General features: G+C 39.2%; 1 protein-coding gene across 14 annotated transcripts; it reads right to left on the bottom strand.

The window, feature by feature from the left end:
• Window positions 1-2,296: 2,296 nt before the first annotated feature.
• On the bottom strand, window positions 2,297-100,547 carry CFLAR (CASP8 and FADD like apoptosis regulator). 14 transcript variants are annotated; one of them, XR_008295523.1, is made up of 12 exons: window positions 74,145-74,347; window positions 56,661-57,074; window positions 54,297-54,402; window positions 52,486-52,621; window positions 51,552-51,637; window positions 46,986-47,043; window positions 43,720-43,769; window positions 42,901-42,979; window positions 28,770-29,280; window positions 26,791-26,994; window positions 15,793-15,948; window positions 2,297-4,465 (listed from the first exon to the last, which is right to left on the bottom strand). XR_008295523.1 is itself a non-coding variant. In XM_015086342.3 (11 exons), the coding sequence occupies exons 3-11, from the start codon at window positions 57,020-57,022 to the stop codon at window positions 26,856-26,858; spliced, it is 1,527 nt and encodes a 508-aa protein (XP_014941828.1). In that variant the 5' UTR covers window positions 57,023-57,074; window positions 100,065-100,198; window positions 100,401-100,547; the 3' UTR covers window positions 22,658-26,855. The 14 variants fall into 14 exon arrangements, 13 of the variants coding, with proteins under 13 accessions (XP_014941828.1, XP_014941829.1, XP_053071530.1 ...); XM_015086342.3 differs by lacking the exons at window positions 2,297-4,465; window positions 15,793-15,948; window positions 74,145-74,347 and adding exons at window positions 100,065-100,198; window positions 100,401-100,547 and having other exon boundaries at window positions 22,658-26,994; XM_015086343.3 differs by lacking the exons at window positions 2,297-4,465; window positions 15,793-15,948; window positions 74,145-74,347 and adding an exon at window positions 100,065-100,362 and having other exon boundaries at window positions 22,658-26,994.
• Window positions 100,548-105,105: the final 4,558 nt, after the last annotated feature.

Raw genomic sequence — 105,105 nt, 5'->3', positions numbered from 1 at the left:
ATTGTATGTCAATTGTAGTTCAATTTTTAAAAAGCTTACAACTTGAGGGGTGCCTGGGTAGTTCAGTCGGTTAAGTGGCAGACTCTTGGTTTTGGCTCAGGTCATGATCTCACAGTTTGTGGGTTGGAACCCCGAGTTGGCTCCACACTGGCAGTGTGGAGCTTTTTGGGATTCTCTTGTTCTCCCTCTCTCTGCCTCTCCCCCCCTCAAAATAAATAAATAAACTTAAAAAAAATAAAATAAGCCTATAACTTGAAGTCTAGAGGAAGGAAGGAAGGAAGGATGTAAGAAAAGAAGGAAGGAAGGAAAGAAAAGAGAGGGGAGAAGGAGGGAGGGGGAAAGAGAGATTAAATTGCTCTGCAAGTGTGAAAACTGGAAGCAAGTGTGAAAAACCTGAATGTGGCTTGAGGAAATGATTGTGTATGACACAATAAAGTACATAAGCCCTTTCAACTTTTGTTCAACAATATTAACTATTTAGTAACCTCTTCCTAAGTGCAAAGCACTGAACTGGGCACAGTTAGGAAGAAAGTGAATACAATGCAATGTCTGCCTTCAAATAATTATGACTACTACCATTTCTTCACCTCTTCTTTTCTGATTAACTGTATAAAGTCAACATTATTAGTCCATTCAGTAGATGATGAAATCAAAGTTCAGAGATGCTAAGTATCTTGCTATCATCCCAAAGCTGTTGATCCCAAGGCTACTGCTGCCTGTAACTCCATGTGACATAATGTCTGTAAACATTGGGCAGGGCATGGTGACGCTGCCACGGGGCTTCACCTAAATGCCACAAAAGCCCCAAGGAACAAAGGATGGATCCTGACGAAGATGTCTTGGAGGAGGAGGTATTGAGCTAAGCCTGGAAAGTAGAAGTAGAATAGAGACAAATGAAGTAAAACTTAAACTTTTATCCTAGTGCTCAGTGGAAACACTCAAACCAAGTTTACAGAGGTGAGACCGTGTGCCATGTCATTTGTATTGAATATTTCATACTTCTTCCAATTTGGAACACAGTTACTGAGGACATGCTGATGGCAAGTTGATAGTAGTGGAAAGAATAAACATTTCTTACAGCATCTTTCCTGATTGGTCGCAGTCAGCTGGGTCTACATGAAGAGCTAGTCAAAACCTACATAGCCTTTTATAGCAATGGGAGTCTGCTACTACCCTGGTGACAAAGAGGAAATACTGGATTGTTTCTTTTTAGTTCTGCCTTGAGAGTGGCTGGTGGTGGCAATAGGAGGTTTTTCTTTACAACCAGGCTTTGGTCCAGGTTCTCCACCCTCAAAATTTATAAAAGGAAACTTTATAAGTGTAAAGACTCCTGAACTAAAAAATGGACACAGGTGATGGGGAAGGTAGGTGTATGAACTGGAGAAGAGCTCTGTGTCCTAAAACTTTCACTTCAACCCTGGTCCTGAGGTAGCAGGTTATTTTGATTAGCCATCCCATCACAAACTTCCAGGACCTCCACACCTTATCCACACACTCCAGACCTTGCCAGAAACAATTTTATTCATGGGAGCATGGTGAAGCCAAGCACCAAAGTGGAAGACTTTCTCTGGCAAGGATCCCAGCAGAGATCTCTAACTAGTGAACTGGCAGGAGACAAGTAAAATGTGGCCCATTTCGGATTCACTATACTACAGACTGACCTGTTTTAATATGTCCCTTTTCTTATTACAAAAGTGGTCATTAAAAAAGAGAAGGTAAACTTCCAGTATTTAATGTAGAAAAGCTGGAAAATGGAGAAACATGCAGTCACTTGTAGTCTATAACTACCTTAAAATTTTAGTATATATTCTTTCACATTTTTATGTGTATATTATTTGCCAAAAATTCAATTATGCTGTACAATTTTCTTTTTTCACTTAATAATACACATTTTTCCCATATCATTGCATAATCTTTGAAAACATGATGTATAGTGGCTACATGATATTCCCTTCCATGGATGTTCCGTATGTATTTAACCAATTTCTAATTATCAGACATCCAATTTGTTTCCAAGGTTTTGCTATTGTGAACAATGCTGCCTAGAAGATACTTATAGAGGGGTGCCTGGGTGACTCAGTCCGCTAAGCATCAGACTCCTGAGCTCCGCTCAGGTCAGGATCTTGCAGTTCCATGCAACAGAGCCCCGTGTCAGGCTCTGCGTTCACAGTGTGGAGCCTGCTTGAGACTCTGTCTCTCCCTTCTCTGCCTCTCCCCCCCAAAAAATAAGTTAATTAACATTAAAAAAAGAAGATACTTACAGACAAATCTTGGCACATTTTTTTATTATTTAAAATAAATTAAATTAAATTATTTAAAACATTTTAAAATTATTTTCTTTGGATGAACCCAAATGTAGAATTAGTAAGCTAATCTTTAATTTCACCCTACCCCAGTCCATCTTACTTTTAAGTGAGCTGGGGGCAGGGGGGCGGTGCCTGGGTGGCTCAGTCGGTTGAGCATCTGACTCTTGATTTCAGGTCAGGTCATGATCCCAGGGCCATGGGATAGAGCCCTGCATCAGGCTCAGCATTTATCATGGAGCCTCCTTGAGAGTCTCTCTCTGCCCCTCCCCCTCAAAAAAAAATTAAGTGAGCTTGGGACAAGAAGCTCGGTAATTCTGAGGTGACAAAAACCTCAAAGTTCCACAAGATAATGATGTTTACTAAAGGATTTTAACAGATTAACATTGGATTCTCTAGGGAACTAGGTGGATGTGGTTAAAAGAGTAAAATATTTTTAATGCTGCTAAAAAAAAAAGAATCAAAAGATAACTCAAAATGGGTCAGAGACCTAAATGTAAGAACTAAAATCATAAAACTCTTACAAGAAAATATAAGAGTAACTCTTCATGACCTTGCCTAATGGCAATAGTTTTGGACATATAATGCCAAAACTTTTAAGCAGCAAAAGAAAAAATACATCAATTAGACATCATCAAAATATACAAATTTTGTGCTAGAAGAGACCCTATTTAGAAAGTGAAAAGACAATCCCCAGAATGGAAGAAATTATTTGCAAATCTTCTATCTGATAAGAGACTAGTATCCAGAATATATAAGCAATACTTATACCAGAACAGCAAAAAGATAATCAATTAAAAATGGGAAAGGATTTGGAGGAGCCAAGATGGCGGAACAGCGTGGAAGCTTTTTGTGTGTCTTGCGTCCGTGAAATACAGCCAGACCAACACTAAACCATCCTACACACCTAGAAAACTGATTGGAGGATTAACACAACAATCTGCACAACCTGAACCACAGAATTCAGCGGGTACGTGGCATAGAGAGCTGAACTTGGGGAGCAAGAAGCCACTAAAGGTAGGGAACCCCTTTTGCGGGCAGAGAGAGGACGGAGACTGGGGAGGGGGGGAGCATATGGGAAAAGCACCCCTCCCCAAAAGCAGCTGGAGAGAAAGTGGAAAATTGGAAACAGCCACAGGGACTAAACTAAAAAGGGAGAAAGGAGAAAGGAGAGGGTTTAAATTCCATTAAGACTGTAAACAAGGGGAGCGCAAAGGCTGCAGTTCTGCAGCTTGATACCTGGCGATGCTCTGGTGGGAAGGGTGAATCCCCAGGAAAAGAGTGGGGTCTGGGAGGTTCTCGGGCCACACAGGGAAAAGCAGTTCCACTGCTGGGGGGCATTTGGTAGAGACTATTGAAGCCACCTGGTCCCAGAAGACCCTGGAAGGCAGCCACATTCGCTGGTGCTGGGACAAGGTCGTTGGGGGTGAAGCCTGGTGCCAGATTGTGTTGTGATTTTCCATAATCCCTGAAATGCTGCTGCTACACTGTCTCGTGAACTTTTTTGGGGGCGGGCTGGCACCTGGCCGCAGTCTCGGGGCACTGGCAACAGCATGGCACAGCAGGCGTTCCTGGGTGCAGCTGACATTCGGCCATTGCTCATTCAGCCATTGCTCGGTGAGACCCTCCCACAGAGGGGCGGAACGGGTCAAAGCCGCAGTCCTTCGGAAGTAAGGGGCCGGGGAAAACAGCCACATCTGACACAAAACTTGGGAGAGCAGTACTGCCTCAGGCCTGGTCACAGAGAGTGAAAAAGAGGGAGTGGACGAGAGCTAAAGACAGAGGACCGGTGTGCAATTGCTGATCCAGGAGAACAGACTGGGTAGCTGGGTGGCACCATTTTCACTGCTCCCGCGAATGTGCATACGCATCTACGAGCACCGCAACAATCCACCCCAGTAGGCTAGCAGCGCCATCTAGTGGAGAGCAGAGCTGTTACACTGAGCCCCGCCCAACTCTGCCAACATTGCTCTTCAAGAACACAAGCCTCACCACCGGGCTTAATTTATGGACTATAAAGAGCTACATAGACTGACCTGTAGGGGAAATGAAGCAATTTCAGTCCTACTTCAATCTGTTAGCAGGTTCATCTATTCAATTTTTTTTCTTTTTTTATCTTTTTTTTCTTTTTCTTTTTCCTGTTTTACAATTCTTTTCTTTTTCTTGAATACAGAAAGAGAAAAAATTCATTTTTATTTTCAATTTTTATTAAAAATATCTGTCTTCAATTTTTATTACTATATTTTTTACTTTTGTGTAATTTTTTTCAAATTCTACTTTCCTTCCATCATTTTATATTGGTCTACTTCAGTGTACTCACCTTTTCAAATTTTCAAACAATTTCCTTTTTTTTCTTTCTCTTTTTTCTCTTTCTCATTTCTTTTCATTTTCTTGAATGCAGAAAGAGAAAAACTTCATTTTTACATTCAGTTTCTTTTAAAAATATATTTATTTAATTTTGTATACTATGTTTTTTGCTTTTATGTAAATTTGTTCAAATTCTATCTTACTCCCATCATTTTATTTTATTCTACTACAGTGTATTCACTTTTTCAAATTTTCAAATGATTTCTTTTTTTCTTTTCTCTTTTTTCTCTTTTTCTTTTTTATCTTTTTTCTCTTTTTCATTTCTTTTCTTTTTTCTTAAATACAGAAAATGAAAAAATTCATATTTATTTTTAATTTTTATTAAAAATATTTTTCTTTCAATTTTTTTCTACTATATTCTTTCCTTTTGTGTATATGTTTTCAAATTCTATTTTACCCCCATCATCTCATTTTAGTCTACTTCAATGTATTCATTTTTCAAATTCTCAAACAATTTCCTTTTTTTTTCTCCCCCCCTTTTTTTCTCTAATCGGTCAAACCACTTTCAACATCCAGACCAAAACACGCCTAGGATCTAGAATCGTCTATTCTATTTGTGTGTGCGTGTGTGTGTGTGTTTTAAGTTTTAATTTTAATATTTTTTTAATTTTAATTTTTTTCATTTCAATTTTTCTACCTCATTAATTCCTTTTCTCCCTTCAAAATGACAAAACAAAAGAAGTCACCCCAAAAGAAAGAGCATGAAGAAATGACAGCCAGGGATTTAACCAACACAGATACAAGCAAGATGTCTGAACCAGAATTCAGAATCATGATAATAACAATACTAGCTGGAGTCAAAAATAGATTAGAATCCCTTTCTGCAGAGATAAAACGAGTAAAAAATAGCCAGAATGAAATTAAAAATGCTATAACTGAGCTGCAATCATGGATGGATGCAGCGGTGGCAAGGATGGACGAGGCAGAACAGAGAATCAGCCATATAGAGGACAAACTTATAGAGCATAACGAAGCATAAAAAAAGAGGGAGATTAAGGCAAAAGAGCACGATTTAAGAATTTGAGAAATCAGTGACTCATTAAAAAAGGAACAACATCAGAATCATAGGGATCCTAGAAGAGGAAGACAGAGAAATAGGGGTAAAAGTGTTATGTGAGCAAATCATAGTGGAAAACTTCCCTAACCTGGGGAAAGACACAGACATCGAAATCCAGGAAGCACAGAGGACTCCCATTAGATTCAATAAAAACCAACCATCAACAAGGCATATCATAGTCAAATTCCCAAAATACTCAGGCAAGGAGAGAATCATGAAAGCAGCAAAGGAAAAAAGTCCTTAACTACAAGGGAAGACAGATCAGGTTTGCAGCAGACCTATCCACAGAAACTTGGCAGGCCAGAAAGGAGTGGCAAGATATATTCAATGTGCTGAATCAGAAAAATATGCAGCCAAGAATTCTTTATCCAGCAAGGCTATCATTAAAACTAGAAGGAGAGGTAAAAAGTTCCCCAGACAAACAAAAATTAAAGGAGTTTGTGACCACTAAACCAGCCCTGCAAGAAATTTTAAGGGGGATTCTCTGAGGGGAGAAAAGATGAATGAATAAATAAATAAATAAATAAATAAATAAATAGCAAAAGCAACAAGATTAGAAAGGACAACAGAACACCACCAGAAACTCCAACTCTACAAGTAACATAATGGCAATAAATTCGTATCTTTCAGTAGTCACTCTAAACATCAATGGACTCAATGCTCCAATCAAAAGACAGAGTAACAGAATGGATAAGAAAACAGGACCCATCTATATGTTGTTTACAAGAGACCCACTTTAGAGCTAAAGACACCTTCAGATTGAAAATAAGGGGATAGAGAACCATCTATCATGCTAATGGTCAACAAAAGAAAGCTGGAGTAGCCATACTTATATCAGACAATTTAGACTTTAAATAAAGACTGTATCAAGAGATGCAGAAGGGTATTATATCATAATCAAAGGGTCTATAGACCAAGAAGACCTAACGATTGTAAACATTTATGTGCCAAATGTGAAAACACCCAAATATATAAATCAATTAATCATAAACATAAAGAAACTCATCAAGTTACCATAATAGTAGGAGACTTCAACACCCCACTCACAGCAAAGAACAGATCATCTAATCAAAAAATCAACAAGGAAACAATGGCTTTGAATGACACACTGGACCAGATGGACTTAACAGATATATTCAGAACATTTCATCCTAAAGCAGCAGAGTATACATTCTTCTCCAGTGCACATGGAACCTTCTCCAGAATAGACCATATACTGGGACACAAATCAGCCCTAAGTAAGTACAAAAAGATCGAGATCATACCGTGCATATTTTCAGACCACAATGCTATGAAACTCAAAATCAACCACAAGAAAAAATTTGGAAAGGTAACAAATACTTGGAGACTGAAGAACATCCTACTAAAGAATGAATGGGCTAAACAAGCAGTTAAAGAGGAAGTTAAAAAGTATATGGAAGTCAATGAAAATGATAGCACCACAACCCAAAACCTCTGGGACACAGCAAAGGCAGTCATAAGAGGAAAGTATATAGCAATCCAGGCCTTCCTAAAGAAGGAAGAAAGATCTCAGATACACAACCTAACCTTACGCCTTAATGAGCTGAGAAAAGGACAGCAAATAAAACCCAAAACCAGAAGAAGACAGGAAAAAATAAAGATTAGAGCAGAAATTAATGCTATCGAAACCAAAAAAAAAACCAAAAACAAAAAAAAACACACACAAAAAAACAGTAGAACAGATCAATGAAACCAGAAGCTGGTTCTTTGAAAGAATTAACAAAATTGATAAACCACTAGCCAGTTTGATCAAGAAGAAAAAGGAAAGGACCCGAAAATAAAATCAAGAATGAAAGAGGAGAGATCACAACCAACACAGCAGAAATAAAAACAATAATAAGAGAATATTACGAGCAATTATGTGCCAATAAAATGGGTAATCTGGAAGAAATCAACAAATTCCCAGAAACACATACACTACCAAAACTGAAACAGGAAGAAATGGAAAATTTGAACAGACCCATAACGAGTAAGGAAATCGAATTAGTAATCAAAAATCTCTCCCAAAAACAAGAGTCCAGGGCCAGATGGCTTCCCAGGAGAACTCTATCAAACATTTAAGAAAGAGTTAACACCTATTCTCTTGAAACTATTCCAAAAAATAGAAACGGAAGGGAAACTTCCAAATTCTTTCTATGAAGCCAGCATTACCTTGATTCCAAAACCAGACAGAGACCCCACTAAAAAGGAGAACTATAGACCAATTTCCCTGATGAACATGGATACAAAAATCTTCAACAAGATAATAGTCAACTGGATCCAACAATACCTTAAAAAAAATTATTCACCATGATCAAGTGGGATTTATACCTGGGATGCAGGGCTGGTTCAATATCCACAAAACAATTAACGTGATTCATCACATCAATAAGAGAAAGGACAAGAACCATATGATCCTCTCAATAGATGCAGAGAAAACATTTGACAAAATACAGCATCCTTTCTTGATAAAAACCCTCAAGAAAGTAGGGATAGAAGGAGCATACTTCGACATGATAAAAGCCATATTTGAACGACCCAACGCTAATATCATCTTCAATGGGGAAAAACTGAGAGCTTTCCCCCTAAGGTCAGGAACAAGACAGGGATGTCCACTATTGCCACTGTTATTCAACAAAGTATTGGAAGTCTTAGCCTCTGCAATCAGACAACACAAAGAAATAAAAGGCATCCAAATCGGCCAGGAGGAGGTCAAACTTTCACTCTTCGCAGATGACATGATACTCTATGGAAAATCCAAAAGATTCCACCAAAAAACTGCTAGAACTGATCCATGAATTCAGCAAAGTGGCAGGATATAAAATCAATGCACAGAAATCTGTTGCATTCCTATACACCAACAATGAAGCAACAAACAAAAGAAATCAAGGAATTGATCCCGTTTACAGTTGCACCAAAAACCATAAAATACCTAGGAATAAATCTAACCACAGAGGTGAAAAATATATACACTTAAAACTATAGAAAGCTGATGAAAGAAATTGAAGAAGACACAAAGAAATGGAAAAAGATTCCATGCTCCTGGATAGGAAGAACAAATATTGTTAAAATGTCGATACTACCCAAAGCAATCTACATATTCAATGCGATACCTATCAAAGTAACATCAGCATTCTTCACCGAGCTAGAACAAATAATCCTAAAATTTTTATGGAACCAGAAAAGACCCCAACTAGCCAAAGCGATCTTGAAAAAGAAAACCAAAGCAGGAGGCATCACAATCCCAGACTTCAAGCTATACTACAAAGGTATAATCATCAAGACAGTATGATACTGGCACAAGAACAGACACTCAGATCAATGGAACAGAATAGAGAACCCAGAAATGGACCCACAAATGTATGGGCAACTAATCTTTGACAAAGCAGGAAAGAATATCCAATGGAATAAACAGAGTCTCTTCAGCAAGTGGTGCTGGGAAAACTGGACAGCGACATGCAGAAGAATGAACCTGGACCACTTTCTTACACCACACACAAAAATAAACTCAAAATGGATGAAAGACCTCAATGTAAGACAGGAAGCCATCAAAATCCTCGAGGAGAAAGCAAGCAAAAACCTCTTTGACCATGGCCGTAGCAACTTCTTACTCAATACATCTCCAGAGGCAAGGGAAACCAAAGCAAAAATGAACTATTGGGACCTCATCAAAATAAAAAGCTTTTACACAGCGAAGGAAATAATCAGCAAAACTAAAAGGCAACAGACAGAATGGGAGAAGATATTTGCAAATGATATATCACATAAAGGGTTAGTATCCAAAATCTACAAAGAACTTATCAAACTCAACACCCAAAAAACAAATAATCCAGTGAAGAAATGGGCAAAAGACATGAATAGACACTTCTCCAAGGAAGACATCCAGATGGCCAACCGACACATGAAAAAATGCTCAACATCACTCCTCATCAGGGAAATGCAAACCAAAACCACAATGAGATACCACCTTACACCTGTCAGAATGGCTAACATTAACAACTCAGACAACAGATGTTGGCAAGGATGCGGAGAAAGAGGATCTCTTTTGCATTGTTGGTGGCAATGCAAGCTTGTGCAGCCACTCTGGAAAACAGTATGGAGGTTCCTCAAAAAACTAATAATAGAACTACCTTACGAACCAGCAATTGCACTACTAGGCATTTATCCATGGGATACAGGTGTGCTGTGTTGAAAGGATACATACGCTCCCACGTTTATAGCAGCGCTATGATGGACAATAGCCAAAGTATGGAAAGAGCCCAAATGTCCATCGACAGATGAATGGATAAAGAAGAAGTGGTATATATATATATATATATATATATATATACACACACACACACACACACACACACACACACACACACTGGAGTATTACTCGGCAATCAAAAAGAATGAAATCTTGCCATTTGCAACTATGTGGATGGAACTGGAGAGTATTATGCTAAGTGAACTCAGTCAGAGAAAGACAAAAATCATATGACTTCACTCATTTGAGGACTTTAAGAGACAAAACAGATGAACAAAGGGAAGGGAAACAAAAATAATATAAAAACAGGGAGGAGGACAAAACAGAAGAGACTCATAAATATGGAGAATAAACTGAGGGTTTCTGGAGGGGGGATGGGCTAAATGGGTAAAGGGCATTAAGGAATCTACTTCTGAAATCACTGTTTCACTATATGCTAACTCATTTGGATGTAAACTTTAAAAAATAAAAAATAAAATTTTTAAAAAATGGGAAAGGATATGAATAGATATTTCTACAGAGAACATATACAAATGGCCAATATGCACATGAAAAGATCTTCAACAGAATTAGTTATTAAGGCAATGTAATCAAAACTACAATGAGGTATCATTTCATATATAATAAAAAAAAGAGAAAGAAAGAAGAAAGAAAGAAAGAAAGAAAGAAAGAAAGAAAGAAAGAAAGAAGGAAAAAAGAAAGAAAAAAAGAAAGAGAAGGAGAGGAAGGAAGGAAGGAAGGAAGGAAGGAAGGAAGGAAGGAAGGAAAGAAAAAATAGACAATAACAAGTGTTGGCAAGGATGTGGAGAAATTGGGACATTGCTGGTGGGAATGTAAAGTGGTGCAGCCACTTTACTAAAACAGTTTAGCAGTCCTCAAAAAGTTGAACATATACTTACTATATGATCCAGTAAGTCCATTCCCATGTATATACCCAAGAGAACTGAAAGCATGTATCCACACAAAAACTTACACATGAATACTCATAGCAGCATCTTTCATAAAGGCCAAAAACATGGAAACAATCCAAATTTCCATCAGTTGATGAATAAACAAAATGTGCTCTGTCAATTCAATGGAATATTTTTTAGCCATTAAATGAAATGAAGTACTAATGTATTCTTCAATATGGATGAACCTTGAAAACACGCTACGTAGAATAAGTCATATACAAAAGGAAACATACTGAATGATTTGTTCATAGGAAATATCCAGGGGCGCCTGGGTGGCTCAGTCGGTTAAGCATCCGACTTCGGCTCAGGTCATGATCTCACGGTCCATGAGTTCAAGCCCCGCGTCAGGCTCTGTGCTGACAGCTCAGAGCCTGGAGCCTGTTTCAGATTCTGTGTCTCCCTCTCTCTCTGACCCTCCCCTGTTCATGCTCTGTCTCTCTCTGTCTCAAAAATAAATAAACGTTTAAAAAAAAAAAGGAAATATCCAGAATGGACAAATATGTAGAAATAGAAAGTAGATTAGTGTTTGCTCAGGGGCTGGAGTGAAGGGGAAAATAGGAAATGATGGCTACCAGGTATGGAAATTCTTTTAAGGTAGATGAAAATGTTTTGAAATTAGATTGTGCATGTGCACAACTGTGAATATACTAAAAACCAGTGACTTGTATAGTTCAAAAGGATGAATTCTATAAAATGTGAATTATATCTCAATGAAAAAAGAAAGGGATGTCTGGAATATGTCACAATCATATGTCACAAACTACCTTGTGATTGTTAATTGTATGGTGTCAACTTGATGGTTAAAGGATGCCTAGATAGCCAGTAAACATTATTTCTGGGTATGTCTGTAAGGATGTTTCTGGAAGGGTTAGTATTTAAATCTGTAGACTGAGTAAAGAAAATCTGCCCTCATCAAATTGGGTGGGCAACCTCCAATCCATTAAGGATTGGTCCAATAAAAAGGAGGAGGGGCAAATTTTCTCTCTTTTTGAACTAGGATGGTCAACTTCTTCTACCTTTGGACATTAAAATACTCTTGGTTTTCTGGGTCTTTGGACTCTAGGACTTACAACAGCAGCCTTCCCTGCTCCCCACTCCCCAGCCACACCCTTACAGTGTAAACAATAGAGAATCTTAAAGGTTTCTAAGGAAAGTGACAGAGCTGCAATTAGGGAGATTCTTCAGGTTCTATGTATAAAGTTATCATAGAATTAAGAGGGTGGTGGCAGGATCAGTGAGAACGCTATGATCATAGTTCAGTGGAGAAATGATGGAGGCAGAAGAAATGTAATAATAGAGATAGATGGAAAAGGCATTATAGGTACAGAACCAACTAATTTGGAAACTAGCTGGATGAAGAAACATAGGAGAGGGTGGGTCAGAGTGAAAATGATATTCTGGAGGTGCTGTTAACTGAAATTGAAGACACAGGCAGAAAAGCAGATTTGGAATGGAGGTGTTTTTGTTTTTGTTTTTAATATTTGGAATATCTTGAGTTTGAGGTGCGAAAAGGAAATGAAGTGGAAACACTGGCCAGGAAGCTGCAGGGCAAGATTTGAACTTGAAGAGTCTGCACTAGAAATGCCAACTTGTTAGCAGCACAGGAGTAGTAACCGAAGCTACAAGATTGTTAAAAGAGAACATATAAAAAGAGAAACAAAGGAGTGATCCTTGTGAATATCCACATTTATGGATCTGGAGGAGAAAGATACAAAGAAGACTTGGTCAGAAGTCTGTCCTTGACAGAACTTCTAGGGTAAAATACGCTGGAGAAGTAGGAAGGGGACAATGACCCCATAGAATCTAAGGACTACAAGTTTGGTAAGTAAGCTCAATATTGCTCTTGGATCTTATAGATGTGGCAGAATGATTAAGGTGAAATCCAGATATCAGGGAAGTATGGAGTAAATGGGTAGAAGAGGAGAGGGTATAGTCTAAAACATACCTAAGACAGTAGCTTGAAAGAGAGGGGCATGGGGCGCTGGGGTGGCTCAGTTAGTTAAGGGTCCAACTCTTGATTTTGGCTCAGGTCATGATTTCATGGTTTGTGGGATTGAGCCTGGAGTTGGGCTCCACACTGACAGTGAGGAGCCTGCTTGGGATTCTCTCTCTCTGCCCCTCCCCTGCTTGCTCGCTATCTCTCTTTTTCTCACTCAAAATAAACGAATAAACATTTTTTTTAAGGGAGACAGGCTTTATTTGATGGAGGAGTCAGAACTTGTTTTTAGACCAAAGGTTCAAAGACAGAGAGAGAGATTAATGATACAAGACAGTTGAAATAACGTTCAGTCTTGACAGAAGACTGACCTATGCCAAAGGAAGCACTAAGAAGAGGATGCAAATCCCAGGTTTCGGGCAGGAAGTCCTTACCAAATAAGGAAGAAAAGATGTTTCTTGTATCATCATTTAAATAGTGAAAAATAAAATAGTGAATAACTTAAATATGATACAAAACATATATAGACATGACTACTTGAATGAAAAGAAAAAACAGTGTTAAATATTATGCCATTTATGGGGGTGCCTGGTAGCTCGGTGGGTTAAGCGTCCAACTTCAGCTCAGGTCATGATATTGCAGTTTCTCAGTTCAGATTCTGTGCTGACAGTGCAGAGTCTGGAGCCTGCTTCGGATCCTGTGGCTCCCTCTCTCTCTGCCTCTCCCCTGCTCGTTCTCTCTCTCTTTCAAAAATAAATAAAAACATTTATTAAAAACAATTATGCCATTTATGTTTAAAATAAATGCATCAAATGTGTTTATGTATTAAAGAAACTGGACCTTTTACAATATGTAATTTTTATTTTATTTTCATTTTCATTTTTTTTAATGTTTATTTACTTTTGAGAGAGAGAGAGAGAGAGAGCGCACGAGCAGGGGAGGGGCAGAAAGAGAGAGAGAGAAAGAGAAAGAGAGACAGAATCTGAAGCAGGCTTCAGGTTCCGAGCTGTCAGCACAGAGCCCAACGCAGGGCTTGAACTCATGAACCGTGAGATCATGACCTGAGCCGAAGTTGGACACTTAACAGACTCAGTGACCCAGGCGCCCCATTTTAATTAATTTTTTGAAGTTACAATATGTGCTTTGCATAAAATGAAACAAATAATACAACTGCATTTATTTAAAACTCCCAGTATGCTACCAACGTTGGGTATTACGAGACTCAATATAAAGCTTAAGGATCAAAACAGCGTCATATTAGTAAAAGAACAGACAGAAAAATCAATGGAATGCAACAAATAGTGCCAGAACAACTGGACATACAGAAAAAACGAATATAGACACAGACCTTGTAACTTTCACAAAAAGTAACTCAAAATGATCATAAACTTAAATGTAAAATGCAAAACTACAACTTCTGGATAATAACAGAGGAGAATATTTAGGTGATCTTGAGTTTAGTGATAATTTCTTAGAGCACAAAAGCACAATCTGGGCGGGGTGGGGGGAATGGATTAATTGAACTTCATTAAAATTAAAAACTTCTACCACAGACTAAGAGAAAATATTTGTAAAACATATCTGATAAAGGACTTCTATCCAAAAATATACAAAAAACTCTTAAAACTGACCAGTAAAAAAACCAAAAAACTCAGTTTAAAAATGGGCAAAAGAGGGGTGCCTGTGTACGTCAGTTAAGCATCAGACTTGGGCTCAGGTCATGATCTCATGGTTCAGGTGTTTGAGCACCACATCAGGCTGTGTGCACTGACAGTGTGGAACCTGCCTGGGATTCTCTTTCTCCCTCTCTCTCTGCCCCTACCCCACACATACTCTCTAGCTCTCTCTCTCTCAAAATAAATAAAAACTTTTAAAAATAGGCAAAAGAGGGGCACCTGGGTGGCTCAGTCAGTTGAGTGTCTGACTTTGGCTCAGGTCACGATCTCACAGATAGTGAGTTCGAGCCCCACATCAGGTTCTGTGCTGACAGCTCAGAGCCTGGAGCCTGCTTGGGATTCTGTGTCTCCCTCTCTCTCTGCCCCTCCCCCACTCATGCTCTGTCTCTGTCTCTCTGTCTCTGTCTCTCTCTCTCTCTCCAAAAATAAACATTAAAAAAATTTTTTTAATAAAAAATGGGCAAAAGATTTGAACAGACATCTCAACAAAGAAGATATACATATTTTAAATAAGGATATAAAAAGGTACTCACCATCGTGCCATTAGGTAATCATAAATTAATACATGTTATCACTATACATCTATTAAAATGGCTAAAATCCAAAACATTAATGCCACCAAATACTGGCAAGAATGTGGAGATACAGGAACTCTGCAAAATGGTATATATAGCCACTTGAAATACAGTCTTACATTTCTTCCAAAGTTGAACATAGGCTTACCATACACTTCAACAATTGTTCTCCTAGGTATTTACCCAAATGAGTTGAACATTTATGTCCACACAAAAATCAGCATAAAAATGTTTATAGCACCTTTATTCACAATGCCAAAACTTGGAAGCAACCAAGCTGGGTGTTAAACATGTAGGTAGCTCATATTTTAAGTGCACATATATTTTTAAACAATAATTAGAGGGACTCCTGGGTGGCTCAGTCAGTTAAGCGTCCAACTTCAGCTCAGGTCATGATCTCACGGTTCATGAGTTCGAGCCCTACATCAGGCTCTCTGCTGTCAGCACGGAGCCTGCTTTGGATCCCCTGCCCCTGTCTTTCTCTGTCCCCTCCCCACCCACATTCTCTTTCTCAAAAATAAATAAACATTAAAAAATAATTAGAAAATTAAAATAATCATCCAGATAAATTTTTCTTTTAAACTTATTCTAAACATTTTAATCAAATAATAATGCATCAGTTGGACTGTGTTAGGTTTAAAAAATACAAATATAAACCCCACATTTTTTCTCTCACATGAAAGTCCAGAGGTAGGTAGTCTACGGCTGGTATAGTGATTCTGTCCTCATCCAAGAAGGCTCCTTTCTGCTCACCACTCAGCTGTCCCTATAGTGTGGCCATTATCCTCATAGTTCCAATGGAAGTTAAGGCTCCAGCCATCACATCCACATCCTAGTCAGCAAGATGGAAGAAGGGATAAAAAGGTGAAGGGCAAAAAATAACTGCCTTTCTTAAATTTCTAATTCCAATATAGTTACCATACAGTTACATTGGTTTCAGGTGTACAATATAGTGATTCAGTAATTCTATATATTACTCACTGTTCATCATAAGTATACTCTTAATTCCCTTCACCTATTTCACCCTTCCCCTCACTTCCCTCCCCTCTGGTAACCATCAGTTTGTTTTCTATATTTAAGAGTCTGTTTTGGGGGGGCGGGGGGTGCCTGGGTGGCTCAGTCATTTAAGCGTCTGACTTCAGCTCAGGTCGTGATCTCGCAGTTTCTGAGTTCAAGCCCTGTGTCGGACTCTGTGCTGACAGCTCAGAGCCTGGAGCCTGCTTTGGATTCTGTGTCTCCCTTTTTCTCTGTTTCTCTCTGTCTCTCAAAAATAAATAAACATTTTTAAAAAGTGTTTAAAGAGTCTGTTTTTTGAGTTGTCTCTTTTTTTTCTTGGTTTGTTTTGTTTCTTAAATTCCACATATGAGTGAAATCAGATGGTATTTGTCTTTCTCTGACTTATTTCATTTAGCATTATACTCTCTAAATCAATCTATGCTGTTGCAAATGGCAACATTTCATTCTCTTTATGAATGAGTAATAAATATTCCATTGTTTATATACCACATCTTCTTTATCTATTCATTTGTCACTCAACACTTGGATTGCTTCTGTAATTTAGCTATTGTAAATAATGCTGCAATAAACATGGGGGTGCATATATCTTTTTGAATTAGTGTTCTTGTAATCTTTAGGTAAATACCTAGTAGTGGAATTACTAGATCATATGATAATTCTATTTTTAATTTTTTGAAGAACCTCCATACTGTTTTCCCCAGCAGCTGCACCAGTTTGCATTCCCATCAACAGTACATGATGGGAATGAAGGAACAGAAAAGGGTTCCTTTTTCTCCACATCCTCTTCAACATTTGTTATTTCTTCTCTTTTTTATTTCAGCCATTCTGATAGGTATGAGGTGATATCTCATTGTGGTTTTTATTTGCATTTCCCTGATGATCCGTGATGTTGAGCATCTTTTCATATATCTGTTGGCCCTCTGTATGTCATCTTTGGAGAAATGTCTGCTCATTTTTAATCAGATTGTGTTTAGCTGTTGAGTTGTGTAAGTTCTTTATATATTTTGGATACTAACCATTTATTGGATATGTTATTTGCAAATATCTTCTCCCATTCTTCAGGTAGCCTTTTAGTTTTGTTATTTGCTTCCTTCACTGTGCAGAAGCTTTTTGTTTTGATGTAGTCCCAATAGTTTATTTTTGCTTTTGTTTCCCTTGTCTCAGAAGACATGTCTAGAAAAATGTTGCTACAGCTGATGTCAGAGAAATTACTGCCTGTGTTCTCTTCAAGGATTTTTATAGTTTCAGGTCTCACATTTAGATCCTTAATCCACTCTAACTTTGTTTTTGTGTACGATAAAGTAGTTCAGATTCATTCTTTTGCATGTAGCTGTCCAGTTTTCCCAATACTATCTGTAGAGGAAATTGTCTTTTTCCCTTTGCATAGTCTCACCTCCTTTGTCTTAAGCTAATTGACCATATAATCATAGGTTTATTTCTGGGACCTTTATTCTGTTTCATTGATTTGTGCCAGTATTATACTGAAAAAACAACTGTCTTTTAAGGAAAGTTCTCAGCAACTGCCAAATGATTCTGCTGCTAACATCTTATTGGCCAGGACCTAAACACATGACCACATCTAGCTACAAATTGAAGCTTGGACAAGTAGACTATATTCTGTGAGGCTTTGTGCCCAGTTCCAAATCAAGGCTTCTATTACGAGGGAAAAAGAAAATGAATATATGAGGACAGCAAGCAGGGTCTGTCCACAGCCAAATTGACAAGGCTGACCTCAAATTCTGACCTCTTGATGGTATAAATAACATCCTTAATCCTGAAAACTTGCTTCTAAAATCTCAGAGGAGAAGAAGAGATTCTCATATCAAACACTGCAGATAAAGGTGTCAAGTGACTCCCACTATGGCCTATTCATGGAAGAGGATGGAAGAGGTTGGGGAATGGTGTAGAACAGGGTTAAGGGTGGGAGAAACAACAGGGATAGAAGTATTGGTCAACTAGGGGTTTACTAGTCAATCTTCCTAACCAATGGCTCAGAAAAGCACTCCAGAAAAGCAGGAGTTCTGCTTCTGAAAAGAGGGGCTAGAGATGGAACAGAGAAATAAGGATAAAAGTAAGAAGAGATGGTAGTTTTGTTAGTGATGAAGAATCAACTACTTGAAAGTTGAAAGGAACCACCTAGGCTCTAGGGCAAAGTCAATATTCTCAAATATATAGACAGATAGAGATGAGAATTTGGAAAACAGAAAGAAGAGATAATATCAGCCACAGTTCTGTCATCCATATGCCACTTTGTAACTATTTCTTTCTGGCCCTTTGTTTTCCTATGGGAGGTATTTTCTGTTTTATTTTAAGCATAGTTAACATAAACATACTATTTTGTACTCTTTTCCAGGTAACATGAATATATGAGCATTTTTCTCATTATGATATTCTGTCAAGGCCATATTGTGAACTGGTTAAGCATTTGGGCCCCAAAGTAGCTTTCTTCATGGCTTGAGTTTATACCCTAGTATGGGGTGATCACAGATAAGCTACTTAACATCACTTTGCTCATTTTCCTTATCTATAGAATGGGAAGAAAAAATAATGAGAACAATAATACCTACCTCATACAGCTGTTTTGAGGATTAAATGAGATAATTCGTTTATTTGTGTTTATCTATTTGTGTAATTATCTATTTGTGTAAAGAGCTAATAATAGGGGCGCCTGGGTGGCTCAGGTGGTTAAGTGTCCGACTTCGGCTCAGATCATGATTTCACGGTTTGTGGGTTTGAGCCCCAAGTCAGCTCTATGCTGACAGCTCAGAGCCTGAAGCCTGCTTCAGATTCTGTCTCCCTCTTTCTCTGCCTCTCCCCCTGCTTGCACTCTGTCTCTCTCTCTCTCTCAAAAATCAATAAACATTAAAAAAATTCTTTTAAAAAGAGATAATAACAGTTTGATGTAAGCTCTTATTATTTACAAACATAATTTTAATGGTTACATAAAGTATCAACCAGTGGACCTATCATCATAAGCATACCCTTATTACTGAACACTTGGCTAATTCTCAGTTTGGGGCTATTATAAGGTTTGAAACATTTTATTGCATTTATCTCTTTTATATTTAGGATTATTACTTAAAGTAACATCTTAAGAATCTTCATATATATTTTAGAACATTTTATTTAAGCTAGGTGGTAGGTACCATGGGTATTCATTACATTGTTATCTAATATAACCCTCTTTTAGCATGTCTAAAATATTTCACTAAAAACCATACTCAAAAAGAATAAGAAATGCATCTAGTAATCAAATACTCATATGAAAAAGTATCAAAGGAGGAGTCATAGACTCTACTATTCAAGTGAGAAAAATAACTTCCATGGAAACTAGCGGACCAAGATGAGGGCCTTGAAGGCTCTCCACGCTCTAACAATAGGCACCTCCTAGCTTACCACTCACCATTGCTCACATTCTCTCTATGCCAGGTAAAAGTTACACTCAAATTTTCTAAAACATGTCTTGCATTTCCCCTGTCTCTTCACTTGCGTTGTCTCCTCACCTACAGCATATTCTCCTCTCCATCTCAAAATCCTACAAACTTTACAAGGTTTGGTTCAATATTTCCAAAATAACTTCCCCACAGGGTGGTATCATGATAATAGTGATGTTCACATGGCATCACCAAAGCAGTTACAAAAACTCCTTTATTGGGAGGGTGCCATATCAGGCTTAAGTGGCCCCAAGCACTCTCCTGTCTTCCTCTTCCCCTAAGGGCTTCAAGGTGACAGCCAGGAAATCTACACTGACACCTGTCAGCTCAACTATTTCCAGCTTAGCTGAGCTTCTGATAGACACCTTTATTCATGGCTGGAATCCCCAGTCATAGCTATGCATCAACCCATGGTTGGACTTCTTTCCATTACTGGACACCCCATCCATGACTGAACATCCTAATTATGGCTGAATGTTTCCATCCATAGCTAGACATCCCCACCAATGGCTAGACATTCTGCCAACATATAGATATCTCCCCGTGGCTAGACATCTCCATCCATGTCAGAACATCCTACCAATGACCAACAGCTGGAAATTTCCATCTATGATTGTGTATTCTAACCCCCATGACTGGGCTGGGCATTCACAGTCATGGCTGGACATCTCCCCTCCCCCATGACTAGACATCCTCCCTGATGACTGAATATTCCCCATGGCTGGATCTGCCCTGTGTGTACCTATAAAGGGTTTGTCTGGGAGGGGAAAGACAAACTCCCCCAATGGGTATGCTCATAAAAGCTCTTTCATTTAAGTAAGCAAGGGAAGGCAAGGCATTATTCCTCCCATTTCATCAGCCTAGGCCTGAAATCATAATCCCTCTTTACTCCACCCCAAACTACTTGCCAGTGAGCAAAACACCTAAGCAAACACTTAACACTCTTCTCTTTGGGGCCTAGGGATTGGTTGTGTTAAGAATAATGTAATACAAAAAAAAAAAAACAAGAAAAGTGATAAAAGTAAACAGAACGACAGAGTATAATTTAATAAATTATTGTTTAAAAAGAGGGAAGGGAAAGAGAAGGAAAGAAAAGATGCTGATTTTCCAAGCTCTATATTTTCACCATGCCAGGAAGGTGGGATAAGGGGAGATATGTGGCCATGCCACCTATCTGTGGGGAGAGAATAGAGGCTGGAAAGGTAAAATAATGACTCTCATAAACAGCAGAGAGGAGTATGATGCCTTCTCTGAAATGATGCTACACATTTCCAATGTTTGTTTAATTTCTAAAGAACACCAGATGATAGGCTGATGGTTGACATTCTAGATCTAGCACTGTCACTGATTTTTTTTTTTTCTGAGATTTGGGAACAAGTCACTTAAAAGCTGTGTGCCTCAGTTTCTTTGATCATAAAATGGATGTTCTCATTCTTTTGGTATTCATTATGGTTGGCTATCCACAGGGATTCATTCCATGCCCCACTTTTTCATTTTGGACACCATGTGCCTCAGAGGAGCTGAACCCCTCTCCAGACCAGGAGACTGAAGCTGGGCTGGTATAAATCAACCATGGTGATCCTATTCCCTCTGCCAAATGCTGGTTTAAGAATGGGCATGTCATTCAATGACATGCCAATGAGAAATATGGAAAAGAAACACTTGGGGAGGAAGGCTTCTAGGGAAATTTTCCTTTGATCTTAAGAAGGAACACAAAGAAGAGGTGTTTTCCTTTCTGTCATTTGGGTGTGATACTTGGACCTGTGGCCATCTTGTAGTCATTAGATGACAATTCTGAAAATAAAAGCCAAAACAAAGAAAGTACAGAGCGGAAAGATAGAAAGCACTAAGTTCTTGATGACATCATTCGATCAGTGACTTAACCAAGCCAGCATCTATACCCCTACCTCTGGACCTTATGCTTAACAAGCATAAACAAACAAACAAACAAACAAAACTGGTATTTTTGTTGTGAGTTACGTCTTCCATTACTTGCATCTTGCATCTGTTACTTACTATCATTTTGAATGATAAAATAGTTAATCAAGAAGGTTCACGTTAATGTGAAAGATTTTCAAAATTCAATCCTCAATAGAATACAAGATATCATATTACTACTTTTTATTTTAAAATAGAAATAGAAATTAGACTATAACAAGAATACATCGAAGAAACGAGGTTACAAAAAATCAAAACATATCTGATACCAAAGTCAATAATTCCAGCAATTGGTAAAGCTCAATCAGTGAATAAAGTCTAACTATAAAAACAGCTAATCCAACTGGATGACAGACTCAGGTAAAACACCCTGAATGGCACACTAAATCTTACACTTCAAGTCCTGAATCATAGACTATCCATTTTTGCCATAATCTTAGAAAATTTGAAAGGTAAAAAAAAAAAGGAATGTAAACACAATGAAGAAATAAGCCTAAGTACATCATATACATACTTTTGTAACCGAATGTACTGATCCATTTTGTAATCATTGTAAATTGTCTATTTTTTAGTGTGTTTAAAACATTTAAGAAAATCTAATGTATTAGACTTGTGGTTTCAGTTGAATAAATGCTTGATTAAGTTTACCATCAATATTTATATACAGAAATTTAATTCATTAAATGTATCAAGTTTTCATTTATAGGTTACCTTTTAAATTCATTTAGATTTATTATCCTTTTCAAATATTTTTTCTAGTTTTATTGAGAAATAATTAACATACATTACTGTCTAAATTTTAAGGCATACAGTGTGATGGTTTGATTTACATATACTATGAAATGATTACCATGATCAATTTAACTAACATCCATCTTCTTATATAGATGCAATAAAAAGAAAAGAAAGGACAAAGGAAAATTTTTTTCTTCGTGATGAGGACTCTTGGGATTTAATTTCTTAACAACTGTCCCGTATATCATACAGCAGTATTAGCCACTGTTGTACATTACATCCCTAGTACTTACTTATCTCATAGCTGGATGTTTGTACCTTTTGACCACCTTCTTCCAATTCCCTCTCCCCCAACCTCTGTGGTTACCTCTGATAACCACAAGTGTGATGTCTTTTTCTATGAGTCCTTTGTTTGTCTTTTGTTTTCAAGATTCCACATATATGTAAAATTATACAGTATTTTTCTTTTTGTGTCTGATTTATTTCGCTTGCTTAATGTATTCAAAGTCCACCTCTGTTATTGCAAATACAAGTTATCTTAATAATATACAAAAAATGCATAAAACTAAAAAGCAATATAAATAAATACTTTGTTTCTGGGTTTGGTCTGCAATTTTTTTGTGAGCCAAAGATCCTATACATGGTATTTTGAGGCAAGTTACTCGCAAGAGTGGGGATGATCCCGCCTCAAAAGTAAAGAGGAAAAAAAGGTAAAAAACATGTGCTATTCCAGCATAAGATAAGAAACAGAATAAATGGAAAATGCTTATCACCTGGTCTGGATGGAACAGAAAAGGATGCCAAAGCTGTCAGGTCTCTAAGATCTCTCTCAGTTTCTTTCTGTAATAATTAACACAAGGTTCTGGTTCATGAGGACAGGCATATACATTATTCTTGCAGGTGCCCCTCAACAATGTTACATTCAAAAGTATCCTCAGGTGTCCCACACTCATTAAAACAAAAAGCAAAAATAACTGCTTATGAATGGTCTGAATACTCCTTTCATGCTTTTCAGTCTTGCTGATTGGTCACAGCAAAACACACACAAATATGCACATAAGAAATACACACCATTTAAAACCAAGTCAAAAAATATAAAAATAAATATATATTTTTTTAAATTTTAAATGAGGGGTGCCTGGGTAGCTCAGTTGGTTAAGCATCTGACTCTTGATTTCAGCTCAGGTCATCATCTCACATTTCATGAGTTCGAGCCCTGTGTGGGCTCCCTCTCTGACAGTGTGGAACCTGCTTGGGATTCTCTTTGTCTCCCTCTCTCTCTTTCCCTCCCCAGCTTTTGCGCTCTCTCTCTCTCTCTCTCAGAATAAATAAACTTATAAATAAATAAATAAATAGATAAATAGATAGATAAATAAAAACTTTAAATATTTTAAATTTTTTAATGTTTATTTTTGAGAGAAAGAGAGAGAGAGAGAGAATGCATAGGGGAAGGGCAGAGAGAGAGGGAAACACAGAATCTGAAGCAGATTCCAGGCTGTGAGCTGTCAGCACAGAGCCCAAGGTGGGGCTCAAACTCATGAACCGCAAAATCATGACCTGAGCTGAAGTCAAACACTTAACTGACTAAGCCACCCAGGCACCCCTTAAATGATATTTTTAAATAATGATCTCTTTTTAGGTCATGTCATCAAATCTGCGAGAGAAAATTATTTGCTGTAAAGTGTCACTTGAGTTCTAGACAGACAAGTAATCTCAAATTATAAAGCCACTGCTATTGTCTGAATGTTTGTGTCCCTCACCAAATTCATAGGTTGAAACCCTAAGCCTCAGTGTGATGATATTAGGAGGCAGGGTGTTTGGGGTGACTAGATCATGAAGGTAGAGCTATCACAGACAGTTTGCTTCCTGTCTCTGCTCTTTGACATGTGAGGGCACCATGAGAAGATGGTCATTAGCAGACACACAAGCAGGTTCTCACTAGACACCAGATGTGTCAGCACCTTGATCTTGGACTTCCCAGTCTCTAGAACTGTGAGAAATAAGTGTTTCTTTAAGCCATCCAGTCTCTGGCACTTTGTCATAGTAGCCTGAACAGAGAAAAACAGCCCCCCTGATTTAACATCCGAATCTTGTACACAGAAAATAAATTTGCAAGTTAACTGTGGTTGTATGTGGTAGGTAAGATTTTAAGTGTTTGTTACATTTCATTGTTTTTGTTTTTGTTTGACAGAGAGAGAGAGAGTGATAGAGAGAGAGAGAGTACATAAGCAGGGGAGAGGGGAGAGGGAGAGAAAGAGAGAATCTTTTTTTTGGAGAATTATTTTATTTTAATTTTTTTATTTTAATAATTTATTGTCAAGTTAGCTAACATACAGTGTATTCAAGATTAGATTCCTCATCTAATGTAAGAACATACAACAGCCAGTGCTCATCCCAACAAGATCTGTCCTCAATGCCCATCTCCCATTTTCCCTGCCCTCTCAACTTCCTACCCCCTTCAACTTTCAGTTTGTTCTCTGTATTTAAGAGTCTCTTATGGTTTGCATCCCTCTCTGTTTGTAACTTATTTTTCCTTCCCTTCCCCTATGGTCTTCTGTTAAGTTTCTCAAATTCCACATATGAGTGAAATCACATATCTGACTTTCTCTGACTGACTTATTTCACTTAGCATAATACCCTCCAGTTTCATCCATGCTGCTGCAAATGGCAAGATTTCATTTTTTTCATCACCAAGTAGTATTCCATTACACATAATTCCATTATCCATATATCCATCCATCCACATCTTCCTTATCCATTCATCAGTTGAGGGACATTTGGGCTCTTTCCATAATTTGTTGATACTGTTGCTATAACATTGGGGTACATATGTCCCTATGAAACAGCACTCCCGTATCCTTTGGATAAATTCCTAGTAGTACTATTGTTGGGTTGTAGGGTAATTCTATTTTTAATTTTTTGAGGAAACTCCACACTGTTTTCCAGAGTGGCTGCACCAGTTTGCATTCCCACCGACAGTACAAGAGGGCTCCCCTTTCTCCACATCCTCGCCAACATCTGTTGATACTAATTTTAGCCACTTTGACCTGTGTGAGATGGTATCCCAATGTGGTTTTGATTTGTATTTCCCTGATGATGAGTGATTTTGAGCATCTCTTCATGTATCTGTTAGACATCTGGATGTCTTCTTTGGAAAAATATCTATTCATGTCTTCTGCCCATTTCTTCACTGGAATATTTGTTTTTTGGGTGCTGAGTTTGTTAAGTTCTTTTTATATTTTGGATACTAGCCCTTTCTCTGATATGTCATTTGCAAATATCTTCTCCCATTCCATTGGCTGCCTTTTAGTTTTGTTGTTTCCTTTGCTGTGTAGAAGCTTTTTATCATGATGAGGTCCCAGTTGTTCATTTTTGCCTTTATTTCCCTTGCCTTCAGAGACATGTTGTGTAAGAAGTTGCTGCGGCCGAGGTCATAGAGGTTGTTGGCTGTTTTCTCCTCTAGAATTTTGATGGTTTCCTGCGTCACATTTAGGTCTTTCATCCATTTTGAATTTATTTTTGTGTATGGTGTGAGAAAGTGGTCCATATTCATTCTTCTGCATATTGCTGTCCAGTTCTCCCAGCACCATTTGCTAAAGACACTGTCTTTTCCATTGGATACTCAGAAAGAGAGAATCTTTTTTTTTTTTTTAACATTTATTCATTTTTGAGAGACAGAGCATGAATGTGGGAAGGGCAGAGAAAGAGGGAGACACAGAATCTGAAGGAGGCTCCAGGCTCTGAACTGTTAGCACAGAGCCTGACACAGGGCTCAAACCCATGAACAGTGAGACCATGACCTGAGCCGAGGTCGGACACTTAACCGACTGAGCCAACAAGGCGCCTGTCAGAAAGAGAGAATCTTAAGAAGGCTCCACGCTCAGCGTGTGTTGCAGGGCTTGATCCCACAACCCTGGATCATGACCTGGGCCAAAATCAAGAGTGGGATTCTCAACCAATTGAGCCATCCAGGTGTCCCTCATTGTTTTGGTTTTTTATTTTACTTTTCTTCTTGGAGCATGGATACACACAGGCTAATTAACTGTGTTACTGCAACCTTATCTCCATGGCTCCGGTTTACTTGATTGCACGAGGGAAGGCAACACAATCATGAGTCACCCAATTCAACCAGTACTTGCTTTTTAAAGTTTCAAAGCCAGGGTGCCTGGGTGGCTCAGTTGGTTAACCATTCAACTTCAGCTCAGGTCATGATCTCTCTCACAGCGTGTGAGTTCGAGCACTGCATCGGGCTCTGTGGTGACAGCTCAGAGCCTACAGCCTGCTTCAGATTCTGTCTCTGTTTCTCTGTACCCCTCCCCCATTCACACACTGTCTCTCTCTCTCTCTCTCAAATATAAATAAACATTAAAAAATAATAATAAAGTTTCAAAGCTATTTCCTTTCTAACACTGTTTTGACAAGCTTTCAGCAACAGAGGCCAAAGTCTTCAACCCAGAAGCTTTAGCTCAAACACCCCTTCCTGATAACATTCCTCACAGAGGGTCATTTCAGCCCATAACAGGACCCCATCTTACCCACGTGACACATACATTTGCTTGAAAACTACTTGGGGCTAGTGATGGAGACTGCAGAGCTAAGAAAGTCTTTTGGCTTTTCATTTGCAAGAGAGGATGAGTTTCTTTCTCAGAGTGTGCTGCAGCCAGACGTAGTACCTCTCCTTAGCAGACACTTTGCTGTTCCAATCATACACACTGCTGTTGAGTTCAATGTGGAGTTCCAAGAGTGGGCGTCTTCTGGAGGGAATGAGAAAGGCAAAAATTAATGCCATGCAAATATCAAAGAGGAGACAGATTGTCATTTGGGTGAAATGAGGCAACAGATGTGAAAGTGCTTGAAATTGTTCCTTTCTAAATGCTCTACAAGCTGCTTAGTGAGTGATCCACACCAGCCTGCAACACTCTGGCCCCATGACCCTCACCCAAGAGGCAACCGAGTCATATTCTGGGGACACTCCAGTCAGATGATAACCTAGATGGACCATCTATGCAAATGGAGGACAGATGTAAAAGACCATGGATACTGCTGGTCCACGAAGTGTCTACCTTGGAAGGCTGAGTCATCCCTACTACCGCCTACTCCTTGCTGCTGAGCCACTACTGAGGGGGCTGGGGAGTCACAGGCGATGAGATGTATTCCTGAGGTCCCCAGAGATACAACAGAATGCATTTCACACATGGCTCAGGAACATGATTCTAAACTGTAAGGAGGGAACAGCTGAAAAAGGACTGTTAATCTTACATGGAAGTATAGTGGGGCTTCATTCAGCTTAAATGAAAACCAGATCACCAAGGTTTCCCTTAGAAAAGTATTCTTGCCAATAAACATCAGAAATGTCTGTGTAACAAAGACTTGCAAACCTGAAGAGTCAGGTACCATTTTTCACCTATCAAACTGTCAAAATGGGGAAATAAAAAAAAAATGCAGTGTCGGGCAGAGCTCGGGGACATGGGTGCTCTCATGCAAAGCAGGTTTAACTGTCCGAGACGACAATCTGATAAAATGCATCCAAACCTTTAAAAATGCATGTTGTTGGACATAGTAATTCTTCTTCTGGGTATTTTCCTCAAGAAAACAGTAAATATAAGCACAAACACTGAACTACAAAGATATCGAAAACTTTTTTTTATGAAAGCGAAACACCTTCCAACGCCTGAAAATTGGTCAAGTAACTTATGCCATAATCATATTGTGGATGGTTCCACAGACATTAAAATGATGCTTACAGGGGCACCTGGGTGACTCAGTTAAGTGTCTAACTTCAGCTCAGGTCATGATCTCATGGTTTGTGACTTCAAGCCCTGTGTTGGGCTCTGTTCTGACAGCTCAGAGCCTGGAACCTGCTTCAGATTCTGCGTCTCCCTCTCCCTCTGTCCCTCCCCTGCTCATGCTCTCTCTCTCTCTCTCTCTCTCTCTCTGTCTCTCTCTCAAAAATAAACATTTTTTAAAAGTTTAAAATGATGCTTAGAAATGTAACTAGTGACATGTAAAACTGTATGTGATATAGTGTTACACCAAGTAGAAGCAGGCTACAAAGTAATAGCAGATAGCGATTTCATTTTGGTTTAAAAAACATATTTATATACGATTGTGTGGGTATCGAAAAAGATCTGGAAGGCAATACACCAAGACTTGGCTAACAGAGATTGGTTCTAATAAGCAGGATTATAACTATTGGTTATGTTCTGCTTTACGCATTTATATTTCATTGTTTTTTTTTCAAATAAGGAGTATGTACTGCTTTTGTAATTAAAAAAAAAATTAAAAATTTCTTTATTTTGAAGAACAATATCCAAACTACAAGCTGACTAACAAGTGACCTCCTGAAGCACAAAGGCAGGTCATAAAATGTGCATCTTTCCCAAGGCAACCCCAACAAGGAATGAAAAATCCTTTTCTCCCTGAAGAGAAGGGCATCAAATATGGCACAGTGGTAATCTCCATCTCTCCATCTTGGCAGCAAGAAAACAAACAAGTGGTCTGGGCATGGGCCACGGCCTGAGTGGCTCACCTTTCTTGCCACAGTTTCTGGGAAAGGCACTTCAGGTACAATGACGGTGAGCTGGAGGACCGTTCCAACAGGGACACGTCTGCTGTGCACAGGCTCCAGAGGAAGTCAGCTTCTCGGTGGATTGTACAGGGCGCAGGCTGCCTGGCCTTGGACTCCACATTGTTCACTGCTGGCCCATCCACCTCCAGGAAGCTGCTGCTGTCCAGTTGGCCCTCTGACACCACATAGTTCTGAATAAAAAAGAGCTTTGGCTTCCCTAAGAGAGAAGGGCATGCATCTCCCATGAACATCCTCCTGATCTGATCCAAAGGGAACCCTGGCTGTGTCTGATCCACGCCAAACACGCTGTGGGAGCCACCTCGGCTCACCAGGACACACACAAAGCTGTCGTAGTCTTGGTGTTGGGGCATGCAGGCAACTTGGCGAAGAATCTGGATTATACTCTCCACATGCAGGTACAAAAAATACTGGACTTCATAGCCCAAGGAAGTAAAAGTGTCCCGAAGAAACTCTGGATAAAATAAACACACATGGAAAACAACACTAAGGTTAGAAAAGTTTAAGAGGTACTGGGTAGCAGTCCTAAGCACAGTCTGATCTCCGCTACTTCTCCATTTCTGCTCTTATGCCATATTTTGAGGTTGTGAAGGACCTGAGCATGGGTCAGGAGAGAATCAACCTGAAACACACGACATTCATGTCCCCGATTCTCACTTACAATCTGTCCCCTATTATGATCTGTCCCCTGCCTGAAGCTACTATCACATCTGGTCACGGGCACAGACTGGGCCCACTTATAGTCTGATGCAACCAAGGTGGGGTACAAAACTTTTTCTCTTCAAAACAAAGTTGGGGATTTTTCAAAAGGCTCTTTCTTAAAATAACACCCAAGTATGTAGGAATGGATGCATTTGCAGAGCACAGATCCAAATCTAGATCAAAAATGATGGCATGGGTCACGAGTTCCCACCTTCCCATGGGCTGTGGGCTGATACAGAGGCCCACAACTACATCTAAGTTGTGACCATTTCCAGACTCCCCAGTTCCTCTTAGACCTGCCTCCCAGTGTAACCTCTAACTGAGCAGTGGGAGTCCTTAGCCAAGATTCCCTTCATTGCCCTCAAAGATTCTTCTCCCAATCTCAAGAAACAAGAAAAATCCCAAATACAAAATCTAACAGCACACCTAAAGGAAACAGAAGCAGAACAGCAAAGACACCCCAAACCCAGCAGAAGAAGAGAAATAATAAAGATCAGAGCAGAAATAAACAATATAGATTCTAAAAAAACTGTAGAGCAGATCAATGAAACGAAGAGCTGGTTTTTTGAAAAAATAAACAAAATTGATAAACCTCTAGCCAGGCTTCTCAAAAAGAAAAGGGAGATGACCCAAATAGACAAAATCATGAATGAAAATGGAATTATTACAACCAATCCCTCAGAAATACAAGCAATTATCAGGGAATATTATAAAAAAATTATATGCCAACAAACTGGACAAGCTGGAAGAAATGGACAAATTCCTAAGCAACCACACACTTCCAAAACTCAATCAGGAGGAAATAGAAAGCTTGAACACACCCATAACCAGCAAGGAAATTGAATCAGTTATCAAAAATCTCCCAACAAATAAGAGTCCAGGACCAGATGGCTTCCCTGGGGAATTCTACCAGACATTTAAAACAGAGATAATACCTATCCTTCTCAAGCTGTTCCAAAAAATAGAAAGGGAAGGAAAACTTCCAGACTCATTCTATGAAGCCAGCATTACTTTGATTCCTAAACCATACAGAGACCCAGTAAAAAAAGAGAACTACAAGCCAATATACCTGATGACTATGGATGCAAAAATTCTCAACAAGATACTAGCAAATCAAATTCAACAGCATATAAAAAGAATTATTCACCATGATCAAGTGGGATTCATTCCCCTGGGCTGCAGGGCTGGTTCAACATTCGCAAATCAATCAATGTGATACATCACATTAATAAGAAAAAGATAAGAACCATATGATCCTGTCAATCGACGCAGAAAAAGCATTTGACAAAATTCAACATCCTTTCTAAATAAAAACCCTGAAAAAAGTCGGGATAGAAGGAACATACTTAAACATCATAAAAGCCATTTATGAAAAGCACACAGCTAACATCATCCTCAATGGGGAAAAACTGAGAGCTTTCCCCCTGAGATCAGGAACACGACAGGGATGTCCCCTCTCACTGCTGTTGTTTAAAAGTGTGTTGAAAGTTCTAGCATCAGCAATCAGACAACAAAAGGAAATCAAAGGCATCAAAATTGGCAAAGATGAAGCTAAGCTTTCACTTTTTGCAGATGACATGATACTATACATGGAAAACCCAAGAGACTCCACCAAAAGTCTGCTAGAGCTGATACATGAATTCAGCCAAGTCGCAGGATACAAAATCAATGTACAGAAATCAATTACATTCTTATACACTAATAATGAAGCAACAGAAAGACAAATAAAGAAACTGATCTCATTCACAATTGCACCAAGAATCATAAAATACCTAGGAATAAACCTAACCAAAGATGTAAAAGACCTGTATGCTGAAAACTATAGAAATCTTATGAAGGAAATTGAAGAAGATACAACGAAATGGAAAAACATTCCGTGCTAATGGAGTGAAAGAATAAATATTGTTAAAATGTCAATTCTACCCAAAGCAATCTACACATTCAATGCCATCTCAATCAAAATTGCATCAACATTCTTCTTAAAGCTAGAGAAGCAATCCTAAAATTCATATGGAACCTCAAAAGGCCCCGAATAGCCAAAGTAATTTTGAAGAAGAAGACCAAAGCAGGAGGCATCACAATCCCAGACTTTTGCCTCTACTACAAAGCTGTAATCATTAAGACAGCATGGTATTGGCACAAAAACAGACACAAAGACCAATGGAATAGAATAGAGACTCCAGAATTGACCCACAAAAGTATGTCCAACTAATCTTTGACAAAGCAGGAAAGAATACCCAATGGAAAAAAGACAGTCTCTTTAACAAATGGTGCTGGGAGAACTTGACAGCAACATGCAGAAGGATGAAACTAGACCACTTTCTCACACCATTCACAAAAATAAACTCAAAATGGATAAAGGACCTGAATGTGAGACAGGAAACCATCTAAACCCTAGAGGAGAAAGCAGGAAAAGACCTCTCTGACCTCAGCTGCAGCAATTTCTTATTTGACACATCTCCAAAGGCAAGGGAATTAAAAGCAAAAATGAACTATTGGGACCTCATCAAGATAAAAAGTTTCTGCACTGCAAAGGAAACAATCAACAAAACTAAAAGGCAACCAACAGAATGGGAAAAGATATTTGCAAATGACATATCGGACAAAGGGCTAGTATCCAAAATCTATAAAGAACTCACCAAACTCCACACCCGAAAAACAAATAATCCAGTGAAGAATTGGGCACAAAACATGAATAGACACTTGTCTAAAGAAGACTACCAGATGGCCAACAGGCACATGAAAAGATGCTCAACGTCGCTCCTCATCAGGGAAATACAAATCAAAACCACACTCAGATACCACCTCATGTCAGTCAGAGTGGCTAAAATGAACAAATCAGGAGACTATAGATGCTGGAGAGGATGTGGAGAAACGGGAACCCTCTTGCACTGTTGGTGGGAATGCAAACTGGTGCAGCCACTCTGGAAAACAGTGTGGAGGTTCCCCAAAAAATTTAAAATAGATCTACCCTATGACCCACCAATAGCACTGCTAGGAATTTACCCAAGGGATACAGGAGTCCTGATGCATAGGGGCACTTGTACTCCAATGTTTATAGCAGCACTTTCAACAATAGCCAAATGATGGAAAGAGCCTAAATGTTCATCAACTGATGAATGGATAAAGAAATTGTGGTTTATATACACAATGGAATACTATGTGGCAATGAGAAAGAATGAAATATGGCCTTTTGTAGTGACATGGATGGAACTGGAGAGTGTGATGCTAAGTGAAATAAGCCATACAGAGAAAGACAGATACCATATGTTTTCACTCTTATGTAGATGGATCCTGAGAGACTTAACAGAAGACCATGGGGGAGGAGAAGGGAAAAAAAAGTTAGAGAGCGAGGGAGCCAAACCATGAGAGACTCTTAAAAACTGAGAACAATCTGAGGGTTGATGGGGGGTGTTAGGGAGTGGAAAGTGGGGATGGGTATTGAGGAGGGCACCTGTTGGGATGAGCACTGGGTATTGTATGGAAACCAATTTGACAATAAATTTCATATTAAAAAAGAAAAGATTCTTCTCCCAGTTTCCGGGAATCCTGGATTGACTTTGCCTGAAGAAGCAGTGTAAGGCAGTGGAAAAGTCAGACTTTATGTCAGACAAGGCTGCCTTCTTACACTGACCTTACCACATGATGGTGGCATGACCTTAAAGAAGTGGGTCTCCTTAGCTTTAAATGGAAGTGATGATACCTATCCTGTGAGCATGCTATGAGGATTAAATGAGGTAATACATATAAAGCTCCTGGTGCTCAAGAGAAATGAGTTCCTATTACCTCTAAAATATATATATATATTATCCATCTTTTTGAAGTTTCTATAGCCTTGGAACCGTAGAAATCTTGCCCAGTCCATTTCTTTCCCATCTGCTCAGTTTTCCCTCATCAGAAAAATAAATACAGTCTCTTTATTTTTTATATCTTTCTAACAGCGAAGAGAGACATCTTTCTCTTCCTCGTTAAGAAATGCCACATCCTTTTGAGCCACACATTAAGTTTCTGTTCCTTGTCTGAAGGATGCCTCCACTTCTTAGTTCATCTGCAGAGCAGAAAAACTGTTCTGCCCTAAGCTAAACAGACGTCTCCGAATTCACATAGTTACCTTTACTCTTAGCCAACTTTTTGGGATTTCTTTCCATGTCTCATGACTGTGTACCCACTTCTCTTCGTCCCCTGGGGTGTGGTCTTCCAGAAGTCTACCACTGCATTCACCCCAAACCAAACAACATAACGGTAATTAGAACAGATAAAACTTCTACCAAGGAACAAAAGCCCCCATCTCATACCAATGTAGGCATCACAGAAAGGGGATGTAAGTCATTCCCCTGAAATCACCACATAACAGTTTTCCACAAATTCTCAACTCTGTATATTAAATGGGAAAAATATGAAGTCTGAATAGTCACAAATAATTCAGAGACTCACAGCTTCAACCAATAGTTTCAACCTTCTTGCCCTGAAAATTTTACCAACACTAATAAACTACAAAAGTGAAAGTTAGCTATCACATTTTGTCTTCTGGCTTCTCAGCAGGAAATAGGGAGAGAAAGGTAGGAAAAGAAACGTAGCCTTGAGTAAACAAAAAACTGGAATAACTAGCCACCGGGCAAATAAAAGCTGGCTTGGGTGCTCTGAGTTTAATTCACCCAGCCTGTGGTATCTGGATATGTTCACATTGGGTCTAGTGGGACTTTCCACTCAGGAGAGCTGGGTTTAATTGTGGCCCCACATCTACCAGATATGGCAGTTTTAAATGTGTCCACAAATTTTTTGACACTCCTTCCTTAAAAAGAGTGTAATTACCCTCCCCTTGAATGTGGGCCACACTTGGTAACTTATTTCTAGTGACTGTGGCTAAAGGGATACTATATGACTTCCAAACCTAGATCATAAAAAAATGCAATTTCTACCTGGCTCTTCCCCTCTTTTGAACAGCTCACTCTGGAGGAAGCCAACTAACCTGTCATTAGAACACTCAAGCAGTTCCGTGCAGAAGCCCACATGAAGAAATAAGGGCTGCACCAACCTCCCAGCCACAGGAGGGAGCCACCTGGGAGGATTCTCCAATCCCAATCAAGCCTTGGGATGATCCCAGCTGAAATCTGACCACCATCTACCAAGAGACTCTGGGCCCGAGCAACCCAGCTAAGCTACCCCTAAACTCCTGCTCCACAAAAACTGTGAGAGATATATAAATAAATGAATATTGTTGTTTTAAGCCACTAAATTTGGAGTGATTATTATTTGATAGTAATACATTATTTGATAAATAATTCACCAGGTAAGTCAGGAAATGATAATAACCATTAATTAAAGATGTAGTTAGGCTATGTACTTGTATGTCTGGCCCACAGATAAGGGTAAAAAAAACAAAACTATAATGGAGAGATATAAGGGAGGTGCTAATCTCCTTAAAACCCTATGATAAATAAATATTGTGATGGAAATGAAGGACATGATACACAGGTTGCCGATAACCTATGAAATAGCTCACTCATCCCCACAGGACCTCACTGTGGTAGAAAAAGTCCACCAGCACTGCCCCCTGGCCTTCACCTCAGCAGATGTAGGCAAGCTTTCCATACCCAGTACTGCGCTCAGGTTGGAACACAGGACTGAACAATGTGAGAATCCAGACTAGGAACCCAGTTCCATCACTACTGTTTTATTCCAGTCGTCTATTGAGGACTCACAGGTCATGGAGTATTCTTTCCTCCAGGGGGCAGAAGCAAACAGGGAAAACCAGACTCAAAGCTCTTGTTTACTTAGACTGACTCACTTCCCTCAAAACCCAATCTTCACTGTAACGATTTCCTCCCTTATCAAAGTCCTTGAAAGAAAGCCATAGTCTCATAGTTGCTGGAGAGGATGTGGAGAAACGGGAACCCTCTTGCACTGTTGGTGGGAATGCAAACTGGTGCAGTCGCTCTGGAAAACAGTGTGGAGGTTCCTCAAAAAATTTAAAATAGATCTACCCTATGACCCACCAATAGCACTGCTAGGAATTTACCCAAGGGATACAGGAGTCCTGATGCATAGGGGCACTTGTACTCCAATGTTTATAGCAGCACTTTCAACAATAGCCAAATGATGGAAAGAGCCTAAATGTTCATCAACTGATGAATGGACAAAGAAATTGTGGCTTATATACACAATGGAATACTATGTGGCAATGAGAAAGAATGAAATATGGCCCTTTGTAGCAACATGGATGGAACTGGAGAGTGTGATGCTAAGTGAAATAGTCATACAGAGAAAGACAGATACCGTATGTTTTCACTCTTATATAGATGGATCCTGAGAGACTTAACAGAAGACCATGGGGGAGGGGAAGGGAGCCAAACCATAAGAGACTCTTAAAAGCTGAGAATAAACTGAGGGTTGATGGGGGGTGGGAGGGAGGGGAAAGTGGGTGTTGGGTATTGAGGAGGGCACCTGTTGGGATGAGCACTGGGTGTTATATGGAAACCAATTTGACAATAAATGTCATAATAAAAAAAAAGAAAAAAAGCCATAGTCTCTTTTTCCATGCTGGTGTGCAGGGGTCAGGGACAGAGCAAGGGCTGTCCCGTGCCTTAGATCTCTTTCCTTTTTCTGAGCTCCCTGTAGGCTCTGGCTAGAGCAGTGGCTGTCACATAGCAGTGAGCAGGCAGCTGCACGGGAACAGGGAAAGAGGAAGCAGTCTTGGAATCACAAGATGTGAGTTTAAGTTCTGGCTCCTCCACCTACTGGGTTAGTCCCATTTTTCACAGTAGCTGCCTTGTCATGTCCCTCAAATAGGGGAAGAAAAACTTGGGTGCTGAGTTTGGGAAATACAACCTTAGTGACGGCAGAAGTCCCACTTCTCCTTCCACCCACCCTGGAAACCCCAGTACTGACCCAACCCTGTATCTGTAACACTTCCACTGTTCTTGAGAAATCAACTGCCCCAAATGGTGAGCAGACAAGGGCTAGGGGTCAGCACCACTCACATGTTTGGGGGCTATTGAGATAAAATTCAAAAACTGAAATACAGTCGAAAGTCATGACCCCATTCATTTATAATTTGTTTTCATCAAAAATGAGTTCACATTGGGCACCTGGCTGGTTCAGTTGGTAGCACATGCAACTCTTAATCTAGGGCCATGAATTCAAGCCCCATCTGGGGTGTAGAGATTACTTAAAAATAAAATCTTAAAAATATATACTATAAAATAAGACAAAATATTAAAAATATATAAAACAAAATGAGTTCACATTAACCTTGACACAACCTATGAAAAGAAGTCCATTAAATAAACGTATGGAATAACTAAGAAAGAAGGAGCACTTCCTTCATCAGTCTATTTACCATTATGTAGTGAGCACCTTGAATAAGCCCAGTTCTTTCTTTTCTTAATTTTTTTTTAACATTTATTTATTTTTGAGAGATAGAGAGAGACAGAGCATGAGCAGGGGAGGGGCAGAGAGAGAGGGAGACACAGAATCCGAAGCAGGCTCCAGGCTCCGAGCTGTCAGCACAGAGCCTGATGTGGGGCTCGAACTCACAAACTGCGAGTTCATGACCTGAGCCGAAGTCGGACTCTTAACCGACTGAGCCACCCAGGCATCCCAGCCCAGTTCTAATTACTCACAAATGGAATACAAGTTGGGCAGGCTATTCTTAGTGAGAAGGGGAGTTCTGAGATCAACTACAAATGTGAGATGCAACATTGGTTAAGACTTAAATAAGTTTCTTTACAGGAGGACTGCTCAGAGCCTTTAAGGCCAGTATGCAAATCCCCAAAGGAGGAACAAATTATTCACCATTTCTCAAATTCTTTTGACCCCAAAAGTCATGTTTTACACCGTTCCTCTTCCCTATGTGGCAGAAATACATTGTGAAATACAGTTTGAAGCACCTGTCCTTCAAGAAGCCTATAATCTAGTTGGGGAAGCAAAGCTTATAAATATGCACAAAACAATGGTTGACATGTCACACGTACAGTGGGATTTTAGGTAAAACACACGGTCAGAGAAGGGACTGTCAGTGCAGTCTGAGACACCTGGAGATGAGATTGTGGTAAAAGTACAATTTAAGCTGGAAGAACAAGTGAAATAGGAGGTCCCCCAGATAGGGGATGATGACGAACAAAGACAGAATGAGTGAGTGAGTGAGGAAGTGAGCGGCAGAGGCAGCCTTGGATAAATCTGACTTTTCATTTGTTTCCATAGACCAATCAAGGGGTTTCGCTGGACAATCTATATTCACTCAAAATTATAAACTACTTGTTAAATGTCTTCTTTTTAAGTACAAATGATTACTAGTAATTCCTTCTGGACTAGCTTTTCGTAGCAGAAAACAATATCAATAATAAGCCTGTGTATTGCATGTCAAAGAAGCTTTTGTGGTACCTCAAGCAGCCTCAAAGTACTCTACTCTTCCACGTATTTGCAACTCCTTATCCACAATGCCAAAGCCCCAAAAGCTCTGAAAACCTTCAGTTCTTTTCCCTGATTCCATTTTGTGGCAAAACCTTTCCTGAACTGATGAGAGGCTATTGAGACTCTTTATTCCCCTTAGTGTGAATATCCATTCATTTTGCTGTAGAAATACTAACGTATACAATTATGGGGTACTGCCCTGGACCCCCCTGGAGTGCTCCATGAATTACAGCATCTATACTTTGTCATCTTTCTAAACTCTTGGATCTTCCAAATCCTGAAATACAAAGGTCTCCAATAAGGGATTGTGGACCTATAATTCTTATTTATATCCTAGACTTAAAGGGGAATTTTATTTGTGATACTAGGTTTCCAAATGAAGGTCTGCTTACCTCTGCCCTCAGAGGTAAGAATGTCCAGAAGAAAAAGGACGCCACCACAGACTTCCTGGTCTCTTGCCTCTAGGAGGAGGCTATCTTTAATAATATATTAATCCCATGATAGCAAGGAGGGGAAGCCCCACTTCCTTGGCACTCAAGCTGGCAGGCAGCATGTGGTGGCTGCTCCCTCTGAGCCGTCTCCACTGCCATTTACCACTTGCCTTCATAGCTCAGAAGCAGAGGCCACAGTGACTGCTCCACTTCCCCTTGCTGAGATGTTCCTACATTTGTTAGTACAGGAAAATGCTACTGATCTGAGTTGTTACTCATTCCATTGAGGGCAAAGGGGGTAAGGAGACTGGGCAACCCCAAGGACAGCAAAGCTCAAATCACCACCTACAAAGCGTTTCCACTATTAACGTCTGGCTTTCATGACTCCTGTTGCTCTGTTTGAAGAGGAAGTTTACTTACACAAGATTTATAAAGATTTTCAGAGACAGCAAAGGAGAAGACAGAGGAATAAACCCTTCCTCTTAAAATCTGCAAACACCACCTTCCATTCAGGAGCCTAAAAGCCAGCCAGAGCTTTAAGTCAAAGCTCAGATCCATCCGTCTGCATTTTGAGACATTCAACTCTCCATTCCCAACAAGATCAGAATTCTGGTGCTACATCAGGGCACTGAGAATCAGGACCTAGCAGAGGCCTAGCTTTCTCTTCAAGAAGAGATAATTGACCTCTATCAGGTTTCTTCTCAAGGACAAGCCACCAAAAAATAACTTTATCCTTGTTAAACAATGTGACACTGGACTGACCGATCTAACACCGGACTCCATCTTTGTCTCACGCAGGGCCAAGCATGGTGTTTTGCACATAGTAAGTGCTCAATAAACATTTATGGGATAAAGGAAAAATAAACCTATAGATTTTTAGAAGACATGCATACTCTTTGGATAAAAGTGTGATTTTTTTTTTTCGGAAGACAGGGCAGAGTCTACTAAATTCTACAGATACAAAGGAATGGTTTTAGAAACACAGAAGCTAACAGACCTTATTCCTCCATTCATCTAGCCAACAAATATTTATTGAGCTCCTATGTGCCAGGCACTGTTCCAGATATCAGACACATAGCAAAAGAGATGGACAAGCTCCCCACCCTCACGAAACTTACATTATAACAAAGTAGCTAAAATCAGAGGCTTTGGAGTAAAGCTTTCAAATGTCAGCTCTATCAGTTACTAGGGAGTTAAGGAAGGCAGTTCACTGTGTTCTGTTTGCTCACCTTGAAAATGGGGATAATAGTACCCATCTTACAGTATTATTTATGAAGATTGAGTGAGAATTAGCAAAATACCTGGCACAGAGCAGATTTTTAATAAACTTTATACTCTCATCATCACCACCCGTTAGTCTCACAATATCACTGTTAGTTTCTCTCAGAGCCCTTGTTTCAATTGGCAATAATGTCTATTCCCAGACTCCTGCACCCCTCCCAAATAATCAACATTAACCAAATGATGAAGTTAACTAGGCAAGAGACAAAGGAAACCTCACCTAATCTCTCCAGATGAAGCACCCCCCTCCCATGCTGTCAAGATGGAGATGAAGAAATGAAGTGTGCTGCATGGATTTAGGATTACTGTCAACTGAAGCAGGATTTCAGGCCTACAGGCCTCAGTGAACAAGTGCCAGGAGAGAATTGGAAAACGAGGAGCTGGAGCCCTAGAGAGAGGGTGTGAGAGAGGAGACTGCCTTCCACTTCAAGTCAATTGATACTCTCCTGCTGTTCTGAGTCTCTGCTGGTGCTGGCATATAAATGGATTCAGGACCCTTCAGATGATAAAAGCCACCACACATGGGAGTAAAAAGTGTCCTGTTTCTCAACTATCAACTGGCCACCCGGCCACCAGGGGCTTGTATTAGTAGCCTCAAGATCAGTTATTTGCTTTGTCCCCAGAAGCAGGGAGAGCTTGAGTCAAGGGAGCAAATGTTCAAACACACCTATGTCAATACCTGCACATGCCTCAGGCCAGAGATACTGTCCCAGGAGCCACCTCCAATGTTATCCTCACTCCCATCTTTCTCTCCTATGGTCTTGCCACCCCCTACCCTCCCTGGCCCCAACCTTTGTACTCAGACTCTCTGTCTCTGTCAAGCCCATTCATACTGATAACTAGTGGGAGTGGACTGCCCACTTGGGTATTTCCCCTCCATTCCAGTTAGCCCCAGCCTATGGGAACCTGCCCCACTCGTCCCTGAGCCCCAGTGCAGGTGTCAGACCCCCAGTCCTCTGTTTCCTCATTTGTCTGGGCTCAGACTCCATGTACAAAGCCACAGAAAGTTCTAGCTTAGTGGTTTGCAACAAAAATGAAACAAACAAAATGAAAAAACAAGGTTAGCTAGCATTTAGTATATGCTCACAGGGTGCCAGGCACTGCTCTAAGCTCTTGACAAGTATGAACTCACTCACTTCTCCCAACTTCCCCAAGAGAGAGGTCCTGTTATTAATCCATTTTATAGAAGGGAAACTGAGGCATGGAGAGTCTAGGAAAATTGCCCAAGGTTATAATTTAGGACATGGCAGAGCCATGATTCAAACCCATGCAGTCATATTCCAGGTCCCAACTGTGACCATGCTCCTATAATGCAGGAAAACATAAATATACATTCAGTCCCTGCCCACAAGAGGCCCATAACTCAGCAAGGGAAGCAAATAGACACTGGGTTTTAGCCACCAATTCATAGCAGGTCATAGTTTTATGATTATCTTCATACAACAAACATACATCGTGCAGTTGGGAACTTTCTGCCAATGAATGAAACAGAACTGACTATAATAGAAAGTAGAAGATGTTTACTCTTTTAAAGCAGGAAGTTACTCATTGAGAAAATATTTTCTCATTCTTATATGGATACTAATGGCTAAAAAGGAAAGGACACGCATCTATAGCTGAGGAGATGGTATTTCTCACATTAAACCAAAAATAGAACATGAGAAAATGAGATCATATCTTAAAATTCTGGGAAATTCAACCTAATATTTGATGATTTGACCTTCTCTTAGAGTCTTTTTCTATAAAACTCACCCTGGTAACATTTAAGTGAGCCTGAAAGACAGGTCTGACTCATTCTAAGAATTTTGAAAAGCAGGAAAACTGTGGGAATGTAATGATCAACTAAGGAAGAGGTAAATAATTAAGCACATTGTTTCGCAATGAGATTCTTCTTACATTCTTTGATGCATCACCAGTGATTGATTCAGTTTGAGTAAGACATCCAGCAACAATTGAGCAAGAGAATCAATTCAGATTGAACAACAAGGAACACACAAGTAGTACAGACTCAGGCCAACAACCAAAGTACAGGGTGCCAGAATCAAGTGACACACTGCCTCTAAGTGAACACACATTATGACATTTTTAATGTCCCCCAGAAGAGCTTTCATAGTCTATCTATATGAAATGATGGGGTATCTGCTAACACTGAAGCCAGCAAGCCTTCCATTTTAAACCCCACTCTGGATCCCCAGCCTCCTCTCTGCCACAGCATCAAGCATGAAAAAGCCAGACTGAAGCTCACCAACTTTCACCAATTACACCTTTGTGCCAGAGACAATGCTATGTGCTCCCAGATCTCCTTCCAGTTTCCTCCTGACATGCAGCCAGACTGAGTTCCTTATCCACTGCAGTTAAGTGGGGCCACATGAGTGCATTTGACCAATGGAATGTGGATGGAAATGATGCATTTCACTTTCTCAGGACTGGCCCCTAAAATCTCTTGTGAGATCTTCCACAAATTTCATTCATCCACTGTGGGATCATGTCAGGGTCCCCAGTTGTGGGTTCAGCTTATCACATCGGGGTCACCAATTGTGGGTTCAGCTTTCAGTTTTGTCCAGCAAAGCCAAGGACGGCAGAAAGGATTACTCAAGACGCCACAAGTCAAGACAGGTGAAAGGGAGGCTAAGAGAAGTCTCCCCGAGCTGCTCTCAAGCTCCTGTATTTATTGGGCCTACATTATAGAGAAAACATTGTGCAATATGTCAGCGGCTACTGCCAGCGAGAACATATAGAAAGCATGCAAAAAAACAAGGTGCTCCTAAGACTACAAAAGAGCAGATGCTGAAAGCAGGGTGGAGAACAAGATAAGATATTCCATAGATAACATGGTCTAAGGAATTCATGAGCACAGGCAGGACCCAATCCCTAAATATGCATTAATTAGATACTGTTCAGCTGTTTTCAGCAGGGCCAGAAAGCAGTATAATACATTCCCTATAATCTCCTTAACCGGAACATAGCTATTTGATTTCCCACAATCCACCAGCCAGATACAGAGGATCCTGTGGAAAACCCCAAGGCTTCAGATGATGAAGCCACTGAATGACACAAGGAACAAAGCTGGCTCCAGCCCAATTCATACTAGGCTGTGCCATGAGTGAGAAAGTTTCCCTTGCTATGTGAAACCACAGATTTTGGCAGTGGTTTGTTATAACAGCTTGTGATGATCACTGATGGATACAGCTTTTCTGGGCCATGACCTCACTGTGGGGTATCAGTTAATCTGCAGCATGCATACCTACCTGTATCATTGCCAATGCAGTCAATTATCAGGCAGATTCCCAGGGGCTTGCTCTGCATCCTATATCTCTCTTGTATGTGCTGGAAAGGAAAACAGCAATTGTTGAAAACGCTAGACATTGTTCTGCTTCCTATAGGTTCCGCCCATAAACCATATTTTCTTTTGGATTTCCTCAAACTTCCTGTTGCCAGGTGAGCCATTCAATAGATACAGCCTGAAGTCACCACAGCTGACATTTCCCATTAATTTCATATTTTTCCTCTATTTGGGCAATATGTTTAAGACAAGCTGTTTCAGTTTTTATTTAATTTTAATGAAAATTACAGTCCCTTCACACACGTCTTAGAGCCACAGGATAAAGACAATTTAAAGCTGAAAGGATGTATCTGTTTCCACAGTAACCTAAGGTTATACAAGTGATATCTTTCCAAACCAGCAAAAAAGGAAGGCTTCTATTGCCTCCTTATGGTGAAAAGGTTTCAGCCTTTAAAAAAAAAAAAAAAAAAAAAAAGCCAGAGCAAGTCAAGGTTCAGTGTCATTGCTTACTTGTATATTCACCAATCACTCAGCTGGGAAGAGAAGTGCTACTTTGGAATTTTCCTGCATTCCAGAGTTCACTAATGCAATCCACTTCCACAACAACTTCTTTGCTCTATCCAAGGTTCCCCCTTAGGAGATCTCTCAAGAAAAAGGCACTCTCACACTGTCAGCATCCTATTCTTGTCACAGAGAATTCTTAATAGATATTTTAATGAAGCCAGTGTTCCCCACAGATACTGTGCAAACACTACAATACCAAATTAGATCATTTATTCCATACCTGAGGTAGAGATGTTCCTGATTCCTGAATGGATGTCTTCACTGATTCTCCTGGCGGTGGGGGGAGGGGGGGTTGAGAGAGAGAAACCATTTACAAAGCTGAAGGAGAACTAATCGCACACTCCCATGCTGACTGGGTTTCTTTATATCTCAGCTGTCCTCTTCCCCTATTTTCTTCCCCTTACTGTGTCTTCTTTCTTCAGCTCTACTTGGCCCCAAGGTTTCAGCCTCACACTGAAGAACCTAACTGATAAGAAAACACAAGTCTGCATGCCAGGCAGGGGTTATATAGAAAAACTGCTTAAATAGCAAAGGGGGAAAAAAGGCTCTCCCTTGCCTTTCTCCAGGCGAGGACCAGGTGACTGATGAGTTTTTAAACTGATAGGGAGAATCCAATAACCTCACCACCTAGCAATATCAATAGCTTTTTTCCATGTGGACAAGGTGGATAAGGCCTAGAGGGGGACAGCCTTAGAGACTGCAGAGAAGGGAAAATGTACTTGTATTAGCCACTTGTACAACAGATGGCCATGTTTTATTAGTCCAGTGATATTGAGAGATCATAAAATAAAATGGCAGTTGCAAGATAAGGACAATGAGCCTAGCAAATGTAGATGAGCCTAAAGTCAATATCATTAGGTAAAAATGACTTTATTAGCCCAGATAAGTGGAGAAACCACCAGTTTTGAAGCCATAAAGGGCTAGCTCAAACCCTAGCACCATCACTGATGAGTTCTGTGATCTTAGGCAAGTTTACTGCTGAAGTCTCAGGCTCTTTTGTTTTGGTTTTAAATCCCTAAGGTGAACATACCAACATCTACCTTAGAAGATTGTTGCAAAAATGAGAATGGCAAAGACAAGCAAAGAAAATGCCAGTATTTTTAAGGTTTGAGGGAAATGAGGCCTTTCAAGTGTGTAAGTTGAAACAGTGTTTTAAGGGGCATCTGGTTGGCTCAGTCAGTGGAGTGTGTGACTCTTGATCTCAGGGTTGTAAGTTCAACCCCACGTCAGGTGTAGAGAATACTTAAAACAAAATAAAATCTTAAAAAAAAAACAATCTGTTTAAAGAACAACTGGTGATATCCTTTAAAACAACATTTTGCTTCTAGAAGTTTATCCTAAGGAAATAATAGAGCAAGTATGCAAGAATATGTACTGAATAACTGTTTATAATGGCCTCAAACTGGGGCACCTGGGTGGCTTAGTTGGTCAAGCATCTGACTTCAGCTCAGGTCATGATCTTGCAGTTCATGAGTTCGAGCCCTGTGTTGGGCTTTGTGCTGACAGCTCAGAGCCTGGAGCCTGCTTCAGATTCTGTGTCTCCCTCTCTCTCTGCCCCTCCCCTACTCACACTCTGTCTCTCTTCCTTCCAAAAATAAATAAACAGTAAAAAAAAATTTTATAATGGCCTCAAACTAGAAAAATACTTAAAAATGAAACTGGCTAAATTAATCATGATACATATAATGGATACTATACATGTTAAAAAGGATAAGAAAGATCTTTTTGTATTTGACATGAAAAGATACATAAGACATAGTAAGTGAAATGGGTTATTTTACAACATGAATATTATTAATCCAACGTACTTAAATATATGTATTTGTGTGCATATCCTTACACATAGATATGCTTAAAAATAACAGTCCAGCGGTATATAAATCAAATATTAACAGTGGTTATCTGATACTTGGGATTAAAAGGAAATTTCTCTTTATCATTTTGCATTTAAGCAATCATGGATTAACAGAATAAAAAACACAAAATAACTTATTTTAATATGCGTATCTCAGTGTAAGGCATTTAGTAAGAGCTTAATAAATTACAGTGATCATCATCATCATCCAATTGAAATCTATTTGGAAGTCAAAATTAATATGAAGACTTTTTCTTTTATTAGCAAATAAAGCATCCAGGTGAAAGCAGGTACCTAGCTCTCCTAAGAATCACCAGAGGTGTTAGGTGCCTCACTTATCTCTCCTGTATAATTACAGTGAAGGATAAACCTGCCGTCAGGGTGTGCTGTGGAAAGAACACTGATTGTTCTTCATTCCTATCCAAATCTGCCAGCTCTCCTATTTTCCTTTTAAACAGCTTTCAAAATGCAAATTCTCACCACCTCGTCAGTGTTTTGAGAAACATGCTGTCACTTCAGGAATAAATTCACTTCTCAATAGCTTTTGCTGGAGAGCAGAATACTAGGTGAGGAATGACAGGCATGAGCTATGCCATCTGGCGAATCTGGGAGAAATCCTTCTCAGTTTCTAGGTGCAGGCAGACAGCATGTAGGCTGAGTCATAAGATTTTGGCAAGGGGCCTGCCACATAAAGAAGGCTTCCATCGGCTCTCAGCACTGCACCCAGGACAAACTCCAAGCCCCTCAGGGAAGACTGAGCCCTCCTTACCTGCCTATCAATCCCCTGCCTCCTTGAGTTCTGAAACACAATCATCTACAATGCAGTGTGAGACCAAGTCTCAGCCTTCACTTGAAGGAGGACTCAAGACAAGCAAAAGAAATACATTTTTTAAATGATGTTATAGGATCAAGTGCTGATGTTTTAAGAGAGAAGAGAGAAATCGTATGGGTTGAAATGCCTAGTTTTTTATTGTATTTTTTCCTTCTTTTTAGGAGTACAGAGATGTCATCTGTAGAGTATCTAGATGTATTAAATAAGCTATAAAACAAGATCCTAGTAACCTTTCTTCTTCCTGCTGCTAGATATTCAATTTAACTCAATTTATTATCATGGCTAGGTTAATGTTTCACATAGCCTGATTATAGTTCCATTTCAGGTATAAAACCTGAAACTTCTTAAAAACATCGCCAAGATGATGAAACTGAGTAAGAGGTATTTAAGTTCAAATAAACTAATTCATTACATAATTAGAAATGCCAAGGACTACATTTTAAGAACTTAACTGCTATTTATTTTGAGAACTTAATCAGAATAGGTAGATAAAGGAAATGGGAAACTCCAAAAATGCAATGATTTGTACTTGAATTATAAAGCATTTATAAAGAATGAATGTAGGGGCACCTGGGTGGCTCAGTCAGTTAAGCATCCGACTTCAGCTCAGGTCATGATCTCACGGCTTGGGGGTTTCAGCCCAGCATCAGGGTCTGTGCTGACAATTCAGAGCCTGGAGCCTGCTTCGGATTCTGTGTGTGTCTCCCTCTCACCCATCCCTGCTCACATACCCGCTCTCCCTCTCTCTCATAACTGAATAAACATTACAAAAAAAGAAAGAAAGAAAAATTGGCCTTACTCCGAGTATCAGGTTGTCCCACATTGAGTCTTTGTTCATTACTTCTCCCATTCTGGAGCTTCAAATATAAAGAATAAGGTCATACCCCCTGTTAGTTTTTTCAGAGGCACTTTATATCACACCTCTTTAAATATCTCAATAGAATTCTTACCCAGGAAAAAAATTAAAGTATCACATTCACAGTTAAATTATCTAAAGGAGAATAGCAAGAGCGGTTAACTCCGTAAGTCCCATTTCTATAGCTAAAGAACAAGGCAACTCTTCTTTTTAAAAAGTAAAAATACAATGAACATGTAAATATGCTAAATTAGCTTATTAGAATATTCCAAAACAGCTCAATGAAGTCAGATGTTACAGTATTGTAGAGTTGCTATAATAGCTCCAAGTTAGAACAAGCTGTTGGAACATCAGATCGACATTCTACCTGATCCTTTAACACAGAGGCAATGTACGGTATGGTTAAGGATGAGAGTTCTAGGGGTGCCTGGGGGGCTCAGTCGGTTAAGCGTCCAACTTCAGCCCAGGTCATGAATCTCACGGTTTGTGAGCTCAAGCCCCGTGTCGGGCTCTGTGCTGACAGCTCGGAGCCTGGAGCCTGCTTCGGATTCTGTATCTCCCTCTCTCTCTGCCTCTCCCCAGCTCACACTCACTCTCTCTGTCAAAAATAAATTTTAAAAACGTAAAAAAAAAAAAGAAAGAAAGAATGAGAGTTCTAAAGTACTGGTGAGGATGTGGAGAAAAAGGAACCCTCATGCACTGTTGGTGGGAATGTAAATTTGTTCAGCCACTGTGGAAAACAGTATGGAGGAGGTTCCTCAAAAAATGAAAAATAGAAATACTACATATTCTGGTAGTTCCACTACTGGGTATTTACCCAAAGAATATGAAAATATTAATTCAAAAAGATATATGTACCCCTATGTTTACTACAGCATTATTTTAAAAAGCCAAGATATAGAAGCAACCTAAGTATGTATTGATAAAGAACAGATATGGATAAAAAAGATATGGTATATGTATAAAATGGAATATTACACAGGCACAAAAAAGGATGAGATTGTGCCATTTGTAACAACATGGATTGACGTAGAAGGTATCATGCTAAGTGGAGTAAGTCAGACTGAGAAAGACAAATACCACTCATATGTGGAATCTTAAAAATATATATATATGGGGACACCTGGGTGGCTCAGTCAATTGAGCATCCGACTCTTGATTTCAGCTCAGGTCATGATCCCAGAATCATGGAATCAAGCCCCACATCAGGCTCTGCACTCAGTGCGGAGCCTGCTTAAGAGTCTCTTTCTCTCTCTCCCTCTGCTCCTCTCCCCCGCTCACACTCTCTCTCTAAAATAAAAATAAATTTAAAAATTTTAAAAATATGAATAAACAAACAAAAAGCAGAATCAGACCTATAAATAGAGAGGACAAACTGATGGTTGCCAGAGGAGAGAGGGGTGGGAGGATGGGCCAAATGGGTGACGGCTTCCAGTTATGGAGTGAATAAGTCACAGCCTAAGAAATATAATCAATGATATTAGCTTGTATGGTGACAGAAGATAGCTACACTTGTGGTAAACATAACAACATAACATAATGTATAAACTTGTCAAATCACTATGCTGTATACCTGAAACTAATGTAACATTTTGTGGCAACGATACTCAAAAAAAAAAAAAAAAAAAAAAAAAATAGTGGGAGTTCTAGCCCAGACAAACCTGGCTATGAATCCTGATTCTGTCACTTACTAGCTATGTAAGCTTGAGCAAGTTATTTTACCTCTATGTCTGTTTCTTTATCTTCAAATGAGGATAATAGCAATAGCCACCTTATACATTTTTGTGAAGACTAAATGTACACAAGCATTTAGCACAGTGCTAGCTTATGGAAGAGCTTAATAAATGTCTAGTTACTGTGTTTCTATAATGCTTAGCTACACAGAAGTCGCATGTGGGCTTGGTTCTTAAAAGTCAGCTACCAAAAAAAAAAAAAATCAACTACCAATTCTGAGGGCTAGAATGAAATTAATCAGAGAATGAAAGATTGAACCGACCCTTTCTCTTCTCAGATGACAGGTCCTTTGTAAGGTACATATACCACATACTCCCAACCATCTGATAGGTTCAGCTTTCAAATGACAGTTCTCCTCTGAAGCTATCCTAGCCAAAAGAGAGAAGTATACTATTCATTAAGCTGTGTCTGTAGCTAAGTCTGTGTGTCTAAATTAAAGAAAAACATGTAAGTTGCTTTTATCACTAATAATAAAAGACTTAGCCAGAGGCTGATAATACTACAATACTACATAGAATTTGGAACCCCACATGGATGTGCATTCACATTTACATAGCTATTAAGGAGATACAACATCAAAACAAAGCTGGATTTAAAAAGCATCATATTGCAGAGTGACACAACTTTTTTATTCTATAAAATGTTGGTATCATGTGTCATTTAGTGTCACTATGATTTTTAAAGCACTTTGCACTCTTGTATCAGTTAACATCCAGGTATTTACCTCCTAATTTTATGAAAAATATGCTGAATCCATATGCCACAGGGTCTGTTTACTAAATGAATGATCAGGGTCACAGATATACAGAAAATTAAATGACAGAAAATTAAATGTCTATTTACATATACAGTAAATACAGTTATTCTCATCAACAAAATAGAAAGACAATAGTAAAAATATGGCAAGGTTTTAACTAAGAGTGACAGTATAATTTATATTTAGATATATAATAGCAGAGAATACTCAGAAAATCTGGATGTGAATCCTAAATCAATTTGGTTTCATAATTTGGTATCATAGAGATTCAGAAGGACAAAAGAAAGTATATTTTATTCTTGAAAAAAAAGTGACAGATATATTTAAGCTATGTCATGACTGGTATATAGTTTATTAAATATGCCATGTCACAGAGGAAGGAACATGGACTGGGCCCAGTTCTGGTGATAGGTAGAGGTGGGCAATCACTTAATGCACTTTAGGCCTAAATTTCCTTATTTGTTCAATGAGGGGGGTGAACAGTATAATCCTTAATACTCATTTTAGCTCTGAAATTCTATTGCTCAGAGATATCCTCACATCTCACATTTTTCATGAAACTATATTACAGGGTAGTTAATGTTTTCTTCAGATGCTTTTAAAGTGTTTGTAATTTAATCATGAAATTGCACTGTGGCCTGAGGCCTGACTACAAATTCCACATATACTAGGATTAACTCTTCAAGATAAAAAATTAACCAACAAGAATTCTGATAATACCTTGCACCATTTACTAAAACAACAACCAGAAGTGACTATGTGATATTTAGGGTCACAACTCAATTACTCAATTATCACTCAATAACAAAAACACTTTTGTTGAAATCATTAAATACGCCCAATAACAAGCAAATGCACAGAGAGGTAAATACAAGTATATTTATTTTGAATCACTGTATTAAAAAAAAAGACTGGAAACAATCTAAATACACACAAGAAAGGGCTATACACATTGCAATATACCCAGGATTAATCGTAGGATAGAAGTGATTTATTGCTCTTCTTTTATATTTCTCTATACTTTCCAAATTATCTCAATGAACACATGCCAATTTTGTGACCATAAGAAGTTACACATATTTCAAAAACAAATGCACATGACTATCACATTTTTTCAGATATTAAAGTTCCAGAAAGTAGAACCATATGCACCCATTAAAAGCAATGACAAAATAGAGGTTGTCACATATGATTCATATGGAACAATTTCCAAGAATTCTCAGCTCAATGGGCATAGTGTTCTACCATTTGCACAGAAAGGAAAAACCAAAAATGAGATATGGTATGTGTATAGACTGTCTCTGAATGTGTATAGAAGAAAATGGTTAACAACAGCTGCCTCTGGGGAAAGGAAGTGGAGTAAGAGAAAACATACTTTAAAAAATTCTTTTAGTATACTTTGAAATTTTTGTCCATGAGGATGCACTATCTATTTATATTTAAAAAGCTAAATCTTCTAGGGACGCCTGGGTGGCTCAGTCAGCGAAGTGTCCTATTCTTGATTTCGGCTCAGGTCATGATCTCAAGTTTGTGAGATCAAGTCCTGCATCCAGCTCTGCAGTGACAGCAAGGAGCCTGCTTGGGATTTTCTGTCTCCCTCTCTCTCTGCCCCTACCCCATGTATATGCACTCTTTCTCTCAAAAAAAAAAAAAAAAAAAAACCTAAATTTTCTAAAGAACAAACGAACTATGAAAAAAAATGTTCAATTGGATATGAAGATACACAAACATGCATAGAAAAAAGACTAGAAGGAAATTTGCCAACATACCTTTAGATAGTAGGATAGAAGTGATTTATTGCTCTTCTTTTATATTTCTCTATATTTTCCAAATTATCTCAATGAACACATGCCAATTTTGTGACCATAAGAAGTTACACATATTTCAAAACCAAATGCACATGACTATCACATTTTTTCAGATATTAAATAAAGTCCATGTTGTGCAAATGTCTGTATTTTTATCAAAGTTCTGAAACTGTTTCATGCTGGAATTCCATACATGTGCTCCAGACTCACCCTTAAGTTATATGAAGGATCCTTAAGACTCAAATTTGGGAGAGATGCCTGGAGTGCACTTATATAACTTGTTTCACCTCCTTGAGCTATAAGCAGGAGAGAGGTATGGAGTTAAGATTTATAAGTTACTATCAAATGCATATTCAACAATGGCTCAGTTCAGGGTCAATCATCTTTCAAAATATCCTAAACTTTCTAACCACCCTACTAAGGTCAAAATATCTCCCACTATCATTAAGAATGTGCTAAAAATGCTACACCCATCCTTGATTTTTTTATTGGTCATGGGGTGGGGGGTATCTGTAGATCATTGGGTCTCAGCTATCCCCATTAGGCTATAACTCTATGGTGGCAGTGGACTGCTAACAGAGCAACAGAGTCCATGCTGAGCCTGAATCTAAAAGACAATGGGGGAGGGTGGCATGAGGAAGAAGGCCAATGTGAGACTGGTCACCTTTAAGAAGGGGGCAAATGCACCCTTTTCCATGGGGTTTTGGAAACTCAGGACACATGCAGGGCAGTTATGGGATCCCAGTGACAGGATGAGACCCAGAATTGGATAGTGGTCAGGCCAAACATTGGAGCAGTGCAGCAGGGCCTGGCATATCCTCAAAAGCTTTGAGTGTCCACTGTGCTGCCAACCCATGCAGAAAATGGGGGTGCAGACTATTTCATGAAGGCCAGGATGTTAGGAACTTCTCAGCAGCATTTTGCAGAGAGCTGAGACTCTGTGATCATGGGTGTGGGTGATAAAGTCAGCAGATCTGAGATATGAAAGTTAGAGGGGATGTGACCTCGAGCCACAGGCTAGTGGGGGCTGTGGACACTCAGGTTCTGTTCCCTCCACCCATCCAACAAATGAATCTTTACCAACCAAACCTAGTATGCCCAGGGTACTTTCCTTGGGCCACTGAGAGGCCAAAATTCTACTTACCAGACTGCTTGTATTTCTGGACTTTTGTCTTCAGGTCTATTCTGTGGATGTTCTTTAAGCATTTTTCTAATAAATCCAATCGATCTGGAGCAATCAGATTTAGCTTCTCCAATTCAATCACAAGATCTAGGAAACTCTAAGAGAGCCACCAAGAAGAAACAAATGTCAGTAAGGTGGACTGTTAAGCCCTAAATGCAAACCCCAAGCTGTGTGATTTGTAACAGCAAGCAAATGTGAGAAGAAGAACCCATTCCATGATCTGCAGTGATCTTAAACCAGACCTCTCTGTTTCATAGTCCCTCCAGGGCCAGAAGCAAATTACACTCCTGGATTTTACAGAGAAAGAGGTGGTGGTAAGTCTTTTGGCGGACAACCTGTACCTAGGTTGGGGACACATGAGTCATTTTACGTCATCAAGAAGTACTGTGAGATGGGGCACCTGGCTGGCTCAGTCAGTAAAGCACACAAATCTTGATCTCAGGGTTATGAGATCAAGCTCCACATTGGGCATGGAGCCTACTTAACAAAAACAACAACAACAAAAAAGTACTGTGAGAGAGCAGGCCTAAAAATAAAATCTGCCTGAGTTCATTCTGTTCCAAAAGGCTACTCTGGTATTATACTGAAAAACTCTAAGGGCTTTCCTAAAAAGGGAAGAGAGAAGATAGCTGGGGGAAAGAAAAATCCCCATGATGCAGTTTTGAAGTTCCTAAAATATGTAAAATTTTTTCAATGTTTATTTATTTTTTAGAGAGACAGACTGAGAGCTAGTGGGGGAGGAGCAGAGAGAAAGGGAGACACAGAATCTGAAGCAGGCTCCAGGCTCTGAGCTGTCAGCACAGAACCCAGTGAGATCCCACAAGCATGAGATCATGACCTGAGCCAAAGTCGGACGCTTTACTGACTGAGCCACCCAGGCACCCCAGAAATTTCTAAAATATCTTAATCACTGCTGGACATTCCAACTCATTCTGACTCTGGGAGTATGAGGCAAAATTAAAAAGTTAGGGTATATTGCTACTTACTTGCCCTAGACCACAGAGATTATGAAAGAACTATATTTCAGAAATAGACATTGCTTTGGGTTTTATTTCCTCTAACATTTAGTTACTGAGGCGCTATATTTATTTATTTTTAATAATAATCATCATGAAATTGATATAAGTGATTGGCAATAAGTTGACTTGAGGACACCAAAAAGAAGTTCTATTTTTTCCTTTTCCTTCCCATTTGACGCATTTGATGGTGGGGGCATACAGTCACCCTATATTTATAGATTTCAGAAACAAAACTACAATTATTATGGAACATGAGAAAATTCTCAAGCAACAATTTACCAGAGTCCTTAAAGGCAGGTCCTTTAAGAACATATTTTCATATTCTAGAGACCGGAGTTTTTCCTGGCCCGTCCTTAGGCCAGCAGTACCACATAAGGTTAGACAATTTAAATACTTTTCCAGCAATTGCAATATCCCTGAGATCTTGTTTCCTACCTAGTTTCCAATCCCAAATCTCTAATTTTGCCATTCCCTGGATACATGAGTCATAAGTACCTTCTCCCTCCCCACCTCCACATGCAGCCTAATGACTCCACACTGATCTCAAGCTAGTTGAAGGAAAATAGATGGCCATGGGAGAGCAAGATGAAAGTGAATTTGAAGTAAAAAGATTTACTTTTCTCACTTCCTACCTTCACTCCCAGCTTGGGTCTCCATATTCAAGTGCCCACTTCCCTCTTCCCACACACTACAGAGCAACCCTCTCCTTCTGATATGCCCTTGGAAACATGAACCAAGAAAAAGAATACTCACCTTATCCTTGGCTACCTTGCTTCGGCCCATATGATCCCTCATGAGGAAAATTAATGAGGACACATCAGATTTGTCCAAATCTTCACCAATCTCTGTCATCAACACCCTGCAACCAGACAAGATTTTTTTTAAGTAAATTCAGATACTAATCCTAATGAAAACACCAAAAGCCTATGCTTCTGCTATGCCAATAATTGCTTAAAAGACGACTAATTCGGCCCCATTTGAATATGCACCCCCATAAAACAGAAAGCCTAGACCACCCTAGGAAGAGATCTTAAGGGAATTCAAAAAGGAAATTCATCCTTTCTCCTACTTTCAATAAGAGATAGTACCTCTCTTTCCAACTAACTGATCTACAAACAACTCAGAGAATAAAAACTTCCCTAAAGAATCCCCTAGTTCCCCCAGATGTTATGATGAAATAAGCGAAGAACATATATGACTAAGATGAAAGATAGAAATAGAATTTGAAGTCGTCCTGTCTTCCCCATCTTACAAGCCTCCAGGTGATGAGGATGCTGCAGATCCAGGGCCTACACTTTGAGTCACAAGCTTCTAAAGCAAGCTTATACCTGGGATATCCTGGCCCACTCCTAAACTCAAAGGGTAAAAGGCATCTAGATCCTGGGGATTATGACCATAGATATTTTTGTCTACAAAGCCTCACCTGACTCAGTCACCTCTGCTCCAGTTGGAGCCACCATCACAGTTTACCTGGGCTCTCAGGACACCCTGTGGTTGGCATTATTGCCTTGACATTGTCATCTCTGCTTTAGAGGGCTGTTTTCCCAATTAGGCTCTCAAATTCTTGAGGACAGAAGATGCTTCTTTCATTTTGTTCTAATGCTTACTATACACCTGGCATATATCGACCGCCCCCCCCCAAAAAAGCCCACTGAACAGATGAATCAATGAATCTAGCATCCCCTCCCTCTACCCACCCTTTCCACCCAGAGGCCCTAAGGAACTGCCTACATTCACATTAGCAAGGAGACAGGAAATAGAGAGTGCCCCAACTTATTCACTGAAACCCAGCACCTCTGAAAAAGTTTTAAGAACATACTGACATTTTATGATGGTTGAAGAGGTAGAAGATGATCAAGAACAACGACAACAATAAAAATAAACTCTCACTTGTTTGTGTGTTTGTTTTTAACTAGGCTCCGTGCCCAGCATGGAAGCTATCATGGGGCTTGAACTTATGACCCTGAGATCAAGACCTGAGCTAAGACTAAGAGTTGGATGCTTAACCAACTGAGCCACTCAGGCACCCCAATAATAAACTCTTGCGATTGTAGAGGGATTCACAGTTTTAAAAGTACTTCACATACTAAATTATCATAATTGATCTTCACCAACAAACTTGAGAAATCAGGTATTATTATTTTTAGCTTTATAAGTAGGAAAACAAAGTCCCAACTGGTGTTAGTGGCTGGCTCAGCCTAGGTGGCCTATAACTGGTATTTCTGGGACTTGAAACAGGCCTCCAGACCTCAGGTCTCTGACACTTTTCAAGGGCAGAGCTGCTTTCAACTCTCTTTAATACAGTTCTCAATAATACACATCTTCTCCAAATACACACCATCGATATAACTTAAAGGCTGGTGGTCTGAAGAAAAAGGAACCATTAATTTAAGGTCACAAGTTATCTTCCTTTCTCCAGAAATGCAGCCTTTCTTATGGTTTGTGTGCTCCTCTCAGTCTCCAAGAGAGTAGTTTGTTAACAGGAGGAAGGAAAAACTCAAATGGTCTCAACTAAAGGGGACTCCAGTGACCATCCCTCTCTGAACTGGAGGGGGCCTATGGCTGTTTAATTGATGAAATGTTCATTCAGCACCCCTGCCCTACCAAGCCTCTAGGGGCAAGGACCCCAAAGAAACTCACAGAAAGGGAGTCCACTTCATAAGCTCCTTAGCAGGGGAAAGACCAATGGGGACTCAGGAGGGAACACAGAGCTCTACAAAGGTCAGGAAAATCACTGTCAGACTTGTTATTTCCTTTCTCAGTACCGGAATTTGCCAGTCTGACATCACAGACCACAACAGATCCCACAGACAGAGGATGGCAAGAATTACTAGTTCTTAGTTGTTCTTATCTCTCTCATTCTATCCATTCAGCAAACACATACTACCCAGCCCTTCCACTTTCTTTATGATCTTCTACCCAGTTACTTTAAGTGAACATGTTCTAAGAATTCAAAGACTTCAAAGGAATGAAGTAACATCATAAGGCAGTCGAATCTGTGGGCACAGAAAGTAATGTGTTTGCTTTTTTTTACGGTCTTCATGTCTATTGTTCATAAGTCCAGACCACCTCACTCCCTCCCACCAGGTCCAGCCTTGGGAATAGATAATGAATTACCTATAGTCTGAAACAAGCTGAGGGTGCCTGAGCAGGTGCGTCTCCACCGCCCTTTTGTCCATCTTCAAAATCCGCTTGAGCAAGTCAAACCGCCTCACTCTGTACAGTAGCTCAGCCAAGCCCATGGCAGACAGCTTTCCTCTCTCACTTAAAATATCCAGAAGGTCCCTGACATTAAGGGGAACAACATCTGCAGCAATGTCCCGGCACAAAAAAAGAATCGTTTCCTTCTCGTCTTCATCAAGTGCCTCTTCAACCTGATAGATGACTTCAGCAGACATCCTGCGCAGTGTCATTCCAAGGAAATGCAATAATAAAACTCCACTCCAGTCAACAAAAGGCCATGAGGCTGCTGACATCATTTCTGATGGTTTTCTTCATTTCTTTCAAAATCCCCTTTCCAATGGAGGAGTTCTGTGATTAAAAGGGAATCTTTTTAAATCCTCTTATCAAAATAACTTATGCCTAACATTCATGGTATAGGTTCTTCCTTTCTTGGTCTCTCTAACTTAGAAGATTAAACTTGTATTGTTAACCCTATAGAAAGTGATCTTCAGCAGACAAAGCAACCGATTGAAAAATCAAGACACACAAAGAAGGTAACCTACATTTTAAAGGAAATGAAACCAGAAACAAATTATCTCCCAAAAATCCCACAGGTCTTATCAGAATTTGTAAGAATGTAAAATACAGTAAGAAGAAAATCATAAATGACGAAATGGCATATGAATAACCTTGGTGGGAGGAAGAAGAAAAAGCCCAATGATGAAGAAGCTAACTGGACCAGAAAAACTGGTGTCACAGGGTTAACTCCCACTTTCAGTGACCCCAACCAGGTAAGTTTAAACAAACACGGGTCTTGACAAGAGACCTTTGGCAGGGTGTCAGAACTACTCCACCCATTTTTCCCAGTTGTCTCCTACTATAAAATTCTTCATTTACACCTATAAGTAGAAACCCTCCCTGGCATCCTCCCAAAGTCTCAGGTCATTTTCACAACTTCATCATGAATGCTCATAGGACCTCCCACTTTATCTGAACAAAGGCCTTGTCAAGCTTTGATCACTGCTTCAGACCCTGAGCCCATGGAAGTGCCAGAGGCCCCTTACTCTCAACACATTACTCAGGTCAGCAATTGTCACAAGAGTTCCTGACGGTATCAGTGGAAGGAAGAAAGTAGAACAGAAAATCTGGAGAAAAATCTTGGTCCCAGGGCTGGACTTGGGTGGGAGCAATGGGAGGTCATGCCATGGATGACTTCTTAATTTTTTTCCATTGAAACTCAACCTATTCTCTTTCAAAGTCTAAGGTGCAAATGGCAGTCACTGTCTATTCTATTCTAAAGTTTCACAGCTATATTTTATGTTAAATAAACTCTTGTGTTCTGAAAGAGTATCTTGTCTATTTCTATCAGAGAACATTAAAAAAAAATAATTGGAAATACAACCCAACTATAAGTTGCTAACTATTACTATGTATTTGTGTACAAGTATATTTATATTTTTTTCTTTTTCTTTTTTCTTTAGGAGAGAGACAGATAGTGCAAGTGGGAGAGAGTGGCAGAAGGAGAGGGAGGGGGAGAAGGGGAGAGTGGGGGGGGGAGAGAGACAGAGAGAGAGAGAGAGAGAGAGAGAGAGAGAGAGAATCTTAAGCAGGCTCCATGTTCAGCACACAGCCCCACATGAGGCTTAAACCCAGGACCCTGGGATCATGACCTGAGCTGAAATCAAGAGTAGGATGCTCAACTGAGTGAGCCACCCAGGTGCCCCACTTGCATTTTTATATTATTTATCGAGCTATATTTAGTGAAAATAACACTGAAGGTATTTTATTTACTTATGTACAATTTAAGTCCATAATAGATTTAAGGCATCTTATAATAACAACACTAAGTACAAGAAATATTTTATATGAGAACAAGGCAGGGGGAATTAGGTTAAAAAATATTAGTTTAGAAAGTTGAGCTGGGGTGGAAGGATAGAGAATACAAAGCAAATATGCAGACCAGAAAGGCCTAAACAGTTTTTAGTAGACTGTGAATTTGTCCCTGAGTTTCCTGGCAGTCAAAGCAAAAAACGGTATATGGGACATTTTTTTGTTCTTGCTGTCAAAGACAAAATACCTTCTTAGAGTAAGCATTACTTCCCTAGAGATCCAGAGTCCCCCATAGATGAAAATATTGATAAGTTCTTTAGTGTCTGAAAGTAACAAAATCAAATTTACTTTAATTTTCATTTTATTTTTCAAAAATCTAAAATATTTTGTTTTAAAGTAGATCACTTATATCTTTCACACTGGGCTTCCCACAACCAGGCTAAACAGGTGACTCTTAATAAAAATAGACATTTTACTTAATGCATACTTGCTAATAGGTATTCTTATGTCTATGCCAGTCTCATACTCATTCATCCAAACTTCACTTAAATCTAGCCATTGTGAATGACTGAGGAAATAGAATTTACTAAACGATTGCTCAATGAAAGTAGAAAAACTGGCACTCAGACTTTTTTAAAAATTTTTTTAGAGAGAGAGAGAGTTGGGGAGAGGTACAGAAGGAGGGAAAGAGAGAGAATCCAAAGCAGGCTCCATGCTCAATGCAGAGCCCAACACAAGGCTAGATTGCACAACCATGGAATCATGACCTGAGCCAAAATCAAGAGTCAGATGCTTAACCAACTGAGCTATCCAGGCACCCCTACTTTACTTTTTTTAATCTGAAAGCCTAATAACAATTTTACGTGTTCCAGAGACCCTAAATCTATACTTTATTCAGGGGCTAACAATACTTTAACATAACTTCTAGTTTCCATGAAAGGTAGTCAAGTACTTCTTTTTCTATTGACTAAAAGTCACAATTTTGTTAGTAGTTGTTATAAATTAACCTATAAAATATTCATACACACTAGAAAGTATAAAATAAGGATGAGGTCATTAAACACAAGAGGAATAAATGAGATGTTATCCAAATTCACAAGACATATCTGGAAGAAAAAAAAGCCAAAGAGAACTCTAGAAATCAAATGTACAATTCCCTGTTTTTAAAAACAGTAGCCAACTTTTGGAGTTCATAGTTATCAAGGATGTAATAATTTTGTAAATTGTTAACAAAATTAGATAATCGCTTTTAAAAATATTATCTGCTCAGTTTGTTCCCTCCAACCATTATACCAGGACTGTTTTCTGCCAGTCACGCACACCCAGCAAGCGAACTGGCATGCTGTCTTCCCTCTGTACTAATGGAGGTATAGTTTGGCAGCAAAATCCAAATTACTCAGTGGAAGCATCTGGCATATTCAGAAAAAATATCAAAAGGAAAACTACAGATCTCACGCTGAGTCAAGCCAACACGCAGCAAAATGCCAGTGTGTATATGTTAGGGTGGTGTTGAGGCAGTTAAGTGTAGCTAAAGGTGACAGGCACTTGAGAAAGGGGAGCATGGAAGGGAGACCTAGGGCTAGGGTCCAGATAATCACTACTTTGTTGGGGTTTCTTTTAAGCCCAAACCAAGAAATGAACATAAAAAGTACTCTCAGACTAAGGAAGCCTATAAGATCTTCAGAGGCAAACTCAAAACCACCCCATAAAGCTACCTTCACAACCCAGGGCATATGAGACATCATTATGCTAGAGGCAAGTTCATGCTTAAAAATTACCATGTACAAAAATAAAAATCACCATGACAGTAGACAACACAATTAAAATTCACATCTGAAGAACCTACATCTGAAAGAATTTAAATAAGTATGAAAATAATTCCAAAAAAATGAGGAAAATTTCTGCAGTATAATAGGCCAAATGAATGGTTCTGAATCAGTGGCAATTTTGTCCCTCGGGGGACATTTGACAATGTCTTGAGACATTTTCGTCATCATTACCAGGTGGTGCTACTGGCTGTAGAAAACAGAGGCCAGGGATGCTGCTAAACGTCCCCGGATGTACATTCCCCACAAAAAGGAATTATCCAACCGCAAATACCAATAGTGCTAAGATTGAGAAAGTCTACATTAGATAATTGAAAAAAAACTGGCTATCATAGACACTCAAATGAATTTATAAATACAATATAAGTCCAATGAAATTTTTAAAAAAATTTCCATGGACTGTGGCAAGCTGATTTTAAACGTATGTTAAGGAGGAGAAAGTCTAAAAATAGCCAATATAAGTTTTAAGAACAACCAGTTAGAAGAAGTTGCCTTACCAGATATCAAGGTTTTATACAAATGTAATATGGCACAGGGGATATATAATAAAGCAACCAATACACAGGTGAGGACTCAGAAATCAATCCATACACAGATGACTGAGGTGGTCCTCAAAATCAATAGAGAAATGACATTCATATCCAGAAATGGGGCTGGGATAATTGGTTATTCAATACATACAGGGGGAAATTGAGATCCTGTCCTCATATCACTTACAAGTCAATTCCACATGTACTTAAGTCCTGGATATAAAATTCTAAATGAAAATCTATAACCTCTGATTACAAAAGGATTTTATAAGACATAAAAAATACACATCCTTTTAAAAATGAAAAAGATTAAAAAATGATAAAGCACAGACAGAGAAGGCAAATGCATCATATCTAATTAACAAAGAATTAGTATCCAGAATATAGAAAGCATTTCCACAGGGGCACCTAGCTGCCTCAGTCAGTAGAGCATGTGGCTCTTGATCTTGGGGTTGTTGGTTCAAGCCCCACAATGGGTATAGAGATTACTTAAAATTAAAATCTTTGAGAAAGAAAGAAAGAAAGAAAGAAAGAAAGAAAGAAAGAAAGAAAGAAAGAAAGAAAGAAAGAAAGAAAGAGGGAGGGAGGGAGGATGGGCTAAATGGGTAAGGGGCATTAAGGAATCTACTCCTGAAATCATTGTTTCACTATATGTTAACTAATTTGGATGTAAATTTTAAAAAAGAAAAAAAAATTAAAAAGAAAGAAAGAAAGAAAGAAAGAAAGAAAGAAAGAAAGAAAGAAAGAAATCCTGCAAATCAATAAGTATAAGACAAGCAACCCAAAGGGAAAATGGGCAATAGGCACTTCCCAGAAGAAAAAAACAAATAGCCACTAACCATAAGAGAAGATGCTTGAGCCATAATAGTGGTCAGCAAAATGCAAATTTAAGCTACAATGAGATATTACTTCCCATCAGCTAAATGCTAGTATCTGTTACCAATTGTCACAGAAATATAAAATCACCAACATTACTAGAAGAATCATAAATTAGTACAGCCACTTTGAAGAACAATTTGACAATATTTGGTAAAGATAAAAAATATACATTACTCTATGACATGAAAATTTCATTTCTAAGTAAATATCCTTTAAAAACTCTCAGACAGGTATACAAACTATACAGCCTGGAAAAGGAATGAACCAGAACTACATGAATCTCACAAACAAAACACAAAACAACACAACAAATATTTTTGCTGAAGCAAAAAGCAAGTTGCTAAAGCATACATACCATATGATTAATTCACATTAAGATCCTAACTGTTAAAAATAATACCATATATTGTTTAGCAATGTGTGTATGTGTGTGTGTATGTAGTGAAAATATTAAAACATACATAGTAATAATAAATACTCAATTCAGAAAAGTAGTTTCCATTACAGGATGAACAGAATGTGACTAGCTAAAAATGTACAGGGGAAATGACTGAATTTGTAACATTTTACTTTATAAGCAGAGAAATAGGTATACAGATATCAAAATAAATGTGCCTCAAACCACATTCTCTGACCACAGTACAACAAAATTAGAAAACTATAATAAGCCAAAGGGAAACCCTACACATTTTCAAAGTAAAAAATTAGTTTTTTCTCTTCCACACCCAGCCTTTACCAGTTCACAAGCACTGTATAAAGAAAATACAGGTGTAGGGGAGGAGGAAAGGGAGAAGCAAAGCATGCTGTATAGAAACCAACTCACAGCATTCAAAATGCTTTTAGAGCTTCCGTGGTGTATATATAGATAAATATTAGAACAAGAAAGCCTGGAGGCATCCCAAAGTTATCCTCCAAAAGAACAGGTCAGATTTTATTTAGCATGGTTCAAAGATGGAGAAGAGGGGGTTGGGAGTGGGTGGCAGTTCGAATGAGTTCTTTAAAGTTCCATGAAAGGACAGTGCTCACCACTTGCCAGCACCCCCCTCCCCCCATCACAACTACCACTGCCTGAGCTGCCTAGCTCAGCACTCCACTCACCTCCTTAGAAGTTCACTTGCAGCTGCTGAGAGACAAAGTGGGGATCCAAATCCAACTCTTTTTCTTTCTTGTTTTCAAATACCCAGTCCTCCTGATCGGTTAATATTCTGTCAGTTTGGTTTCACGCTACTGTTTTAAGCAGTTCACCTTCTCTAGCCAGACAAAACTGGCATCTGGGTATGTTTTCTAAAATTTGTAAGAAATCCCCCTTTTCTTTTTCTCCCCTTACTGGCAAATTCTAGTTTAATTCTTCTTTTCCACACCTACACAAAATCTCCACAGTGCTTCAAACTGTCCCCAATCTTCACAACCAAAGCAACTAAGACCGGTTCCAGTTTCATTTCTCACATGGAGGTCATGGGACCGTTGCCATTTAAAAAAACTAAACAAAGCTGATGCTGATGTCACCAGAGTTAAAATCCACAACACTGACTAATAGAAGGGGTGGTACCAGGTTCTAGAAACAAAAAACACTCCAGGTATTTTCAGTAGAAATACATGTAATACAGGTGCTTCCAAAACTGTTGTAAGGGCTGGAGGAAATGGCTCTTGCCTGGGCTTCTGAAAAAACCTCCTCTATACCCAGAAAGATCTTGGTTCAGCCAGGGCAGTGGGGAGTCAGGAGGCTGTCACTGGGAGTGCTGGGCTCACCTGCATTGGAGTGACCCAGAAATCAGAAAGCATCCGACCACACCACCTGCTTCCAACACCTCTAAATCTGGTGAGTGGACATGGTAACTGCTGCTGCCCAAATCCCTACCTCACCACCACCATGCTTGCCAACAGAGAAACTAACAAGAGCAGCCAGCTGTTAGGCTTTACCTTGATTCTGTTTACAAATCTTGCCTGACTGCACCTAGCTGCCGGAACTTAGTTTACATCCCAGTTGTAAAGAGTCTAGGAAATGCAGTTTGTAATGTTCCATCCTCTAGGCAGAGATGGGAATGGGTCCTGAGCATCAACTGACCTTAGCCACCACAGAAGGATAATCTATGAGGACATTTTTATCTTCTTTGTGGTTAAATCCTGGGCAAGGACCCCAGTGCCTGACTCATAGTAGGCACTCAATTAGTATTTGCTGAATGAATCAGTGAATAACTGGAGTCTTCACAAGTTGCTACCAGGTAATGGCCTCACTTCCTTTTCTCCCTGGACTGATCCTAGAGCACATGCTAACTCTCTCTGACCAACACCTGCAATTATCTTGCCCTTTTGCCTCCTGACCACCAGCTCTTCGGTATATGACTCGTCCTGATTTGCCAGAAATTTCCAGTTTTAGCACTAAAAGTCCTGTCTGTATCATCAGGAAACTCCTCAGTCCTGGGAAAACCAGGATAGTTGGCCACCCCAGCATCCCATCTTTGGATGGTAAGCCTCCTCCACTCATACATTTAGAGTAGCAAGTTATGCCAAGGAGAGAGGGAAAGATCACACCAAACCCTTGTGGCTTTCAACCTGACCTAGTCCTTACTGTCACTCAGCAACTACTTTTACAGGACCTTGGTCAGCTCCATCTCTACAGCTGCCTAACAGCTCTAACTTTCACCACCTACTAGTGCCATCCCTCATCAGTTGACCTTGCCATTTATCAGGCATAAGTTTCCACAACCTTCCACCTTCCCATTGTGGGGCCATCACCTGCTGCCCTTCACCTTTCCAGGGCCATCCACCCCATACCCCCCATGCCCTCTGTCTCTGTGAGCCCCTACAAACACTCTTTCATCAACCTCTCTCTACCTCCAGCTTATAAACATGTTCAAGTCTCTCCAATATTAAAAAAAGAAATAAAACAAAAAAGACCTTAAGCCTGAGATCCCAAGGCCAACCACCCTTTCACTTTATTTCCCTTCACATAAATGGAACCTTATGAAGGAAGAGTCTGCACTCAGTGCTTCAACTCCCACAACTTCAATTCACTCCTTAGTATGCCCCTTATCTGCATCCTCCCTCCCACCATATCCCTTACATAATGACACTCTGTGCCAAGCCATACTGGAACTTGAGGCAAAAGAAAAATCAGTAATACTGACGCTGTCTCTATTTTAAATTCTGATATTTTGTTCATTGTGACTTTTTTGCATTAATGTCAATTTTTTTTCAAAATATTACACTTAAAGATTATTTATCTTTTTTTTTAATTTTTTTAACATTTATTTATTTTTGAGACAGAGAGAGACAGAGCATGAACGGGGGAGGGTCAGAGAGAGAGGAAGACACAGAATCTGAAAGAGGCTCCAGGCTCTGAGCTGTCAGCACAGAGCCCAGTGCGGGGCTTGAACTCACGGACCGTGAGATCATGACCTGAGCTGAAGTCGGACGCTTAACCGACTGAGCCACCCAGATGCCTCAAGATTATTTATCTTGATTGCTGAGTTTGTGAGCACCCTCTTAAACGTTGTGCCTGAAGTAAGTGTCTTACTTGGCTCACCCTAGTATTCCAGTCCTGCTGACAGTGGTCTACTTCCCATTAAGTAGGGAACTTGGTGACGTCCTAGTAGCTACATCCAAAGTCACTTGGAAGCCCTCTTTTACCTGGGCACACTACTCTGTCTGATGCTGCCGATTAATCCCTCCTGGAAAGTCTTCTTTGGCTCACCTCAGACCACTATAGCTTATGCAATACCTCCCTAACCTTCTCTGACTCCTCAGTACCCTCTTTCAGCAACTTCTCCTAGCAACTATCTTCTAGCAACTATCTCTCACCCAGACTTTTTCCCTGGTCTTTCTGTTCTCCCTGCCTATGGTCTCAACCCCTCCAAATTGATCTCCTTTCAGAATGAACTTTATAACATTCGTGCTTGAACTAAGTCATTTTCCTGTTTTAAACCTTCCAATGATTCCTCATCTCCCATTGCAGGTTCCAATTTTCTTTGCATTCAAGGCTCCTTGTAGTCCAGCATCTGCCTTCATCTCTTATTAACACAGACTTTGCACATTTGGCTTCAACCTAACTTCAACACAGAGTTCTTTCCCATGCCTCTATGCCTTTGCTTGGACTACCCTCTTCTACTTACATGTCTAGCAAAAACAAAACAAAACAAAACCCTTCTCAGTTTTCAGGGCCAGCTGAAGCATCTCCTACTGTGTAAAGCTTTCCTGGGAAAAGCACACACAGACTTAGCCAGTAACTTTTTTGTATTATCACAGTACTATGAACATACCTCCTTGGTATCCAGCATTAGTCCCAATAGGCGAGAGTAAAGTGTGGTTAACTTAAGTCAGGCTTCTCAATCTTTCTCACAGGATATCAATTTTGCCTCCAAACTATCTGGTATCTAAAGCACATAACATTCTCTGTAATCAGCAGCACAGCCACCAGCATAACTGGTTCCCATTATACCTCAACGTGTCCAAAGACATACTGAATATTCCATTCTTTGTAGTGCTTCTGTATCTGAAGCAAGGTCATAGCATGGCATGAAAACAAACAAACAAACATGGTCACAGTATGAAAGCAAATGTAATTTCCCTGAAACACCACAAAACTGAACAGTGATGGAGAAAAGCCAGCTCTGCCAGCTGCAGAAAGCAGCATGCAAAGCTGGAACTTTCATGTGTCTGGAAATCCCCACTGAGATATGAACATAAAGTCCCCGAGAGAGTCACCCAGAAGATTCTGAAAGGATCAAGGAGAAGGGGTTACATGATCCTGGGCAAAAGAGAAGTAGCCATCTCATGGGAGTTCTAGAACCTAACAGAACCCACCTTCCTCCCGTTTGTGTACAGAATCTGTAGAGGTGGGAAGTTTGTGTAACAATTCAAGCAGCTAATATAATGAACCCTCTTTCCTCCTCCACCTGAGGCATTTTAAACCTCAGAGAGCACATGAAATGCCATTTTGCACAACCTCCCCCCCCCCCCACACACACAGATATTTAAAATGAGGTCTATAAGTAACAGATCATTATGTGGTTCCTGATTTCTGGAATGCTACAGATACATACTCAAACATAGTCTAGATGACCATATACTGAAGCTGAGCCATAAACACTCCAAGTTGAGATGTTACTGACCACTATTATGCATTAGTAGCTAAAATTATATATTAAAACATGATTTGGCTTCACAAGCCATGTGCTTCAATTATAGCAAATTTCCCACAAACAATAGATAATCTCAATTATAAAAAAGACATAAAATTAGAAGATTTTTTTAAAACATTTTTTCTTAGTTAGAAAGGGAGAGAGCCAAACCATAAGAGACTCTTAAAAACTGAGAATAAACTGAGGGTTGATGGGGGGTGGGAGGGAGGGGAGGGTGGGTCATGGGCATTGAGGAGGGCACCTATTGGTGTGAGCACTGGGTGTTGTATGGAAACCAATCTGACAATAAATTTCATGTTAAAAAATTTTGTTTTCTTTTTTTAAGTAGGCTCCACGCCCAACATGGGGCTTGAACCCACAATCCTAAGATCAAAAGTTGCATATTCAACAGACTGAGCCAGCCAGGTGCTCCCCTAGAAGATATTTTTATGAAGTTCTTTAATGAAGTTCAGGCCCATGACTCTCAGGGAAGCTCCCACAAACGCCAACATAACATTACCACCAATCACCTCCCTGTTTTATAACAGTTGCATAGAAGCTGCAGAAAATGAGGGAATGAAAGAACCACAGAACAAGAAAGGATCTAGATAGAAGGAGATTATAAATCATCTAATCAGATACAAAAACATAAACAGAATCACCAGGGGCAATAAAAGTAAATCCTTTTAATGCAATGGCCCACTCGATCTTAACCAAAGTTAAATTTCCACAAGGGCAAACTTCTCCTACATAGCCCAAGCACCTAAGAGTATCTCCCCAAGAATACCTAAGAGTTCTGCCCAACCTGTAATTAAACTCACTGCAAATATATATCTCCATGGTCTCTGGCCAGTGCTTTTCTGTCCCAACCTCTTTGCTCAAGCATTTGCCTCCATTTGGAAAGCTCCTCCCCTCTTCCCAGTCTCTACCTATTGAAATTCTACCCCACCTTTCAAGACTTCACTTCCATAAGCTTATCTTGATCCCCAAATCAAGTCATCTCCTGCTGCTTAGTAGCACTGTTTTATTTATTTATTTATTTATTTATTTATTTATTTATTTATTTATAGTCTTTATTTATTTATTTTTGAGAGAGAGAGCACAAGCAGGAGAGGAACAGGGAGGAAAGGAGACACAGAATCCAAAGCAGGCTCTGAGCGGTCAGCACAGAGCCTGACGCAGGGCCAGAACTCACTGTGAGATCATGACCTGAACCGAAGTCAGGCGCTTAACCGACTGAGCCACCCAGGCGCCCCATCGTAGCACTGTTTTTACTTTCGTCTGGCATTTATCTTATTCTAGTTGGGTACCTGTCATATGTGGTGAGGTCCTTGAGGATTGGTAGGTTCTCATTCACCTTCATTAGGCTGTGGTGAGCCCTGGCCAGGCCTGCCAAAAACAGACTGGTCATCATTACACAGCTCCAGCAGGCCTGAACATGTGTAATGCTTACTCATCCTTTCACAATGTACAATGAAGCAAGATGGGAGCAGATATCATACTTGGAACCTGACTGTTAGATCCAGGAAACAGATTGTGAAAGGTAGCTCTTGCAAATATAAGGGGTAACAATGCTATTGGTTAAGTAACAGTGGCTTAAATGTGATTTGTAAAAGGCTGGGTGAGCCCCTATGCAGGGCTTCCTAGGACCTGGCAGGACCTCACCTTGAACAGGCAGAATACAACATCTCTAGCCAAGATGTGTTAACAAAAGGTACATCTCCCTGTACCTTTAGCTAAAATTTTACCTTTTGCATTTATCACAATTTCTAAAACCCTAAGATTTATGTGTCAGGATTTTCATTTTTGCCAAGTCTCTAGGCAGGTCCTCTGTGTGTGGTATAATTCTCAAAGGATGGACTCAAAGATGCCTAAATTTAAAGAATTCTCAAATAGGACATCAACAAAATTACTAATACTTTGGGGCACCTGGGTGCCTCAGTCAGCTAAGTGTCCAACTCTTGGTCTCATGGCTTCATGGGTTGGAGCCCCACGTTGGGCTCTGCACTGACAGCACGGAGCCTGCTTGGGATTCTCTCTCTCTCCTCTCTCTCTCTGCCCCTCCCCCACTTACACTGTCTCTGTCTCTCTCAAAATAAATAAACTTTTAAAAAAATTACTAATACCTTGTATGGCTCAGATACGTACAAAGAATTAAGGCTAGGTCACAGCCCTTCTTTGCACTACTTGGAACTAAGATCTGGTCTTTGAACTCAGACTTTGCTGAAGCATTAAAATTTGGAATCCTGCTTAAACTCAGTTTTGCCTGTTGGTTTTTGTTGCTGTTGCCGTTGTTGAGGAAATTGAAGCCTCAGAGTAAATTGATGAATGTAGTAAATGCCTCACACTATCACATGGCTGTTTGGTGTCTTCTTTATCACCATACAACTGCTATCAGGAAGATACACATTCCCTCTTCTCAAGGTTTTCATCAAAGGACTCAAAAGGGGGTCAAGAAACAACCAAGGTATCAGTTATGCTACAGTAAAATAAAATATTTAGCAAATATTCTCTGAGGCCCATCTATACAAGACTAGCTTGAATTAAAAATTCAACCTAGGGGTGCCTGGGGTGCCTCAGTTGGTCGAGAGTCCAAATCTTTTTTTTTTTTTTTTTTTTATGTATTTTTGAGAGAGAGAGAGAGAGAGAGAGCACACAAGCTGGGGAGGGGCAGAGAGAGAGAGAGAGAGACAGAGAATCCAAAGAAGGTTCCAGGCTCTGAGCTGTCAGCACAGACTCCGATGCAGGGCTCGAACTCACACACCATGAGATCCTGACCTGAGCTGAAGTCAGATGCTTAACCAACTGAGCCACCTAGGCGCTCCAAGAACCCATCTTATGGTTTGGGAGCTTGAGCCCCACATTGGGATTCTCTCTCTCTCTCCCTCTCTCTGCTCCTCCCTTGCTAGCATTCTCTGTCTCAAAATAAATAAATAAACTTAAACAAATTCAACCTAATAGGTATATTTTCTCAGTTTATACAACAGATTCTTAGTAGCTAAAGGGACAAGGTTAGCCCATCAGGAAACAGTCGTGTTCAAAATCACAAGTTGTGCATAATACCGGAGATACAAAGCTCTTAAACCTATTTTTATAGCATTCTTTCTTTTAATTATAAAAAGCATTACTTGGATGCTATAGGAAAATCTGGAAAATGAAGAAAAGTGAAGAAGAAAACTAAAATTCCTCATTTGCTTCAGCCCCATCATTATCTCTGGTACCTGTTTCCAGCTTCTCATTTCCTACCTGGTTCCTCTTTCTACTTTCCGTGGCATTCCTGTTGACAACCCGGGTGAAAAAGATAGACTCAGTAAATGCAGGTGCTCAGTAAATGCTGAATGTAGGGAATAATTAACTTATTATTTATTTATTTTATTCAATTCTTGCAAGGAATTTGATTCATTCACCAGATAGTATCCACGCAAGATTTTCATGTGCTTTATTCTTTAAAACAAATATCACTGATTTAAAAAACTATACTTTTTGAAAGCTTCAAGTCCAAAACCAAAACCAAACAAACAAAATATAGTAAGCTAAAGTGAAGATCTGAAAGAAGTTTAAAAAAAAACAACAAAAACAACTCAAGAACTTGACAAGTAGGTAAGGAAGCTTATCAGATGATAAAAGGAAACCATTACCCTGGGGAACATTTTAAACCTTGGAGCACGGAACTACAAGAGGATTTTTCAATTATATTGAAAAACTGAAGCATATAGATATTAATGTAAATAAAATGGGTTAATTTCTCCAGTAGAAAGGTTCCATGTAGAAGACACAAACCATCTTGAATATATACATGAACGTTATATCACATCTTTCACAAGTACTGAATCACCAAAGATGACCACCCAATATATAGAATAAGAAGAAAACAATGAGGAAGCTGTTTGTTTTGCACAAAAACTTAAATGGCCAAATAAAGACAATATGGCTAAAAGCAGAGACCATCAGAGAAAAAAGCAGTTTTATCTGGAAAGAAAATATTAAAATATATACATATTCATCATTCATTCATTCATATGTACATGGAGTCAAAGAAGAAATTACTTCTCTAAACCCAGAATTGAGGGAGAAAAAACACTGGGGGCATATGAGCAAGCAGATGAATTAAATGTAAATTGTGGATATACATATTCTCAGAAACAAGAAAGGTGGTCATTAGGGGGGAAAAAATCATTAGAAACACTGATGCCAGAGGGGAGTGAAATTACATCTGAGAAAAATAGAGATGTTAATAGAAAAAAAAAACAGTTCTGAAATGCAGTTGAACAGCATCATACAAAATAAGAAAACAAAAGAGCAAAAAATTATATATTTAAAAACACTTAAAAGGCTGTATTTGAGTGTGTAAATGTCAGAAAAAGACACTAAACTGCAACCTTTGGTTATCTTAGGGAACAGACTCCTGAGAGCTTTCTCTATTTACTCTGCATGAATTTTAACACAGAAAATTATAATACAACTTAACTGAAAAGTTTTTAAAGAAAAGTATTAGGATACAGAGTGTTAAGTGCAATTCATGGTAAGTGTAAAGACAGCCACAGAGTGTATGAAAATGTAGAGGAAGGGAACATTCGTGGGTGGGTTATGAAGTCTTGGGAGAGGAGGTGACAAGCTGAACATAAAGGAGAAATAGTGTTTCTTACCTCACTGATGCATAGTACGGAAAACAAGAATGAGCGTTGAGTACATGTTGCCCTCTGTTACCTGTCATTACTTCTCCAACTGGCCCCACCATCTTCCTCCCATTTCTCCCCTGTCAGTGGCCCCCCTCCAGGCCCCTTAAGCCCAAGTTACCCGTGTGGATAACTGCTCCGTCTCCCCCAACCACTCTGAGAGCCTCTGGGGGAAGGAACCAAGTTCAGTTCCGTCTCTATGTCCCCAGCACCCAGAACTCAGCCTGGCCCATAGGAGCTCAATAAATGTTTGTAGGATTACACTGAATCAAAGGAAAGGAGTCAGTTGAGTCCAAAAACACGACTTTAATTAACTTTTGCGGCCCTACAAAAGAAGAAATAACCAAACGGAGTCCGTTCCTCAGATTTAAAAAAGTGACGCGCCTCGTGACTTATACTGCTGTAAGATGAATCCCCAGGAGGCTCCAGAACGGGCCGGAAGGGCCAAGAGAGTCTCAACCCTTTTCTGCCAGGATCCGGGACAGTTACAGCCCCGGAGCCCAGGGCGACTCCCGCAAGGGGGCGCAGGTCGAGAGAGGAGAGACGGACAGGATTCTTATTCTACTCATGCCCGGGTAGGCCGGCTCTTCCCGCTGGATCTCAGGCGGGAAGGGGACCCACCAGTGCGGGACCTGCCGTTAGGGGAAACCGCGCCGGGAGTAGTACTCCGGGAACTGGAGGAGAGCGTTGCACGCATCAACAGGTGCACTCCCCATTGGGCTTTCCGCGAGCCTCTTCCAGCTGAGCCCCTGTGCGCCTCTTCCAGGCCACCCACAAGAGACTTAAAGCTCGAGAACCCTCAGCCCCCCACACCTAAGAAACTCCACGAGAGCACATGCGCTGCTGTCCCGAAACTCTCCGTTGTGTAAGCAAAGGGCCCACGTGGCGCTCCGGGGAATTAACGTGCTGCTGGGGGAGACCAAGTGGGTGGGTGCTGCGGCTACGCCCCACCTCCCCACTGAGAGTGAAGGTCTGGCTCGCGCCCCAGAGACGAAACCTGCTTCCGTTTCAATTTGCGGTAGGCCCCCTGCTACCCTGAAAAAACTGCCCTTTACTACACTCCCACCCACCCACGCCCATTTCCAGGGGGCAAGGTGCACTTCACACCTGCAGGCGGATTCAGTCTCCTTAAAGCAGGTGCAAGCTAGTAAGTAATATAGTGTTACAGAGAAGTACCAAGGTCAGTAACAAACAGAAATCTAAAACATAAAGTCGTTAGAAAAGGCCATTTTAATCAGGACCTTCATCCCAGAAGCTGTAAGTAAAACACAAGGTAACATGAAAAGGGAAAACTTCTGTATGGCAAACATTCAAAATTCCTTTCCAAATTTGAGTCTTTTCTTTTAAATTTTGGAGTTAAGCCAAGTTTTTTCCTAATGAACTTTATTGTAAGATTATTTAGGGGCACCACCAGAGGGAAAATACCAAAAATTCTGTTCCTCTTATCTTTAATATCTTAACTAAAGTAGGTCAAGCCCACCAGAGCCCAGTTTAAATTTTAGATTACCCAGGTCTGTCGGTGTCCAAATGCTTGACATATTCTCTCTATTGGCACTACAGTCTCATTGCGTAAAAAATTTCAAGTGTCAACAAATGAAAATAATTCGAGGCAATTTAGTGTCCTTACTAACCTACGCCCTTACTCATTTCCTGTTCCCTTGAACCAAAAACGTACTTCAGTGGCCTTTGTTCTATTGCATTCCACTGTTAATGTTTAAAAAGAACAAGTCCTTCTGTCCCAATCCGGACACAGTCAAGAAATAACATCTTGAACTCAACGTCTCCCAGTTCTTTGGGGGGAGGCGGGGAGCGGAGAACAAGTTTAAGCTAAGGCTTAACCAAAATCTTACCAATCATTCCAAACTTTCGCAAAGTTTCAGTGCAATTTGCCAAAATACATATTGCACTGCTGTGAAAAACAACAGTCCTGACCTACTTCACCAGGCTATGGGGAGAAAGTAAAAATTCCTGCCAGACCAGCTACTCGGGCGGAGACACATACATACTGCTGCAGGAAAAGTCTTCTTTCTCATCAACTTTTCGAAAGAAAAAAAGCCAAGTCTTTTGAACAGTTTACCCCAGGAATTGAGCAACTCTCAATTTTAAGCAACGTTTATTCGTCCTCTGGAGCTTCAGTGTTAGGCAAGGGTTACGTGGGCTGGAGGGTAGGGGCTCTCGGGACAGCACCCGGGACCCTGGCAGCCTCCCGCGGCCCTGCTGAGAAGTGGGGTGGGGGAGGGCGAGGGAGCGGGTTTGTTAGGCGGTTTGTCCCGCTGCCACCGCCCCCTGCCACCGCCCCCAGCCGCCCCCTCCCGCCCCCGGGAGGGCGCCTGCCAGTCCAACGCGAGGTAAGGACCCCACAGGACTGAGTCACCTGCCAGAAGGCCCCCTCTTCCCGTAACCCCTGCCTGGCTTCTCCCGCCCCAGACCAGTTCCGGGAAGAGCTAGTCCGCGAGTAGCTGCGAGGGGCGGGAGGGGCGGCTGGGGAGGGGAGGGCCCCCCCCCCCCGCCCCCACCAGCCTCGAGTCTTGGATCTGGGGAGGGTGGGGAGCGGGGAGAGCAAGCCCTGGGCACTTACCGTCCTGCTCACCGCGGGGCTCTTCTTAGGCTGCCCTGTCAGGCTTCGCTGACACTGACGCAGAAAATCGTAGGCAAGATGGAGAAAGGAAACTGAAAGCCTAAGCCTGGAAGCGGACGTGGCGCCTTCCTGCCCAGTCACGCCTCCATTGGCCTTGCTCACCCAGGAAAAGCCGCTAAGAAAGCTTGATGGCCTGACGTTCACTGTGTTAAACCCAGAGACCCCCCCTCCGCCCCCCCACTCACCAGTCCCTGAGTCCTTTTGAATTAAAACACTCCTGTGCCACAGTCAACCAGCTGTTAATACCCTCTATTACTGAGCAGGGGAGAAAAAATATCACCCCAAAATGTGTCTTTGGCATGTGGATTGTTCTGGTGATTATTTTCAAGAAACAAACTCGGAAAGAACCTTTGACCCTCCCTCTAACTGTGTAGACGAATTTGGATGTGCTCTAGGAAGGGACCTATCAACATAGTTAACTATAGTATAATATGAACTAGGTGTTTTAGACAGGGAAGAATTTAGCAAAGTCTGTTAAAATTCCTCTCTCTGTCCCATTGTTTCCGTCTGGCCCAGCAAACATTTGTTTACCGAACATTTACTCTCTTTCATCTTCCTGTGAATTGTCTTCCTTCCCTTTGAGGTCCCAGGCCCCTGACCCCTCCCTTCTCCTTATCTCTGAATGACACAGAAGCCTCACTTGCCTGACTGCCTGATAGGTAGGTAATTAAATTTTGTAGTCTGTTAATCTGTCATATGCCAATTTAATTCTTAGACCAGACAAAAGAAGGTTGAAAGGTAAAGTAAAATTGTCTTCTTCCTCAATATCTGGATAGGCTATGAACCCAGGGTGTTTGTTTAAGGTAGTTTTAGTTGTCATTAAGAGCAAGCAAACACTGCTAGTGTTTGGATACCAATGCATGGGAATGAATAATAATCGCAAGTGCAAAAGCACTTTATATTTTAATGTTTATTCCTAAAAACCACTTTCTTCTGTGTCTTTTTTTTTTTATTTCTTAACTTTTCTTGAAATCAATTTAAGCTTATAGGAAAGTTGCAAGAATAACACCAAGAGATTAACTACTGGCCTGACAGCATGAGGAGCTCAGATGACCCACTCCCCAGTGATACTGATGAAAATTATTTTAAAACAAGCGAACAACAAATAATCACTTAAACCCTTGGAAATAGTCCTAAGAGAAAAACAGCAAATTAAAAAAATGTCTATTCAAGAAAATCCATGAAAATGTGATAAGAAAGGCGAGTGAGAATCTGTAGTATTTCAACCAGGACCGCTTCACCCTCTCTACTCAGCAGAGACCCCACTCTGCTGCAATCAAGAACACAGGTTCTCCTCTCCCCATAATTCCAGGGGGTGGAGCAGAATGTCAGCAATTCTCACCAGGCCCTAGTACCTGACGCTAAGGCTAAATCCTGGGTAGGTGTGGTTGAGAGATGGAGGATCTTTTCTCCCATCCAGTCCACTCATGGAATAGAGGATCTACCTTGGGCTAGAGTGCTGTGAATACTAGGGACCTAATCACCCTCACCTCGGAAGTGGTAGTTGGGACCAGAGAGATAAGCCAGAGGACCTCAGGCTACTACCCCCTCCTCTACCTAGAGTTCAGCCCCTAAGAGCAGAGATGTGACTCAGTTTGCCACTGTTCTTCCTCTTCCCCAAAGCCCTGGCTCTCTAATTGAGGGAGGTGAGGGGGGGGCGTCCATGAAACACATAGCTTAAATCTCTTCCTAAAGGAAGTGATTTCATGTGCCAAAAACATGGAGAAATGTAAGCCAAGCAGTGCTCTCAAAAACCTGGGGGTTTTGGGGTTAGGCAATTGTGAGGAGATTCAAGATATGGGCTAAATTGTAAGTTGGCTAGTTTGCCAGAGAGAACCAAAGATAAAGACAGTTGAGGGAAGCCCTCCTTGGGTGAGAACAGATAATAACACTGACCTCATAAAATATTGCTTCAAAGGACCCAGAAGTTGATTGGATCCATTTATAGAAAAATTTATGTCTCAGGACAGCATTGAAAATAATAGAGCAATCAGGCAGTAAACTGTTGAAGTTTAACAGCTGGGTGTGGTCAGGAAATAAGACAAAGAGAGCTGTAGCCAAATTACCATAATACTAGGATAAAAACATCAGAAATTTAAGGGGGGGGGAAGTAAACTTTACTAAAATAATCCAGCCAGTCACTAAACAAATAAACAAGCAAATAATAATAACAAAGTGAGGAGGACGAGGGAGGAAAAATAAGCACCCAGAGTTGGTACTTGTAATAAATGCCCAGTTTCCAAAGAAAAAACAAGGAAGCATGCAAGGAAACAGGAAGGTATGACTCATACACTGGAAAAATAGGCAATAAAAACTGCCTGTGAGAGCAACTTGATGTCAGATTTATCAGAAAAAAATTCAAAGTAGCCATTATAAATATTTTCCCAGAGCTAAAGAAAAGCAGGATTAAAGAAGAAAGGTACTGATGAAGTTTGGGGGTGATGCATGGAGTGGTCCAGAGCCAATGGCCAAGAAAGAATTCTTGAAGACATCTTTGGTGCAAAAACGTGATTTTATTAAAGCATGGGAACAGGACCCGTGGGCAGAAGAGCGGCACAGGGGTCATGATGGATAACTCATTATATACCCTCAGGTTGGGAGGGGGTCAGGGATAGAGTAAGTCTCTAAGGTATTTTGGGAGCAAGGTTTCCAGGACCTTAAGGGGCTAGATGTTGCTAGGCAACCATTTATTACCATTTAATAAAACCTCAGTCATGAGACCCTTCAGATATATATCAGGGGGCCATAAGCCACGTATCACACATCATTAAGCCACATATTACATACTATGTCACACATATCCCACCTGGGGTGGGGAGGGGTGGGTGGGAAAGAAGCGTGCTGTTAGCCTGTATTTTGCCCTCAGCTTGGCCCACACTCCTTCATCAGTATGAATGTCATATCAAAGAGAGACTACCAATAAAGAGATATTCAGTCCCTAGAGCAGGGACATAACTCAGAAATTATAGAAATGAGCCAAATAGAAACTTTGGAGTGGAAATAACTTTATTATGGGCTCAACAGTAGATTTGAACTGGCAGAAGAAAGAATAAGCTAACTAGGAAATGGAGATTATACAAGCCAAAGAACAGAGAGAAATGAAGAGAGCCTCAGAGAAATGTGCAACACCATGGAGCACACCAAACACGTGCATAATGGGAATACCAGAAGAAGAGAATGAAAAGAAGCAGAAAAAATATACAAAGAAATAAGAGCTAAAAGCTTCCCAAATGTATTCAAAAACTGTAACCTATACATCCAGGAAGCTCCAAAAATTCCAAATAGGATAAATGCAAAGAGCTCTACAAACAGATACATTACAGTAACAATGCTGAAAGTCAAAGACAAGGAATAAACCCTGAAAGCAACAAAGGAATAACAACTCTTGCTTACAAGTATATACCAGTAAGGTTAATAGTTGACTTCTCACCAAAAACTAAATAAAGGCTAAAGGCAATGAGAAAACATATTCAAAGTGCTGAAAGAAAAAAACCTTTCAACTAAGAATCCTATATCCAGCAAAACAACCTTATGAAAATAAGATTGGGGAAATAAGGTGAAATACTCAAACAAAAACAAAAAAATTATGCTAGCACACCTGCCTTACAAGAATTACTAAAGGAAGCTCTTTAGGCTAAAAGCAAATAACTCCAGACAGTAATTCAAATACACACAAAAAACAAAGAGCACCAAAAAAAGTAGTTACAAAATTATAAAAGGCAGTATAAATAAAAACAGTATGGAGGTTCCTCAGAAATTAAAAATAGAAATACCATAATATCCAGTAATTCCACTACTGGGTATTAAAGAAAATGAAAACACTAATTCAAGAAAATATATGCACCCCTATATTTACTGCAGCATTATTTGCAATAGTCAACTTAAGTGTCCACCAATATATGAATGGAAAAAGATGTTTATACATATATGCATACATATATATATACACACAATAGAATATTAGTCATAAAAAAAAGAATGAAATCTTAACATTTGTGACAACATAGATGGACCTAGAGGGTATTATGCTGAAATAAGTCAGACAAAGACAAATGATTTGATTTCACTTATATGTGGAATCTAAAACACTAACACACATAACAAATGAGCAAACAAAAAAATAGAAACAGACTCATAAATACAGAAAACAAACTGGTGGCTGCCAGAGGAGGGGGTTGATAGGAAAAATAAGGGAAGAGGATTAAGGAGTACAAACTTCCAGTTATAAAAGAAATAAGTCCAGACTAAGTACAGCATAAGGAAAATTATTGCAATAACTTTGTATGGTGACAAAAGGTAAATATACTTATGGTGAGCATTTCATAATGTAATTGTCAAATCATTATGTTGTACACCTGAAACAAATATTATATGTCAACTATAATTCAATTAAAAACAAAAAAATGAAAATATAGAAAATAGTATAAATTAATATTTCTTCTCTTCCTCTTAATTGGTTTAAAAAGCAATTGTGTAAAGTAATGTAATGGATCATCGTGCCTATAACAGAGAAATTAATATATGTGAAATATATTTGCCAATAATAGCACAAAGGAGGTGGGTAGGAGCAAAGCTATACTGGGATAAGGAAATGACTACAGATGGAAAAGTAATAATTGTACCAATGTATTTTTGAATGTATAACATTAATTGATGTGATATATAACAAAATACCACAAAGGGAGGAAAGAGGGAATAGAGCTATGTAGGAGCAAGATTTCTATATTTCATTGGAACTAGCTAGTATAAATCCCAGCTGCCTCTGGTAAATTAAGACGTAAATGGTAAACCATAGAGAAATCACTAAAAAATAACTTTAAAAAATATGTTGAAAAATCATTAAAGAAATTAAGATACTACATTAAAAAATATACGCTTAATGCAAAAGGAAGCAGTAAAGGAGATATAAAGGGACAGAAAAGGCATGAGACATATAGAAAACAAAAAGTAAAAGTAAAATGGCACATGCAAATCCAACTATGTAAATAATAATATTAAATGGAAAAGGGGGCAACTAGGTGGTTCAATCGGTTAAGCATCCGACTCTTGATTTTGATGCAGGTTTATGAGTTTGAGCCCCTCGTTGGGCTCTGCGCTGACAGTGCAGAGCCCGCTTGGGATTCTCTCTCTCCCTCTCTGTCCTGCCCTGCTCACACTCTCTTTCTCTCTCTCTCTGAAAATAAACCATCATATATATATACACATATACATATGTAATGTGTATGCATATGTATGTATATACATACAATATGTATGTATGTGTATATATATGTGTGTGTGTGTGTGTGTGTGTATATATATATATATATATATATATATACACACACATATGTATACGTAATGGAAAGGCTCAAATAACCTAATCAAAAGGAAAGCTTGTTAGACTGTATTGAAAAAAACCTATGCTCGAGCTGTAACTGTCTCGTGGTTGGTGGGTTTGAGCCCCGCATCGGGCTCCCTGCTGACAGTGCAGTTCCTGTTTGAGATTCTCTGTCTCTCTCTCTTCCCCTCCCCTGTTCACTCTCTCTTTCTCTCAAAATAAATAAACATTTTTTAAAATACAAAGATACAAATAGATTGAAAATAAAAGTATGGAAAAACCATAGACCAGGGGAAAATATTTCCAATACATGTCTCACAATGGACATAAAACTTGAATATATGAACAATAATAACAAAACAAATAACCCATTTTAAAAATACGCCAAAGAGGGGTGCCTGGGTGGCTCAGTCGGTTAAGCGGCCGACTTTGGCTCAGGTCATGATCTCTCGGTCCGTGAGTTCGAGCCCCGCATCAGGCTCTGTGCTGACAGCTCAGAGCCTGGAGCCTGTTTTCAGATTCTGTGTCTCCCTCTCTCTGACCCTCTCCTGTTCATGCTCTGTCTCTCACTGTCTCAAAAATAAATAAAACGTTAAAAAAATTTTTTTAAATAAAAAAAATTTAAAAAAAAATACGCCAAAGATTTGAATAGACACTTTACAAAACAATTGCCAATAAGTACATGAAATGATACTTGATACCAATAATTATTAGGGAAATGCAAATTAAAAGCCTACTGGAATGGCTAAAATCAAAAGAACTGACAATACAAAGTATCAGCGAGAATATGGAACAACTTCAACTTTAATACAATGCTAGCAGAAATGCAAAATGGTACCACTTGGAAAACAGTTCGGCTACTTATTATAAAGTATACTTATCATATGACCCCACAAAAGTACTCTTAAGTACTTATTCAAGATAAATAAAAGCATGTATCTGTACAAAGACTTGTATATGAACATTCACAGCAGCTTTACTTATAATAACCCCAAATTGGGAACAACTTAAAATTCCATCAATAGACAAATGGATAAACCATTGCAGTATATCCATGCAATGGAAATACTACTTAGCAGTAAAAAGAAATAAGCCAAAGATTCATGCAACGACATGGATAATTATGCCTGATATGCAAGTTAAATTATTTAGGGGAAATGTACTAATGTCTTTAAAATACATCAAAAAATAAGATGGATTGAAGAATGAACAAAAGGATGTGTTAAAACAAGTATAGTAGAATCTAAAACATTTGACCTTTGAACTGTGCAGGTTCACATATGCAGATTTTTTAGCATACTACTATAAATGTATTTTCTTTTCCCTATGATTTTCTTCATAACATTTTCTTTAGCTTACTTTATTTAAAGAAATCAATGGTTTATGTTATTGGTAAGGCTTCTGGTCAACAGTAGTTAAGTTTTTGATGAGTCAAAAACTTAACTATTAGTAGTTAAGTTTTTGATGAGTCAAAATTTATGCACAGATTTCTGACTGCATGGGTGAGTGGTACCTCTAATCCCCCGCATTGTTCAAGAGTCAATTGTAGTATAATCTAGTAGTAGGTATATGGGTGTTTACTGTAAAATTCTTTCAGTTTTGCTTTATGATTGAACATTTTTTTAACCGAAAGGTTTGGGAAGAAAATATTGTGCTGAGTGAAAGAATCCAGACACACAAAATGTACAAGTATGATTTCTTTTACAGTACATAAAGTACTATATAGTTTATTTATATGACATTCTAGAACAGAAAAAAACAAATCTCTAGTGACAGAAAGTAAATCAGTGTTTGCCTGAAAGTGTTGATTATAAAGGGGGATAAGAAAAATCCTGGGGTGATGGAAATATTCTGTAACTGATTGGATGGTAGTTACATGGGGGTATATATTTGTCAAAAGTCATTAAACTGTACACCTTAAATAAATGTATTTATTTATGTAAACTACACGTTGATAAAGTTGATTTTAAAACAAACAGGCAGGGGCACCTGGGTGGCTCAGTCATTTAAGTAACTGACTCTTGATTTCAGCTTAGGTCATGATATCATGGTTCCTGAGATCGAGCCCCTTGTTGGGCTCTGCACGGATAGTGCTGAGCCTGCTTGGGATTCTCTCATTCCCTCTCTCTCTCTCTGCCCCTTCCGTGTGTGTGTACGTGCACGCGCACTTGTACGCTCTCTCTCAAAAGTAAATAAACTTTTGGGGCACTTCGGTGGCTCATTCGGTTAAGCTTCCAACTTCGACTCAGATCATGATTTCACAGTTCCTTGGTTCAAGCCCTGTGTTGGGCTCTGTGCTGACAGCTCAGAGCCTGGGGCCTACTTCGGATTCTGTGTCTCCCTCTCTTTCTGCCCTTCCCCCACTCCTGCTTTTACTCTCTCTGTCTCTCAAAAATAAATAAAACACTTTAATAAAAATAAATAATAAAAATTTAAAAATAAATAAGTAAAACAAACAGGCAAACAAAAGTGGATGGGAAGCTCTGAGCTTCTAAATGGGTCTAATCCATTCTGATCATCTCACTGGATAATCTGGTTGAGCTATTTCCTTGGGGAACTTCCATTGTCAGTATTTTCATATTTTTCCTTTAGATTGTTCAGATTTAGCAAGAGGAATTTTTTAACCTCTCATCTGCAAAGGAAAGGCCTGGCTGCCAGAGCTTCCAAAGTGGAGTGGGAAAAGATTGTTGAAGTTTCCTAATCCAACAGGCATACCTCATCTTAGTTGGACATATTTGACCTGCCCCCTTCCCCACTTATTGAAACCCTTTCTTCCTTTGCTTAAAGGAGCCCACTCTCTCCAGATGAACCTCCCACATTTCTGGTCATTCCATCTCAGTCTCTTTATAGATAGAGTTCCTTTCCTTTGTTTTCCCCTTAAATATTGACTCTGTCCTTGACCCCCTTCTTTTTGTCAACCAGGATTCAATTATCTTTTGTTTCAGTGGTCACACATCCCTCTACTGTATTTCTTTAGTTTCCTTGTCCATCTGATTTCTCTTATGGTCTGTTAGAGTTCTATCTGTCATCTGCCTTCATGAAGCACTAAAGGAATGTGTTGAGTACAGACTATGACAGAGAGAGTCAAGGTCAGAGGAGAGAAAAATAATCAGAGCCTAATGCCACCAACTGGTTCAGTGATGTCCCAGGCCTGGAGGGAGACGCTGACACAGATGTGGCATTTCCGAGTCATACTGCTGCTGTTCCTTACTTGAGATGACCTATTTCCATGCTGTTGCCCCACAGCAAGGAGCCCTTTTGCAACACAAAGCAAATGTTCAGACACTCTGGTTTTCCTTTCTTTTTGACTGAATATTAAAAATAAAATGTTAGGAAAGAAATCATTGTGCTAGTGGCAAGAAGTCAGACATCGAAGAGTACATACTGCTTTAGTACGTAACACTGAATTTAGAAATAGGGCTGTTTCCCCATGGCTCAGGGCAGACTCCAGTGGAGAAGCTATCACACACATATCCCCTCCTAGAGCCTGCAAAGATATTTTGACAAGGGGAGCTACCATTTGAAAATAGGCATGCAGTACATGGTAGCTACTATTTTATCATGGGAATATTAATATGCTGTTTATACAGATCATGTTATTCTCTGCAGAACTATTATCCTCATTTTATTACTGAAAAAAACTGAGGGTTATAGAGGCAGAATAATTAAGTAACCAGAGGTTAAAGTCATGTAGGTAATAATTGGAAGAGCTTGGGTTCAAAAGCAGGGAGTCCAACTCTAGAGCCCTATCAGAGAGACCTGTTGACTAGTGTTAACTAGAAGTAGCTATACTGAGAATAGAATGCCCCTCACTCCCACTCCATATAGAGATACTGCTACTACTGATCATTTTATTGTCTCCATAGTTTTGTCTTTTCTAGAATGTCAGAGAGTTGGAATCATATGTAGCCTTTTCAGATGGGCTTCCTTAACTCAGTAATATGCATTTAAGTTTCCTCCATGTCTTTTCATGACCACGGTTTATTTATCCATATGTCTACTGAAGAACACTTTGTTGCTTCCAAGTTTTAGCAATTATGAATAAAGCTGTTTAGACATCTATGTGCAGGTTTTCATGTGGATGTAAATTTTCAACTCCTTTGAGTAAATACCAAGAAGAAGGATTTATGGATTGTATGGCAAGAGTGTGCTTGGTTTTATAAGAAACTGTAGAGAGACAGGTCCTAAAGGTGCAGTGACGAGAGAATTAGAAAGCAGGGGGCTAAGACTCTCCAGGAGCCGAAGCCATCGGTCCCCTGGCTCAATCCTCTTTTATTTTTGCAAACTGTCTGATGACAGCAAGCACATAGTATATGGTATATGGCATTTTGACAAGCCATGCACCTGCAGTGTATTCCATACTGGGTCATGAGTACATTTGGCACCAGAAAAAAACATTCTTATCCCCAGGCCTAGCACCCGTATGATGTCCTTCTGGAGAGAACGAGCAGTCTGGGCAGCCTTCCATCCTGGGAATGAAACTGCTTTCAGTTTCTTGCTGCTCTGTCCCTTTCCTTCAGGACATTCTTATGGTGCCTCCAGCTTCTTGTTCTCCAACAAGAAACTACCAAACTTCTCCCAAAGTGCTGGTATTTTGTATTCCCATCAGCAATGTATGAGAGTTTCTGTTGCTCCACATCCTTGCCAACATTTGGTGTAATGAGAGTGTAGTGATATCTCATTGTTACTTTAATTTGCATTTCCCTGATGACATATGTTGTGGAACATCTTTTCATATACTTATTTGCCATTTGTATGTCTTCTTCGGTGAGATGTCCATGAAGGTCTTTGGCCCATTTTTTTAAAATTTAGTTTTTTATAATTACATCCAACTCAGTTAGCATATAGTGCAATAATGATTTAAGGAGTAGAATCCAGTGATTCATCACCTACATATAACACCCAGTGCTCATCCCAGCAAGGGTCCTCCTTCATGCCTCTTCTGCATTTAGCCCATCCCCCCACCCAAAACATCTCCAGCAACCCTCAGTTTAGTTCTCTGTATGTAAGAGTCTCTTATGTTTTGTCTCCCTCCCTGTTTTTATATTTTTTTTGCTTCCCTTCCCTTATGTACATCAGTTTTGTATTTTAAATTCCACCTATGAGTGAAGTCATTTGATATTTGTCTTTCTCTGACTAATTTCACTTAACATAATACACTCTAGTTCCATCCACGTTATTGCAAATGCCAAGATTTCATTCTTGATCACCAAGTAATAGTCCATTCTTTATCCATTCATCAGTCGATGGACATTTGGGCTCTTTCCATACCTTGGCTATTGTCAATAACACTGCTATAAACATTGGGGTCCATGTGCCCTTTCAAAACAGCACACCAGTATCCTCTGGATAAATACCTAGTAGTGCAATTGCTGGGTCATGGTGTAGTTCTATTTTTAAGTTTTTGAGGAACCCCCACACTTTTTTCCAGAGTGGCTGCAGCAGTTTGCATTCTCACCAGCAGTGCAAAAAGGTTCCTCTTTCTCTGCATCCTCGCCAACATCTATTGTTGCCTGAATTGTTATTTTAGCCATTCTGACAGGTGTGAAGTGGTATCTCATTGTGGTTTTGATTTGTTTTTCCCTAATGATGAGAGATGTTGAGCATTTTTCTACATGTCTGTTAGCTATCTGAATGTCTTCTTTGGAAAAGTGTCTATTCATGTCTTCTGCCCATTTCTTTACTGGATTATTTGATTTTGGGGTGTTGAGTTTGTTAAGTTCTTTATAGATTTTGGATACTAACTCTTTATCTGATATATCATTTGCAAATATCTTCTCCCATTCTGTTGGTTGCCTTTTAGTTTTGCTGATTATTTCCTTCACCATGCAGAATATTTTATCTTGATGAGGTCCCAATAGTTCATTTTTGCTTTTGTTTCCCTTGCCTCCAGAGACATGTTGAGTAAGAAACTGCTGCAGTCAAGATCAAAGAGGTTTTTGCCTGCTTTTTCCTCAAGGATTCTGATGGCTTCCTGTCTTGCATTGAGGTCTTTCATCCATTTTGAGTTTATTTTTGTGTATGGTTCATTCTTCTGCATGTCGCTGTCCAGTTCTCCCAGCACCACTTGCTGAAGAGACTGTCTTTATTCCATTGGATATTCTTTCCTGCTTTGTCAAAGATTAGTTGGCTATACATTTGTGAGTCCATCTCTGGGCTTTCTTTTCTGTTCCATTGATCTGTGTGTCTGTTTTTGTGTCAGTCCCATACTGTCTTGATGACTACAGCTTTGTAATAGATCTTGAAGTCTGGTATTGTGATGCCTCCAGGTTTGGTTTCCTTTTTCAGGATTGCTTTGCCTATTCGGGGTCTTTTCTGGTTCCATAGAAATTTTAGGATTGTTTGTTCTAGCTCTGTGAATAATGTTGGTGTTATTTTGATAGGGATTGCTTTGAATGTGTAGATTGCTTTGAGTAGTATCAAAATTTTAATAATATTTGCTCTTCCAATCCATGGACATGGAACATTTTCCCATTTTTTTGTGTCTTATTCAATTTCTTTCTATAATTTTCAGTATATAGATTTTTCATATCTTTGGTTAGGTTTATTCCTAGGTATTTTGGTGCAATTGTAAATGTGATTGATTCTTTGATTTCTCTTTCTGCCACTTCATCATTGGTGAATAGAAATGCAACTGATTTCTGTGCATTGATTTTTATATCCTGCAACTTTGTGGAATCCATGTATCATGGATTCATGTATCTAGCAGTTTTTTTGGTGGAATTTCATGGGTTTTCCACATAGAGTATCATGTCATCTGCAAAGACTGAAAGTTTGACTTCCTCCTTGCTGATTTGGATGCCTATTATTTCTTTGTGTTTTCTGATTGCTGAGGCTAAGACTTCCAATACTACATTAAGTAACAGTGGTGAGAGTGGACATCCTTGTTGTGATCCTGACCTTAGGGGGAAAGCTCTCAGTTTTTCCCCATTGAGGATATTACCGGTGAGTCCTTTGTATGTGGCTTTTATGATCTTGGGGTATGGTCTTTCTGTCCCTACTTTCTTGAGGGTTTTTATCAAGGAAGGATGCTGTATTTTGTCAAATGCTTTCTCTGAATCTATTGAGAGGATCATGTGATTCTTATTCTTTTATTAATGTGATGTATCACATTTGCGGATATTGAACCAGCTCTGCATCCCAGGTATAAATCCCACTTGATCATGGTGAATAATTCATTTAATGTATTGTTGGATCCAGTTGTCTAGTTGAGAATTTTTGCATCCATATTCATCAGGGAAATTGGTCTGTAGTTCTCCTTTTTATGGGGGTCTCTGTCTGGCTTTGGAACAAGGTAATGCTGGCCTTATAGAATGAGTTTGGAAGTTTTCCTTCTGTTTATATTTTATGGAACTACTTCAAAAGATTAGGTGTTAACTCTTCTTTAAATGTCTGGTAGAATTCCCCTGGAAAGCCATCCGGCCCTGTACTCTTGTTTTTGGGGAGATTTTTTTTATTACTAATTCAATTTCTTTACTGGTTATGGGTCTGTTCAAGTTTCCTATTTTTTTCTGTTTCAGTTTTAGTAGTTTATATGTTTCTAGGAATTTGTTCATTTCCTCCAGGTTGCCCAATTTATTGGTATATAACTGCTCATAATATTCTCTTATTATTGTTTTTATTTCTGCTGTGTTGGTTGTGATCTCTCCTCTTTCGTTCTTGATTTTATTTATTTGGGTCCTTTCCTTTTTCTTTTTGATCAGTCTGGCTAGGGGGTTATCAATTTTGTTAATTCTTTCAAAGAACCAGCTCCTGGTTTCATTGATCTGTTCTATTGTGTTTTGGTTTTTGTTGTTTTTTTTTTTTTTTTTATATCATTGATTTCTGCTCTAATCTTTATTATTTCCCATCGTCTGCTGGTTTGGGGCTTTATTTGCTGTTTTTTACCTCCCAGCTCTTTAAGGTGTCAGGTTAGGTTGTGTATCTGAGACCTTTCTTCCTTCTCTAGGAAGGCCTGATTGCTGTATACTTTCCTCTTATGACTGCCTTTGTTGCATACCAGAGGTTTTGGGCTGTGGTGTTATCATTTTTATTGACTTCCATGTATTTTTTAATTTCCTCTTCAATTTCTTGGTTAACCCATTCATTCTTAGTAAGATGTTCTTTAATCTCCAAGTATTCATGGTCTTTCCAAATTTTTCTTGTGGTTGATTTTGAGTTTCATAGCCTTATGGTCTGAAAATATGTGTGGTATGATCTCAATCTTTTTGTACTTGTTGAGGGCTGATTTGTGTCCCAGTATGTGATCTATTCTGGAGAATGTTCTATGTGCACTCGAGAAGAATGTGTATTCTGCTGCTTTCAGATGAAATGTTCTGAATATAGCTGTTAAGTCCATTCAGTCCAGTGTGTCATTTCAAAGCCATTGTTTCCCTATTGATTTTCTGCTTAGATGATCTGTCCATTGCTATAAGTGGGTTGTTGAAGTCCTCTACTATCATGGCATTATTATCAATGAGTTTCTTTCTGTTTGTGATTAATTGATTTATATATTTGAGTGTTTCACATTGGGGGCATAAATGTTTACCACTGTTAGGTCTTCTTGGTGGATAGACCCATTATTATGATGTAATGCCCTTCTTTATCTCTTATTACAGTCTTTACTTTAAAATGGCTACTCCAGCTTTCTTTTGGTGACCATTAGCATGATAGATGGTTCTCCATCCCCTTATTTTCAATCTGAAGGTGACTTTAGGTCCTAAATGGGTCTCTTGTAAACAGCAGATAAATGTTTGTTTTCTTATCCATTCTGTTACCCTATGTGTTTTGATTGGAGGGTTTAGTCCATTGACATTTAGAGTGAGCACTGAAAGATATGAATTTCGTGTCATTGTGTTGCCTGTAGTGTTGGAGTTTCTGGTGGTGTTCTCTGGTCCTTTCTAGTCTTTTTTGCTTCTGGTCTATTTTACTTTGTTTCATCTTTTCTCCCCTCAGAGAGTCCCCCTTAAAATTTCTTGCCAGGCTGGTTTAGTGGTCATGAACTCCTTTAGTTTTTGTTTTTCTGGGAAACTCTTTAACTCTCCTTCTATTTTGAATGACAGCCTTGCTGGATAACGAATTCTTGGCTGCATATTTTTTCTGATTCAGCTCATTGAATATATCCTGCCACTCCTTTCTGGCCTGCCTAGTTTCTGTGGATAGGTCTGCTGCAAACCTGGTCTCTCCTCCCTTATAGGTTAAGGACTCTTTTCCCTTGCTGCTTTCATAATTATTTCCTTGTCTGTGTATTTGATGACTTTGACTATGATATGCCTTGTTGAGTGTCAGTTTTTGTTGAATCTAATGGGAGTTCTCTGTGCTTCTTGGATTTTGATGTCTGTTTTTCCCCAGATTAGGAAAGTTTTCTGCTATTACTTGCTCATAAAATCTTCTACCCCTTTTCCTCTCTCTTTATCTTCCAGGACTCCCATAATTCGGATGTTATTCCTTTCTAATAAGTCACTGAGTTCTTCTCTAATTCTTGTATCATGCTCTTTCGCCTTAGTTTCCCTCTTTTTTCTGCTTCATTATTCTCCATAATTTTGTCTTCTATATCACTGATTCACTGCTCTGCTTCGTCCATCCTTGCCCCTGTTGCATCCATTCAAGATTGCATCTTGGTTATAGCGTTTTTAATTTCATCCTGACCCGATTTTACTTCTTTTATCTCCATAGAAAGGTACTCTATGCTTTTTTCAACCGCATCTAGCATTCTTATTATGCTAGATTCTAAATTTTAGTTCAGACATCTTGCTTATATCTGCGTTGATTAAGCCCCTGGCTGTCAATTCTTCCTGTTCTTTCTTTTGGGGTGAATTCCTTCATTTTGTCATTTTGGAGGAAGAAAAATAACTAATAAAACAATAAAATAAAATAAAATAAAATAAAATAAAATAAAATAAATAAATAAATAAATAAATTTATATATAATTTATATATTTATATATAATTTATATATAAATTTATATATAAATAAATAATAATAATAATAATAAATAAAATAAATAAATTAAATAAATAAATAAATAAATAAAATAAAATAAAATAATAAAATAAAAATAAGGGGCACCTGGGTGGCTCAGTCGGTTAATCATCTGACTTCGGCTCAAGTCATGATCTCACAGTTTGTGGGCTCAAGTCTCGCATCATTATCTGTGCACAGAAAAAGGAGTCGCAGAATATATTCAACAAGCTGAATTGGAAAAATATGCAGCCAAGAATTCTTTATCCAGCAAGGCTGTCATTCAAAACAGAAGGAGAGATAAAGAGTTTCCCAGATAAACAAAACCTAAAGGAGTTTGTGACCACCAAAGCAGCCCTGCTTCAGATTCTGTGTCTTCCTCTCTCTCTGCCCCTCCTGTTTGCACTCTGTCTCTCTCTCTCTCTCTCAAAAATAAACAAACATTAAAAAAATTAAAGCCTAAAACAACATAAAAAATCAAATAAAGAAAACTAGATCCTAGGTGTGTTTTGGTCTGGTTGTTGAAAGAAGCTTAATAGGATAGAGAAACAAGGGAAAGAAAAAAAAGGAAAAAAGTGAGAAAAAGTTTAAAAATTTAAAAAAGACTTTAAAAATGTATACAATAGAATAAAATGAAATGAAGAAAGTGAAAAAGAATTTTAAAATTAAAAAAAAATTAAAAAATATAGTAAAAAGAATTTTTAAAAAATTTTTAAAGGAAAATAAAAATAAATTTTTCTCTTTCTGTATCCAAGAAAAGGAAAAGAAAGGAGAAAAAGAGAAAAACAAATCAATGTAAACAAAAGCAAACAAAACAAAAAAAGCAAAATGACAAATAGATGAACCAGCAAACAAACTGAAAACAGACTGAAAACTGAGTTACATCCTGTTTTCCCTATAAGTGAAACTATGAAGCACTCTATACTCTGTACAGGAGAGACTTGTGGTCGTCCTCTACAGCATGCACTTGGAAGGTGCATTTGGGTGGGGCTTTGTGTAACAGCTCTGTTCTCCACTGGGTGGCATTGCTTAGCTTACTGGAGTGGATCAGTGTGGTGAGCATGCATGTTTATGCACCTGAGTGGGATAGCTGAAAATGGCATCACCCAGCTTCCTATTTCTGTCACAGGAACTCTGTGCTCTCACCGGCCTGCAATCATACACCTCTCCTTTGTCTCAGGCTTCCATCTACTCCCTACTTCTACACTGTCCATGTCCACCTGTCAGGCAGCACCTCCATCCTGAATTTTATCTCAAATGGGGCTGTGTTTCCAAACCCCTCACTTCTGAGAACCCTGTGGCTTGGATCCAGTCCAACCCTCTGGGGCAGGGTCTTGTTGAGCAATGGCCAGGTGCTGGCTTGCCCCAGACAATGTTCATGCAATTGTGTAGTGGCAGAGGTTCAGAGATTATGACAATTCACAACACACAGATGGCACCAGGTTTCACCACACTCTGGCATCTTTGTTCCAATACCAACAAACATGGCTGTTGTCTGGGGTCCTGAGACATGGGCTGTTCCCCATGTCTGCTGAGACCTTTGTTTGTGGGGAAGCTCTATGGCCTCTACCAAATGCCCTCCAATCAGGGAAACAACTTCTCCCCATGTGGTCTACAGACCCCTCGGTCCTCACTGCCTGCTCCTGGGGATTCTCCCTTCCTCCCCACCAGAGCACTGCCAGGTAGTGAGCTCTGGAATTTCTAACTCTGCACTCCCATGTTTATAGAATCTTAATGGTATTGAAACCCTCTCCTTTCTCCCTGTCAGTGTTTTTGGGGAGCATATTTCTTGTTCAGTCCCTTGTAAGGGTTTCCCCTTTTTCTCTTTCCCTCCAGCTACTTTCAGGGGGAGTGCTTTATTCTCCCATTGTGCTGCATTCTTCCCCCTTTCTCTGTCCTCTCTCTGCAAAAACAGCTCCCTACCCTCCACAGCTTCTCTCTCCCCCAGTTCACTTCTTCACACCGTGTACCTGCTGAGTTCTGCAGCTCAGGTTATGCAGATTATTGTGTTAATCCTCAGATCAATTTCCTAGGTGTGCACAATGGTTTGGTACCAATCTAGCTGCATTTCAGGAAGGAGGGAAGCTGAGAACTTCCATGCTGCTCTGCCATCTTGGCCCCACCCCTCTCAGGACCACACCCATTTTTAAATGAGGTTGTTTTCTTATTGAGTTTTAAGATTTCTTTTTATATTTTGAATTTTTTTAAATTTTTTAACATTTATTCATTTTTGAGAGGGAGAGAGACAGAGAGACAGAGAATGAGCAGGGGAGGGGCAGAGAGAGACACACACACAGAATCTGAAGCAGACTCCTGTGCTGATAGCTCAGAGCCTGACATGGGAATGGCAAGATCATGACCTGAGCCTAAATCAGACACTTAACTGAATGAGCCACCCAGGCGCCCCTCTTTTTCTATTTTGTATATAACAGTCCTTTATCAGATATATCTTTGCAAATATTTTCTCACAGTCTGTGACTTCTCTCTTGATATTGTCTGTCACAGAGCAGAAACTTTTCATTTAAATGAAGTTCATCTTATCATTTATTTATTTCATAAATTGTGCCTGTGGTCTCATATCTAAAAATGATTGCCAAACCCAGGTGTGCTTAGGTTTTATCTGATGTAATCTTCTAGGAGTTTTATAGTTTTGCATTTTACATTTAAGTCCCTGGTCCATCTTGAGTTAATTTTGTGAACGGTGTAAAATCTGTGTTTAGATTAAATTTTTTTGCATATGTATGTCCAATTGTTCCAGCACCATCTGTTGAAGAGACTGTCTTTGCTCTATTGCATTATGCTTGGTCCTTTGTCAAAAATCAGTTGACTATATTTATGAGGGTCTATTTCTGTGCCCTCTATTCTGTTATGCTGATCTATTTGTCTATTGCCAATACCATATTATATTGATTACTGTGGCTTTATAGTAAGTCTTGGAGTCATAACATCAGCCCCCCAACTCTGTTCTTCTTCAGGATTATGTTGGCTATTCTGGGTCTTTTGCCTCTCCATATGAACTTTAGAATCAGCTTGTCAATATCCATAGAGTAATTTGCTGGGATTTTGCTTGAAATTGCACTGGGTCTATGGATCAAGTTAGGATTGGTTTAGTTTTGGAGAGGATTTATAAATATTGGGGGACAGGAGGCAGAAGAATTATTGTGGAGATATAGAGATAATAAATAAGTTAGTAATAATCAGCTACAGACAAATGGAGGGATTTTAACATAGGCTGTACATTAGATGATATTATATATTTCCATTAAATTTCTTGGGTGTGATGGTGGTATTACAATCATGTAGGAAAATGTTCTTGTTCATAGGAGATAAATACTGAAGAATTTAGGGATAAAGTATCATTGTGCCTGCAAGTTACTTTCTTTTTTTTTTTTTAATTTTTTTTAATGTTTATTCATTTCTGAGACAGAGAGAGACAGAGCATGAATGGGGGAGGGGCAGAGAGAGAGGGAGACACAGAATCGGAAGCAGGCTCCAGGCTCTGAGCCATCAGCCCAGAGCCCGACACGGGGCTCGAACTCACCGACTGTGAGATCGTGACCTGAGCCGAAGTCGGACGCTCAACCGACTGAGCCACCCAGGCGCCCCTGCAAGTTACTTTCAAATGGGTTAGCAAAGTGTGTGTGTGTGCACACACGCCCATGTGTCTGAAGGTTTAGAAAGACAGAAATAACAAATGTGGCTAATGTTACCACCGGGAACTCTAGATGAAGTGTGTGTGTGTGTGTGTGTGTGTGTGTGTGTGTGTGCGCGCGCGTGCGCACGTGCACGTGTGTGTATTCTTTAAACTTTTCTGTTTTTCAGACTTGAAAATAAAAGTTGGGAAAATATCTATATGAGATTCTGCTATTCTACCAATTGTATTTGGAATGCAATACAAGATATTTCATACACATCATTTTGTTTTAAAATGTTGGATTGAGTTTGGGGGAGAATATAAATATAAACATTTCCTACACAAACATTAGTCACAAAACACCATATCAAGGGAAAAATATATTCTTCTGAAGTTTGGATATTAAAAAGCAAGATACATTCTACTGGGAAGACAGGAACCAGTGAGGTGCTTTGCAGGGTGTCACTGTATATATTTATTTCTTTTCTTATTTATTATCATCCTTTGTGACTAACCTTTAAGATCCATGAACCAGGGACCAAGACTCTTGTTTCTCACTGTACATCCAGCACTTAGTACAGTGCTTGGTTTAGAGTAGGTCCCTGTATTAGCTGGGTAACACTCACTGCGTTAACAAAGTAGCCCAAAAATAGTAGTAGTTTAATATAATAGAAATTTCTTTTGTCATCACCTACCTAAACAGTGCAGGTATTCCTGGCAGGCAGCTAACAGTGATTTCAGGGAATGAAACACTTCATGTTTTGGCTTCATCATTCCCAAGGGATTTGTTATCCTCAGCATTCAGTCAGCAGAAGGGGAAAGAGTGTGAAGAAGGCATACCTGCTTCTTAAAATCCTGTCATAGAAATGACACATGTCATTTTCACATGCATTCCACTAGTGAAAACTAAACATATGGCCATACTGAGAAGCAATATGTGTATGGGTAGAGGGTAGGGGTGTCTGGAAAACCCTTGTCCCTGAGCTGGCAGCCACTTCCCAAGGACAAATCTATAATATGGAAAGAGAGTGAATTTTGGTAGACTGTTAGCCATCTCTATCATAGTGTTCAAATGTTTGTTGAATGGATGAATAATGTTTCTGAGGCTGCCTTATTCTTTGCAAATATAATATCTTGTAAATCTTAAGATGGGGAGAAGTTCAGATGCAGTTCATAACAACCACTGGTGGTTCTGTTCACTTTATAAATTCTTCTTTGGCAAAATGTAGTAACAAGGCCTACAGTACCCCCTTGTCTGAAACAACTTAAAAACCAGATCAACAAAATATATGAAACAACAGTTTTCAGACATTGAACATCAAACAGTGCAGGACAGTGATCCTTGAGAGAGGTGAGCCCTATGATTCTCCTAGATTCCTGCCTGGAAAGATTTTCCAGGTTGTGGCACAGGGACAGAGAACTCAGGCAACACCTAGTCATCTCCTTAAATTGAGGAGACACAGTCCTAGGAGGCTAAGTGGCTAGAGTTTGCAGAGCATAGTATCAGAGGTGAGAGTAATGAACAGAGAGACAGCTCTAAGGATTTTCACGGGGTCCCCCTTAAATATCCAGCTAACTATTAATCAGTGTGCATGAGGGAAGAAACCATCCAAGTGTGGGGGAAAACTACCCAAAAGAAGCAGAGGAAACAATTCTCAAAGTTCATCCAGGGCCAAGAATGATTCAAGTTTTCACCAGACAGTGGAAAATCTTATAATTCATGGATCACTGAGTAGTGGAGGAAAATCAGCCCTACACTCAAAGCTACTCTAGATTCATATAACTTAAGAGCAAGACTGAAAAAGATTCAACTGTTTATAAATAATTTGCATCTCAAGACAAAGCTCAAATTTACTTATAAGAATACAAAAATATCTAGCACCCAACAAGGTAAAGTTCACAATGCCTGACATTTAATTTAAAAATTACAAAAATGCAAAGAACCAGGAAAATACAACCCATAATGAGGACAGCCATCAATTAATAGAATCAGTGAATCCCAACTACAAGAAATATGATAAAACTACACAAAATAACATGATAAATTTCTTACAACCAGTGAGATGCCTGTGGATATGACTAACCTGTCAATTTGTCCCATAACTTTCCCTTAGGACAGGACCTGACTGAGCTAACAACACAATATTTCTAGAACATTGCCAGAATATGAAGTTTAGTGTCTCCTCCATTCTAGACCTTTAAATGAATCAGATCAGCCCTAAAATGTGAGATCCAGCCTCAGATAATACCAGCTGTCACCAGCTTTCATCTAGACAGCTTCCATTTTACTGCTCAGAATTCTTCCATTTATTTTCTTTGCCTGCCTGGATTGGTGGTCCCCTTGAATTTTAATCTGTGCTCACATCCTTTTAACTTGCACAATTCATTTGGACAGGATTTTTTGGCTTTGGCTTTCAACACTCTTCCAGACCTGATTTGGTAAATGTCCTCTGCCCCTCAGGGCCAGATAGGCTAACCACCATTCCTATCAGGAAAATGAAAATTTTCCAGGAAATTTGAAAAAACATATCTTAAAATTTCTCATCACAAGAAAAAAAATTGTGTAAGGTGATGGATGTTAACAAAATTTTTCTGGTAATCATTTTGCAATATATACATATATTAAATCATTGTATTATACACTTAAAATAAATATGATGTTATATATCAATTATATCTCAATTGAATAAAATTTCTGGGGCACCTGGGTGGCTCAGTTGGTTATGCACCCAACTCTCAGTTTTGGCTCAGGTCATGATCTCACGGTTCATAAGTTCAAGCCCCACATCGGGCTTTGTGCTGACAGCATGGAGCCTGCTTTGCATTCTCTGTCTCCCTTTCTCTCTGCCCCTTCCTTGTTCACACATGCTCTCTCTCTCTCTCAAAAATAAATAAACATTAAAAAATTCTTTTTAATTTTTCCAAATATAATTTAAACTTTCTGACCATGTGGCCAAACTCTAGGTAATGTTGGCATCTATCTGGGTATTATGAAAGTTTTATCAAGTTGAAAGCTGAGAATTTCAATCATATTTGTTATTAAATCTGGAGCCTTAATTGAAATGTGCCTTCACATCAACTATGCTTTATGAGAAATAGCTCATATCCTTACTGCCTCAATCAAAATTAAGCAATAATTACTAGTGCTATTGACACAAATGCTAACTCTATAATAAGATGCTTTATATAAATAAAGTTCAATAAAGTATTTTTGGACATCTTCTGTATTACTGCAAAAACTAATTTTTGTTGGATTGTTTGCTTTAATAGCTGTCATTAAAAAATTAACCTAGATACATGGATTTCTGATCATATTGCTCTTTGTTAAAAACATTTGGTCATGCTTCTGCTATATAAACAATGCTTAAGTATCTATATAGAGTCACATGTGGCTTATATGTACAACCCTAAAATAAACCAGAATGGGTAGTGCAGCTTTAATAGTCCCAAAGAAGGCTAAGATAAAAGAAGTTCTGGAACACAACTTTATTTTTATTTTGGTAGACATTTGGTTCCAGTAAGACAAGGAGTGAAAAGGAATGTGGGAAATCAGAGAATATAGACTATAGCCTGGGGCTGCAACAAGTTGCTAGATGGTGAGCTTTGGAACTCTTATGGCACTGCAGCTAAACCTATGTGATTTGTGGCTTAGCGAATAGATAAAACTATGTATAAGAAGTTTAAATGGGTGCCTGGATAGCTCATTTGGTTAAATGTCCCAACTAATTTTTTTTTAATTTTTTTAATGTTTATTTTTGAGAGAGAGACAGAGCGCAAGTGGGGGAGGGGCAGAGAGAGAGGGTGACACAGAATCTGAAGTGGGCTGCAAGCTCTGAGCTGTCAGTACAAAGCCCCATGTGGGGTTCGAACCCATGAACCACAAGATTATGACTTGAGCTGAAGTCAGATGCTCAACTTACTGAGCCACCCAGGTGCCCCTAAGTGTCCTGACTCTTGATTTCAACTCAGGTCATGATCTCATGATCATTAAGACCAAGCCCCGTGTGGGGCTCTGTGCTGGGTGTGGAGCCTGCTTAAGATTCTCTCTCTCTCCCTCTCACTCTGCCCCTCCCCAGCTCACTCTCTCTCTCTCTCTCTGTCTCTCTCTCTCTCTCTCTCTCCATCAAAAAAAAAAAAAGAAGTTTCAATGAGAATTTATACTCTTCATTTAAAAAGCAAAATTGATGAATAGACATTTTTTAAAGAAAACATACAGGTACATGAAAAGATGCCCAACATTGCTAAATCATCAGGGAAATGCAAATAAAAACCACAATGATATGTCACCTCATATCTGTCAGACTAACTATTATCAAAAAGACTAAAGGTAATAAGTGTTGGTGAGGTGTGGAGAAAAGGGAACCCATTTACACTGTTGGTGGGAATATAAATTGGTGCAGCCACTATGGAAAACAGTATGGAGATTTCCTCAAAAAACTACAAGTAGAACTACCATATAATCCAGCAATTCTCCTTGTATTTATCTGAAGAAAATGAAAACACAACTTGAAAAGATGTCTGCACCCCCATGTTCATTGCAGCGTTATTTACAATAGCCAACATGTGGAAACAACCTAAGTGTCCATTAGCAGGTAAATGGTTAAAGAAGATGTGGTGTGTGTGTGTGTGTGCATGTGTGTACTTAAGTAATTAAATAATTCACTAAATATTTAAGTGAATGAACAGAATACAAAGAAAAGAAACTGAAATGTCTGCCTCTTTTGTTGTTGCAACTCCATGGACCTCCTTGACTTGGATCTTGGAGAAAGGTTGGGCAAGAATGCCACATTATTTGCACTCAGGAGTTCTTTTCCTTGTAATTTTGACAAAACAAAACAAATGACCAATGTGTTGAAGGAGAAATGTTTATTGCGTGCAATGGCCATAGAATAATTGGTTGCATTCAGCAGAAATTGGTCACAACCTCTGATGGTATTTGTATCACCAACTCAACAAATAAGAAAAGGTTATACAGCATGTGTCAAAAAGCTTAGGCCTAACTCAGTTCTAATATCCTTGCCATGGGTTTGGGGAAGGGCCATCCAATCCCAGAATACATGCTCAGGTCACCGTCACAACTTTTTTGTAAATAAGGTCAGTTTTCTGATAGGCAGTTGGAATCCTGGAAGCCTCTTAGACATTGGAAAATATAGGAGTCTCCCCAATTCTTCATTCCCTAAACATTTATAGATTCATAAATGAAGTGTTTATCTGTGACAAATCATTTCTGTCACCTCACTTATATTTTTAGACATCTAATGAATTTATTCATTCAACAGACACTTCCTAAACACCTATCACATAGGTATAGTCCCTGTCTTCAAGGAGGCCATAGTTTAATAAGGGAGTCGGACAAGGAAATGAATAATTATGATGCATTATAAGTGCTATAATAAAAGTATGTACAGGGTTTAGGCTATAAAAGATTTCATTCATTTTCTTATAAATGTAGAAATTGATAGATTAGACTTATAATTGCTGATTAACCCAAATCAAATATAAGGAAGCATTTACAGATAATGTATTAAGGAATTAATACCTTGAGTTTAATCCCTGTATTGTAAATATATGAATTGTGACATGTTTCCTTGTTAGAACTTATCTAGCATCTACAGATACAGTTTCAGTTTTAATTATATGTTTCACTAGAAAGTCTGGTCTGCATATAAGATATAATTCTAAGACTGTATATCTGTGTTAAACCCTTATGCTTTAGTATTATGTTACTATGACATGGGATTCCCAGGTCCAGATGCTACCACCACCTGTGAACCTGATTCTTTCTCAGTAAAATGATCCCACCTGCACTGACACAGGCATTCTTTATTTTTAGGACAGTTATTGCTATGGTTATTATGAACCACAAAGTTGGCCTTCAGTACTATGTTCCTGAACAGTCAGTATTTCCCATGGAAATTTTGTAGCAAGAGAATAAATGAAATAAAATATATCATACATACAGTACAAGAATAGCTATAATCACACAACATTCACTTAATTGTTGTATTCATTTAAATGTATAATGCAGGGGCACCTGGCTAGCTCAGTTGGAGATGTGTACACTTGATCTCTGAGTTGTGAGTTCAAGCCCCACGGTGGGTATAGAGATTACTTAAATAAATAAAACAAATATAAAAGTTTTAAAAACATGTATAGTGCAAATTTTTTTCCAATCTCTTTGCTCTTTTACAATAAGGTAAAAATGTCTGAGTAATTTAATTTTTCCCCTAAATAACTAAATTTAGAAGGATGTTTGGCTTATTACCAACTCAGCAGGAAAATGTAGGTTTAATGCTCTTATTATTTCCAAATTCAGTTTGGGAACTGAGTAATTAAAATTAGCATAGGTGGAACATACGGTACTAAATGCTTTATTTATAATGAGATTTAATTAATTTACAAATACTCTAATTGGTAAAAATCCAAAAGCAAAATTGTGGAGGCTCATAAAGCCTGGCTAGTTAAGATTTAAGAAAGGAATGTTTGCATTGGAAGTAGTGGACAAGGGAGGGGGTGGTGGGGTGCGGTATGGCTCCCAATCAAATAGGAGGAGGTGGGAGATTCTCCCCGTCCATAGGAACTTTTAGAGGAGCTTCCTTAGAGAAAGCAATTGTAGGATCAGTAGATTGTTCAGTATGTAAAGGGACTAAGGCTGCTCTAATTACTCCCCACATCGTAAAGGGAAGATTACCTTGTTCATGACATCTTTTAAAATTTTTACCAACTCTCTCCCTTACTTCAAGGTCTAGAGTTCCTCTATCAGGAAACCAAGGATTGTTTTCAGTAACACTTTTTAAAAGGCTCTGAAGTTGAACCTCAGTAACCGTTGCTCTGCTAGCTTTTAACAGCTGTCAGAGAACTTTGATGTGATGTTTTTGTTCAGCAGAGTTCTGTTCCATCTTAAGAAACCCAAGCCCGAACAATGCCCTGAAAATCAGATAACCTAAGCACGCTTGGATGACTTACTGCGCAGTAGTTTCAGTTTGACTTCTTCAAGGGTTCCGCCGTCAAATCGTCGCTGCCACGAACCAGGTCGGGGTCACCAAATGCTGGGTTTGACCAGTAAACCCTGGGGCGATGAATGACATTACTCCAGACTCCTGAATCCGAGAAAGGAGAAAATGAGGAGACCAAGCGTTCTAGTGGCCATGGTCCCAAACAAAGCTCAGTCTCCGGTTTTTATTGACAATCTTATCAGTACTTCTTAAAGGGTGCAGGGGAAAGGAACGTGTAGTTTCAAAGCAGGAGCAAAGCATAATCACAAATTATCGGGCGATAAGTACAATCAGGGTAGTGACTTACAGGCTGGTGAGCCGAGCCGAACGTGAGGGGGCAGTGTATAGTCAGAGGAAGGGAATTGTTTTACTATTTTAGATTAAGCATTTACAGAGTGGGAAAGAAAACATGCTGATCCACAAGCAAGGTCTGGCTGTTTTCAACCTTGACATTTCAAAGGAGACCCGGTTTTCCTGGTCTGCTTTGCTGCTTCTCAACCAGCCGTTTCCCAGGCTGCAAACATTCCTTTCTTAATTCTTAGCCAGCCAGGCACTACAAGCCTCCAGACAAAATATTTCTTTTTAACTATAACTTGCTTTGAAGAGCATTGTTTGGAACATTATTAAAACTAATTCTTAGAGTGTCTGGCTGGCTCAGTCGGTAGAGCATGAACTCTTGATCTTAGGGTTGTTGGAACCCTATGTTGGGGATAGAGTTTGCTTTAAAAAAAAAAAAAGTACTCTTTTAGCTTTAAAACACAGAATGAAAATGTATGAGTTTTCCAAATGGCACAAAACCTGATTTACTTTTTAAGTGTACATAGCATTCTTATTTTGTAATAGATTCCCAGAAACATAAGACTTTAGCAATGACCAAAATTCTTTTCAGTTTTGTAATTTGAGGCCACATTTCAAAAGTTACTTCATTTTTTTTTTTTGCATGTGAAATTAAACAGAAAAATAAACAGACTTAAGACAAGGGTTTTTGTCTTTTTAAAAAATAGCTATAAAGCTATGTTTTAAATTATGTGTATGAAATGTAATTCAATTTAAGACAATATATGGCATTTACCAATTTAATCTTTATCTGAGTTAGCATTTTGAATATAGTTTATTATATGTATAATATTTATAATATTTAATAATATAATACAACATAACAATAAAATATTAATATGTACTTTTATATATAACATAATATATAAAATTAAGGTAAAACTTCTCTTTGAAATAGATCCTTTCTGATAGAGTCATTGGCAAGTAAATGCAATTTCCATTAGGTGTTCTAGTCTTTTAGTTTCTGAAGCTGATTTTCCAACCTAAAACAACAAAAAATTGTTTTTATGTTTATAAATTTTGAGAGAGAGAGAGCAGAGAGGGGAGGGGTATAGAGAGAGGAAGAGAGAGAATCCAACCCCCATGCGGAGCTGGAACCCATGAACCAGGAGATCATGACCTGAGCCAAAACCAAGAGTCAGACACTTAACTACCTGAGCCACCCAAGCATCCCACAAAAATCTTTTTTTTTTTAAATTTTTTATTTATTTTTTTCACAAAAATCTTTTTGAAGCCAAAAAACCCAAAACACAAACAAATTTCCAAACCCTGTCCCCTCCCAAAAATTCCCCACTACCTCACAAATTGTTGTTGGAGGTAAACCAGAACTCACTGAGGATTCCACTCTTATTAGCATAACATTTGAATTTGAATACCTGGCAACTTTGGGGATTTTGAGGACCCACAAGGATTATATCAAATTTTGAAACTCCTGTTGCCAACTGAATGACAGGTACCATGAATAACATTTAATTTTTGTTGTATACTACCTGGGTTTTATGTTATAAACTATAAATTGAAAAAAATGCTTTAAAAATTTTGATGAGTTTTTTGAATGCTATTAAAACAATTTTTCTTATTGTTTATTTTCTGAGAGATAAAGAGACAGAGCATGATTGGGGGAGGAGCAGAAGGAGACACAGCATCCAAAGCAGGCTCCACACTCAGCTGTCAGCACAGAGGCTCAACCCCATGAACCACAAAATCATGACCTCAGCCAAAGTCAGATGCTCAACCTACTGAACCACCCAGGAGCCCCTGCATGCTATTTTTTAATAACAACACTCTTATGAGGAGAAATCACATTAAATTCCAATCTTTGTCTTAGCATTTTATATGTAATATGTAAATATTATCATCTATGTGCATTCAACATACACAAACAGGGGTGCCTGTGTGGTTCAGTTGGGTGTCAGACTCAGGTAGTGATCTCATGGTTTATGAGTTGGATCCCCGTGTCAGGCTCCCTGCCATCAGAGCAGAACCTGCTTCAGATTCTCTTTCCCCCCCTTCTATGCCCCTCTCCTACTCACTCTCAAGCACGCTTTCTCTCTCTCTGTCAAAAATAACATAAATATTAAAAAAATACACAAACATAGAAGTTAAAGGTAAGACAAAGATTAAACATATTTTAAAATATTTGCTTATCACGATGACTACATGCTATCATGAGTTAATATAGCAGATCAATGTACTCTGTTTTCCTTTTTTTTATGTTTCAAGTTTTTATTTAAATTCTACTTAGTTAACATATAGTGTAATATTAGCCCACTCCCCACTCACGTCCCCTCCAGCAACCCTCATTTTGTTCTCTAGAGTTAAGAGTCTCTTATGGTTTGCCTCCTTCTCTCTCTCTGTCTCTCTCTCTCTGTCTCTCTCTTTTTCAGATCAATGTGCTCTTAGGGCAGGGTTCATTGTACTGATAGTGGGTCCAAGTTCATATTTTGGTCTTCTTGATTTTTTTTTTTTGGTTGACTTTTTTCATGACTAGATCATTGTATTTACCTAGTAATGATGCTGACAGGGTTCATAGCTCTGTTATTTTCTTTTTGTTTGCTTGTTTTTGCATTATTGGTATTAGCTTCAATCAGCAATGTCTTTGTGAAAATCTTTCTAAGCCACTTAGCTAGTTCTTGAAGATTAGTTTAGTTAAAACTAATTAATTGATAATAAATTCCACAAGCCAAGCACATACAAAGTACAGTCTGTAACAATTTGCTGAAAAGTTCCTTTATTTCTGCTTTGAAGGGTAGAACTCCCACTTCCCCTTTAAGACAGCTTATTTACTTTTCAGCATATAGATCTTTTACATCTTTGGTTAGATTTGTTCCTAGGTATTTTATGATTCTTGGTGCAATTGTAAATGGGATCGTTTTCTTGATTTCTCTTTCTATTGCTTCATTATTGGTGTATAGAAATGCAACCGCTTTCTATACACTGATTTTATATCCTGTGACTTTGCTGAATTCATATATCAGTTCTAGCAGCTTTTTGGTGGAGTCTCTCAGGTTTTCCATGTAGACTATCATGTATGTCATCTGCAAAAAGTGTAAGTTCGACTGCTTCTTTGCCCATTTGGATTCCTTTGATTTCATTTTTTTTGTGATTGCTGAGGCTAGGACTTCCAACACTATGTTCCTGATCTCAGGGGAAAAGCTCTCAGTTTTTCCCCAGTGAGGATGATATTAGCTGTGGGTCTTTCATACATGGCTTTTATGATGTTGCAGTATGTTCCTTCTATCCTGACTTATGAAAGAAATTGACGAAGACACAAAGAAATGGAAAAAACATTCCATGCTCATGGATTGGAAGAACAAATATTGTTAAAATGTCAATACTACCCAATGCAATCTAAATATTCAATGTAATCCTAATCAAAATTGCACTGGCATTCTTCTCAGAGCTGGAACAAACAATCCTAAAATTTGTATGGAGCCACTAAAGACCCTGAATAGCCAAAGTAATGTTGAAAAAGAAAAACAAGGCAGAAGGCATCACAATCCTGGACTTTAACCTCTACTATGAAACTGTAATCATCAAGGCAGTGTGGTATTGGCACAACAACAGATACACAGACTGATGGAATAGAATAGAGAATCCAGAAATGGACCCACAAATGTATGGCCAACTAATCTTTGACAAAGCAGGAAAGAGTATCCAATGGAAAAAAACCAGTCTCTTTAGCAAGTGGTGCTGGGAGAACTAGACAGCAACGTAAAGAAGAATGAAACTGGACCACTTTCTTATACCATACACAAAAATAAACTCAAAATAGATGAAAGACCTAGATATGAGACAGGAAACCATCAAAACCCTAGAGTAGAAAATAGGCAACAACATCTTTGACCTCAGCTGCAGCAACTTCTTACTCAACACATCTCCAAAGGCAGGGAAAATAAAAGCAAAAATGAACTATTGGGACCTCATCAAGATAAAAAGCTTCTGCACAGAAAAGGAAACAATCAACAAAACTAAAAGGTAACCAATGGAATGAGAGAAGAATTTGCAAATGACATATCGGATAAAGCGTTAGTATCCAAAATCTATACAGAAAATATCAAACTCAACACCCAAAAAACAAATAATCCAGTGAAGAAATGGGCAGAAGACATGGATAGACACTTTTCCAAAGAAGACATCCCGATGGCCAACAGACACATGAAAAGATCAGTCATCATCAGGGAAATACAAATCAAAACCACATTGAGATACCACCTCACACCAGCTAGAGTAGTAACAACAGATGTTGGTGAGGATGTGAAGAAACAGGAACCCTCTTGCACTGTTGGTGGGAATGCAAACTGGTGCAGAAACAGTGTAGAGGTTCCTCAAAAAAATTAAAAATAGAATTACCCTATGACCCAGCAATAGCACTACTAGGAATTTATCCAAAGGATACAGGAGTGCTGATTCATAGGGGCACATGTACCTTAGTGTTTATAGCAGCGCTATCAACAATTACCAAATTATGGGAAAAGTCCTAATGTCCAGCAACTGATGAATGGATAAAGATGTGGTATGTATATACAATGGAATACTACTTGGGCGATGATTAAGAATGAAATCTTGCCATTTGCAGCAACATGGATAGAACTGGAGAGTATTAAGCTAAGTGAAATAAGTCAGTCAGAGGAAGACAGATATCATATGTTTTCACTCATATGTGGAATTTGAGA

The sequence above is a fragment of the Acinonyx jubatus genome, chromosome C1 (genome assembly GCF_027475565.1).
Source record: "Acinonyx jubatus isolate Ajub_Pintada_27869175 chromosome C1, VMU_Ajub_asm_v1.0, whole genome shotgun sequence".
Classification (NCBI taxonomy): domain Eukaryota; kingdom Metazoa; phylum Chordata; class Mammalia; order Carnivora; family Felidae; genus Acinonyx; species Acinonyx jubatus.
Note: the sequence above shows the minus strand (reverse complement) of the source record. Positions and strands in the feature narration are given on the sequence as shown.

Coding starts and splice junctions, on each gene's coding strand:
- CFLAR (XM_015086342.3), bottom strand. CDS start 57,022: ATGATGTCAGCAGCCTCATGGCCTTTTGTTGACTGGAGTGGAGTTTTA. Junction 47,044..51,551: donor ATCCTTCATATAACTTAAGG/GTGAGTCTGGAG, acceptor TTATATTTGAAG/CTCCAGAATGGGAGAAGTAA. Junction 43,770..46,985: donor GGGACAACCTGATACTCGGA/GTAAGGCCAATT, acceptor CCCCACCGCCAG/GAGAATCAGTGAAGACATCC.